Below are 125,089 nucleotides of genomic sequence, written 5' to 3'. Positions count from 1 at the left end.
ATTTTGTTGGATGGTGCATCCTATGTTTTCTAATGATAGTGATCTTGGTGGTTCCTATATTGTAATACTAGTTTATCGGATGATAACTTACTTGGAATACTTTTGTGTTCTAATCTACGCTTTATTCCCTGATAATTAAATCTCTAAAATATCATTGTCTATGACTTTGATATTGTCCATCTATTAATCTTTGAGTTTGGGCCAGTAATGGGCAGACTGGCTTCGGCACTTCGTGTGCATGGTGAAATCTCTAGTCATGGGGTAGCTACTGTCGACTGGTCACATAACCCGCCTCTTTATCGATGTTCCTTATTCCGTTGAAAGGGCGTGACCGTGTAAACAACTCTAACTGCCTGTTTACAGTAGTCTATCTAAACCTTACCGACGGGTTTGGTTTCTTTGCTTAGGAGGGTAGGGGCCTCTGGCTTCTCTCTCTATGTTCCTGCAGGCAGGGCATATCACACTTTTGTAAGCTGGGTGACTCCCAGAGCAGCAGGGGTGGCTGACTCCGTTGGTCATTTCCTTGTCGGCGACGGCCGGAAGATGTCTGAGCTGGTAGCGCATCCGCGTTAGACAAAGAGGTTACCCCCTAACTCATTTAAGTTGGTGCATTTCTCACATAGTGTGAGTACCGTGAACTTTTTATGGAGTTGTTTCCTTGGCGGTATTCTAGACTCGAGTATGCATCGACGAGGACGTCGATCTTCCCAAGGGGGGGAGAGTGTCGCGCATGTGACTTCAGGTATCGAAAGTTACCTGTCGGCTAGTCCTTACGGACACTCTTACCTTACTACCACGATGGTAGGAGGTCGGTATTGCTGGACCCGTTATTAGTCTCCGCCTAAGCTAGTTGAGAAACTGGTCATCACATGTGCACTTAGACCGGAAGGGCACTAAGGAAGGAAATCCTAAGTTGTCATTTAGTCAAGCAGACTTGACACGGTGATGAGAAACTCATGATGTTAGCTTGCACTTGCTAGTGTTAGGAACCCCCGCGATATTGAGCTTGGTCCCTCAATATCGCTAGATGATAGCTTACCGTGTCTGCCAAACACCCTCGCTATCATGCCCTTAGCGTTAGTCTCAATTCGGTCCCAAATGCTATTTATGGAAAGTGTCCAGATTTGCTCATTTGGCATATCTACGGAATGTAGAGATCATCCTGAACACAATGGTGTTCGTCCCATATCCAAATTCGCAATCTAGGGACATTCCATATTTAGTAAGTTTTGAGCTTATCCCAGAGACTAACTCCTGATACTAAGGGAGGCTTGGGGTGAAAGCCCAAAGCGTGTGTTCCTCAAGGGGGGGGGGCTATGGGGGGTTCCAAATGTATAGTAGGGATAGTGGGTAGGTCGGGCATGGCCGACCAACTTGAGGCATAGTCTAGCTCCCGCTTGCGTGCCTGTCCTTGTTCTGCGTCCGGCTCGGGTCTAAGCCCGAGTTCCATTCCATGCTAGCTGGTGGAGTACCCATATCCTCACGTTAGGCCACCGGTATGCCGAAATAGTGCCAGACTCCGTTTGGCTCCGTTTTGCGTGCTGGTCCTGGCATTGGGATGCTGGTTGCTCCAGGACTGTTCCAAGTCGCTTCGGGCTCCTGTCCCTTCGCTCTTTGGGCTATATGCTCGGGAGTTGCTCCGTGGTCCGGTTCCATCACTCCTTGACGTCACGCTTGGGAGTTTGGCACCGTTCCTTCGTTCAGTGGCCCAAGGCCCTGAACCTCGGGTTCCTATGGACACGTGGCATGGACACGTGGTATGTGACACGTGGCATCTGTCACGTGGCACAAAGAGGGTTTAGGTTCCGCTTCGTGGTGTTATCCTATGGTAAATCACCATAGGATAAAGGGTCAAAACCACGTGCGCTACAATCATCCAACGATATTGAGGGACTAATTTCAATATGCAAGGGTTCTTGTTAAGTTAGTGCAAGATAGAGCAAAAGAGAACTAAGAGCCAGGCTGAGTATGCTCAGCTAGAAACACATAGAAGTTCCTACCTTATGTCCATCTAGTTAAGTACAGGTGCTAAGCCCAGTAAACTAACATTTGAACAAGAGGGGCTAAAGGGAATCAACAATACCGACTTCCTGCCATTGTGGCAGTAAGGAAAGAGTGCATAAGGACTAGCCGACAAGTAACTTTCGATACCCGAAGTCACATTCACGACAATACCACTAACAAGAAGCCTGCTTAAGGCCATAAAGAGCCTTGCAAAGCTTGCAGATGAGTTTAGAATACCGTGATCCAAAAAGCTCAAAGCCTGGGGGTTGCTGCATAAATATCTCCTCCTTCAAGTTCCCATTAAGGAAGGCTGTTTTTATGTCCATGTGATGTGCGTGCAAACCAAACTTCGCTGAAAAAGCCAGAAGCATTTTGATACTTGTCTGCTTTATAATTGGTGAGAACGTCTCATCAAAATCAACTCCAGGAACTTGTGAATATCCTTGAGCAACAAGTCTTGCCTTGTAACACTGAACCGATCCATCAGCATTTCTGTTAAGCTTGAACACCCAGCGTGTCCGACAACTTCACGTCCTTCAGGAGCTTCCACCAAGTCGTAAGTCTGGTTCTCATCAAGAGAATTCAACTCATCTTGCATTGCTGAAATTCACTTGTCTGCATCAGGAGCTTGAATCGCCTACTCAAAGTTGACTGGTTTAGAAGCTATTTCTGTTGCTGCAAAAGACCACTGCTTGAGATGAGGTGCTCTACTTGATCGTCCAAATAATGTCCACCTATAGTTCTCCACATTGAATGGTAGATCACGTATGAGCCTGTCAACTTCTCCAGTTTGTGCACGATGAATAGCATTGCCCTATTCTTCAAGAAGAGAAGATCTAGAGACTGGTGTTGGATGGTCGTTTGCTGAAGGAGATGAGGGATAGATGATTGTCAGATCATCGTCATTTTCATCAATGTCTTCAACACCATCCCAACTCTATTCTTCTAGAGTCTAGTTCATGTTTTGATCTGAGCTTCCTTCTTCTTGAATGCGATCTTTGTAGAGTGTTCCTTCGTCAAAACGAACGTCAGTGGTTACAAAAATTTGATGATTACCAAGCTGGTACAAGTGATATCCTTTTGAATTGGAGTCGTATCCAACAAGAAAGGCTGGCTTGCTTCTGCTCTCCAACTTGCCAAGATGCTCATCAACCATTTTTGCAAATCTTAAACAACCAAAGCGCCTGAGATGCACCAACGATTGTCTTTGACCAGTCCAAAGCTCTTCTGGGATCTTTTTGGGATTGTGAAAATGAGGGAGGAGGTTTTGAATGTGCACAGCTGATCCAACTGCTTCGGTAGTCCTGATTCTTGAAGGAAGCACCAAACTGTGTTTATAATTGTCTTGTTCTTATGCTCATAGACTCCATTCTGTTGAGGGGTATGAGAACAAGAGTGCTGATGAAGAATTCCTCGTTCAGCACAGAACTTTTGAAAGGACTTGTTGACATATTCCCCTCCTAAATCAGTACGTAAACAACCAACCCTCTGACAGTTTTCACTTTGGCTTCTGCTATGAATTGCTTGAATTTGCTGAAGACTTCATCTTTTGTGACGAAGAAAGAAGACGTCCATGTGCCTAGAGAAATCATCTGTAAACGTCACAAAATACTTTGCACCATTCTGAGCAAACAGTTGCATGGGTCCACAAACATCTGAGTGAACGAGCTGCAAAGGACAAGTGCTTCTAATCACAGCAGGTTTAAAAGTATGACGGGTTTTCTTGCCAAGAATGCAAGTGTGACAGTTCGCTAAACTTTGAAGAACATGGTCATTGAAGCCATCCATAAGCTCCTGCTTCTACAGATGAGAGGGGGATTGGCATGTGCAAGTCGAGCATGCCAGAGAGAACTATCTGCAGTCATGCATATCCCAGGAGTGTTCGATTTTTCTCCAGAAGCTATCTCCTTCTCAAAGAGATTACCACGTTTGGGAAAATGCAGTAATGGACAACCATTTGCAAGAACTTGACATTGATGTTTGGAGAAATTCACATCCAAACCTTCATCCGTAGCTTACAGAAACCAGATTCTTCACTATCTTTGAAACATACCACGCATTCTTCAAAAACAGAGACTTTCTTCCTAGTGGAACTCGCACATCCCTAGTTGCACGAACAGGTAAAATGCTTCCATCTCCCACATGAATGCACTTCCCTTTTGCAGTACGCAACTGCACAAAGTTCGACCGGCTTTGCATCAGGTGTCTCTCTGAACCTGAATTGATGGTCCGTTTTTCAGAAACATTTGGAACTGCTACCTAAGTTTCTATTGCAGATCTTTGGAGGTATCCTCGCAAATCACTACTCTCCTCTAGAAGGGATGAATTTCGACTTTAAGTCCAATGATCCTTTGGCTGGTTTATAAGGCAGAGAATGACCTATATGCTCACAGGACAATCCTCTTCTATACGACTACAATCTTCAGGAGCAAATTGACTTGTTTGTCAAGCGTGCTTAAGAACAAGCAATTCTTTTAGTTCTTTTTTCATTTATCAAGGACACTTGTATATACTTTCAGTTTTTCCCCTTCTTGAGCATTTGCTGCAAGCCCTATGTTCATGCACTGCAGCCAAGGGGCGCGGACCATACTTGAGCTCACGAGTTGAAGAGTTGAGCTCACGAGTTGAGCTCAATTTTCAATTGTAATTTAGTACAAACATTATAAATTTTAAAATTTTAAGGTTATGGCGAACCTAATAATTTAATAACTCTCTATATATTATATAGATAAAAATGTTCTAAAGAACACATTTTGTTCTAATAATTTAAATATTTACTACATGCAATGATAGGGACATTTGTTAGAACATAAAATAAAATGTTTGAAAAAAGAGTATTCTTGTCACTTCTTTAAATTTGTACTCTATGCTTTTTGGCTAGTAAATGTTAGGTTTGTCAGAATTAAAAAATTATTAAATTTGAAATAAGATTCTATGTGAAGCCATATAACCGTTTGAAAGGAAAAAAAATAACCGTTGATGTAAGCTTATTGCATATAAAAGAAAGACTTGGTTCTTTGTAGAATACATTCTTGAGGGGTTTGTCGTAGCATACTGTTTAGAATTTATAGATCTTCATTCACACTCTCATTCGAAAAAAGGGAAATACACCCACAAATGTCTATGGGTTCTAGTGTTGGTAATTTTAACTCTCACAATCTTTCTTCCCAGGGCTCAAGGGCTAGGAGATGCAATAACTATCCCATTGCACAGCATAACCAAATCACACAAGAGAATGAAAGAGAGGATAGTGAGGATAGTGATCATGAGTTGGAGATAAATGCAATGACAGAGGGTGCAACAAATTGGGTGAAAAAGAATGCCCTCTTACTTGTTTTAGAAAAATGCAATTCTGCCACTTTCAAGAAGTGCCCCGTATGTTTTCTAGCGTCTGGTGGAAACAATGGCAATGATCAGTATGATGGTATATATGCTCTTGCGACACACTGCAACATCACGCACCCGAAAGACTACCATGAAATCTTTTTTGAGATGGTAAAGACAGAAATGGAGACACACGAGTACTATGGGCAGTATTGCGAGAAGAACACTCGGAAGCATATAAAATGAAAAGTGAAATGAAAAAGCACATTTGTATTAATTATATAAAGTATAATAAGTTTTATTGATAGAGAATAAACATCGATAGTGTTGGAGAAATCTAATTAGCTCCAAAAGTTTTTTGCAACTCAGCAATAGTAAGGCTTGCTTGGTGTATATGAATATCCACTTTAGGATCCTGGTGCAAGATGTTGATGAAGATGTAGTACATATGCTTGCAAGGAGCATATGCCTTCCCATGTTCCTCGCGCTTCATAAAGTCTGGACATGTGCAAGAAGGAAAGTCGTGAATGGCAATTGTGTACTCTCCACCTTCTGTTTTGACTATGTACTCCTTTGCAAGCGCAGTGATGTACTTCGTGGAGAGAATCTCACACTCAAGTGTTTGAGCCAAGTTTATTTTACCTTGCTTCTGCTTGGAGACGGTACCAATAAATTTAACTGCTTTACCTTTTCGTGCTGGCCTCCTGTGCATCTCTGTAGGAATAGTCCTGCTCCTGTCACTCATGTCTCCAACTCTCCTCTCAAGATTAAAACCAAATTTCTCAAGGTTTTCAATCTCATCCGAGGTGAGCGCGACCCCATTAGCAACCGGCCATTCTTTAGGTACTGCATCAGGTTTAGTCACTATAGTGTCTTCAAGCCGCTTCGTATGGTTGGCGTCGATGTTGCAACAATATAGCCAGCACCATCTTGAAAATCCTGCTTGCTTTCGTTCCCCATAGAAACATGGGGCTGGAACAGAAGCAGATTTTTCACCACGGATCCAAGCCCAACACTTGCCCCTTGGAAGCATCCCCACACACCTTACATTTGATTTCGCTGGCACTCGACGGATTGCCCATTGCTTCGGCTCCACACTACGATAAGCAATTTCAACCTGCTGTGATGCACTTTCTTCATCAGCCACTTGAGGTGGTTCGGTTCTGGGGCGATGTCTTGGAGCAGAATGATACTCAACATCAGGCCTGTGAGAGCTTTTTGCTCCAAGATCCGTGCCAACATCTTCACCAGCAAAAGAAAATCGACGCTTTGAGCGGACGGTCTTCATATCACCAATAGAAGCCCGAGGAGTGTACTCCATAGATGTGCCGCGGACCACTTCCTCCACTGCAGTTGCTATTGTTCGTGCTGGTGGAGTCACTTTCTTCTTCATCCGATCGTGTAACATCTCAACTGAAGGTCCTGTTCCCATGTATCTTCCTTCCTCAAATGCCAAAGCTTTTGAAGACTGCTCTACAGCGCGTATCAAATCTGATAGACATGCTTCATATAGACTCATCTTCCCTTTCCCTGCCTCAGAGGAACGCCAGCTCCAATGTTTACTCTCTGAGAGATTCACAGTTGGGGTGTATGCAAGATCCTCAAGTGGTTGATCCTTATAAAAAGATGATATTAAAAAGCAATAAAAAGAGAGGAAAAAAAGAAAAACCAACCTGAAAAGAGTGATGTCCCCATTGGAACATTCTAACTTCCCACCACCCCAACCACGACTCAAGTTGTGGTAGACAACTTACGTCAGTATGGCCATCTTCACGCCACCACATTCGAATCTCGTTTGCTTTTGCCTCATGCTCTTCTTCAGAAGGTGCAGCTTGCCATTGTTTGCACAACTCCTTAAATGCTAATTGGAAATCTGGCTTGATAAGGTGGCAGTGTTGGTTTAGGCTCTGAGCCCAATGGAACTCACATGTCCTCTCACGACCTTCTAGGGGTAGACCATTCCCAAAGACTGCCCGGACACCATTCCAATTAGCCCCAGCCCCATCTGCCATGAAACCGCGAAAGTTGGCAGGCTTACCAGTCCGCTTGAATACAATGTCGGAGAGGGACTTCCAAAATATTTCTTGAGCCATCTGGTCTTGTACTTTAAACTCTGCCGTTGCAATTGTCAAGTTACAACGTAGCCTGTGAAAAGTGCAATGTTTAAAACCATTTTAAGATAATGAGAAAAAAAACTACCTTGGATCATACACATGAGCTCCCATGGTTGTCCAACCTGCCACCCGCTCCATATGGTCAAAATGTACCCATGCATTAGCAAGGTCACTCGACCCAGATATATCCATTCGGGAAACAAGGTCCACACCAGAGGCAGGGCCCATGGTAGACATTTTGAAAACGAAGGGGCGCTCTTGCTCACTAACGACTTGATCTGGAAATAAACTCCCATGGATAAACTCATAGGGACAAGTCCATTTTAGTTCAAGGATTGAGTCGATTTTTGATTGGAGTTTCCCCTCTCGAGATTCACACATCCAAGACTTTATCCTAAATAAAACAAAATGTAAGAGAGATATTATTGAAAAGTATGTAATAATATTTTCATACCTTCTAAGGCTAGTTGCAGGTTGCACATGTCGTAGTAACTCCCGCAAGCTAGCCTCATCTAGTTGAGTATTCTTGTAGTCCGGATCAAGTAAAGTATTTGCAATAAAATCCTTGAGCACTGTCTTTTGAACATGCTTCGGAGTTGCAGATGAGTTTCTCACAGTCTCTATCTGCACTGCATCTTTGAAATGGTTGACTGAACTCCTTTGTATCCCTTCCTGCATTGGATGTGTGTGCGTGCCAATATGTACTGCAGCTCTACCAACCTCTCCATCCCGTGGAAGAAAATAGTACATCTTGGCCCCACAGATGGCACGACACAATGGAGCATTCTTGCAAAATCGACACTTGAATCCAACACCAATGGTGTCACAGAGGGGAGGATTGGTTGCAGATCCTTCAAAAAATATGGAGTTTTTACCACGCTCTTGATTGCATGCTTTATTCACACAATCCAAATACCCACCACAATGAACCATGGACATTGTGCCTTCAAAATGCTGGAAATGTGTGGTCTTGATCTTGCACCAGTTATGGACATCCTGCTTCGTCTCCATCCCCTTTCGTTTTGAGCTGACAAGAGGTGGTAGTTCAAAGAAGATATTGCCATTGTATGCAGAAGGGAGCTCGCTAACGAGCCTATGTAGAAAGGAACGCACGTCGATAGAGAGGCGGGAAAACTGGAAAGCGTTGCAAACAGCTTGGAATATCAGTGAAGTTGGAGTTTGGAAATTCTTGGCTCGCACTGGACTAACATCTCCACTAGAACTAGAAGAGGAAGAAATGATGACGACCGACTCTTGCTTCACATTCACTTTAGCAGGATCACAACCTCGCACTTTGATTGGAGATCCAAAAACTCGAATCTCTTTCGACTTGGAATGTTGCAAATCCCAATGTTGTCCACCTTCACCTACACCCGAAAGAAGAAACTCCGATCGTTCAACTACACCAATGTTGTTGCGAATCACAGCTTCCAATGAAATAGAACCGAGAGAAAGATCGAAACGTCGGCAAAGAAAACTTTCTGAAATAAGACTCTGGGAGATAGAAAGCGGTGGGTGATCTTGGTAATGCAAAAGGAAGCCCTCCATTTTGTTGCCTTTAGGTTTTGGAACTTTGAACTTTTATAACGAAATGTCACCTCACATGTGCTATGCCATTATGTGAAAAGATAGGGCGATTTTATTCTAGGATCTAACATCGAATAATGTTGTTATAATAAATTCTGTATGAAGTATATAGGACTATGTTGTACAATATTAAAAGTCTATATACATTGAATTCAAAAACATGCTCAAATTTATTATATGCACTAACTTTTGGTAGAATGGAAAGAAATATCACGTCAAGCATGTGCCATAATATGAAAGATAGGAATGATTTTATTCTAGGATCTACCATCAACCAATTGTTGCCAAATAAATTAAATATTGTACATATTTTCAGTACTTCATTAAAGCTAGAAATCATCACATTCTTCTGAACTCATTTAAATATATTCCATCTTTGTACTACCATCTATCACCTATAGTAAATTATCTATATACATTACTTTGGAAATAACACCTTACGATTTAATAATCTTATATTTTCTAACAATTTCGTACTGTGATCAATTCAACACATGCGTCTGTGACATTATTTCACATTATGACATAGTCATATTAGAGCACACCTCCATTATTAAATTACAATTCAAAAGGACTTTGTCACGTGATCAAATCTAGGGCGGAATAGAAATTGTACAGTGCTAGATTTATTATTTATTGTATAGTGAAGATTTACTACATCCATGATGAACGGCTGTGATGAAAGTTAGGTTAGGGTTAGGGCAGCTGCCGGCGTTAGGGTTTTACAGAAAGTATCGCGGGAGATTGAGAGTGACTGCGGGAACAGAATGCCGCCAAGAGTAAGTTTTTCCTCCTTCTCCACTCCCTCTCCTCCCCGCCTAGTGCTGCTGCACCCAGCGCCCCCGCACCCACGCCATGCTCAGCGCCCGCACGCTGCGCACACCACGCCATGCTCAGCACTGCCACTGCCCAGGGCTGCCGAGCGCCGCCCACTGCCATGCCACGCTTAGCGCAGTGCTGCCTGCCCAGCACCGCCACTGCCATGCCGCCGCTGCCCAGCACTGCCACTGCCATGCTGTTGCTGCCCAGCACTGCCACTGTCATGCCACCGCTGCCGTGCCACCGCTGCCCAGCATCGCCCATGCCACACCACGCCACGCCAGCGCCGCGTTGTCTAGGGCCACTGCTGCCCAGCACCACTGCTGCCAAGTGCCCAGGCCGGGCATTTGGCTGGGCACTCCGCCTAGGCCGGCCAAGTCCACGCAGGCCGGCCAAGGTGCTTGGCCGGCAAAGGCGCCAAGTGCTTGTGGCAAATGCCCACGCTAGGCATTTGGCGCGAGCCAGCTAAGTCCAAGTGCCAAGGCCAACCGCCCGCGAGCCGGCCTTGGTGCTTGGAGGAGGGCCAGTTCGCCAGTGAACCGGCTCGCCTCCAAGCGCCAAGGCAAGGTTCTCGGGCAGTTGGCCTTGGCGCGGGCCGGCCAAGGTGCTTGGGGGAGGCCTGCACTGAGCCCACGCCCTGTTCCCCTCTTCTTATGCATTTATAATTTATAATGAGTTTTTTTTATTTTCAGAAATGGAAGCAACTACAAAAGGAGAGGGATGTTGGATCAAAGAGAAGACATGAGGAAGATGAGATCCAGGACGACAATCAAGTTGACCTTCAGATAGAGATTTCCACAGCGACAACTCTACCGTCTTCCCAACCACATAGCTCCAGTCCACATGCACCCCCACCACCGCCATCGATGCCACCACCACCATTACCACCGCCACCACCGCCACCACCATTACCGGCACCGCCACCTTTACCTTCATCACCACCATTATCACCACCGTCATCACCACCATTACCACCACCACCGTCATCACCACCATTACCACCACCACCGCCACCATCATCACCACCACCAGCGCAACCATTGTCATCACCACCACCAGCGCAACCATTGTCATCACTACCATTACTGCCACAACCACAAATGCCACTACTCTTAACATATTCACAAAATATGGCAGAAACGGAGCAGTGCCCAAGTGCGCCTGATGGCGGTGTTGGGCCCGAGTCAGGGGATAGATCTGATAATGGTGCTACTGGAGGTGTAGCTGAAGCTGAAAGAGAAGTGGAGCTACCTGAACACATTGTCGACAAGCGCTTCCAAGAGACAGTTTTGAGAACTAAAGAGAAGGCCATTCACACGACTTTGGAGTCTCTCAAGTGGGAAGGCCCGGGGCACATGATCCGAGAAATCCCACTATGTCGATTCACTCAGACAAGCATCGTTCGGTCTGCTTCACCGCACTTCGTCAACATGGACATCTATAGTCTGTACAAACAGAATGGCCTTGGGACAAACATAGGTATGTTCCTTGTTTCGGTTTTCAAGCCAGGAACGACAAATACCCTCTCGGTGTCACCGGAAATCGAGAGGGATTGGGATGACATTTGGAAAATGAAGTCCCGCGAATTTGACAACAACCTTATGAGCCATCTTGAGACTCAACAATTTGTGGGGAAAATGTTCTACATTATCGACGGGAATCATCGCTGGTGCGCGTGGATGAAGTGCATCCGAGAATGCTTCCGAGATGATCCTGTCTATCACATCAATGTTCCGGTTGGACATGTACACGCGAGAGGATCTCTAGATTTGGCAAGGCTTGTGATAGCTTGCCACAAAATTAATGCGTAAGTACCTCTCCTTCTTCAATCACTTTTAACAATTTATGTTTTGCAGACTGGGACAGTTTGCAGTGCAGAAACAAAGCCTAGTACATGATATGGAGCAGATCCGGTTTCTTGCCAATCTCGACGAGGATGCAGTCCGCAGCCACTATGGTGATGATTTAGCATCACTTATTCGACATCAACGAGGTCGTCAGGATGCCAATAGATGGTACAAGAATCCAGTGGCTTTTATGACAGCTGTGTGGAGTAAGGTATGTTCTTTTAAGTATACTTCTTATCATAGAATGTTTGTGTTGTCTTCAGCCATTGGTGAAGGTTAAGCAAGATGCATATGCACAGTCGCATCGAGCTGAAAATGATCAAGAACTCTCAGAGCATTTAGCTGCAATTGACAAGAAAATCAACACCACAAAGAAGACAAAGGTAAAGAAATTACTTAGTGTGGCTGACCCTCGACGCCCAAAGGAGTGGTTCGATATTATAACAGAGATTTCTTGTCATGAAAGTAAGTATTGTTTATATTTACATGAAGGTTCTCACAAAAGTTATTTTTTAGTGGGCAAGACTCCAGATGAGATTATTTACAACATCTCAAAGTCAAAGCTTACATATGAGGAACAGATACACATTCTAAACGACCTCAATAGCAGACTCAGGGAAGGAGAAAAAGGTTTGGACAGTATGATGGAGACTGTGATGAGGAGGACCGTCTACATTTCACAAACTGTATATGAAGGGGAGATGTTTCTAGCACCTTTCATAGGGGATGATCCTGAGCAACTTCCATTTAAGGACTTCGTCACCATTGAGCTTACAAAACTTGGAGAGGACTGGCTGCCAAAGAAGGCCACAAGCACGACTCCATTTGAGAAACAACTTGGCCAACCTTACTTCATGCGTCGAGCGGCTTTCAGGTAACATACAATTTCTCAACTATACTCAATTGTTTATATTCTATTATAGGTATCTCCAATATAGAAGCGTTCCTCTCGAAACACCGGTATGCACACGCCTCCTGAGGCATGGTGTGAGAGATGGAGGCATGTACCCGACAACAATGAAGTTTCCAGCAGCAATAAAGCACGCTTGTCCTTGGGAATTGGAGATGCCAGATTATGAACCAACCCACCATGAGGCTGCAAGAGGCAACAATGATGACGAAGATGATGGCCATGAGAATGTCGACCCTGTTGGTGCCAATGGCGAGCAGAGTGAAGATGGCGGTGAGAACGAGATTCTTCGAGACGAAGTCGAGCAAGAGAACCAGAACGTCCAAGAAGTTCTACCTCGACGAAAGCGAGCAAATCCACATCTGGAGGAATTAGTCAACAGTGATGATGATCGTCCAAAACGTCCCCGTAACCGAAGAACTTCTCGAGGTATATTTCTTTTTATTCTCTCCTTTTCTTAGTTCCTCAAAATGGTTGCAGCAAAAACTGTCGGGAGTAACTTCATTCCAGCTCGTCTTGATGCTCGAGAAGAGGACTTGGAGGAACTTACATCTACCACACGCCACATGACGGTATGTAAATTTTTCTTAAATTCACATCTTATCTTTGTCTTCTCCCCCTAGATTCGCCCTGTATCTCCAGTGGCATTCCGTGGTGAAGTTGGGATCTTTATTGGCTCCTATAGTTCATTGATGGCATCTTTTGAGGAGGATGCTGAGAATATGGCTATCCGGCAAAAGTGGGAGCGCTTTTGTCAGAAGATCCATAGGCGACCGCTCAAGAGCACAAACTTCATGCTCTTTGACATGCCAGATGGTCTTCCAGACGCTAATGGTGATGTCCCAAGCTGGAACAACCTGACTAAAGACCACTTGAAGGATGCATTCCTTTTGGCAGCAATTCTCCTTCACACAACCGGTCAAGTTGCCTTCATTCTCCCGAATGACCCCCATTGGATGTCCTGCCTTATGAGGTATGCAAGTCGAGTCAACTTCAAGAGGTTCTCTTCCGGATGCATCATGGATAGTGTTGGGGTCGAGACCAAAGGTGTCCTAGGCATGCCAGAGAAGGTAAGAAATCATTTTCTGTTTTGGTTGTCTCTTAAAGTTTTATTATTCAGGTTATGATGTGGACCTACCATGTGTTTTGCAGAAAAGAAAATGACGGTTTTCGTGATAGCGAGCGTGCTGCAAGGGTTTTGCCAGGGTATGATAGCTTTACTGACATCATACCAAATCTCATAGACGACGACATCCGCAACACATTGTTTGGGTATCGGTTCCGATCTCCATCGGCGATGCATGTCCTACTTGAGCTTTATTGCCCAACTAGAGGTGTTGTCATCGATTGCACAGCAGGTAGTGGTTCGATGGTCGAAGCAGCACGTGACTCTGGTAGATCGGTGTTTGCGATTGAAGAACATGAGTTCTTCAAACGCCGTCTTCGAGGTTTTCGTCCTTCTCTATGAGTTGCTTCTAGGAGGTAATTTATGATGTTTTAAAAACTTATAAATAATATATATTTAGTTTTCTAGAAGTCTTCCTAGGTATGCATAGCACATCATATGCAATATGTAAATTGAGGAGTGGTATGAAAAATCTATTTATTAATGATACATTAAAAGACAATTGAATGCAATGAGAAAGATGTGTCACATGTCAATGTGATAATGATTGTGACACTGACAGTGTCAGTGTAGCAGATAGCGACAGTGATAGTGTCAGTGACAGAGACAGTGTCAGTGTCAAAGATGACAAAGTTACAGTGTCAGTCTGTCAAATTTCATAATTACTAGTATTATCAGTTTATTATCTATAGGTAATATAATTTTGTTAATAAAAAAAAGGCGAGAGGGGGGGGGGGGGGGTGAATAATATCATAGTGTAAGAATTATTAGTGGCTGGAATTTTCAGTAGGATGGCCTAAAAATACCATATTCAGCACTTGTGGGTGTAGGATTTACTAACAGAATATTGTTCCTCACCATGAAATGATAATGATTGTGTGTTCTTAACTCTTTCTTGATTTTCTTATACATCCATTTGTGCACACCTTCCACACCAGTTCTTGGGCAGTTGTGACAGTGTTCTAGAAAAGTTTCTAGACCCATACAGCCTTCCGTTTTATCTAAATAAAAGTAGCAGATGGGACACTGGAGATAATATGTGTTCATTCTTTCAAAAGTTTCAACCATATCGGGAGCAAGATCTTGAAGAAACATCTGGCATCGCTCTTGAAGCACATGAGGCAATCCATCTTTAGTAGCAACATCTAGAACATTATCTGGAAGAGGGATCTCTTGTTCAGTCACACTTGGGGCTACAAAAGAAAAGGCCTCACAACGATTGATGTATGGAGGGAAGGGTGGAATGTTGGTAGAAGTTGGAGACGGAGGTGGAGACTCATATGAGATGCATGGGGGCCAAGTGCGAGTAGCAATAGCATTTTCCCTAGCCATTCCTACACTCTAAACAAACTGAAATTTCAATGTTGAAAGCATCCCTTGTTGGTATTTATACTAAGAAAAGATCTAGGGGTTCTTGAAAGTTTAAATTGTCAGTCTCAAAAATGGGACTTCAGAATTATAACAGTGTCAGAACCACTTGTATATATAATAATATCTTTATACATGCTAGAATAATATCATTCTCGAAAATATAAGATTCTCCACTTTACTCATAAAGAATTAACCTTTTGAAAAAACTATGCATGACTTTCACATTACATTAAAGGGTGGCCTAAATATCCCATATTCAGCACTTACTGATGCAGTGTTCACCAATGGAATATTGTTCTCCACCATGAAATCATAATAGCTGTGTGTTTTTAATTCTTTCTTGATTTTCTTATACATCCACGCGTGCACACCTTCCAAACCCGCTCTTGGGCATTTGCGACAATGCTCAATAAAATTTACCAAACCCATGCAACCATCTGTCTTGTTTAAATAAAAGTTGCATATAGGACACTGAAGATAATATGTATCTACATTAAGCTCCCCTGCCATATCAGGAGCAAGATCTTGAAGAAAATATTGACATCGCTCTTGAAGCATTGGAGGCAATCTAACTTTTTTATCAACATCATAAGGAAGAAGTTTTTGTTCAGTTGCACTCGAGGTCGCAAATGGAAAAGCCTCACAACAGCCCTCAAAATGAAAAGGAGAATTGTTGCGTAGAGGTGAAGGTGGATTATTGGTTGAGATTGGAGATGGAGGTGGAGACTCATATGAGAGGCCTTCGGGACCAAAAGTAAACTTCTTCCTAACCATTGCAACACACAAGAAGAATTAAACTTCCTAGCAATAAAAATTCTCTCATTAATATACTATATTTCAATCTCGGGAATGATGTTTTATTATGACATGACACTATAGTGAATGATAATTGTCAGTCTTAGTAATTACAACCTACTATGAGAAACAAGTGGCTATAGGGTTTCAGAAGCTAAAAACTAGCATATAATTAATATGTAGCCTTATTTTATATAGTTGGCCTGCCATATATAATAATAGCGAATATACACAAGCACGCGAGTATGCCTTTTTACAAGATTACCTTTCAATCCCAAAATCATATATAGATTTAATTCTTTGATTTGTCTACATCATATATCTTTGCAAAGACAAAACATATCAAAAGGAATAAGATATATATAAAAAACTTACATTTTTTTATAATATTTTAGTGGATTACAAAAGCCATTGAAAGGTTTATAGAGTGGATTTATTAGTGCTTTCCGCTGTGCTATCCATTTCTTCTTTTCTCTTGCTCTGGATTGTTGTTTCGGAAGTAACAGGAGCATTTTTATCAATAGTGACAGTGGTCTCCACATTCCCAGATGGGTAATAAGGACCAGGCGTGTAATATGGAGATTGTGGTAGTGAAACAAAATTCACATTCTCACATTTCTGTATGCTAGAACTACTTACAGATTTTTTGTCTTCCTTGCTTCCCATCTCTGTAAACCCTAAAGAATGAACGAGTGAATCAGTGTTTCGAATTATTTATATATTTCTGGTCAATTGTTGAAATGTTAAAATGTTAAAATGGACAATAGAAATTTTCTGGTTCATTCGAACTTCAATATTCCCATTTTATTTGGGACCAATAAAGCCCAAAAAATTCTATGGGTTCAGACGAACTTCTAATTCTAGAAATTGTATAAACTGCATTAGAAAGATTCAAAAAATAAAAATCTCTCTGAACCATTGATACTTAAACTCATAAATTTCAAGTTCACCAAAGAATAACATTTTTCTGACTTAATATTTCCTTATAAAACTTATGGTTGACTATGTTGACTAGCATTGACTTGAGCTGAATTGAGCTCAACTCATGAGCTCAACTCAACTTTGGACCATCCCCCAACCAAGCTGCAACTGGGCAATCCTTAGAGTAGTGTCCTGGCATCCCACAGGTCCAACATTCCTGTTTGTTCTTGCCCACAAAACAATCTCAAACTGCTGCTTCTTTACTAGAATTCCCTGAATTCTGCTACTGCTGCGGATTTCCCCTAAACCCGCGACCTCTGCCTCGTCCTCCTCTTCCGTGGCCTCCTTTGCCTCGATGATTTCCAGCCCACAGAGCTGAATCAGTCCCTAACTGATTGCTTGATGCAGAAACATTTGATGTAGACTGTGAGATCAAAACATGAGAAGGCCTCTGATCAAAGTCCACAATCAAACCTCTCGCAGCCAGCTCCGAGCATAAAGTTTGCTCAGCTTGTTCAAAGTTGAGCAACATCATGCGAACGGTAGGGACGAAAGAACTAAAAGAAGAATCTTGCATGGCCTCGCAAAGCACTAGAACTTTCTTGCTTTCGTTGAACACCGCTGGACTGCCTTCAAGCTCCATCCACAGATCTTGCATCTTGGCGAGGAACTCTTCAAAGTTCTCGCCTGGATGAAAATAGGTCTCACGAATGCAAGTCTCGACCATGCTGATCTTGGAGAGGGAAAGAACAGCATACTTGTTCTGAAGATGAGCCCAGATCTCACAAGCACTCTTATGACGCAAACGCATCATAAGGGCATCTGCAAGCATAGAAAGAATCAATCCTTTTGCTCGAGATTCCTTCTTTTCCAGCACAGCTGTTCCTCAGGAACAAACTATTGTCGAGCTACTGCAACAGAGGCACAAATTGCCTCTTCATCCACAACTTCTCCTTCCACTGAAGTTGAAGCTCTCATAGAAAGAATCAATCCTTTTGCTCGAGATTCCTTCTTTTCCAGCACAGCTGTTCCCCAGGAACAAGCTGTCATCCACAACTTCTCCTTCCACTGAAGTTGAAGCTCTCATAGAAAGAATCAATCCTTTTGCTCGAGATTCCTTCTTTTCCAGCACAGCTGTTCCCCAGGAACAAGCTGTCATCCACAACTTCTCCTTCCACTGAAGTTGAAGCTCTCATAGAAAGAATCAATCCTTTTGCTCGAGATTCCTTCTTTTCCAGCACAGCTGTTCCTCAGGAACAAACTATTGTCGAGCTACTGCAACAGAGGCACAAATTGCCTCTTCATCCACAACTTCTCCTTCCACTGAAGTTGAAGCTCTCATAGAAAGAATCAATCCTTTTGCTCGAGATTCCTTCTTTTCCAGCACAGCTGTTCCCCAGGAACAAGCTGTCATCCACAACTTCTCCTTCCACTGAAGTTGAAGCTCTCATAGAAAGAATCAATCCTTTTGCTCGAGATTCCTTCTTTTCCAGCACAGCTGTTCCCCAGGAACAAGCTGTCATCCACAACTTCTCCTTCCACTGAAGTTGAAGCTCTCATAGAAAGAATCAATCCTTTTGCTCGAGATTCCTTCTTTTCCAGCACAGCTGTTCCTCAGGAACAAACTATTGTCGAGCTACTGCAACAGAGGCACAAATTGCCTCTTCATCCACAACTTCTCCTTCCACTGAAGTTGAAGCTCTCATAGAAAGAATCAATCCTTTTGCTCGAGATTCCTTCTTTTCCAGCACAGCTGTTCCCCAGGAACAAGCTGTCATCCACAACTTCTCCTTCCACTGAAGTTGAAGTTCTCATAGAAAGAATCAATCCTTTTGCTCGAGATTCCTTCTTTTCCAGCACAGCTGTTCCCCAGGAACAAGCTGTCATCCACAACTTCTCCTTCCACTGAAGTTGAAGCTCTCATAGAAAGAATCAATCCTTTTGCTCGAGATTCCTTCTTTTCCAGCACAGCTGTTCCCCAGGAACAAGCTGTCATCCACAACTTCTCCTTCCACTGAAGTTGAAGCTCTCATAGAAAGAATCAATCCTTTTGGAAATCAACTTCTCCTTGGGCTGCTGCTGGTGCTCGAGCAATCTCAATGCCCAGATAACAGCCGCAATCACGATCCAACACATCGGCATGTGACATGTGTTGCAGCGCCTTCCTACCCCATGCAGTTTGGCTGCCTCCATTGGCTATCAGAGTCTTACGCTGGAAAGAGGATTCGAACCTCTGACCTTGTGGTTAACAGCCACACGCTCTAACTTGATGAGCTAGTCCAGCTTATATTATTAATAAAGAACTTAAAGTTTAATAATAAATAGTTAAATTTATTAACGCGCGATCTCAACGCTAAACAGTTTCATCGCATGCCTAAAGCTCAGCTGCAAATTATATTTTGATCGAGCCTGATGGAAGCGTTCACGAGCAAGTCAGCATCGAGCTTCATCGTTATACTTCTCGTGCGCTCTTCCATGTCGATCCCGCCCGGGTTAGCAGGACGCCAATTAAATGCCTGGAGCAAACTGGCCACGTAAAACGCGATCGATCTCATCGCCAGTGGATAGCCGGCACACACTCTCCTGCCCGATGAGAATGGGATGAAATCAAAGTTCTGCCCGTTGATGGCGCTGCTGGAGCCGAGAAAACGCTCCGGCTGGAACGTTCCTGGGTCGGACCAGCGAGCGGGATCGCGTCCGATGGCCCATATGTTGACGAGAACCTTGCAGCCGGCGGGGATGGTGTAGCCGCCCAGGTTGACGGGCTTGAGATTCTTGTGAGGAACTCCCAGTGGGGCCGCCGGGTGGAGACGCAGTGATTCCTTGACAATGGCATCGATGTATGGAAGGTTTGGAAGATCGGACTCTTGCACCGCGCGGGCTCTCCCTACAACGCTGTCCAGTTCGTCTTGAGTCTTGGACACGACACGGGGATGGTTTATGAGCTCCGCCATTGTCCACTCGAGCGTCACTAGTGAAGTTTCCAACCCTGCAACAACCATGTCCTGTCCCAAGAAGTGAAATCACGATGCTGGTAAAACTTACCCAGAGCAGTGCCAAAATGGAAATGTCTGGCAATTTATCCTTGTCCTCGAGAGATATAAGAACGTCAGTGAAGTCTCGAGGGACGAACCCGTCCCCAGCTTGATCTTTTCTGCGTCGATGCTTGTCGATTTGATCTTCCAGCAAGAGCTTCAGGCGGGGCATGAGCTCCCTGTTGAGTTTCTTGTAGACTCCATGGAGATCCAGCCCGTCAAGTGCCGGAAGCAGGGCACCGATGTTCAGGTGCAAGCTTAGAGATGATATCTTCTGGCTGAGATCCATGACCTCCAGCCCCCGCTCGCTAAAAAGAACCAGGCATAGCGAATTCGACAAGAGACTACTGAAAACCTCTTGCAAATTGATCGTTGTCTCGGATTGCTGGAAAATGGACTTGACTGTATGCTTCATTTCCGACTCCCGGAATCCTGCGCTTGTCTTGAGCATACTGTTGCTAAACAGGTGTGTGCTGCAAATCCTCCTCATGGTCTTCCACTTATCACCTATAGGCCCGAGGATGAGATCGTTCCAGTCGTGGCTGATGATCCGAAAGAACTCGTCGTCCGGCCGGCTTGCAAACTCGAGATCGTGGGTCTTAAGAACCTGTGCAGCCATTTCGTTGTTGCTCACCACCACGAACGGGGCCATTCCGATCTTGAGGTAGACAATCGGCCCATACTTCTTGCTGATCTTTGCAAAGTGCTGGTGGAGTGGCTCCTCGAGGGAGAAGAGCGCTCCAAAAATGGGGAAAGAGAATGGACCTGGAGGGAGCCGCCGCTGTTGCGACGATCGAATTCTCCCTATGAGGAGTGATAGTGTGATCCAGCTGATGCCCAGGACGAACAAAGCCACACCTAAGTCCATTGCTTCAAAGGTCTGGATCTCCATGGCCATGGCCATATTGTAGAGAACTTAGGATCAACGAAGACCCCGGTGGGCGGGGTTCGCAAGGCACCTTGCCGTCTCCGCTGGATGGCCCCGTACATGGTTTAAATTTTTAATAATACCAGTCAAAGACATTTTGACAGGAGGTCGAAGAGATTCTCCAAGCCTCCCATATAGAAACTCCAACGCCCACGGAAACACTCTCTTCTAGCCTGGAAGAAACGCTCTTGGCAGTGGGGAACCTGTGTTTGTTTTGAAACTTAAAGTAGTGCAATCCCGGGATCAGAAGCTCCAAGAATTGGTCGCCAACAATAGCTCCACCACCTTAACAAATTGATCCTAAACAGATGTCTAAATGATATTTTGATCGAACCGGGTTTACAAGCAAGGCGGCATTGAGCTTCATCGCCATACTTGCCGTGGACTCTTCCATGTCGATCCCGCCCGGGTTAGCAGGACGCCAACCGAATGCCTGGAGCAAACTTGGCCACGTAAAACGATCTCATCGCCAGTGGATAGTCAGGACAAACTCTCCTGCCCGACGAGAATGGAATGAAATCAAAGTGGCAGGGATAGCGCTGCTGGAGCTGAGAAAACGCTCCGCTTCTGGGTGAGTGGAATTGCGTCCGCGGCCATGGCCATAGTTGACAAGATCTAGACAACTGTTGCATCGTAATTCCTCAGATGGTTTGGAATTTTAATGATACCACGCAAGACATTTTTACAAGAGGTCGAAGAAATGCTCCAAGCCTTGGCCAATCTCCCATATAGAAACTCCAACACCCGCGGAAACACTCTCTTCTAGCCTCCAAGTAACGCTCTTGGCAGTGGGGAAGTAGACCCTGTGCTTGTTTTGACACGATTATTCGCATGGTTAAAAAAATAACACCCCATCGGACAGCTGTGATTGGCTGGATCCAGCGGCCCAAAAAGTTCGGCAACTCCTCCTTATTGTAATAGATTGTTGCGTCAATGAATGATTATGTAGAAGGCATTGTAATACTGGGAATTGTATTGCTGCTTGCCTGAGGATTATAGAATAACAAATAGAATCTGAAAAAACACTTGAAATACCAATCTTTCATATAAAAGAAGATCAATATTATAACTGCATCAAGTTATCATGATTTTTGGTGATAATAGTTTTTCTATTTATATGCATTTTTAAAGAAAAAGCATCACAAAAACAATGAAAATATCTAAGGATCAACAAATTATCTAAATAAAAAACTAATAAATAAATAATAAATTGTTACGTGTTGCATGTAACAACGCTTAGTTTTCTTAATACTAGTGTTATTATTACTTATTAATCCAATTGATCAAATAAAGTTTATAATTATAAGCATTCCCTTGTCAGAGCATGATCTTCAGACATATATATACAAGATTAATTTTATTGCATATCAACCATTAGATGGTAGAATAAAAAAGAATATACTAGAAAAGGTTTAAGAAAGTTTATAAATTATAAACATGTTTATAAATTATAAATACAAGATTAATCTAAATGAATAACAACTGTTAAATGGTAGAATATACTAGAATATCCAAGCATATTTTAAGTATATCCACTACCATCCCAGTCCCCTATAGGTTTGCTTAAGCAAACCAAAAATTGTGCATGTTACATGTAGCAATGCTTGGTTTGCTTGATTTTATGTATTAATTCAATTAATCAAATGGAAGTTTATTATTTAAAACATATTTATAATTTATAAACACAGGATTAATCTTATTGAATGTCAACTATTAGATGGTAGAATATACTAGAAAGTGTTTAGAAAAATTTATAAATTATAAATACAAATTAATCAATGAATAACAACTATCAGATGGTAGAATATCCTAGAATATTCAAGCATATTCTAGGCATTGCACTCCCCTACAGATTTGCTTAAGCAAATCAATAAAAAACTTAAAGAGTCAGGTGAATGAGAGGAAAAATAGAATAAAACATTTATGGTCATTATCAATTGGCAGGTTAGCAAAACATTCATAGAGGGAAAAATTATAATCATTAACATCACATAACAAATTGTGTTTAATGAAACTTATAGGAGAAGTTTTTTCATCCTTTAGAGTGCAACTTACTTTATCAATGGTTTTTTATATTACTCAAACCTTTATCCCTAAAAAAATCTTCTTTTTTTCTTAAATAAATGTCCAAATAGTTTATATAATTAAATCAAATAAAATATAAGAACATGATTTTGGTATTAGTCATATCCCACCCACGCATTATAAAATATATTCTTATTTAAAATAATTTCAAGCGCAACAATGATTTTAGATATTAAATGCTCCACCAACTTTTCTACTTTCAATTGTTTCTATTAAGGTTAACCTGAACCACATAACCACTCTGGACTTACGGGACTCCTAAAGTTGCCATGTCTACCTCTAAGAGCCATACATCCCTTTCAACGATGTTTATGTTTTTCATGTTTCCTACCTACCCAATAAAGTGCTGGACCACTTTGTGCTAAAACTAGAGGTTCGAACTTCACAGAAATTAGTACTGAACAAATTTCTGGCCAATTGCAGTGAAGTTAGAACCTCTACTTTTAACACAAAGTGGTCCAGCCTTATAGTTTGCTCGTGCTGGACGGAGTAAATGTCCTCCAGCACTAAGACTTTGGAAGGCCCTCACCATCCAAACAACAGTCCGGCTACCTACGCTATTATAAAGAGGAGGTCTGTGAAGATGGAAAGTTCAGGAAAACCCAGTGTCCATTTGCGAGTGCATTTTGAGCTTGCTTGTTGTGTGGTTTCCAATGGCTCCCTACGATTTCGTTCCAAATGTGCAGTGTTCGTTCCCTGTGAAGTGCCACCCTCTGTATTCTTTCATTCGTCCAGGCTTGGAAGATTGGGCTGCAACTTTGGAGCCTGGGCATGGTGAAGGGAACCCGAAAGTAGGAAATGCCTTGCTGCTGAGAAAAGAGTTCTAGCCACTTGCATTTTGATCCCTGTTGCTGATGATGCCAGAATTGAGAATATGTGCAAGCTTGCCTGTTGGTGCTTCCATGTTGATGATATCCTTGACGACTTGCAGGGCCTGGGAGCTGACTTGGGAGGTGCCAAGAGGCTTGTTGATAGCTACCTTGGCATAATCCATGCCCCGGAACCCGTGGCAGATATGGAATTTCCACGGTTCTGTGATATGTGGAATGATCTACGTGCAGATATGCCACTCAAGCAGTACCAGCGATTTGCCAACAGAGTGTCCGAGCTGTTGAAGGCAAGTGTGAATCAGGTGAGGCTAAGGAATCTGAAAACGGTGATGGGCTTGGAGGAGCTGCTGGCTCACCGTCGCATGTTAGTTGGTGTATTTGTTATGGAAACTCTAATGGAGTATGGCATGGGATTCGAACTCCAGGACGACGCCATTTCAAATCAGGACCTCCAAGAGGCTGAAAGTCTGGTTGCAGACCACGTAAGTTGTGTCAACGACTTGTTTTGCTTCCTGGTGGACAGTGCAACTGGCGATACTCAGTTCAATATCGTCCATGCGGCAATTCGGATTCAAAGGGCTTTTCTTTCGAGTATGCAGCCGACAAAGTTCAAAAACTGGTGCAGAGTATCGAGCATCGATTCAAGAAGCTGTGCGAGAATATCAGAAGATCAAGCTGCTACAATGGTGCAATGGAGGCTTACCTGGAAGGCTTGTCTCATATTATATCCGGAAACCTTGAGTGGCACCGGCAGACAGGACGATACAAACTGGTATCTTGAAAATGTTGGTTTTCTTTTCAAGATACCATTTACATTACTAAGATATTTTTAAGGGTAAATTTGCATGTATACAAACGTATTAAAGATATATTTGTCAGTTCTGGAGCATCAATATTTCTGGAAGAGCTCTCTCTAGATCTTGTTGCTAGGAGCTCACAATAGACAGAACGCAGCAAGAGAAAGAACAATGCCAATGCCATCCAAGCCTAGCAAAGGGCGATCATCAGACACCTCACCTTTCTTCTCCGGTCCGTACGACGCGCATTATTCCGTATGCGCTGGTGTTTATCATGTGTAATTTAGTTTTTTTCTCCAGTTTTAAGGCGGCAAGCTAAATCCCCGGATGATGCTTGTACAATTTGCAAATTAGGAGCCAGCAGAGCGCTTATGCTGGCTTGTTGAATGTCAGGTTAGTTGTTTGGCTTGTTGTCGTGTTTTTCGACACGAGCAAACTAGCTCCTCTCATAGAATCCGAATTAACTTTCTGATTCATCCATGCTGTAAAGAGGACATTGCATGAATCTTTCCAATTCTTTCTCAGGTTTTGTAATTCTTCAATTTGATTATTGTGACTGTTCCTAGAATTTATTTGCAGCAATACTTCTTTGGACTGGGACAGCATGTGATAAGCAAACCTAGAAACGACCAGATTACCTTGCTAGCATAAAATGTTTTGGTGGTTTCCTACAGATGGATATTTCCTTATGTGCAAAGACTACTGTAAACGTTTTGAAGTGACTCTGGTTTTTCTGGTGAATTTTGAGGGAAGTGTGGATGATCTCGGCCAGCTTCTTAGCAGCAGGCACTTCAGGCCTGCCAAGCATTCCCTCATGTTTTGATCGTTTCTCCACAAATCAATTCAAATTCAACCTTATTAAGCTCATCTAGATTGACTCTGTGTCTTTCGAAAATGATCTGAAAACCCATCTTTCCCACTGGAGTTGTATCAGACTAGGATTTACTAGCTCTTGATTCTATCTCGGAGTTCCAAAGTTTTCTTGTGAATATCTCAATTGAGTGTTCCAGAAAGATGAGCAAGATTTTATGAAGTTTCCATTCAAAATGAGTTTTTCTCTTTCAGGTTTTCAGAGAGATCCAACACCTTCTCACTAAAACGCAAGGATTGAGATTTGATGAGTCCCTCAACTCTGGTGATTCGAGTGGGCATGAACATTGGAGACACAGCCAGGTAGCACTAAACTTTTCTGCCATACTCCATAGAAGTTTTGCTGAGATCTCTTTCACTTTGGATCTAAGGATGTTGCTTGGCACCAGGTGCCGAAGGCTTCCTTTTGCTCGATTAAGAATTCTTACATGAACTTCTATCTAATACCTATAAGATTGTAAATTTTTCTATATTACTTTATAATTTTTCTACATATTGTATACAATAACTTTAAAAGCATTTTTACTTTCATATACACCCAGAATTTTCGAGCACCGTTTTAATAGAATAATAATTTATTTAAAATTTTATATTATTTTGTTTGATTTCTACAAATTTGTATACTAGTTTAATGTTTTTATAATATCATTTTATAAAAGCATTTTGTATACACCTAGTGCCCGACCTTCTAGAACTGTTGAAGTTCAAGCCTGGGTGAGCTTTAGAATACATGGTTTTGAGAAATATTTTCTTGACGTTTGCACCAGACAGAACCGTGTGGAACATCCTCTTCTTCTTCTTCTTGGAGTTCTTGAAAGACCGGGGCATTTTGATCAAGGGATCGTACACTGAGCAATAATTTGCTCATGGGAAAGAAGAAGGAAATATCACACTTGCCATGCTTGGTTGTATTGACTGAGGCATCATCTGGGAAGAGCACAATTTCTCTCTGCCAAGAAACAGCAAGCAGTGACGCTGAGTTTTGCCTGGTTTTTCTCTTGTCTTGTGTTATGCACTTCTCTTGAGTTATGCAGTCTCTAGGTAGTTGCATGGAAACATGCTAGTATAGCTCTATAGTCCTCCGGGAAGAAAGCTTGAAGGCCAACTGTGAAAAATGCTTCCACTTTTCAAATTTGATTGCTTCCGGGTCGACCAAAAGATAGCCGCTGTGACATGCAAGAAAGATACTAATACTTGTGATTTCCTTGCTCCGAGGATGGAGAGCAAGCTCACCAGCTCCTCTTGATTTGATAATGAAGCACGGCCATAAGGATATCTTTCTCTCCAGGTGCTACTTCATTACTACAGCCACCTCTGTCGCCATGATCTCTCGCTTGCTAGCATGGCTTGCTCTTGCATCACAGAGCCTTTGTCCGTGGTACATTTGAAGAGGGTTTTCCACAAATTCCAGAGTGGAATTTAGGGTTGGGCGCAATGGCGCCACGGACGAGCGAGGTGTTCTACGCGACAGTGTATCATCCCATTCAGGCTGGCAGCATCGATGGCACGGACATTGTCCCTCACGACAATGGCATCTACCGGGCTATGATCGCCAGGACCACTGGCCTCTGTGAGTACTTTGACTTATTTTCTCTCCCGCCTCTCTTGATGCGCGCAAGTGTTTTTCACGCAGATGATCCTACTGGCGACGCCAAAGCTCTGGGAGATCCCTATCGTACTCTGTTTGTTGGGCGATTGTCTCGTGACACCACCGAAGAAACTCTCCGAGAGGCGAGTCTTTTCTACACCTTGAGCATTTGTGTTTCACGAGTTATTTGATCTTCCTTTGCAGGTGATGAGCAAATATGGGGCTGTGAAAAGCATGAGACTTGTCCGCCATATTGGTGAGTTCGATCCCATGAAAGAGACGAGGTGTTTTACAAGAATGCAGTTACCGGAGCTTCTCGGGGCTATGCCTTTGTAGAGTTTGAGAACGAAAAGGATTTTCTACATGCCTACGAGGTAGAACTTCTCGTTTTTGTTTGGTTTTTTGTTTCAGTGATTGATTCCATCTTGCTTCTTTTTCTCCTTTCTCCAGGCAGCCCACAATATCACCATTGATGGGAACCAGATCATCGTCGACTACAATCGGCAGCAGCTTATGCGTGGATGGATACCGCGCAGACTTGGTGAGTTTGAGGAAAAATATCAACAATTACATTTTCTTTTGTTCTGATATTGTCCATCCTTGCAGGAGGAGGCTTAGGAGGCAAAAAGGAATCCGGGCAACTACGATTTGGCGGGCGCGATCGTCCATTTCGTGCTCCGCTGTAAGGCACCGGGATTTGCTTCTTTCGTCAATAACCACTTCGTTTTCTATCTTGCAGACGCGAAAATATCCCTCGCGAGGAGCTGAAGAAACTGGGAATTCCAGAGCCATCGAACTATATGTCGCGGTATCAGGTACGCTAGAGCCATCTATTCTCAAAGCGCGAGTGATGGTGGTTTCTTTGTCAGGTGCCTCCTCTTCCACGTAGAAAATCAGAAACCCGGGACCGGCAAGACAAGAGACCGCGTCACGAAGAACAAACGGAAGAAGACCGCCATAGAAAAGACGATAAAAGGAGAAGAGAGGAACACAAGAGGCACGGGAGACACCGTGAGGGAAGGCACAGGGATGAACGCTCGCATTCTCGCGAGAGAAGCTCGAGATCTCATCACTGACCTTAGCTGAAAGATCTTTCGCGCTGCCATGATGTGAATTCACTGCTCCTTCGAGCACAGCGTAGCTAGTCTGGAATGGGAAATGCTTTTGTATGAACAGAGAAAAAAAGAGATTTTTACACAGCATTCGTACCTTCGATCCATGACTGATCTTAGACATTTTTTCTGTGAACCAAAAAGTGATCACGAGCAAAACTTACAAGGGGATCATCTTCTCTGGAGCTGCCGGAATAAGTCCGAGAGCATCACGTAGGACGCCGACTCGCTCTGGAGCTGGAAGGCGTTCCTCGCCACGTCCACGTTGCTCTGGGTCCTGCAAGCCGCAAGCAAAGCCTTGCGGGCCACGAAGCTGGCGGGGCATGGCATCTCCTCGATGACCTCCTCCGCCTCCCTCACTCTCCCCGCTCGCCCAAGCATGTCGATCAAGCAGCTGTAGTGCCCCTCGTCTCGATCGATCCCAAAGTCCTGTCCCAGCAGTGTGAAGTAGCAGCAGCCTTGCTCCAGCGATCCGGAGTGGCTGCAAGCGTAGAGCACCACCGTGGAAGTGATCCCGTCCGGTGCTACCCCCTCGCCTATCATCTCGCGATGGAGCTCGAACACCCTGCTCCAATCGCCCTCTCTCGCCACTGCCGCTATGGCCGCGTTCCACGACGCGGTGGATCTGTCGCGCATCGCGGCGAAGATCGCCAGCGCCTCGGCCGAGCTCCCGCATCGCCCATACATGCCGATGAGGCAATTGGACACGATCACTCCCCCGCCATGGCCGCTGCCAAGAACACGGCGGCTGAGAGCTCTCCCCCGCGCGAGATCCTCCGGGCCGGAGCAAGCGCCGAGGATGTTGATCATCGTCACCTCGTTGGGCTTGGACCCCTCCAAGTCCATCCGCCGGAAGATCGCGATGGCGTCGCCGCCACGGCCGTGCTGGACGTAAGCCGCCACCATCGCCGTCCACGACACCACCGTCTTGGAGTCGATGGATTCGAAGGCCGACCGCGCGTCCTCCACGCCGCCACACCGCGCCAGCGCGTCCACCGCGGAATTCCCCACCGCTGGAAACGCTGCGATCAATCCCGACGCCAGCGCCCGCTGGTAGATCGATCGCGCTCGCGGGAGCGATCCGAGGAGCGCGCAGGCTTCGAGGATGCAAATGTAGCTCACGTCCGTGAAATCCAGCCCTTCGAGATCCATAACTGCCGCGAGCTGGAGCGCTGGTGCTGGATCCCCGGCCTGGGCATACGCCGTGAGCATCGCGTTCCAGGCAACGATATTACGCTCCTCGATGCGATCGAACGCCGCGGCCGCGCGATCGACGCTGCCGCGCCTCCCATACATGCTCACCAGTGCCGATCCCACGAACACGTCGAGATTTCCACCAGCGGCATCAATCTGCTCGTGGATCGCCTCGCCCAGCGCTAGGGTTCCCGCGGCCGCCACGGCGCCCAGGACGGTGACGAGCAGTACGGCGTCGGGGCGCGATCCCCCGTCGAGCGCCATGGCCCGGAAGAGGACGATCGCGTCGCCGCTGGATCCACAGTCGTGATACGCCGCGATCATCAGCGTCCAGGAGAAGAGATTCTTCCGCGCCAGGCGATCGAAGACTGCGCGCGCCTCGCCGACGCTGCCGCAGCGCGCGTACATCTGGATGAGGAGATTCGCAAGGAAGGTGTCGCCGATGAAACCACCGGCGAGGATCCGCGCGTGGATCGCCCTGCCAGCGATCGCGTCCCCGCATTGCCGCAGGGACGAGACAATGGAGTCCCGCGACATTAGCAAGCATATCCCTATTTGAAATAAAACTTAGGGTTTTAGGGAAGCATATTCTTATTTGAATTTAAAATTTTTAAAATTAGGGCTTGAGGGGTGCCTTTGTCCCAATATCGTCCCACTGTTTGAGTACCTCTAGCAAAACCAAGGCCGCCGAGTCCTTTGCTTTCTTCATGCTGGGCATCGCCTGGCCTTCGCATTCGTCAGTCCATCCGCGCTCCCTCGTATTTACACGCACAGTGTAAGTAAATCTCTTGGCATGCGCCGGTCCACTCTCGCTCAGCAGCCTGTCAAAGCACGAACCAAAGTTCCAAAATCTCGTCAGAGAAATCGATCTAATCCAAAGAGGAAGGAAATCGAAAAGGAGGGAAGAGTGAAGAGCTTCACAGTACCTGTACTGCGGCATTGGCCACTGCCGCTGCAAGCAAATATCGTTGAGCGTCTGCCTTGTGAAAGCGTTGGCCTTTTCGTTCTCCATCTTGGCCACCTTGTTGCTCTCTTCCTCAAGCGAGTCCCTCTCCTTGAGCGCCGCCAACGCGTTCCTCGCAGCCAGCTTTTGCGCCATCTTCTTCTGTGTGTTCTGTGCGCAGCCAATCTGGACGCCATCCACGAACACCTCCACTGTCGCAATGCTTCCTTCTCTCGAGGCCCGGTATTCCAGTCCCTCGGCTTGCTGCTGGCATCTCTCTTGGAGTTCTCTCACGGGATGGACCGGCAAGGTGTCTGGAGTGACCATTGGCTCGAGCAAGCGCTCGAAGACCTGGAAGACAATGCTAGTTTTCAAGCGAGCACCAGAGAATTGTAAACGAGCTTACCTTCCAGACTTCATCAGCGGCCAGACCAGTGTCGAGAAATATTGCACCGGCTATAGATTCTAGAATGTCCCCTAGGACTTTGGGAGCTTTGAAATCACCAATCCCGAAAGAGTTGATGCCAGGCTTGTCGAGCTCGGACTGTATGTCTTTCACAAAATCTTTGATCTGCCAAAACAACAAAGAGCACATCGTCAACACTTAGTTTCCAAGCTTTTGTCAGCTCACCTGTGCCTCTAACGCTGACGATCCATGGCGCAAGTGGAGGTGAAAAGAGTGCTTCACGGATATCCTTGCGAAGTTTTCGTTGTTTACAGCTGCTGCGCGTAGATCAGTTAAACGTCCCGGTGGCAAATCCTGGTAGCGGAAGAAGAGATACCGAGTTATAAGATGATCTAGGACGGCGTCACCCACAAACTCCAGTCTCTGGTAGCACGGCACTCCAGCTGATGGCCGAGACGCGTGAGATATAGCTTCCACAAGTACGCTTTTCATCTGGAATTTGTATCCAATGGCAAGCTCCAATTTCTCGAAGTCGATGCTGTTCATCACCGAGTCGGGGACAGAGCAGCCAGCTCTTGCCGCATTAGCCTCAGCCTCGTCATAGTCGATTGGAATGCTGATCCAATTCATAAAATGAGCTGCTGCCTTAGTACCACCTTCGACGTAATAAACACCTATCAAGGCTTCCACCACATCAGCCAACGTTTTGCTTGATAAAACCCTGTAGGAGCTTGAATCCCATTCAGCCTCGCCATCTTCCAAGCTCGTTGAATCATCTAAAACTTCTTCCTCTCCACTGCTTTTGGTAGACCTCTCTTCATGCTCGCTAGCTTTGGGAACCTCTGCTGCTTCATTGTCTAAGTTGGAGTCCTTGAGATCTTCATCAAAGACAGGAGGAACTCCCGGTGCAGCCCAACGAGAAGGAGCAAATCTGTCCGACTGAATGTAGCTCTGCAAGCTCTTCGAAATAGCGAACTCGTAGAGTACCATGTTACTGACAGTTTGTTGTCGCATCCTTGTAAGTTGACCCTCGTGTTTTCTAGGATGCTTAATGAAGAGTCTCCTACTGACGACCCACTTCAAATATGCATCTCCAAGAAGCTCGGCTCGTTCGTAGGAGAATGTTTCTTGGCAAGATGCGGCCGTCAAAGCTTCCAAAACCTGAAAAACATTGTCAAGAATTGTCAAGTTTGAAACAAAAGTTGGTCACCTTCGCAGCTGGAATGGGAAAACCAATCTCGTGCTTCAGCTGTACTGCGAGTAAAATGCTCTCCACGCGTTTCATCACTGAAGGCAATCGCTGCGCTCCTCGAACCAGGCAACCTGGAAGAGGATGCACAAGGCAAATCTCAGGAGGTAACATGACGTAGTACGTTTTATCTGAGAGTTCCTCCGAGCCTACAGCAGACCAAGAGTCAGCTAAAAGCGACACTGTAAACGAAGAAAACGTACTCTCTAGTAGTTTAAACCGAGGCGAGAGAAGATTTTTGCAATGCGAAACCCCACGACAGCGAAGCATAGGCTGGTGCCGGCAATGTAGACGAACTCCATACCTGCACACGCAGTTAGTTTCTAAGCTTACAACATTTCACTGCTTACTTCTGCTCGTAATAATCTGCATACGAGCTGTACTCCACCGACCCCAGGTAGCCTTCTTTGCGTGGAAATGGAGACTCGGCAGTCATCTCCCTCATCACGGATTCTACGTAGAACCGTTTCCCGGAATGAGCCGCAGTGACAAGTTTACCATCCATTTCGTCCATATTAGCATAGCCATCGGCCAACAGCAACTGTCTTCCTTCAGGCTCCAGTTTTTCCCGTAAAGGAGCTATCCCAGAAGCCTTGATAACATCAAACTCAGCCACAGCTCCCCGAATCCCATAAGTGGGATGCTTCTGAACCCCGTTGGATCGAAGTTTGCTGAAGCCGTATTCTCTTCTATCGCCACCCAAGGCTCTCTCGTTGGTTCCCAGGAAAACATCCGGTCTTGCTCTCTGAAGTGGACTTGACCATGCATGGGAACCAAGAACTTCGTTCATTAGAGCCCAATCGATCTGTTTTGTGCAGCTTGATGTTAATGGGACGAAGAGGTATGCTTTATTTGAATCCCAAGGTGTCGATGCAGGTTCCACATCCACGTCCAGAACGATACTCATAAGTCGAACGTGAAATGCCTTCAACAATGTGAGCTGCATCGAAGGAAGAAAATTGATGAGACTGGGAAGAGCTTTTGGCTCGTTACCTCTGACGATGTGATATGGTGAACTCCAGAAAAGACTAACGATGCTTGTGTAGTTAGTGTTCGTGCTACGAAAAGATCTACCGATGCCGTCAAAACCTGTACAAACGAGTTTTATGAATAAAACGACTTAAAACGTTGTTTCGTCTTACTTCTGGATCCATTTCCCTGCCGAAGAGGACCGCAAAATCAGAAGTTTGTGTTACAAGAGGATCAGTTGAAAATCCAATGTTCGAATAGTGAATGATGTACATATATAGCGACGTAGAAAGCAAATAATTTGTGTTTAGGATCCAATCGCCCTGAAGTTACTAGCTAAAAACACAAAATATTTGAAAGCAAGAAAAGAACCTTCAAAAAATCTGCAATCCCCTCAGGAAAATACTCTCGATATCGAGCTGTTCCTGGAATGGGATCTGTAGTTTCGTTATCTTCGCCTTTGTCGGACTTGTCTGATGTACCCGTGTCTGGCAAAAGCATATCTGTAAACGCTGCCATCTCGTGTAGCTTTTTGCATGCCTCCAAGCACACAGCCTTAAACAGGAAAATCGCTCACGTCATTTTTACAGCCAGCAACTTTCAAACGGATGCTTACCTGTTGTGCTCCCTTCATAGTTGAGCATACGGGTCCATCGAAAGACTCCACGGGAGCATTAGAAGGAAGCCGAAGCTTACAAGAAAAGTAAACGACATCTCCTGTCGAATGCTTTGTCAGAACGAATTCCGGTTTTAAAATCGAGTATCTACAAAAGAACGACGTTTTAAAAACTTGAACAAGACGTGTTTTAGAATACCTGTCACTTGGAAGCTGAGAGCAATAGAAGTGGATCAGTCCAACTGCTGAATTGAGTGTGACCATTGCCCCAGTTGAAGGAACTTGATACGTTTCTCCTTTCCCATCTTCTAGAGACGCGACTATTGCCGCTTCTGTCCAAGGATCGAGTTTCGTTCTTTCCGTGGCCTCCTTTCGTAATGTTTCCTCACTGTTCCGAGCATTACGAAGGAAACTTTGATGAACCTTATTTCCTCTGAAAGAAAAAAGAGAAGTAAGCAACAATGGAACAAACAAAAGTAACATACTTTTCAAGCATCAAAATGTAGTCTGATCCGGGCTTTCGAGCACGGCCACGAGATTGTATATAAGCCAGCACCGTTTTGGCAAGATCAAATCGAACAACTACATTGCACTGGCGAATATCCAGTCCTTCTTCCGCAACGCTCGTGGCAACCAAGACGTTAAGCTGTAAGCGTACACTGTAAACAGAAAAAAAAAACTAAAGCGAAACTTACACTTCCGTCACGAAACTTAGACAAACTGTCATGCATATGTCTGGTGGACACATCTTGAGAATTATTATGACCGACCAGACTTCCACTGCGCACATACTTCAGTGATGGCAACTCCGACAAAACCTACACAAGGCATGGTTGTTATTTCGAGGAAAACCAATATCGCGCTATAAAGTGAAAACTTACGCAAGGTAGCGTCAGAGCAGCAACCACTCGATCTACAAAGATTATAGCACGGAAGTCGTCGACATGTTCGTATTTTCGAAGTATCTGGATCAAACTTTGAACCTTAGGCGTTACCTTTTTATCTGCAACAGCGGCCCCGAGAACCTCGTCAAAATGTTCTCCGCCTGAAAGAGCTGAAAAGACGAGAAATAGAATAATTTCGATGTCCAGTAGCAAATCAACTCACAGTTCGTATCAATTACTTCCCCTTCCTCGACATCTCCATGGACCGCTTCAAGCTTGCTGCTGCTCGCGGCACCTTGTTGGAGATCACATTTTAACATGTCTACAATTTTCGTCAAATACAACTCCTGGTACTTCACATCGGCCGTTCTTTCATCGTGTCGAAGATTCCCCAAGGACGAAGATGCAACCTGTAAGCAAGAGTCAGCTACCGTTGCAGGACGAAAGACCATACCTTGTACGCGCACCATTGTCCAAGTTCATCCAAACAAAAAATGATAGATCTTAGTTTCTGCAGTAAGTTGGCAGCGCCGTCACTTTCCTTGCGCTCAGCGACCCCGTAAACAAAATGGAGCTCGTCGCTTGCTCCTGCGTCTCGGGCTCCCATAAACTGCCATTTGGTACGTTTGGAGCTCGCACTGCAAGCTTCCTCCACCTGTTCCTTCATCTGCTTGATCTTCTCACGAAGCGACCACAACACCGCGGCTTTGTCATATTCTACAACGGTTTCGGATGGCATAGGAACGTGTTTTTCTAGTTCCTTCCGATCACGAATGGTGCAAACCACGGAGTCCAGTTTAGTCTCTAGATTCCTGATTTTAACTGCGCAGTCCTCTTGATTTGAAACCCCTGGGCAGTAGGATAAGGATAACTTACGACTCAAGATAGACAAAGAATTAAGCCTCACCTTTCAAGTTCACTGGAGAGGCGGTCATGCCAAAGATTTTAGGCCTCTTCTCTTTTGGAGCCAGATGATAAAACTCCGACATAACGAGAGAGTACGGGTGTTTCTTAACAGCGTGATGGCACTCGTCCAGTATCAACAAATCTATATCCTCCATTCTCACAATGGAGTGCCTTAGTATGTTGAGCAAGATCTGGGCTGTCATTACGAGAACCTGTGGAAGGTCTTGAGCATAAGCACGACAAAACAAGACACTATAAACCTCTTTGGACTGGAACTCTCGTTGCCATCTTTTAGAATCCCAGAAATCCTGAACCATTTCACCGCAATAGTGTCCCACATTGAAGTTTGTTCTCTCGCGAATAACTTCTGCTTGCTGGAGAAGTAAAAGAAAGCAAAGCACTTAGAAGCATCCTCAGGTTCCACAGAAACTTACCTGATACACAAGAGGCACTTTTGGGACGAGAAACACTGTAAGTATCTTGCGCTGCAGCAGCTCGGCCTTTCTCTTCATCAGAAGCACGGCGATGAGCGTCTTCCCAGCGCCAGTCTCAAGAAAAGCAATCGTGTTTCCCTCCTCGGCCTGACTTAGAACTTCCAGCTGATAAGCTCTAGCTTGTTCCACGCAAACTTTTTCCTTGCCAGCTTTCCCAGCAGATCCATTCTGCGTGGACGGCTCCGTGACAGGATCAGCACCTCCTCTAGCAGCCGGCACACGTATCCCAAACTTGAGAACGTTCCTTCCATCGGCGTCCTTCTCAAGGTAAGCTCGTTTTTCTCGTCCCCCTTCTTCCTCTGGATCTCGCTCTCGTTCACGCTTGCAGCCGCCATGCCTTCTCCGTGTTTTATTCTCGTAGCACACCCTCTTAGCCGGCTGCCTTCTACGATCGAGAGGCTCCATGGTCCTGCAGTAGAACTAAGACAACTTTGGTGAAGATTTTAAGGGGAAAACTCACGAAATCTGTGAACCAACGAGCCCTCCAGCTCCAGCTCGCCGATTTTTACATCAGAAGGAGCCGATCGCGTCCGGCCGCGACGCGATTGGCAGCTTCCGAGGTAAGAATCGGCACGATACCGGGCGGATCAAGAAACTCACCTACATTCGTCGCCGGCGCCCGAGCTCCCGGATCCACAGCCCTAGCAAACAAAGAGGACAGGAGCGTTTCAAACAAGGAGGGCTTTATGATAAACCCTAAATTATGTTTACCGATGCTCAACGGCAGAAGCAGCGCCAAGGAAGGTATGGCACTCCGCGGCGGCAGTACTTGCAGGTTAGAACATCGACAATGTGGAGCGATTGGTTCTTGATCTCGTGTTTTCCAGGATCTTGTGACGCGATTCCAAGGAGGGAAGGGTAAGAGTCAGATTTGAGATAATGAGACTGTGGATACACATTGCGTTTCAGGCTCCAAGGAGCAAATCGTGGCCCATCTAGCGAATTTTGCGTATGATCCATTCAACTATGACTACTTTCGAGAGGTAAAGTGTGTGTTCCCTGGATCTCTCTTATTCTGTTTCTTGGACTTTGTTTGCAGCTCAATATTGTGGAGCTTTTCTTGGATTGCTTGACGGAACCGAACGAAAGATTGGTTGAGTTTGCGATCGGTGGAATTTGCAACTGCTCCCCTGGTGAGCTGAGCTTCGTTTCTCTTTCTGCTTTGAAGGAAACCGAACAAGAAAGAGCGTGTTTGCGCAGACTCTCAAATCGCTTCGATGATCATTTCTTGCGAAGGCATTCCTTTGATCGTTGCATGCCTCTCAAGCCACGTAGAGAACACGGTGAAGTGACGAAACCGTTCTATTTCTGCGTTTTTTAATCCAATCCAGAACCAAAACAGGTCTTGTCTGCGATCGTTTCTCTATACTACCTCTGCACGCCTTCGACAGAAAAAGGTGAGCCTCAAATCTGAAACTTCCATCGGCTTAACGCAAGCTTCTTTCGTTTCTACCAGAGATCTTAACTCCTCCAGTTATCGAGACTATGAAAGCTTACGCAGCGCTGGAATGTGTCAATGTACGTTTCCGAAACGCTGCGCAGGCCTTTCTTGACAGACACATCCAAGGCAAATCTCCAGAGCAATAACCTTCGACGATGCTAGTAAAAAAACGCTCAAGGCAAGCAAGCTTGGATCTTGATATTTGGCAGGTTTTTTATTTTCTTTGATGGAAGGTGTTGCGATCACAGTCAGCGATCATGATCATGGATCCCAGTTTCCAGCTACCAAGTAAGTGCAAAACTTTCTCCAAACAATGCTTTGGGATTGATTTTTTTTTCTTTTGTACTAGAGGTTGCAGTCGCTGAGAGACAATTGACAGAGATTTGGCAAGCTCAGCAGTAAGTCGGGGTTAAGCCAAGGAACTCTGGTGGTGAGGACAAGGCACAGGCAGTCAGGGCTGAGGCTTGCCATGGATCGACAGCAGAAAGGCAAGGCTTCCCTGTAGTTGCTCGCGTTTGGAACCATCAGAGGCAAGCAAAACACAGCCACGGGAATCATCCTCTCGTTGGAACACGGTGCCCGATCGCTCGCGGCCGCCACGGTGCGCTGTGAAGTTCCTTCCAAGCACGTAAACACGAGGATTAGAAGCAGCGGCAGGACGAAGATCCAACCCGAAGATCTGAGCTCCATCCCCGAAGAAGAACTAAAGTTCCATAAGTTTTCCCTGGAAGCTGGGATCCATAAGTTTCCCCTGGAAGCTGGGAAACTTTTTAAAGTAATCAATCCCGTCGCAAGCAACGGACGCATTGGCGCGCCATACGTTTGGCGCGCGCGCGTGTTTCATTGAAGCGAAAGAGGTGGAGCATGATTTTAGAGTGACCTTGCTTAATAAGCGAGAGATTCCAACAATTTTTATATTTTTTATATTTTTTGTTTCTTGCATATTTTAAATGGCCTGTGCTGCGAGGCGGCACTTTTGCTCGTGTGTCCGATCGGGTTGCTGGCCGCTGACAAATGTAGAGGCTTTAAAAAGAATTTGGCTGAGCGTGGTACCACTGACCAGAGCAGTGCAGGCGCCGCGGACAAAACAGCGTGGGGAAGATTTAGCGTTGTCACTAGATTTAGATGATCTATGTAGCACTGGCGGGTTAACAAGCTCATGCACGAGTTTACCCCCAGGTTTTGACCTCTGCCATCGCCTCGTGCGCAAGAACTCAACTCACTGGTAAAACTGCGAGCTTTAGCCCAGTAAAATTCCACCCAGGAGGTTGGGGGTTCGAGTGTCCACAAGGGAGAGCTTTCCTGGCGAATATAACAAGAGGGATGGCAAAGGCAAGTACTACCTAAATTGATTCCAAATCATTAGCAAACTTGGTTCCTCCTTGGTACGCTCTCTTTGTCTTGCGTCATGTTGTTCGTCCGGATTCCTCGCGATTCCACGGGCATCTTCCATCCATGAAGGATTCTTCGATTCCCCAGCGTCACTTTCTTTTGCAAGTGGCAAGCCAGAAAACAAATGCCCCCCCCATGTGCAAACCCTAGATTTATATATAAAAGGTTTGTAGCATATCTAATCGACTGTTCATCGCATGTTGCTCCAACAACATGGAGATTATTCGGATACGTATTACGGGCACGTGTTTTATACGATATTTATTTGCGCCACAAAGATTTTAACGTTCCGCCACCCTAAAGACCCCTCACATGCGGACAAAGAGTACGAGTTAAACTTTTGCAGCCAGCAGCGTTGCATTGCAATGTTTGCATTTAAACTTATAAAAAACCGGATCCGTGGATCTCCTCCGCGACATCAACAACAGAATCAGCAAATTAATTGAATACCAATGGCCGGGATTACGATTCATGATTCATGAATGCCAGAGATCATTGCCTGAAAGTTCATACGAAGAAATATTCGGGCGATTCCAAAAATGCCCCGGATTCTTTTTCTTCTAGCTACTCCCACTTTAAACTCTCACTTCAAACTCTAGTGGGCTTTTGCTGGTTGATGTCACTCACATGCACTGAGCAACGGTTCGATTTGAACGTTTGAACGGTCAGATTTGCTTTTTGGTTGGGTGGCCAGCTATCCACCTTTAAAGTTGGTGGATGCAGCAGTTTGACCTAAAAAATCTGGCTAGCTAACGTAGAATAACTCTTCAGTCGCGTACAATACAATGGATTGTAAACGCAATCTTATAGCTAAGTATTGTGACAATAGGAACAGATCGAAGTGCTTCTTGACAATCATAGGATACATTTGGATACTTATCCATATTTATTAGCTCCGTTATCAATTGTTATTGTAAATTATATGCAGGTGCACATGATTGACGGATGCATGGTGTTTGTATTCTTGTGATCAGATCGCTGTGACATGCCAGTGATGGAAAACTTTAAAAAACATCAGGGTGAAATTGAAATGCACCCTCTTCCCAGGCGCAGGCGATCGCTTGTAAGAAACCACACGGAAATCGCCCTGTCCTCCACAAACAAATGGCAGCCTTTCCCTGTGGGGGTGGGGTCCCCACGCAGTGGAATATTCACCGCCGTCGGCATGGTAGATTCCCCGCCACCGCTGGCAAAAAAGGAGTGTAGTCGACGCCATACGCTAATATAGCGCCACAATCTCTTTGTTCACATGGTCCGGTCGCCATCCACGATGGAAGATATACTGACCGATAACACGTGGACGGCCGCTAAATTTATCCAGCAGTCAAAAAGAATGTCAATATAGCTTGAGAACGACCCGGGGGATTAAGCTAAGCAAAGAATGTCTACGTAGAAGTTACGCATTGGAACTCCCTCCGGTTTCTTCCATTCCTCCATTTGTGGAGATGGACATCGGTTAGATCTCACGGGTGAAAGGTAAAACGGGGTGGATGGCATGCGGACCGTCCGATGCCCGCACTTTGCGGCAGTTTAATTCGAGCTTACGCAAAGCAGCTTTATTGTGTAGTGTTTCCGTTTTTGTCTTGGCTCTTTTTCGAATTAACGGAGTTCGTCCCTCCCGGCTATGGCGATAGCGATGGGGATCGCGGCAGTGGTGGCGTAGCCTCGCGGAGCTTCTTCGCCATTCTCGACGGTCCAGGCGCTCCAGATCTCTCGCGGCGCCGCCGAATTTCGATCGCGATCCGGGATATCGGGCGCTGTGGAAAACGGAGGGATTTCGCGACGGGGGAGCGCTTTCGTTCTTCCGTGGCTGTTACGGAAGATCAGCGAACGGCGTTGCGATCTCTCGGGGTGTGGTGTTTCCCGTAGGAAATCTTTGGCAGGTGGAGGCGCTAAATCACTCCAGGGTTTTGGATCGAGCTCGTTCTTGATCCAGGGAGGGAAAGGAGAATTTTTGGCGAGGTGGGGGTGTGGAATTCGAGGCGTGTCTCGTGAGTTTCTGGGGATCGGCTGAATTCTGCGAGGCGTGGGCAGGCAAATTTTGAGAAACAGCCAAGGCGGCTTTGTCGCAGAGCCAAGAGTGAGGAGAATTGACGACGACGAGGGAGAGAGCAAAGCTGCCACGGCACGAAAAAATTTCTCGCTCGTCTCGACTCTCCTCGTTGCTCTGTTCGCTCGTTCGTGCTACTTTGATCTCACATTTCTCTCTTCCCAGGCGACAATTCGATCTTTTCCCAAGCTCTCCAAATCCACCTTTTCTCACTGTTTCTTCCGCTAGCTGTGTAGGAGAAAAGGCTACGAACAGAGAAAAGCTCTCCTCGATTTCGTTCTTTTGCTCGGCGCCATAGTTTTCGAGCGTGCTCTCTATTGCTAGCCTTCTCGAAGACCACCAATTCCCTCAGCCTGGCTCTAGATCCGGCGAGTGGCGGTCGAGCATGGGAAAATTCTTGCGCAAGCGGAGAAGGGCCGACGTTGCAGTGCTCGAGGGGTGCCTGGGAGTGAGAACTCGCGCTACGAAGAGTGCCGCTTGCAAATCCGTGAGCTCCATGAAGAAAGAGGACGACTCCGGTGGCCAGGAGGCATGGAATCCACGGCCGGATCAAGAGAATTCGCAGAAAGAAGAACTCCACGATCCTTGCGAGGAGCCAACGATGACGGTGGACAGTTCCTCTGTCCAGGAAAGTCGCAAAGCTATGGTGGTCGTCGAGGAAGAAGAAGACGAAGAAGAAGAAGAAGACGAAGAGCTCGGGCGGGCGAAGAGATCTAGCTCCAATTCCTCGCCACACTTGCGGGAGTCCCACAGCGATTCATGCCTGAGGAGCAGGATCGTTCCAATTGGCGTGGCTCATTCCCGGAGCAATTCGGCGTCTTTCTCGTACGACAAAACAGCGACTTTGATGGATCATCCTCGAGTGGAAGAAGCGGCCGAGGCAATCGATCTTCGCAGCAGCTCGTTGGTGGACAACAGCACCCCGGAAGCGAGCACCACCATCACCACCAAAGAGGTGAGCTCTCTCTCTCTCTCTCTCTCTCTCGTTCTTGGAGTTTTGTTTCGTGGTTCCTCTTCTCCGGTGATTTGCTTTGCTTTGCTTGCGTTGCTTTCTTTCCTTGGTTTGTTTGACAAGGCCGGGAGAAACGAGCCAATTGATGAGCGAAGGCTTGCCTGTCAATTCGATCGTTTGTTTTTTTCTCTCCTGATCGAGGCTGTGTATGTGTGTCTCACGGGAGCTTTAATTTCGCAGGTAGAGCCCTCCAGTTGCTGCGGTGACAACACCATTGTCTTATTTGCGAGGTATGCCACCAGCTCGTAAGTTTTTTTGTTTTGTTTTCGCTTTACTCGCGGTTGGTTCTTTCGGTTCTCAAAGTTTTCGCGGTGTTTTCTCGTCTTTTCTCTGTAGCCAAACGTCGAGCGTCTCTTGCCAAGATGGCGCTTCGGTACCGGCCAGTGTCGTGGAATTAAAGCCGCAGCCTTGTTCGTCCGGTTCCAGGCTTACGGCGAGGAGGCCACGCTCGGGTGCTGATTGCGGCCCAGCATGGCGTCACCGTGTGGCAGCCAGCGCCCCGACCCGCGACGAGATCGAGGAGTTCTTTGCGGGAGTGGAGGAGAAGGATGACAGCAGCAAGCGTTTTGTAGACAAGTAAGCTCGCCCCCCCCCCCATTTTCTGTTGCCTGGCTGCCGCTCTTACTTGGTTCTTTTCTGTTTACGTGTTCGGTTGTGCTTGACGTGCGTGCTTGCTCTCCGCAACGCAGGTACAATTTTGATGTTTTCAACGACGTTCCCCTGTCTGGTCGTTTCGAATGGGTACAGTTCCACCCTCGTTGCTCCTAAACTACTCACACCAGCCACTGCTGCAAGAGGAAAACTGGAAAAAAAAGAAGAAACCAAAAGAGCAAAAAAAAAAAAAAAACCGTCTTGTTAGACTAGAGAGAGAGAGAGAGAGAGAGAGAGAGCTCCTAGATGAGACCATGTATTGATGCAATCATGTAACATACTAATGCCGTCATGATGTATAGAAAAAAGATGAGAAGCAAGGCAAGCAAGAAAAAGAGTTGTCATACTCCTACCTTCATCCACCTTTGAGCCAGTGTACCTTAAAAAGAGTCGATTCCTTGCCATCGTTGTTTTGTTTTTCTTTTCCTCTTACAGCGGGATCAGCCTTTCCTTGAATCGGAAGCGTTGAATTCCTTACTTCACAGCGATGGTTGCGTAAAACTGTCCAGTTATAAGTCGGTCGGTCCGGGTACGTACATGACTCTGCCCCTGCCACCACTACTGCTGCCGCTGCCGCTGCTGCTGATGCTGCATGTACTGGTGTTTAAAGAGACCGCTTCCGAGGTCTTCCATTCCGAATTTTTACAAGGCGTTGAATCGCCTCCTAACAAAGACACGCAACGGGGTCAAGGACGAGAAAGAGTGAAGCAAAGTTTACTTGAGTATTACTCGAGACCGGTGGCCATGGCGGTGCTGCTCTTTCCAGATTGGATGAACGAACAAGTAAAGTAGCTGGCCGCTGTGCCGCTGCTGGCTCCTGCTTTGCTCTCTCCCCCCTTGGACCTCTTTCCTTCTTTTGTATTTGAAGACACAAATGTATGTCTCCTGTCCGATCCGATCTGATCAACTGCTCCTTGTGAGTCGCGAGAAAAATACAAAACAAAGAGCATCTCAAACATCTTGTCGTGGCTGCTGAGCCGGGAGCGAAATTAAAAATCGGGAGCGGTGGTTCCTCTCCACCTACAACAAGAGACGCATTTTCGGTTAGAAAAGCGAAAAACTGCGTCGTCAGTACCTGAGCTCTCGTGCGTGGCTCCCCTCCCCCCACCCTCCTGGCTAGATTTACGTAAAGATTTCTCCTTTATCATCCCAATCTCGTGCTGTTGCATAGATGTTTGATAGCAACACCTTTCCAGCCAAACTGTCAGGATCCAGCTCCGCGACACGTTGGGCCGTACGCAGTGCCCGATCAGCGTCACCGTGGATCCTGCACGCCCCCAGCAGTGTCATCCAGTCCACTGAGCAAGGCTCGGGCAAGTTGGCGACGAGATTTTCAGCTTCGTCCAGGTTGCCTGCCCGGCCAAGCAGATCGATGACGCAGTTGTAGTGGTCCACCGTAAGTTCCATGGAGTAGTCCGCGGTGATGGAGCCAAAGCACTTGCAGCCATCCTCAAACAACCCGGCGTGGCTGCAAACGAAGAGCATGCTGACGAACGTGACATCGTTTGGCTGGATGCCATCCAGCTTCATCTGCATAAACACCTCGAGCGAGATCTCGTCGCGGCCGTGGTGTGAGTAAGTCGTGATCATGCTGTTCCAGGTGACCAGGTCTCTGCAGCGCATGCAGTCAAAGAGGCTTTCTGCGTCTTTCAGGCTCCCGCATTTGCCATATAAATTGATGAGCGAATTTTTGAGTCCCGTATCAGAGTCCAAGCCCCTAGAGACGATGCTCGCATGAACGGCCCTTCCCTGTTCCAGAGCCGTCAGGCTTGAACAAGCCTCGAGAACGCTCAAGTACGTGACCCTGTCAGACTTCATCCCTTCTGGCTCCAGTCTGAAATACAATTCTAGCGCTTCCCGGTGACAGGCATGAAGAACATATGCGGAGATCATGGCCGTGCAGGAAACAACGTCTCGTGGCTGTATCCTGTCAAAGATATCCCTGGCAGTGGAGAGCTGTCCACATTTGCCATACATGTTGACCAGAGCGGTGGCCACAAAACCCACGGACTCGAGTCCAGCAGCAACAATCTCAGCATGAATCTCCAAGCCCGCGGATAGCTGCCCCGTACTCGCACAGGCATCCAGCAGGGTGATAAATGTGATATCATTCGGCTTCACACCCTCTTCCTTCATCCCCTGGTAAAGTTGAAGCGCCTGTAAGCCATGCCCATGCTGGGTATGTGCACCTATGAGAGCACTCCAGGCGACTACATCCTTGCTCGCTAGCTTGTAAAACACAGCCTTTGCATCATCCAGGCTCCCGCACTGGCCGTACATCTTAACTAACGAGATTCCCACCGTCTGGACATCAATGCCGCAAGCAGCACTCCGGGCATGGACCGCTTTCCCCTCGCAAAGAAACCTGGCCGATGAAAATGCACCAAAGATGCTGTTGAAAGTGACTCCATCGGGCTTCACACCTTCGCAAGCCATCCACCTGAAAACCTGTAGAGCCTCGTGACTGTCCCCCTGTTCTGCATATCCGGCTATCAGAGCGTTCCAGGACAGTAAGTCGTTCCGGTCCATCTTGTTAAAGACGCTTCTTGCCCCAGTCAGACTTCCACACTTCCTGTACATGTTGACGAGCCCACTTGCTATCGAGTTGTCTATGTCGAATCCACCGGCGTGAAGCCTCTCATGCACCCCCATGCCTTGTCTGAGATCACCCAGGCAAGAGCAAGCGTCGATAAGGCTGACAAACACGATCTTGTCCGGCTTGATCCCCTCCTGTTCCATCCTCCAGTACAGTTCCAGAGCATCCAGACTCTCACCGTGCTGGACACATGCCGCGATCATGGCTGTCCACGAGACAACATCCTCTTTCTCCATTCTGCCGAAAACGCTCCGGGCATCGCCAAGGCTGCCACACTTCGCGTACATGTTCACAAGAGCAGTGTCGACAATGTGTGAGAGACTTGAGCTAGTAATACGAGAATGGATTCTCTTACCTTGAGCTAAGTCACCCACGCATGCACAAGCGTCGAGAGCACTCACGAGCGTAACTTCGGTTGGCTCAAACTCCATCCTCCAAAACAGCTCCAGCGCCTCACTTCCACACCCCTGCTGGGCGTAAGCACTGATCATCGCGTTCCACGAGACGTCGTTCCTCTTCTCCATCCCGTCAAAGACGCGCCGGGCATCCTCCAGGCCACTGCATTTACCATACATGGTGATTAGCGAGGTGCTCAAAACAACAGTAAGTTGACGTACTTCGGCAAGAACTCGCGAGTGAATCGTTCTCCCTTCACTCAGCTCTCCAATGCCCGAGCAAGCGCCCACCGCTCCAACAAACGTCACAACATTTGGCTTCACTCCTTCCAGATCCATCCTCTTGAAAATCTGAAGAGCTTTCACCGGCTGGGAATTGAAGACGTAAGCCGTGATCATGATATTCCACGAGAAAACGTTCTTGCAAGAGATCTTCTCGAAGACCTGGACCGCTTCCTGGACGCTCTGGCACCTGCTGTACATGTTTACCAGATGATTCGCGAGAAAAATATCGCCGCCCAGCCATCGCTGAGCGATCAGGCGATGGATCCGCCTCCCGATCGACAGCAGCCTACAGGATTGCAGCAGCGAGGCGTAGAGAGACTTGTCCGCCCCGGGCTCTTGCTCCAGTCGAGCTACCTGAGATTCTAAACTCCTCTTGCGATCGTCTCCATCAAAATATCCACATCCAGAGCTAGGAATCGACGCATCCGACGCGAAATGGCGCTTACCGGTTACCACATTGCCCTCCTTCCCTCGCCAGCGGCAGCGTCTCATCACATTGTGGAAAGAACCCTAAAACGCTGGAGAAATAGAAGTTTATGCTGTGGCGCATCGTGGCCGTTCAAATCCCAGCAATACAGGGGACATCGCATTGCTGGGAATTGAGGCGAGCGCTAGGTCAAATATTTCGCGCGCGGGCCGGCGAATCCAGGCTCCCAGGAGGCGGGACGGCAGCGAGCGATTTGCTGGATTCGAGCGTTTTCGGTCAAAGTGTTGTGATTCTGGAAGAATGTGTTGGATTTCGAGGTACTGATCGGCGAGAACAGTGAGGTAAGCGCTAGTTCTGAGGTTTTCTAGCGGCGCTGTTGCTTGCTCTGGATTTTTGAAACCCTGTTCCTTTAGCGTTCTTAGAATGTGGCTTTACTTTCATTTTGTTCTGCTTTTGCTTATCCACTTTCATAGAGTTTTTTTTTCCGTGTCTCTGTGCTTTTCTCTTCCTTTGACAGTTTCAACCAGTATTTCTCTTCTGTTCGTATGATTCTGGATGTAACTTTCTCGTTTTTGGCGTGAGGGTCCACAATTCTCTGTGTTTTTATGTACTTGTCATCAAACACTTAAGGTTTCTTGTTTCTTTCACAGGGGAGAATGGTAATACCAGTTAGTGCAAGGCCCAACATCTGGAACTCGACACTTCCGGCCCAGGAAACCGAGCTAGCTGATCAAGAAATGGACAGAACCACAACACTCTTCTCTTATGACGAAGGCCAGTATTTGTCCGAGGACGAAGATGGCGCCAAGGAGCAAGCACGCAAAGACACCCTCAAGCTCCAAGAGGAAGCAATGCGGTGTGCTCAGTCACTAGAAGACACCGAGGGGCTGGAAGAGGTGGCCATGTTTAGCGACAAGATGCTCAGCTATGGCAGCGGCTTCGGCTCCTTCAGATCAGCTCCAGGGGATCACTTTCTCGTGGCGTCCAGCAATGGAACTCAGGCGGACGACGCCGAAGAAGAGCGGCTAGTTTCGGCGTCCAGTGCTACGTCTCCAGCATGGTACCGAGGGGATTTGTCGAGCCACTGTGGCCGGGGCTGCTGTGGAAGTCCGTGGCAGACGTATACACCGACGAGAAGCTTGCTCGGCGGCGTCGAGTACATCGAGGAGGAGCTCCTCTCGGCGAAGAAGCCGTGGAGGGGCAACAGCGCATCCCAAAGCTCGAGGGATCTGGTGAGTGCGAGCGCCGTCCAGAGTTTGCTGGTTGCAAAGCTCAAGCAGAGGAGCGGTATGGGCTGCGGCGGCAGCAGCGACAGTGGCACCAGCGTCTCGAGCATCGTACAAGAGATTCTAGCGAGGGAGATTAGCGAGCAGACCGCAATAGTTCTGCAAGCTCTGGAGCAAGCGCAGCATTCGAGCTTCTAGAAGGGTTGTTAAGTTTTGGAAACATAATAGTATATAAGAAATCTTTAAAGCATTAATCTGTCACTCACATCTTTGGGTTTGCTCGCAGCAGGCATTGTAAATCTGGATACACAGAAGAAGCAAGGTGCATGACGATATCCTTGGAGTGGCCCTCATCCTGGTGGTGTTGATCTTATTTCGAGAATTCCTTGGAGCCAGCAAGAAAGGTCATTGATGATCTCACCATGACTCCATGCAGTTGGATACACAGTGGAACAATGTTGGGATCGTAAAAGGATGAAAACGAAATGCAACAAGATAGGGATTTGTGATTTGAGTTCATGGCAATCTGTTTGGTATGGTATGAATAAATTTCACCCATACAAAGTAATCACACTTAATTGGGGTGAATCCACCCTTTCCTTTAATCTTTTGCATGTTTATAAAACACTCCTATATATAGCAATTGGAGTAATTTTTATTCAAAGATGTGTTAATTAATGTTTTTTAAATTGCATAAAAACTTGAATATTCACACAATCACAATTTTTGTTGTTATTATAACAAATAAAGTGCATTATAATATTTGCATGGGACATATTATATAAATATTTTAAATTTTAAATTTTAGACAACTTCTTTTTAGTATTAGGTTTTGTTAACCCAAGTAGAAAGTAAATGAAAGATGAAAGTTTTTATGTTTTAGTACAAAAATATTAAGTAAAATCATGTAAATTTTCTAAATAATTTAGCCTCTTTATAATTTTCCTTGACTTTAGTTATAAAAGTTTACACTTTCCAAAAAACATTTCATACAAGAAAACTCTAGAAAAAATAGGATTTTTTAAAATCTAGAAGATTTATTTCCCTCACTTTTTAACTAACAAGTAAAATTATATTTGTAATTTATTTAATAAGTTTATTAAAATTATTGAAAATGTAATCATATAGAGTAAAAATTAATAATATTTAATGTTTTTATGTTTTTATTTAATATAAAATAACTTATTTATTATTCTTACTTAGTATGAATATAAATATATTTAACTATATAAAAACTTTTAAACTATTCAAATGAAAACTTTAAAAACTGTAGTGAAATAAAATAATTTCCATGTTTACGGGGCAACATCAAGACTCTACTATCCTTATTAATTACTTATTCCATATCATGATTCTTTTTAAAAACTTTCATTGCACTTGTTATATTTCTTCCCTTCAAAAAATGATTATAAATTTTTTAATTTTTAATTTTTAAAAACCTTCTAGATTTTTTCTTTAAATTATTCTATAAAATTATTAATTGTGAATATAAAATAAATATTGTAATTGTTTTAAGAAGTACATTACATATTTTCTTTTCTTAATTATTTTGCTTTGCATTTTTCAACTTTGAAAAATTATCTCAAGGGTAGACAAGGGGAAATAGTAAAATATAATCTATTCAAGTATTTTTAGGAATTAATAACACTAAACACTATAGTTGTATCAGCATATGTTATTTATTATATTTTAATTTTTTGAATAACCATTTGTATTTTTGTATCCCTCAAAAAGGTGTTATTTATATAGAATTAAGCATTAATTTTCTTTTCTCATAAAAACTAGAAAAAATGCTAATTTAGTTTTAATATTTTTAAATAATTGCAAATAAATAAATAAATGTGAGTGCATGGAATATGGAAAAAGAATAGAAGAAATGTGCATATCAATTAGCCAAAAAATTCTAGCTTATATACATGAACATATGGTTTAGATTGAAATCAATCCAATGGATACCAAAATCCTATTATGCTAATATTAGTATACAGCATTGTAACTATACACTTGAACCTTATATTGCCCTCTCCTCTCAGAATGATAAAAGACTATCAGGGTTCTCTTGTGAATGGGTCGGGATCTAGAAGAACATTAAAAGGAGGTATCGATGGATTTATAGATGATGTTAATTGTTCTTAATCCCTTTGTAAAAAGTGTTTTAAGCATTGCACATGCACAATTTTTGGAGGATCAATTTGTTAAATGTCATGCTGAACCTTATAAATTTATAGTCCAACTTGCCACTACACTTGATATGGACCTTTCCACTAAGTAAGGAGCCCTTTAAATAAACAATATACTGTAAGATGGGGAAAATAAACTAATATCAAGTCATCCACTTTATACTTTATAGATGGATGATAATAAGAGTTGTAGCACTGTTGTTATCCCACTTGTACATGGCCCAGGTGTTTGGCAAATTTTGCTCAGACAAGTGGAAGAATGCTCATCAAATACTAATCCCATGACCTAGCGTCGGCAGCTTGCAACAATTATAAAGGTAAATCAAACTCCATTGGTAGTACTGGATCATAACCATATAAGAGTTTATATGGTGAAACATGAATAGAACTTTGCCTTATGACATATACATACTGAAGAGACGGCAAATAACTATCCCAATTCGAATACTGAAAGTTCATGTACTTTGCGATCATCCCTTTAAAGGTCCAAAAAAGTCATTCCACCAAATCGTTTAATTGTGTATGATAAGCACTCGTGAAAGTGTGGCGTATAATTGAAATGTCAAACGTGAAATGCCTTAACCATAAATATAAGATTATTATCCGAAAGAATCTGCTCTAAACAGGAATGTTTAAACACCACTCAATTGAGGAAGAAGTATCCAACAATAGTTGCAAACTCGTAAGCAAAAACACTAACTTCCACCTAACAAATCAAGTAGTTAAAAGCAATGATGACATACTCGTTGTCAATAGTCGGTCGTGGAAAAGGTCCCATCAAATTAAACACCACTAACTCAAATGGACAGAAAATTACAATTAACTTCAACCTTTCTTTCGCAACACAAGAGGGAGTATTATGAGTTTAGCACCAAACGCAGTTACACACATATTGAATAACATCACATTGCATTTCTAGCTAATAAAAAGACTTGTACAACTTTTCGGTCACACGATATTGTCCCATATACCCACTTAGAATAGGAGAATCATAGTAGACATGGAGAAAGCATAGAATAAAGATTTAAAGCACTATCAGCTGTAAATGATTATTAGGATTTGTCTCCACAAAATAAAGAAGACCATCCTTAAGGTGATATTGAGAATGTAAATGCCAAAAATGGCAAATCATCAGTAAGTGATGCAAAATTCTTAAACCCATCATGAAGCCTTCGAATCCACAACTAAATCTTTTAAGCCTCACAAACTTCGTCAAGAGAAGGTAAATCCTGTTTTGCACCTTGTGGACATTGAACGTCAAGTATAGCAACTACTGATGATATGGAATCTTTATCAAAAAAATCCATAAATGTTGGAACAACAGGTTTGTAAAATACATGAGGAGAGAGTGAAAAAGGAAGAGAAGTTCAAAAAAAGGCATCAACATCAGCCATAGAACTCCCAAGCGATGAACAACATCAAAATCATATATTTGAAGTTTCAAAGCCCACCAAATAGTACGTCTAACCAAGTTCTTCTATTTCAATAATGAAGTAATTATAGCATGATCAACTTATAATAATGTCCAAGAATAATGTAGATATACATGAAATTTCTTAAAACCCCAAAATGCTGCTAAACACTTTTTCTTTGTTGTGGAGTAATTCACCTCTATTGATTGTAATGTATGGTTGATATATACAATGGGATAGCGCTAACCAAACACACTCAAGCTCTCTTGCATCAAAAAATCTCCAAGATTGATATCATAAGCATCCACAAACAAAATGAAAAGTTGAGTATAGGCTAAAATTGAAGGAGTCGTCAATAGCTCTTTGAGATCTGTAAACTCCCACTCACAGTCTATAGACCAGATGAAAGATGATATTGATAACTTCAGCAATGTTTGCAACGGTGTAGTGCAATAAAAAAGATGATCAACAAAATGACTGAGATACTGCATTTTACCTAGGAAGTGTAATAAATCATTCACACACTTCAAAGTAAAGAACATTAGAACAGCTAAAAGTTTGTCAGGATCAACTTGCAAACCCTCACGAGAAATATGGTACCCAAGATAAGTCATGTTCTTAGTACTCAAACACACACTTCGACCACTTCAGTTTTAAACTAACTTCCTGTAGCCAATCTAACATTTTACAAATATCACAAATGTGTTATTCCAATATCCCATCCAAGTGGATTAAGACATCATTAATAAAGTTAGCAATCACCTATAGCATATCGTAAAGAACTTCATCCATCATCGCTGTTGGAGCATTGTTCAAACTAAATAACATCACCAAAAACTCGTACAAACCAAATGGTATATAAAAAACAATTTTAAGAATATCTTTTTTGCCTATCAATATTTACCAATACCTAGAAGAAAGATTTAACTTGGTAAATTAACGACTTCTCCCCAGACAATTCAAGAGATCAATAGTGTGAGGAAAAGGGTACACATTCGGGATCGTTACTTTATTTAACAGACAATAGTTAATGCAAAAACGAATACTCTCATTAAGCTTCGCCACAAAATAAGGTTCACATGCCCAAGGACTCCACAACATCTAAATAACTCCCTTTTGCAACATTTCATTAATGTTTGCATATAAAATCTTGATTTCTTTGGATGACTTCCGCTAAATAAGAATCTTGATTAAATGAGCATCCCTAGTTGGAATAAAATGATATATTGCAATTTTAGCCCCAGATAATAGGTCAAAATCAAAAAGATCAGCATACTCCTTTATGAGTCTGGTCAACTACTACAACACAAAGACTATCGGAGGGATTGAAAAAAGAAAAATAGGAATAAGATAGAAATTTAGGAGGAAGTAAAGAGACAAAAGTGATGGAAGCAAAAGTAAAAGTAAATGGATGAAAAAGTATAAAAGTGAAAGGAATGAAAAAAATATTAAAAAGTATAAGATAAAGGGGAGAAACTTTAAAGTCACACTTGGCATCATTGTGCCGTAACCAATCCATATTAAGGATGAGGTCAAAAATTTAATTTGGCACCACTTGCAATAACTGCAACTTAAGCTTAATATTGCCTACACACACAATAATGTCTGCCTTATCTTGTGCACATGCATGTATACAACCATTACCATAAAGAATGAAATGGCTCTGCCGCACAATGCAAATATAGACGGCAACGTATGGTAACAGGCTGAGCAATAAAAGATAAATTTAAGCCTGTATCAATCAACATAAAGTGAATAATAAGAGACCTCTCAGTATAAAAATAAGTTTGGAAAGTAAATATTAAATGAATTAATGTCGAGTGAACTTCTTGATAATACTCCTAAAAGAAAGATGGAAGGGTCACTAATTTATTCACGCAAAATCCCTTTATTACTTGCTTGATTCTTCTTCCACTGCAACAACACTAACGAGACATTGTTGATGCCAAAGTCTCTATTTAGGAAATGGAAGTCACTAATTCGGAAAACACCAACAATACCAATAAGTGTGACTAACTTCATCATATGCTTAGCAATGGACATCACGGCCATGGCGACGTCTTCATCCTAATCCTTGAACTTGGGCAACAATAGCATCAACCTCTATTGAAATGAAATTATCCCATTAATATTATTTATGACAGTAAGGGATCTTTTCTTGGTGGGGACAAGTCGCACTATGTCTAATATGCTCTGCCACAAGAAGTGGAGCTAACAAGAAGTGGAAAATGCAATGTCTCATAACATTGTGCCAAACGAAAGGCATTATCAATGGTGGTTGGAGCAAGTGCATGCACAAGCCTGCCAAATCTTAATGAAGTGTTAACTAACTTGATTTGCTTTGACATATTTGACTCTGCACAAAGCTTCGAAAGTGAATATCAAATTGCATCATTGACTTAGATAGCCCTTGATGAAGATGATGCAATTGTTAGAAGGCATTATCACAATCATTGGCATGTCCAAATGCGCATTTGAAAACGTCTAGGAGAATATTTCAATTCTCACAAATGGCTACACTCAAACTATTATACCACTATAGTGCCGTCCCTTGGAAACATGTCGAAATTCATGCAAATGTTGAGCATCATCCCTAGAATGATATATGGCAATCACTGTGAAGTGATCGAACCAATAGTACATGTCATCCCCAAAATGCCTACAAAAGAACTCCAATTGAATGCGAGGATTGGTAGCAAAAGAAAAAGAAGTTGTACCATGCACTATAAATGTTGGTATCAATTAAATCTGATTATTCAATTACAACCACATAACATTGATTAAGTGCACCAATTATTACTCTAGAGTCAAAAGAGGAGAAGGCTACTGCTTTACCATAAAGATGAATGAAAAAAAAAGAGCACAAAAGAAATTAAGAAAAATAATAAGAAAAAAAAGATCTAGATAATTCAAAAGCTAAATCAAAATCAAAATCCCAAATCTTAACACTCCTCAGGGACAATTAAAACTACCCTTCATCTCCACCAATATGAGTGCATGGAATATAGAAAGAAAATATATGAAATATGTATATCAATTAGCCCAAAAACACTAACTTATATATAGGAGCAAAAAGTTTAAATTAAAACTAATCCAATGGCTACCAAAATCCCATTACATTATTTAAAAGCATGTTTCTGAAAAAACTTTAACATGTACTACATTCACTTGACCTCTTATTTAACATAAAATGCATTAACTAAACTCGCAATTCAGTATATAAAGATCCTATTTTAGATGCTAGAATCTCTTTCGAGCCAACCAGGAAACTCTGGACAGCACAATAGACTTACTGCTTGAGATCCAAATGACTTGCTCCTAACAATACAAAGCAGACTGCAGGCTGGATCTGACAAGCACGGTTTTGTTTCCAGATTCGTCACCTCCCAGACACGAAAAAAGGCGACACGAACTTGCTCTGGCGTGTGCATGGACGAGGTGTGCGATGAGCTGAATCGTTTCCCTCCTATTTGTATCTGGTTTTGAACAGATTATGTCGCTTGTTAGGGTCGCGCGGTTTGCCTCGTCCACTATTAGCACCACCACCACCACCAATGAAATAAAACACAGGCTATTTGATTCGGCTTACCTGAATTCTGTATACAATCTACCTTTGGCACCAGACATCGCGCTCATGGACCCAGCTGTGCGACGAATTTTCAAGTTGGCAATATCATCTGCATCGTGTTCCAGTTTCTCGACACCAGCGGCATCTTCTCCCGCATTTAAAACCTGTTGCATTCAATCAGTTTCTACGTTTGTCCACCTGAAACCATACCTTTAACAATAGATCCATTTGATCTTGTAGGTTACTGTAGCTCAAATCTGTGCCACTATCAGATGGTGGCAAATTTGTAAGCACCTGCATATCCTAACCATGATGAACCAAGAGTACAATGTAAGGTGGATCTTCTAACCTTGAAACTATATCCCTGGTCGATGAGAAACTGCTGCCTCTTAGATGAATAATACATCTCCTGCAATGCCAAGAGCTCAGTTGCATGCTGTCAGGAAAAGCTAAGTCTCACCTGTGTATCTGTCGAGACCAAGGAGTAAAAGAAAGCATTGTACTCTTCCGAGCCACCTCTTACTCGGTCACATGGTTTTCCCTGACCATAACATGACGTTGAAAAGTAAAGCAAAAAAGAAATAGAAGGAAAACCTTTGCTCTTAAAATTCGCCCCAGCCGCTGTGCTTCCTGCCGTCTAGAACCAGCATGTGATGATATTTGGATGATCACATTTGCCTCTGGTATGTCGATTGAATTGTCTCCAACCTGTCAAAAAAATGTAATAAACCGGCCATGCAAATCGATCATTTAAATAAAAACCTTTGACAGAAATACGGTGTTCACATCAAGACTGTGCTTAAAGGCGTATAGAATCTTTGTCCGCTCTTGATGACTGGAAAGGAACACCACAAACTCAGGCTTGGAAAATGTTTGATATAGTACCTCGTAGGACCGTATATGAAAGGCTTCTTCAGTTTAGTAGCATACTCTCGCAGTGCAAAAAGATTATCAGAGAAAACTATAATCTTGTCACCGCGCTGCTGCTCATGAAAGCGAACAAGAAACTCGCAAGCTCGAAACTTGTTTGGGTTCATGACGTATAAGGCCTGCCAGTTACACAGCTACAATTTTAAAAACATACAAAAAACTGAAGCGTCTTACCTGCTGTTTCTTGTTTTCCTTCTTCAGATACTCTGCATAAAACTCTTTCGTCATGGGACACCAGACCTCCGCGCACTGAACGTTGGCAATGTAGCCATTTTTCACGAGGTCTAGCCAGTTTGCTTCGTAAAGTTTTGGACCAATCAGAAAGTTCAAATCAGTAATACGCTCGTCCTCTCTCACAAGAGTGGCTGAAAGAAAAACACTCAGGTGAGATTCACAGTAAGATAAGCTATGCGCAAACCAGTTAGTCCAAGCTTGCAGTGCGACTTGGTGATGCTAATCACTTTTCGAAACATATGAGCTGGCACGACATGCACCTATACGAAATATTAGCAATCCTTGCAAAAGATGGATTTCAACTCTACCTCGTCCATAAGAAGCAAGCCCCATTCACGGCTTCTTATGAGCTCAATCACTTTCTCAGACTCTTCCGATCTCTTTCCCTTGAAAGCGACCATATTGTAAGTGGTAACAATAACGCATGCGTTTCCTTTGAATTTGTCTTTGCTGTCTGATGTGAATCTGCAAATCTGATCGTCACGAATGGTCGACCAGAGCTTGAACTGAAACGCCCATTGATCCACGGACACGGCGTTAGTGGCCAAGCAGAGACAGCTTCTCCGAATGCGGCATGCTGCAGATACTCCAACGAGTGATTTACCAGCTCCACAAGGAAGAACAATTATTCCCGACCTCGCACGACCTACAAAAGACAGATCAATACCGGGCAAAAAAGAATTTCAAAACTTCTGTGCACCATTTCCAAACATCTTGCTCAGGCTCTTTTCTTGATACGGCCGAGGTTGAGCCTGAGGTTTGAGCTCGATACTCAACTCAGGATTTACCTGGAAGCGCAAAAGTTAGCATCAAATGCAAAAGGAGAATGAAGTTTTGAGTACCGTATCATTTCTAAAGTCGTATTCTTCAAGCAATGGATAACTTAAATCAGGTGACAGGCAGCGCTGTTTTACAAGCTCCACCTGCAAATGGACGGCACATCGTGAGATTTTGTCATGAGCAGAAACAACCTCACCTGATCTGGATCGATTTCAAAAGAGTGAACTTTTCGCTCCTCCGCTACTTCACCCGTCAGAGACTCCAAGTCTGTCGGTAGGCTCTCGGCAGAAACAGATATCTGCGACTTTGAATTTCCTGAGCCATTCTGATACAGGCCAAGAATCTAGCTCACCTGAGTCGTGTTGAATATCCTCGCTCGGGCGATAACAGGGTCGTTCAAGAATTTCTTAAATATCTGTAGCAGCAGCCGTTTACGAAAAAGATGAGAGTGCCTGAAGGCTGAACGTTAAGCATGTACCTCGTCATTCGGCGACTCAATAAAGTAGCGATTTTTTTGAAGAACGAGCTTGGCTTTGCCACAATTGAGAGTTGCTTTCCGGATGAAATCCAACACTGTCGATGGCAACTTGGCCTTGGACAGGCGCTCGAGCACGGTGATCACGGCGGACGTTTCCAAACCAAACGATACGGCAGCGTAGAGAGAATGTGGAGTGAGGCTGTACTCGTGCATATGCTCTGGCCTAAAGAAATCACAAAGAAAAAGTTCGTTCGCTCACTCGCGCAGGCTGACAAAGGATGAAAAGAAAAACAATTCACCTGCACACTGGCTCCGCAACCGCAATGAGAAAATCGTAAGCTTGCTTGTAGAGCGGGGAGAAAGTCTCGAGAAAAATTCGACCATCGCAGCCGACAAGGATCGGCCGCCTGTCATGGTCCGATTTCAGCTCGAGCGCGCTGAAATCCTTTTGTTTCGTGTTCTCTTCTGGCTCTTCTGCGAACAAGAGCAGGAATTAGAGACGCAACACCGATGAAAACACCGGAATTACCCTCCTCCGCCTCGATGTACTCGACATCATCATCGACTGGCGCCGCTGCGATCGGCGCCGCGATTTCTTGTGACGACGACGGCGCCCTCCTCTGTTTCTTGCTGGGGCGATCGCTCATCAGAAACCCTAACCCAAGCTTTATCGCTCCTTTTATACCCATTTAAAACAAAAAACCTTTTACCATTTACCATCCGACGGCTGTCATTGGTTAAATCCTGCGGCCCACAAAGCTACGAATTTAAAAAAGGTCTAGGAATTCCTCAAATTCTGGTTTTGCTTGCTGGGAATCGAGCCGGGATCAAGGGGTCATGAGGGACATGTGATAGCCACATAGAACAAACACTAAAACCATTATTAACTGTGTCAATGCCAAGGACTTAAAAGTAATTGAGATGACTGTAAGGATATTCGTTTCTCTAGGGTTTAGGGTTGTGCGGAAGAATGGGCAAGGCAAAGACGTCGAGGAAGGGGAAGAAGGCGTGGCGGCGTAACATCCCCACGAACGATCTAGAAGAGCTTGTTGAGCGGTCTGGGCGCGAGGAGCGTAGCGGCGGCGCTCTTCTCGGCTCTGTTTCCAACGATTCTCTCTTCTTTGTCGACAAATCGGGAGGTAATAGCTCGGGGATTATGCCGCATTTTGCTTCTCGAAGCCTTGTGTAGATGAGAGCGTGCGAAGGAAGATCGATCGGCACAGGGGCAAAGTTTTGCACTGTGACAGCGTGCTCCAGAGAAGCTCGCTGGTGCCAGCGCTTCCAGCATCGAACAAGCGCAAGCTCAAAGATAGGGATTTAGCAAAGCGTCCTCAAAAACGCAACAAGGTTCCTCGTAGCGAAGTCAGTTCTTTTTCCTACAGTAAACACTTGATAGAATGAAGTTTACTCTTAGGCAGGAAAAGATGCAGCAAAACAAAATGGTCCCTTTGATCTCTGGGAAGGTAACTTGGTTTCTCTTTGTTAGCTTGTTTTGACGTCTTGATTGATATGGCAGAGGATGAAGCTATCAAATCCAAATGGGCGAAGGTGTGTAGCTCTTTCATAACAATGTGAAGCTTTTACTTAGTCTTGTGTGTATACATCGCAGCATTTGGCTCGTTTCGGAAACACAGCTTTACCAAATACTCCAGCAGTGGAGATCGATGCGCCCGGATGTTCTTTCAATCCTACCTATGAGGATCATCAGGTTGATATCACTCTTCCTTAATTTTTTATTTTTATTTTTTAAGTTCGGTTTTGTGTATTAGGAAGCATTAGGTGCAGCTGTTGCTCAAGAAATGCAACAAGTCTATAAGAAAGAATTGGAACCCGAACCAATACCTTTGCAAGTCCCTGGCAGCGTAATCGATGAAGAGGACATGTATTTCATTGAAGCTGATCAGGACGATAACGATGGAGACACTATTCAAGAGGATGAAGATGCTGTTTCCAGGTTGAGAAAATACAGATTTTTCTTGCTCAAACATTGATATTTTTCAGGGCGATCAAAGTCAAGAAACTCACGAGGACTGATCTTAACAAGAAAGCAAGGAAGAAAGAGATGCTGAAGCAGGAAGCCATGAGAAAGGAGCAGGCCAAGTTAATGGAGGAGATAAACAGGTTTTTAAAATGCAAGTTTAGATCTGTCTTTTTAAGTTTGTTCTTGTTCTCAGACTTCCAGAAATCAAGGAAGCCATCCAAGTCGAGGATGAAGAGAAAAAAAAGATATGGACTCGACGCATGGTTTCAAAGAAGGAACGGCAAGCCAATTGTCCACCGCGACTGGGAAAGCACAAGTAAGTCCCTTGAATGAAAGCTTTCTTCTCCAGCAGTAGCACTCGCTAAAATCTCTTTGACAGGTTCAAGCCAGACTCCGTGAAAGTCCTGCTTTCCGAGGAAGTCACTGGATCATTGCGAAAACTAAAGGTAATTGTTGCAAACTGTAGTGGGACTAAATTTTCTATCGACGCCAGGGATGCTACTCTTTGCTTCGAGAGAGATACAAGAGCTTGCAGCGGCGAGGACTCGTGGAACCTCGGGTTCCTGTCAAGTAAGATCACTAGAAAATAAAATTCTTGGTACTCACATTTTGTTCTCATTTTTTTTCCAGGAAGAAAGTGGCAAAGATGTGGGTGAACTACGAGAGTGGCACGAAGGGAGCCAAAGAACGAGAAACACACGCAAGTATGGTGGCCGAGAGAGAAGCAAGAAAACACGCTTTAGCTGTTCTTCCTGTAAAATAAAAAAGTTTTGGGATTGTTGCCCTAAAATTTGGGAGATTTGCCGGTGAGTCCATCTCTTCGCGACCGCAATGGCGCTCGTTTCGTTTCCCTCTGGGATCAATGCTCGGCCTCGCAGGTAGCAAGTGATCCTCCAGGCATGGCGCAAGTCGCGATTGACGCCAATGGCGTGGAATCCGCGAAGAAGAACCGGATTCAGGTGTCCAATACCAAGAAGCCGCTCTTCTTCTATGTCAATCTCGCAAAGGTACACAGATTTCTCGCTCTTTGTCTCGCTTCCTCGCGATTTAGCGCTCCAATGCGATGGGAAATTCTTGTTCCTGGCAGAGATTTATGCAGCAATACAATGAGGTTGAGCTCTCGGCCCTGGGAATGGGTATGTTCTCTCGTACCCTCTTTTTTTTCTTGATTCTAAATCGTTTTGTTTCCTTGTGTTTGCAGCAATCGCTACAGTGGTCACCGTGGTGGAAATTCTCAAGAACAATGGTCTCGCCGTGGAGAAGAGTAAATTCCTCTTTAACCTTTTCCTTACTTCCTCCTCGGTGTGTTATTCAAACGACGCTCTTTCAGGAATATCGACCTCCACCATCGACATAGGCGATGAAACTCGGGGACGATCAGTCCAGAAAGCGAAGGTATGGAATTTTGTGCTTGTTTCTCAGGCTAAAACTTCTTCTTTTCTCTCTTCTCTCTGCGATTTTGTCACAGATGGAAATCGTTCTCACAAAGTCTGCACAGTTCGACGAGATCATGGCGGCCGCGGCTGCGGATGAAAACGGAGGTGCGCCCGAGCAGGCGGAAGCAGAGTGAGAAGAAAACGATCCAAACAACAAAAGAGGCTTTGTATTTTGAATTTTGTGTGGTAACTTTTTGCTAATAGCTGTTTTTCTTCGATCATTCCTCTTCTTAAGCTTGAAAGATAATTTTTTTGACAGGACTTAAGCTACAACGAGAAAACTTAATCTTGGAACATGAGTGAAATCCCCGCCAGTGTCAACCACACTGTGACAGCCACCCAGAAGTATGGGCTCTTCTCCCATTTCGGAGGATTCCACTCGATCCAATCCTCCGATTTTTTTTGGGACTTTTTGCCGCTGCTGCTCGCCAGGCGCTGCTTACGCTCTCGGGCCATCTGGCTCCAAGTTTTTTGCGAGCTGCCAAGGATCATTCATCAGTAACGAGGAAGAAAGAGTGGCCAAACCTTTGAGAGTACGCATCAATCAGGGGGATTGTCACTCGCTCATTGCTGGAGATTTTGAGCTTGGGTGCTTCGAGAATGTAGCGGAGATCAGCAGCTTGTCTCCGGATCGCCTTGTTGGGATGAGAGCTCTCGAGCCGCTTGTAGAGGCTAATGCAGTCGTCATGACGATTGTGAGCCTCGTATGCCATTGCCAGCCAGATTTGGATCTGTCTTAAAAGAGTTCCCGAAAGTTAGTTCCAAAGTTCACGAAAGTTCACGCAAGAACAAGCTTCCAAAGTTCGCGGAAGAAAGTTTAGCTTGAAGAAACAAAGCCAAAGGAGATTTACCTCGCCTCCAAGGTTGGATGCCTTGGGAACGTTTGTCAATGCAGCTTCCAGAAATTCCACTGCTTTGCCATAGCTTCCTTTGCCATAAGCTCGTTGTCCAAGATCAAACATCACCGCAGCTTGCTTTCGCTGCTGGGCCTGTTCTTTAGCTCTCTGGAGAAGAACCATAGAAAAATCAAACATCCTTACAAATAAAATCTGAGAATGACTTACACGAGCGAGCTCCTCTTGGAACTTTGCAGCTCTCTCTTTCGTGTCGCCCTCCAATTCCTTTTCCAGCCTCTCGGCCTCCGCCACGAGCTCTTGCATTTGCTGGATTTCATCCAGCTTCTTCTTGTTCTCCTCGCTCTCCCAGAACCCGGGAGCGTTCTCATCCGCCTTGGATTCTTGTTCCTCCTCCTCGCCATCGCCATCGCCATCGCCATTGCTCGGCGAATCTGGTGAAAAGCCGCTGCAATGCAGCACAAAACCTAGTCTTCTCGTCCTCCTCCCTCTCCGGCTGAATGCGTTCCTCAATCCAGCGCCACGGGAGATTGGCGCCCTGCCCGAGCAGCTGGGCGAAGGATTGCATTCGTCCAGCAGCGCATCGGGAACCCTGGCGTAGAAGCTGTGACACGCCGGAAGGACCAATATGCCCATCCTCCGAGTGAATTGGAGAACCCTAATTCCAGCAGTACCTGCAAGAAAGAGAAGTGGATCTCGCCAAGAGGAGGAGGCGATCGATCCATCGATTGATCCATCGCGTCGCCCATGCCGCCGCGCAAGATCATCCAGCGATGGATTTTCAAATGCCCAGTTGGGGCATTTGCCCACCGAATATGCTTGGAATGTTACTTTCGCCTAACAAGTATATTCCTCGTGTTTCGTTGAATGGAGGAAACTGTGTGGGAAAGGAGGCGCAGTACGCGGCGTGAGTGGTAGAATAGGGTGTGATTCGATTTGCGGGCCACCGACGCGGCGCTCGATCGCCTGCGTTGGATCCAGCTCCCGCGCATTGTCCTCCTTCGATCTTGCCGGGCCGCGCGATCGATCCGGGCGATTGGCGATCTCGCCTCGTGATCCCTGCCAGGGTTTCGGGTTTCGAGGTCTGTGACCCTTGGAGCTTTTCCGCGATGAGGTACAATTGGCACAGAGTCGCCGAGAGTGGGCCTCTTCCATTGCGATTCCGCCACGGCCTGGTTGGCATCACAGACAACTCCGCGAGGATCTCTATGGTGAAGTTTAGGCTCCAAATTTCGATGCGCTTGATATTTTCTTCTCTGATTTTGTCATTCTTTCTCTTTTTGCCTTTTTTAGGTGTATGCCATTGGTAGAAATGAAGAGAACAAGGATCTGGAAGTGTTTGAACTGGACAGCAATCTAGAAAGCTGGAACAAAGTTCCTTTTCTTTTTGAGAACGAGCTCGCTAGGAAAGCGTTGACAAGTAGACAACAAGAGTTTTTACTTGCAGGTTCTTCTTTCGAGAAGTGTCTCATCGTAAATTTGCTGACTTCTTTTTTGTCTTCTCTAGGAGCTGGATCTTCCATCTACATGATCGAGAGAACTTCGAGCTCTGGCAAGGTGAGCAAGAATGCTACTGCATTTTGATAGAGCTTCCGAAGCTTGCATTTCATGTGCTTCAGGCTGGAAATGTTTCAGGGTGCCACGCTACTCAAGTTCGACACGGTGGAGCGCAAGTGGTGCACGAAAAATGTATCTGGACGCTCTGCGGAGGCATCAGAAGTTGTAGCAGCTGCAACTGCCGGTGAAAAGATTGTAAGAGTTTGGAGTTGTAGCTCTGATCTTTATCGTGAGTTTGTGTCAGGTTTTGCTCGGTGACAACGAGCTTTCGACTGACGTTTATTTATTGGACACCATCAACAATCGATGGACTGCTCCAAAGATTTTAGGAACCCCGCCCTGTCCACGGGATGGGTTCTCGTGTCTGACACTGGAAAAGGACAGGCTACTTGTTTACGATGACAAGGATAACTGGCTTCTAAAGGTACGTAATGACCAGAAGTGTCCTGTTCATGATCTATCGCTTGCTTGCAGATCGGTACACCACACGGACGAGCTGGGGAGGAAGTAATTTCTTGGGGTAAAGCCAGACGCGACACACTGCCTGTCGTCATCTGTGGTCCGTCCGGCGTTGGCAAAGGAACTCTGATAGCGAAGCTAATGCAAGAGTTCCCGGACAAGTTTGGATTCTCAGTCAGTCACACAACAAGAAAGCCGCGAGAGAAAGAACTTGATGGTGTACACTACCATTTCACAAGCCGTGATAGCATGGAGCTTGCTGTCAACGAGGGGATGTTTCTGGAGCACGCCAACGTGCACGGGAACATGTATGGCACTAGCATTTCAGCGGTTGAAGCAGTCTCTGATGGAGGAAAGGTTGGACTTCTCCTACTTAAAGCTCTAGTTTTGGTGATTTGTTTTAACTCTGAGTTTCTCTGGCAGCGATGCATCCTGGACATTGATGTACAGGGAGCTAAGTCTGTGCGACAGAGCTCGATGGAAGCATTATTTATCTTCATATTGCCCCCATCTTTTGAAGAGCTGGAAAAGCGTCTTCGCGGGAGGTAAAATGGTTTTTAAGTTTTCGTGTGAGCTCATACTTTGAGAGTGTTTCCCAGGGGAACGGAGACAGAGGAACAAGTAATGAAGCGGCTTCAAAACGCAAAGCGAGAGCTTGAGCTCGGTAAAGACCCTTTTCTCTTTGATCATGTCTTAGTGAACGACGACCTTGAGTCCACCTACAAGCAGCTGAAGGTAACCGATCATCCTTCTTGCATAAAACAAACTGGCAAATTTTCATCGCAGGGTATCCTTGGTCTCGTTGACGATGGTGCCGAAATCCCAGGTAGAAGTTTCCTTTTCTTTGTCTCTCGTCTGACAATCTATTCTTCCTTCTTGCAGCCTCCCGCAAACTCGTAACTGGACTCAAACCAGAAATTGACCATATCAAAGTGTAAGCTTTCTTCAAAGCTGGAAATCTTTTCCACTCAAAAAGCTCTGCTTTCAGGCATTTGGTGGATGTTTCGCCCGGTTTTACCAAATGGCAGCCGGTAGAAGCCAGCGAAAAACAAATACCCTGCAAGTACACTAACGCGCTTCACCTCAGCGACTTAGAGATTCTCATGACGGCAAACGATGGCGAGAGCATCGTTGTGAGGCTGGGGAAGTAGCAAACTTATATTTCGCTGCTTGCTAGGAACCAATTTTGTTCACTGACCAGTCTCCTCGTGACCATTCACAACAACAGGCCGAGAATTTGCGTATCCTAGCAGCAGTCTCCTACTCGGTGGCCTCTCACGAGTAAAAGCTCTCGTAGGAGGTGGCGGCTTCTTCCTCCTCACGACATTTTTCTTCCCAGGTGATGTTCTCTGTAGCTTCCCAGGATCAGGCTGCTCGAGCACCTCCGAGTTCTCTTGGTTCTCGCGCCGCTGGCGAGAAGCTCGGATTTTTCCAGGCGAGAAGGACCAGTCGACCCGGCTGGGATCGAAGAGGTTGGCTCGGAGCTTGGTGTTGGCGACGCGGAAGCTCCGGACGAGCCACATCGTCTCTTCGGCGTCCTCCATGGTGGGACACTCGCAGTAAGCGTAGCCCACCGATTGCTGGGATGGCCCCCTCGAGACGAAGTCCCAGCGCTCCACGCCCGGGAGGCGCGCCATGAGGAAGTTAAACTCGCGGCGCTTCACAGTGAGAGGGATGTTCCAGACGCAAATGAGAATGGAGCCACACTCGCTCTCGTGGCCCTCTTTGTTTGTTCTACGCCATGGCGCTGGATCCTCTCTCTTGGCAGACCTGGAGCTGCTTGAATCGTCGGGAAATCTCTCCAGTCGCTGGCCCAGCGAGGCCGTGGCGACTGGAAATCGACGAGAATTGGCGATGATTCGTCCGCCCGGCAGAGCATTCGCGTGAAGAACTATTCCAAGCATAGCTAGGGGTAAGTGATTACTTATACTGCAAAGTAAAACAAATTGTTATACAACTAAGAGATCCAAATGCCCTAGAATTTCCCGAAAAGCCCTAAATTTTGGAGCGATGGCCAAGTCGCTGCGATCCAAGCGCAAGATGCGACTGAGGACGATCAAGCGGGAGATTGCAGAGCCGCACTTCGAGAAGAAGGAGCTAGAGAAGCAGGCGGCGCTCGAGGCGGCCATGGCGGCGCCCAAGGTGGAGGTGCGCCGCCGCGAGAGCAGCGCCATGGGTGAGTCTATACCGCATTTTGTAGCTCTTGTGCTCACAGCTGGGGATTTCTGGGGTTTTGTTTCTCTCCCGCAGAGATAGAAGAAGAGAAAGTGGAGGAACAGGAGAAGAGCGGCAGTGGCGCAATGGAGACGGACATGATGGCGTCGTCGTCTCTCAAGCCCAAGAAATCGATCAAGAAGAGGAGCAAGAGCAGAGGAAGGCTGAAAAAGGAGAAGCACAGGCAGAAGAAACTTAAGTTTTGAAGGCTTAGCTCTCGCGATTCTAGCGGTGACAAAATGAATGTCGGGTGACCAGCTAAAAGTTTCTCTGTTTTTTTTTTTTTTTTCTTCTTCGCTGTGGAAGTAAACCGCGCTGCACATTGGAATTGCAATGACAAAATCATGTACTTGAAATTGTCATCGATCGGGTAATTTGTGACGGCAATGGCACCTGCTCCAAAAATTGGCAGCGCAATGAAACTACAAAAAGTTTAATACGAATTCTGCTAGACTTCTGGTTTTGACAAGATCGGGACCAAAGAAATATCTCTAGAAGACATGTACAAAACCACGTGGCAACTCTCAACTGGAGAGTTTTCTCGTACCTTACAGAAGCGATACATGCACGGCGCCCATGTACAAAATGTACTCCTTTGGATCATCAAAACCTTGAGTTGCAATGCGTGCCAAGAGCAGATAAGGAGGCGGAAATAAGCAGCTCTCGAAACAAAAGTATACGTTTCTTACAAAAACCTATTGGATCGGAATATGACTTAGACTTCGAGACACACAGACGGGTCATCAGATGCATACTCTACAACCCAACAGGTTAACCACTGTTTATTCACCACACTATTTAAACAGATAAACTGCGGTAACGCTTGGGCAAGTGGGATAAGTGCATTGCCCTAGGTTTTGCCCTACTTAGCTTAGGTCATGTTTAAATTATAATTAACGAAAACTAAACAAAATACAAATACAAATGATAAAACCCTCGGGTTTTAGGGTTTATGGCTATGGCGTTGCGCGCGTGCTTGCGCAGGAGATTATGGGCGCGGCACGCGTTCCCAGTGCGCCCAATGTGCACTGCGCCCACAGACGCAATTGAAATGCCAGGTAAATCGGAAGAATCTTCGGCAGCCCCAGCAGAGGATGGTAGATCGCCGGAGCTCGTCTTCGCCAGCGCAATGTTCCACTCCTCCACGAACTGGACCCTCCGCGCCCTTGTGGAGGATTTTTGCAGCCTGCTGGAAGGGAAGAAGCTGATGAACAAGCTGGGCTTGCGCTACCTGCGAAAGAGGTGAAAGACGAAACACTTTGATCGCTCCAGGAAAAATCTGATGGAGATGTTTTCTAGGATCGCAGTGGGCTTCGGCAAGCTATCCTCGGTGGCAAGCGAGAGTATCCGCTGATCCTGGAGAAGGAGTCCAAGATCGGAAGGAAGCCAGTGCCTGTTCCAAAGGGAGTCACTGTGAAAATCGATGGACAGCTTGTGGAAGTCACGGGCCCGCTGGGGAGCTTGTCGTGGACGTTCCGCGACGAGGTTCGCATCACGCTGGAGAACGATACTCTCATCCTCAAGAGAGTGATGGAGACGAAGAAATCTCGAGCCATGCACGGTTTGTCACGGTAAGCTCGACATTCTCATTCTTTTCCTTTCTTCTTCTAGTTTGGTTTGTTCCAGTGTGCATTACTTTCTCTCCCTCGTAGTTTTGAGTTGTGGTTTCTCAGAGTTTAGTTTCCTTGTTTTTCATCGATCTTTGATTTTTCTCTCTTTGATTTCTCCAGGCAGCTGCTGAGCAACATGGTGGTGGGAGTTTCACAGGGATTCGAGAAGAAGCTGATCATGGTCGGAGTTGGCTACCGAGCGGTGGTGCAGGGAAACAAGCTGCTGCTCAACATCGGCTTCAAAATGCCCGAGGTGGTGGCCATCCCCGACGGGATCACGGCGGTGGTGGAGGAGAACACCAAGATCACAGTCTCGGGGCGCGACAATGTGCTCCTCGGAAACTTTGCGGCGCTCGTTCGATCCAAGCGAAAGCCCGAGCCATACAAAGGCAAAGGCATCCGATACGCTGACGAGAAAGTGAGAAGAAAGGAGACCAAGAAAGACAAAAAGAAGAAGTAGCTCTTGAACGAAGAGAGATTTGCTGCTTCCACACTTGGCATACAAATTCACCAAAGCATTCCCCACAAAGGTAGGAGCTATTCAGTGACCTTTGAGCCCGTGATCTTATTCCATTCCCTTCTCTAGGATATAGCTCTTGATGTTCCTTGTTCTTGGAATTCTCATGAGAGCCGCGAAATAGGTTCTAGCGTTTACCTAGCACCCCTCCCGCACGTACCCCATCGTCAAGGAATTCCACGACACGATGTTGTGGCACATCGGGCATGTCCGGGCATTTCTCTAAGGCATTCACAGCACGGTTGTCGAGGAAGAGTTTCGAGTAGAGGCTTGTGGAAATTTATGTGTGGAGAGCCTTAGATTATAGTTAAAGGCATAAAGCACAAAATAAAACAAATTAAAGTTACACAAAAAACAATGCCAGTATTTAGCAATGTGAAAATCTTTGTTTCTTCAGAACTTCAATATAATATAGTGATTTCTTGATGATTTTTCTCTTGTTGCAGGGTCTAGAGATGCAATCCCAAGTATTATTCCAGCAAGCAAGCTCCCCTAGGGTGGAGTTTTACATCCTTTAAGAGTGGGTCGTGAATGCTCTCCATATTATTGTCCTGATCCATATGTTGTTTGTAATTGTGTTGGAAATTGTTCTTGTGCTTGTTACTATTAACTAGAAACAAAGCATACTTATGTTATTATCAATCAAATAATAAATAATAATAATCTAAAAGCAATTTTTGCTCGTTGAAATTCGGAGCTTATTGGATTGTGTAGTGGCGGGAGTTTAAGAAAAAATAATTAAACTTACAAAACTTCCGTTGCCGGGAATTGAACCCGGGTCTCTCGGGTGAGAGCCGAGTATCCTGACCGACTAGACTACAACGGAATCCTATAGTAAGCCCCGAATTCTTTTCATCATATAGGCTTTGTGACGTGGTACGTGGCAGCGCCGCAGCCGTTTGCTGCATCTAAACGCGGCCAACGTATCCAAGGGCTCACAGTTTCCTTTCCAGACAACCAAGTGCCCTTCTTTGCGTGAATCGTGGAGATTTTTCCCGAGGCGCCGGATTGCTCGATCGATCCATGGCGGGATCGCACTCGAGCGGATCAATTGCTGGCGTTAGGTTTTAGCGCGGCGGCCAGCGAGCAATGACGGTATGCGCTCGCTCGAGGCCAAAAGAATCTTGCATTGACTGGTGGTGTGTCGTGATTCGCCAATTCCAGCGGTCACAGCCAGTTGTGTTCTTCCTTGCTTGCCTTTTTTCCTTCTTCTTGCTTGAATCTTTCTTCGTGTGGCCGCCGTGCATGGATCGCAATCCCGCAATCCTGAAATATCGACTTCTTGTGCCAGATTGCGAGCGCCGCGAGGAATGTGGGTCGGGCGCCTGGGATTTCAATGGAGAAGGAGCGATCTTTCCGTCGCCGATCGAGCCGGTGAGTGTCGCAGCTCTTTGTTGAGTGAGGGAAGCAAGAAAGGAGGGAGAGAGATAGATCGCAGTGATTTTCTCTCGAGGGGGGATAGATCGCGCTGGGAGGAGACCAAGAGATGGCTCTTTCTATTTATTTCGGAGAGGAAGAGTTAGCGTAGTCCTAGTTGGAGGGAAGAGAGTGGGTATCGCTAACGCTATGCCTTTGGAGCCTCTTCCAGAGAGCATGAAAATTTTCACGCCGCCGGTCAATGCAGCCAGCGTTGTGGAAAGCTTTGGTGGTTTAAAGCCCGCAAGTAGGTCGAGTGAAAAGGACGTGCTCGTAAAAAAGCGAGGGGGGGACGAGGATAGAACAGGACTAGTCGTGGAGTCACTGGGATCATATAACACAAAGGCCAAGGATAAACTCACGGGAACTTCTTCCTCGCCGAGCGTCTACCACCACCACCACCACCACCGAGAGGACTCGAGCTTCTTGCGGAGAAGAGCAGTGGAAAGTAGTAGCGGCGGTGCTGCTGGAACATCATCTCTGGAGGTGGAGGACGACGAGGAAGTGGAGTGCCGACGCGTCGTGAGGATCTTTCCTCCACCGCTGCCATCGCTGGCGAGGAAGGGGCCGTCGCAGTTCCCGTGCCAGATGCCGCTGGTGGCGCTTCACCCGATCAGGAGTCACGGCCGGTTCGTGCTCCAGGAGCTCAAGGTCCCCAAGCAGCTCATGTTCCGGCCCATCCGGACGAAAGGCAGGCTCATCTTGCAGCTCAAGTATGACGAGGACGAGGATGGCGAGGCGGAGCACGGGTTGATCGGGGGTGGTGGTGGTGGTGGCGAATCCAGCAGCGGAAGCTTTGGAAGTTCTGATATCTCCGATGCCGCTATCAAAAGCCTGTCGTCCACTTCGAGCGATTCGTCGTCGCTGCTGTCTACAGGCCCGGGTTCTTCGTCTCCAGCTACGAGCCCGACTTCTCCGTCGCTCGTCTCAGCCCCGGCTCCAGCTACAGCTCCAGTTCCAGCTCCGCCGCCCCAAATCATCGACGTCTTCTGTCAAGGCCCGTGTGGCGGGCGAAAGATGGTCGTTGAAAGCGCCGCGGGGCTGGAACAGGGAACAAAGGCGTGACGAGGTACTGGATTTACGTACGTAAAAAGTTTCGTACCTATCTCCACTTTCGTCATGCCGCTCGCTTATCATCTCTTTTCACTTTTTGTTCGTTTTGGATAACAAAAACTGCTTCTTCGAGCTTATTGAAATCTGCACAAGCCAAGAGCACAGCTAAATCGGAGAAGCGGACATTCCTGCTGGATTTGAGCGAGCAAATGGAAACAAGCCACATACCGGAAGAGTGGAGTAAAATGTCGTCACGAGGTAAAGTTGCATGGAGATGGGGACGTCAGCACGACGTGTGCAGTCGTCGTCCCCGTGTCTTCGCGCATAAAATCCCCGCGAATATGCGCCCGAATCATTCCCCATTCAAAATAACCCGCTCGTGTCGAGCCCGTCTCTTTCTGTTCTTCGTGGGCCTTGGCTATGGACGCGGAGGGCGATCCTGTGGATCCAGAGCCGGCTCTATAGCAAAAAAGAGAAGAGAGAAAGAGGAAAAGATTAGAGAGAAAGGAGAGAGAGAGAGAAGAAAGAAATTCACGATGTTACCCAGCTCGTCGTTTCCTCCCGTCTATCAGCAGGACGAGGGAGGAGGCTTCGATCCCACCAAGTCGGACAGGTACTGGGAATCCCCGGCCACCGTCTCTGTTGTCGACGAGGATCTTCGGAGCTGCAACCAAATGCCGTTCAAGAACGAGTTCCAGGAGCTCCTGCCGGTTCCAAACGGGGGCAGCGGCAGCGGCATCTTCACTCCCGGTTCCCACCACCAACACCAGCTCTTGCAACCACAGCTCCAGTTTGGAGGCGAGCAGGACGCTCCCTTTGGTTCGATCAACGAGGCCCAGGCGAAGCAGGAGATGCTGGCTTACCAGGCCCTGTGCCAAGCCGAGCTCATGAGGTCGGAGAAGACGCCCCACCGGACGCAATTCCAGAGGGAGAACCACATCCTGGCCGAGAGGCAGAGGCGCGAGGAGATGAACGAGAAGTTCACGGCGCTCAAAGCGTTGCTGCCAAAGTCAACCAAGGTAAAGCCGTGAGCTAATTATTCTCTAACGAACATCTACTCAGTTGCTTTACCCGCGTCTCAGAAAGACAAGGCGTCCATCGTTGGCGAGACAATCAACTACGTTCTTGAGCTGGAGAAGAAGCTCAAGGAGCTGCAGTCGACGGCCAACAGCAAGACTTCCCACCGTCACAAGAGACGAGCACTGCCAGCAGAAACAAATCCCGAGAGGAGAATAGCAACGTCGTCAAACGCAGATCAAGGAGAGAACCTGAGCGTAAGCATTTACTTCCGTCTTGATCACTAACGCCGTGCTTAAGAAGTTTGCGTTCAGGTGAAGCCTGCAGACATTGAGCTACAGTCAATAGGAGGACAAGCGATAATCAAGATGGTTTGCATGCGAAGTCCAGGACTTGCCTTACGAATTCTGGCGACCCTCGAGAGCTGCCAAGCGCAGGTGATCCAGTCGAACATTGCAACTCTAGGAAGCCATGCCATTCTCTTCTTCACTGTTGAGGTAATATTGATCACGAATATGATTTCGTACCTCTATTTTTCTTTTCGTTAATTCAGCTCAGCTCGAGCAATACCAGCACCGAGGAGTTGATCGCAACTCTAGAGCTCGCAGCTAGTCGCACGGAGTAAAATACCACAATTTTCAGACCATTTGTAGCTTCCAGTGTATTCCATCTACATAAATTCTCTGGAGGGAGACTTGATAGTACCTTGCTTGCTTTGTGTTCTTGCTCATTCAGATGATTGACACAACAATGACTTATCGTGATTGACAAAAGTTTCTCCTGGAATAGAAACTCAGTGTCAAAAACAAATTGATTGTCAATATCTACAGACAGACATACCACTCCCATCCCGCGGCAATAAGTATCACATCTTGCTGTAACTGACGACCTTCCAGAGAGTTTCAAGCCTGAACAGGTGTTTTCGGCTGGAACTCTTGCGTTGTCTTTACTGCTCTCGAAGACACAGAGCCCGTACTCAATCTGTTCACCAGCCCAGAGTTCCAGTACGCCGGGATTAAGACCGTAGGTAGCCTCCTGCTCTCCACCAAGTCTGGATAATCGGTGGTGTAATGTAGGCCCCGACTCTCACGTCTTGACAGTGCACTTCTAACAACGACGCGAGCGACACATATCAAGTTCCGCATCTCACAGACCTCCAGGTCCACCATGTTTGGCTTCCACCCGTGCCTGAATAAATGATCCTGCCATGAAGTTTCTAGCTCTTCCAGCCGTCGCTGTGCGATCTCCAGCCGTTCCGTGGACCTCACTATGCCTACGAAGTTCCACATTATCTGCTGCAGCGACTTTCTCTGAACGGCCGTGAACTTTCTGATTTCTTCCATCTGACTGTCTTCGAGGATAGCTGTCGACTCCAGCGGACGGGTCCATTCACGAGCCTCATCCACTGCCCTGTACGATCCCTGTACCCGTTGAAAGTGATCTTTTGACGGGTTGACGGCTCGTTGAGCGAACACAAGCGCTTCCAGCAGAGAGTTGCTTGCTAGCCTGTTGGCCCCGTGCAAGCCCGTGCATGTAACCTCGCCTGCTGCGTACAATCCTTCTATGGAGGTCTGACCGGACAATCCTGTTTGGATTCCACCGCACATATAGTGCGCGGCTGGTACGACTGGTATTGGTTCCTTTGTGATGTCTAGTCCACACTTCAAGCATTCCCGCGCGATGTTTGGAAAGTGGCCGAGAACCTCGCCCGCAGGCTTGTGGCTGATGTCGAGGTAGACAAATTTCTCGTTGTTCTTCTTGAGTTGATCGTCGATGCTCCGAGCCACCACATCCCTCGGGGCCAACTCCCCTCGGGCGTCATACAGAGGCATGAATCTTTCCCTGGCCATGTTAAAGAGCTTTCCTCCTGCACCTCGGACAGCTTCGGTAATGAGAAAAGCATTCTCACGTGACTTTGGCTTGATTGGTAGACCGTCGTCAGCCAAGGCGGTTGGATGGAACTGCACGAATCTGCGATTTGACTGGTTAGAGAACATTTGAGGACAAAGAAGAAAAACATACTCCATGTTAGAAATCACTGCCTGCGCACGATGCCCCATAGCGACTCCATCACCGGTTGCAACCTGCGACATAGAACGCGTAAGTTGTGAAGAGTACAGCATTTAGATTACCAGTGGATTGGTAGTACTAGGATAAATGTGACCCGCGCCTCCGGTGGCCAGCAGAGTCACAGCTGAAATAAATCGAACCACCTGAACAGAGCGTGATCAGCTTTGGATGAAAGAACTCGCTAGACTCCTCACCTCTTTGGTTCTGACATTCAAAGTATCCAAGCCGTGACACGTGATTGTGTTGCCATCCTGTAAAGTTGTCTCAGTCACAGTACAAAGAAATAGTTGACCAACAAACCTCGTGTGTGAGAAGGTCCAGAGCAAAATGATGCTCAAAGATTGAGATGGAGGCATTGTTTTTGACAGCGGTGAGCAACGCACGCTCAATCTCCCTCCCAGTCATATCAGCGGTGTGAACTATCCGGTGATGCGAGTGGCCACCTTCTCTTGCAAGATGGAGCTGGCCATCTTCGCTATGATCAAAAGAAGCTCCAAAGGCCATGAGCTCTTTTACACGCTCGGGGCCCTCCCTGCACACTACCTGTCATTCGTAGAAACGACGTGTCTACCAAAACGCTGATTGCAACTAAGATGAACTTACCTCCACTGTTTCTTCGTCACAAAGAAAGGCCCCAGCCACGATTGTATCTCTCATATGATTCTCCACTGAATCGGACGGGTCTAGAACAGCACTGACTCCCCCTTGGGCATATCTCGTATTGCTCTCCTGTGGCTCCGACTTGGTGATGATAGCCACCGATCCAAACTTCGCAACGTCCAACGCATACCGAAGGCCAGCAACACCGCTCCCAATCACCAAGAAGTCGAAATATTTCGTCGAGCTTCCATCATCCAGACGTGTTCTTGAATGGCGGCCATTCTGGTGTGAGGAAATCCTCCCATTTGCGGCAGCCTTGATTGTAAGGAAGCGATTCGAGGCTTGACACAGCGCCAAAGAGGCATCCACCGATCGAAAACTCGACAAGCCGGGAGCGAAATACGCCGAGAAGCTGGCCCCTCTCAAGCAGGGAGCTCCAAAATCCATGGGAGAGTGAGACGATCTGCCAAGATAAAGGGATCAGCAATCCCGAGACACCGAACGCTCGATCAAGGTACCTGATTCCAGCGCACAGCTGCACAGACGCCATCTCCCAGCTGCGATCGCTCGCTCAAACCCTAGGCGCTAGACCGGCGCCTTCTCTCTTCTTCCGCCCACTCTTAAGCAAAGGGATGGCGCGGCCCTATTTATATGAAATCCATCGATTAAAGAAATTTCCTTGAGCGCGAACAACACACGGCACCCATTTTAAAACTCTCCCCTTGCACACCGGTCCTCTGCGCCGTCGATCCGCGGAACGAGGTTCCATTCCGGAATGTGGCCATGGCGATTCAAAGAGGTCGAAGCTTCCGACCGTGGATGAAATTCCGTGGAAGGATCAACGGCCCTTTAAAAAAGCGTTTGACTAGCTCTAAAAAGCACGCTGATTCAATGGCGGGCGCGAGCCACTAGAGCCTAGTGGCGCCGGCGCTCGCCACGTCAGCGCTCTCTTATTGGGCAAGAATATTCTACTCCCTAGTGTCTTTACATTCTCGACTGCCACACTTGCACCTGAAAGCTTTGATGGGGTGGTTTTCGTCCGCAAAGTCGAGCTGATAGTCCTGTTTAAAAGAAGTTAAATTAGTTCTCTCTTCTTTTTTTTCTCACTCACCCATGTAAGTTCTTCCATGGCACTCACAGCGTGCTTGGTGAAGAGCGCAATCTAAAGATCAAGTCTGAGCAAAGAATCTCGAAGAGAAAACCGAAAAGAGATTGAAAAACTTGCATGGTAGAAGTGTCGATCGGGACACTCGATTTCGACAGGAATGTCGACGAGATTGGAATCTCCACACCTGGAGGAAACAACGTTGATACGAAAGATCGACCGCTGCAAAAAAACGAGAGACGACAGTACCTGTGATTGATAAACCTGGCAACGTTTCCATAGTGTGTGCAGTCGAGGCACAAGAGGTGGTCGTCTTCCAGAATCCGCTCGGTGCAAACGTCGGAATCGAGATAGATTGGATAGAAATGCCTGGATTGCTTGAGAAAACGCTCCTCGTTCCTTTCGTCGAGCTCCGTGTTCGTGAGTATCTCCCCAATATACTCGCAGACGAACGCTCCCATGGGAAGATCTTCCGTGGTCCTCACTCCCCATCCTTTTCCAGTTGGAGTCCAAAACACCTGCGAAGAACAACAAAAGTTCACTTAGAACCGAAACAAAGTTCACGTAGAACCAAAACTGAAGAGTACCTCGAGCTTGTATCTCACTCCTTGCTGAACGATTCGATTCCCACACAGCTTCTTGTGGCACGTACACTTGACCCAGCACTCCTTGATGAACCGGCGAACGATGTGTCCTCGGCATTTCTCGGTCGAGCCCCGCGCCACCTCCATGGGACACTCTTTCTCGCACGTAACTCTCCGGCACGCCTCGTCACCCTGGGTCTCCCGGACGGCCTGCCTCAAAAGCTCCTTTTTGACGCAGCCATCCTCGTTGTACGCAAACTCGCCGCCGGTCTCTCGCGCGCAGTGGCACGGCCACTTCTTCTTGAGGCAGTTCCCGAAGCAAGCCGTGCAGCAGTTGTCCTGCTCGATCTTGCACAGCCGGATTTCGATTTTGGCCTTCTCGTACGCGACGGCCACGGCGGTGTAGGTGAAGTCCTCCGGCAAACTCTCGTCGCCGCCTGGAGCTCGCACGAACGGTATCGGGACCGACTCCGCGCCCTTCGCGATGTCGTTCGGATCGTGCCTTTGCTTCTTTTTATATCGGACTGGAGCACAAGAGAAGAAGCTTCGTCTGTCAGTGCAAGTTCTCGAGTTTTGGTGTAAGAAAACCGACTCACCCGAGCTTTCTCCCGTGTTGATTACTTCCAAAGCTTGCGGGGCGCTAGGAGCTCCTGCGAAAACAACGAAAGTTTTCATGGTGAAAAGGAAAGACCATTTGGAATTTACCGAATGTCAAGTTTCTCGCGGCTGCTGAAACAAGCACGGAGCTGAGGAAACGAGAAACAGGAATGTATCCAAAGAAATTTACCTGGTGTATTCTTGCTGGAGGAGACTGGAAAACGAGTAGATCGGAATGTAGAGGAAATGAAAACGTAGACACAAACCTGCTTTTGCCAGCTTGCCGGAGCTTTTCGCCTCGGCCTTCGGGGAGGATCTCGGCAAGTTTTTCTTGTCCGCTTCGCATTGCAGGCGCAATTTTTTAACGCATGCTACAGGATATAGTCATTAGTTCTAGAGAATGAAAAAGAACAAAGAAAAGACTAATGGAAAGTTTACCTGAAACGTGCTTGTTACTCTTCTCCAACGCTTCGTTATTCCTTCCCAACGGAATGAGAAACTCGTCAAGGCCTTTCCTCTTGACGCTCGGAGACGAGCTCGGACCAGCTGCGAATCGATATAGATCCAAAACGAAATTGAAAACGAAGGAAAGATATGAGATGAAATTACCAGTTTCCACAACTGCATTGCCTCCTGGATCAAAAACTAGATAAGAAACGAAGGAAGATCGAAGAAGAAACGAGAATACCATCATCCACAAGCTCCATCACAAGAACTTCGAAGTTGTTCTCCTCAATGTGAGTCCAGCTCCCCTCGTAGACCTGGAAATCCACCGATGACCGCGAAAAGAATCCAAAAAAGAAGGATCTCACTCGCAGCAGCCTCCCAAGCACATCGAGCACCACGCTTCTCTCAAAACCCAGCTCGGCCATTTTGCTACAAGCAGCGTCTTTTTTGTCCTCCATCGCTAAACCCATTTTAGGGTTTGAGTGAGGATGAGCGGCCGGCGCAGGGGAATGCGGCAGGCGCTGGATTCGTGCAGCTGCGTCGATCCTCGCGCGAGCGGCTTGTCAATCATGCGCGTTGTGGCGCTGCGCGGATCTAATCTCGTGGAGGTACTTTGGAATTTAAGGCGCTCCCTCGATGTGCTCACTAATGCTACAGTAGGTGGAAGATGAGAAGCTCGAGAGGACGCTGTGCTTGCTTCCTGCCAAGTTCAGCAAATCTCTCTGGATTAAACGAGGTAAGCTTTGGAGGATTCATGTGCAGACCGGCATTTTGATTCTTTGCTTGTTCTTTAGGGAACTACGTTTTAGTGGAGGAAGCAGATCGCCAAAAGCTGCTCGACGCAAATGCCAAAGTGACAGGAATAATCTCGCAGGTTCTTTACAGGGATCACGTCAAAGAACTCCAAAAGACCGGGTGCTGGTAAGTGATTCGATCAAAGTTGCCAGGATGTCTCGCTCAAAAACCAATTTTTTTTCCAGGCCTAAAGGCTTTCAGCTCACTGAACCAAAGGGTTGTTCTCAGCCAGCTTCGACCAACAAGGACCTGCAAGTAGAACCAGCTTCCGGAAATTCTAGTGACGAAGAGGATGATTTGCCGGCTCTGGAGCAGAACACAAACCGATCCAGAGGCGGGACCTTGTACTTGTCATCTTCGGAAAGTGACGAAGACTTGTGACAAAGATCTTCCTCGGTACTTGAAGTTCCTCACCAAAGTTCACTTTTTTTTCTTGTAGAATTCACTCGTTTCACTTGTAGGACAGAGGAACTCTTTGGAGAGCGATCAAGGATTTTGTTCGAGACTCGGTTCCCGGTAAGTTTTTCTTACTTCGATCAATCAATCGCTTCGAGAGCTGTTTGGATCAAGGCCTAGTGATTACCAGAAAGAACGGAGATAAGATGGAGTCGACTTGTCGAAGCTCGCAGCAGCGGTAAAAACTCTGTTGTGGCTCCAAGTCGATTCCGCGCGACAAAAAACAAGAGAAGAGCGAAAAAACTCAGCTAAACGCATGACAATGAAGGTCTCCAAACAGACTCGAAGCATATCCCGCGCTAGATCCTCTGAGCTGAGCTGACTTACACTCACCCCTCTGATGTATAACAGCCGAGCAATTAAGCTAATTTAAAGGCGGACGAGGAGTCTTTCGAGCGTGCGTTAAATGCATCGTGTTTATATATTGTATTCTTCTCACTAGTTTTTTTTTGTTTTTCCTGTGACCATCCGTCGATCCAAAGGAAAAAAACAAGTTTGCGCTTCCAAAGTCTTCCAATTTCTCTGTGAAGTTCCAGAGCCGATTTTAATGGCGCTTCTCAGAAGTTGGTAGCCAGATGAAGTCCAGCCAGAGAGAGAGAGGAATCTGCCGCGAATCTCCGCGCGAAAACTCCGTATAAATACTTGGGCCATGCCTTCGTCTTGTTCTCAGATTGGAGCTTCTTTCTGGCGCCGAGCGTAAGCGCACTTCGCTTTGTTTGATCAAGAGGTGTGCTTATTGCTTTGCGCTTGTTTCCTTGTTGCTAGATCGATCGGCCCCGGCGCGATGGCTTCCAATGCAGCAGCGGGATTGCTCGTCCTCTTGGTGGCGCTCATCGCTTCGATCGCCAATGCTGATGGTAAGGAAGCACCTTCGTCCTTTTTTGTTTCATCTTTGCGAGATTTCCTTTGATCGGTGACTTCGATCAGGTGGTCGCAAGCTAATGAAGAGCCAGGTGGAGCAGTACTACGACACTCCATCCCCGGTTTATCCCTCGCCATCCCCGGTTTATCAAAGCCCCAGTCCGGTATACAAGCCTCCTCCATCCCCAGTTTATTCGTCGCCTTCTCCAGTCTACAGCCCACCACCATCTCCAGTTTATTCTTCTCCTTCTCCAGTCTACAGCCCGCCACCATCTCCAGTTTATTCCTCACCATCTCCAGTTTATCATAGTCCCCCTCCAGTTTATTCCTCGCCATCTCCAGTTTATCACAGCCCCCCACCATCTCCAGTTTATTCATCGCCATCCCCGGTTTACAAGCCCTCGCCATCTCCATCCCCGGTTTACAAGCCATCTCCATCCCCAGTTTATCACAGCCCTCCTCCGGTCTACTCCTCGCCATCCCCGGTTTATAAGCCGTCGCCTTCCCCAGTTTACCACAGTCCACCTCCAGTCTATTCCTCTCCATCACCCGTGTATCACAGCCCACCTCCGGTTTACTCGTCTCCATCGCCTGTGTATCACAGCCCACCTCCGGTTTACACTTCTCCATCTCCGGTTTATCACAGCCCACCTCCAGTTTACTCTTCTCCATCTCCTGTATATCACAGTCCCTCTCCAGTGTATCAATCACCATCGCCAGTTTACAAGTCTCCACCATCCCCAGTATACTCCTCGCCATCTCCAGTTTACAAGTCGCCACCATCGCCAGTATATTCTTCTCCATCCCCGGTTTACAGGTCGCCACCCTCGCCAGTATATTCTTCTCCATCTCCCGTTTACAGGTCGCCACCCTCGCCTGTATATTCATCTCCATCCCCAGTTTACAGGTCGCCACCCTCGCCAGTATATTCATCTCCATCTCCAGTTTACAGGTCGCCACCTTCTCCGGTGTACTCGTCTCCGGCGCCAGTTTACAGATCGCCACCATCGCCGGTATATTCGTCCCCGTCTCCGGTCTATTCGCCGCCACCATCGCCAGTTTATTCACCACCACCATCGCCGGTATACTCATCGCCATCGCCAGTCTACAAATCGTCACCGCCTCCGGTGTACTCGTCACCGTCGCCAGTGTACAAGCCCCCGACGCCGCCGCCGGTTTATTCGTCTCCACCGCCGGTTTATTCTTCGCCACCTCCCTACTGAAGGATGCTTAGAATGTAAAGTTTCCATTCTCTGAAATTTCAATGAGCATTGCTTTCGGAAATATTGAGCAGAGCATATGAACAGTATGGGTTTACGTGTGAGCTGGAGAGGTTTTTCTTCTGCGACGAGATCTTTTAGGCAGATCTTTTGCTTCAATTTAAGCTCTCGCGTACTCCGCGGATCGAGCAGAACAGCACCACCTTTTCTCCAACTAGATCTAAGTTCAATCCTACAGAAACTACTATGCTGCACCTCCGCGCAGGATGATTTCACATATGATGTCAAAACGGCCGCGGGTATTTAATCGACAATCGCAAAGACGCTGCTAGATCTGAAATTTAAAACAATGTAAGCGAAATCAGCTAGTGAATCTTTAGCATAGCGGTATATTCTCGTAAACTGGTTTTAAACGTTCCAAGGGTTAAAGCTATTGATGTGGCCAAGGAAAATGCTGGTGGTCAGGAGTCGGGAGTTTGATACGATTGCTACAGAGGGCAAGCTCAGGAAAATATGGGGAATTTCTTAACGCGGCGTGCTGACAAGAACAAGGATTTGCGGTATTTCTCCTTTCTGTTTCTCAGGGTGAGGTTGAGCTCCAAGCTTAGGATGGATCATCTGACCATATATTGGAGGATTTGAATCGCAGCTCGGGCGGAAGAGTCTCCCGACGACGCGATTGAGGAAGCGAAGAAGTCCGTCCAGGAGATGCAAGGAAGATTGCGAGTGACAAGGCCGCGCGGGATGAGGGAGGAAACAGCTACACGCCGCGATCAACGAAGCCAAGGAGGAGCTCAAGGACAACTGATCATCTCGAATGCCAGCGATGTGGAAAAATCTCGAGAAGGGATCTAAGGAAGCGAGTGGGCTTTCGTCGGTGACCAAATCTTAATACAAGTTATAATCATTTGAACCTTCGACCTTGTGGTTAGCTAAGTTATTGATAAAGGTTCCGCTCCTCTGTGTCATGGTCTTGGCATCGTTTCCTGGAGGGTCTTGTGCTCCGTTGCTCCTGGAGTTCGTTGATGATGAAGACTTCCATGATTTGTGCTCGTGCGTTTGTCGTCGGCAATCCATGTTGGTGAGGTACCGCTAGCGGTGTTGCAAGTCCAAGGGCGGCTAGTAGTTGGGTGTTCCAGTCAGTGCAGAGGTGCATACTTCATGGAACTTTGGTTGGTTGTGCCTAATTCGAGTGGCTCCCTGTTCCGTATCATGCAATTGTTCTCTTGTTGTGCCATACATCTCGTCCGGGTTGATCTCCTGTGTATAAGTGGTACTTGGTTTTGGCTTTCCTGTTGTTGATCCACTCGATCAAGGTTGTGTCTAAAGGTCAGTGCTTTCCTTGAAGCTCTTGAGCAAGTGGTCGAGATTGTGTCCAAATCTGGTCATCCATCTGACTACGTCGTGCCACCCTCCTGTCCCGTGTTGTTGATCCAGTTGTTTGGAGTCCTCAATGGCAAGTCCGCAAGCTTTCCTCCTCGTAGGAACCGGTTCTTCTGCACACCAACACACTCTGCTGCGTCTTTCAGACTCGATTCACGCTGGGTCTGCTGTGAGCGCCGGGAAACCGGCACACGCACCCGCACCCCCTCGCTGGGTGTCCAAACAGTGAAGATAGAGGATAGTTCGGCTCCATGCCGTGGTCTCTATGGGCAAAAGGCCAGCTTTGGTCCCCACCGTAAAGCACCACTGTTGTGCGGTAGTATACCTTTTTGGCTTCCCGGCAAGTGGTGACAGTCATAGTGTAGAGCTTGTTCCACTGCCCTTCGTGCTGCCTAGCTAGGGAAATTGTCCATCAAATGTAATTCCATGCTTCTTTCCTGGGTTTTGCATAAAGCAACTTACATTGGTAATAACAGTGAGATTTTGCCATTGCAAGATACATTAGAGCATCAACAATATTTTGATAGTTTTAGGATTTCTCCCCCTAACTTTAGAAAAAAATTCTTCACAGTGTTGACATAACGAAGAGATAAATTGAGAAAAATACATGTATTCTATTGATGCAGAATAAACTTTCATGATAATCTATTGTAATGTATTTGCAAGACCAAGCCAATATGATATCTCACTGAGATCAGTTCATCCATATAGATAATAATGATTGAAATTGTAGCAAACATAAACATTCTTTGTCCTTATGAATCCAAGAAATTTATTAATTGTAGGAAAGAAACCTTCATCAGATATTACACAAGAAGTGGAGTTAAAATATGTATAATTATAAGTGGGAAAGATAATATTTCAATAGCATTGTACTTATTGAACAACATTATGAAGGGTTGTTAATGCAAATGCATGCATAAGTTTTACAAAATCTTAATGAACATACTTAATTTGATCTATTTTAACATATTTAGCTCTACACTAAATAAAAAACTTTAGAAATGAATACTATATTGCATAATTGACACAAATAGACCTTAATTGCTAAAAAGCATTGTCATAATTATCAGTATATCCAAAAGTGCATTTGAAAATGTATTTATTTTGCATAAGTGGTTGTGCTCAATTATAATGTTGTACCTTGAAGACATATTGGAAACTTACATAGATATTGAGCATCATCCTAAGAATTATAGATGGCAATCACTATAAAATGATTAACTAATAATACATATCATCTCTAAAATTCTTACAAAAATAATTCCACCAAAACTTAAAGATTAGTAATAAAAGCAAAGAGTTACACCACATGTCATGAATGTATTTTAATTGTTTAGTTGTAATGGCATAACATATGTAATTGCACTAATTATTGCTCTAGAATAGAAAGAAGAGGAGGCCACTATAAAAGACTATGTTACTTTATTATAAAGATGAGCAAAAGGAAGCAAAAAGAAAAAAACGCAAAAGAGATCAAAGGCTAAATTTAAATTAAAAATAGAAATCGAAGCACACCTCAAGGACAATCATATTTTTCTTTAAATATAAGTGTATAAAATATAAAAATGTGCAATTTTGATTAACCCAAAAAAAAACCTTAATTTATAAATGGTTCAAATTAAAACCATTAAAAAACTATAAAAAATTGTAGACCACATATTTCAAGTTTGAGTGTGTTAAATGCACCAATTCTAACATCTCATCAAGTTGAAGCATACAGCATTTAGAAAGAATACTTGTGATTCCAGTGATTGGGTGAGTTTAACTTATTTTCTTCTTTTATGTGTTGCCTTTGGAATTTCCTCATCACTAGAATGTTCTCCTTAGCAGCAAGGAACCTGAATGCATGGACGACTTGGGTGGGAGCACCGCAATCTTATTAAAAAACAGCATTTCTAAAGTTTTAGTCTAATGCTTCATAGTCATGTAAACAATATATAATGAATACTTCAGTACCATTTGAATAGGCTCAACATTTGGCAGTAAGTCTACTGCAAATAAATTGAATCCATCCCCTTAGAACACTTAAAAAACTGATTACGACCGTTCTGGGTACAACCCCCAAACCATGTCACCCTTTGAATTGATCAGTCCGTTGAGCTGTACTATGGGAAACTGAAACACGCAAGTTGTTCCAGCCATCCAAACTCATCTTCGCATTTGCTCATATGGCGTGCAATTCATAAAAGGGTGAGTGTTACTGTGGTAGATTTCACTCACAATACAGTGTCCATGTGGTAGTTTTCTATTGGTTCAGCATTAAATGTCATTTGGATGCCTCATGGATGCCCCATGGATGCTGGCTGATGGGTCAATGATGTCCCCATAATATGAACAATGTGTTACACATAGATGCCACATATCATCAAGTTTGACCCCATGACATGGGGATTCATCAGGTCATAGGGTTTAGGAGACACTTCCTTGCCTTAACGCCTTGCTTTAGTGCTCTGTTATTTGGCATGTTTTTTGGTAGCAGATGTGGAAGGTAACTTGGTTTGTTAGTGAGTGGTTTGAAATGTTTTTGTGGGCAGTGTTGGAAGTGGCTTTGATTTACTACTCAATTGTTCTCTATGGACTTTCAAGTTCCTACCATGAGTATAGTTCCCTCCCTAGTTTACTTCAAATTTGTGTCACTGAAACTTTTTCTTCCAGGTTTACTGGAAGATGTGGAGGAAGATGAGGTGGATGGCCTTCCATCCAATTTTAGTGATTCGGACTATGGTTCCAGTATGGATAGTGACAACGATGCTCTCCCAGAGGTTTGCTTAGTTTCCAGCCTTCTAGATTCATGATTTGCACGTTTCTAGGCCTTCTATAATTTTTTGCAATCGAGGGGATTCGGTAGTCCAGCTGCATTTGGCACTTGGATGCACCTGAAGATCCTCGAGACTAAGACTACTGCTTACCTCGCATGCTATCTTAGAATTTCCAAGCCAACACTGTACAAATACATGCGGCTTGTCGATCCAAATTGGAGAGGTGTATATTATAGAGTACCACCCGAAGAGGTACTTCATCACATTCGAACTAACAATGCCATGAATCGAGGTGGCACAAACTGGGGGATTATCAATTCCCGATCTAGCTGTCGAACTGGAGGATACTGATTTAGCCGACGCCAAATTTGTGAGGCCTTAGCCACTCACGATCCAAATAGGCTGGAACAGAGGCACATGACAAGGATTCGACGACGGATTTATAGGAATGAGGAGGCTTATGCTTTCTACTTTTTTTTCAGCACATGTGGTAACATGTTTATTGTAGCATATTGCAAGCTTGTAAGCTATGGTTTCTATGTACCTCCAAAGAATCCCATACAATATTTAACACATATGCGCAGGCTATTCGTCGATTTGGAAGGCCCAAGCGCATCCGGAGCGACAATGCTCCAAAGCACAATGAGGTTGAGAGGGACATGATCCGCTGTTGGGGTCCTGTAGCTAGGAGCTTCATACGTGGGACATCAACACGTAACCAGGTACTCATAGCGTTAGAGTTTTTCCAAATAAGGACTCATAGGACTAAATCAAATTTGTTTTACAGCGCATAGAGCATTTGTGGAGAGAGCTCTTTGAGCGCGTGGTGTGGTTTTATAAGCACCTTTTTGAGTCCTAGGAATTCTCGATGTATCCAATCCATGCCACAACCAAAGTCTACGTTGTGTCTTTGCTCCGTACCTCAAGAAGGATATTTCACACTGGGTTGCAACCTGGAACCTCCATGAGGTCCGTCCGTATCGATGTGGTGATTACTTCAGACCATCTCATGTTCCTGCAAACTTATTTCAACCGATGGAACGAGAGCTTGGGTAACAATTTTGGTAATGTTATAGAATTCCTAATAAAATGTGCTTCTATAGGATTATGCCGGCTGTTGGTGGAAAAGATATTGAAGACCTTCCCGGACCATTTCTCTCTAATGTCGAAGGTGCAACTTTGTCAGAGGTAATATTTAGAGCAAGAATACAACAATTTCTTTAAATCTATTTTGTTGTGTTTGGCTACCTTATAGGCTCTTGGCACTGTTCGAAACCAGGCATTTTTTATGCATCGGGAGGGACTCAACTTAGACGAGCAATATTTACTTCATTTGGATCTAACAATGGAGTGTGCAATGGCTGATGTTGCGGGTGTAGATCTTTCACTGTACATCGAGAGTGCCTTGCCTACAGCAACACCAGTGAAGCGACGAGCTTTGGAAAAATTATACTTGGCCATACTCGGAGAAAATTGAGTGTTCTTTAGTGTACATTTCAAATTTAAATTCAATTTTTGATTTGTTCAATTTTAGGGTTCCCACGTTTGGGATTAGGGTTTTCACCAAGTCCCACCCATATTAATTGTGCCTTGGATACGGGGCGATTTCATTTTATGACATGATTTTGTCGATGGTTCGTTCGTTCTTCCAATCGATTCGTGTCATCTAACCGGAGGCAAGGCTTCTAGTGCACACTCCCCCGATCGCAAGACCACCGCCCAAGCGAGAGCACCACAGCTGTGATGGTGGGTAGCTTCTCCTCGATCAGGTTTGCATAACCAATCCTTTGTGGTTTCTAGGCTCGAAGCAAGAACGCCGCATGTCCACAGCAGTAGACACTATGGAAACACCTCGCGAGCACGCAGCCAAGCACTTGATGTTCCGCAATCGGTACAGCCAATAGTCCTGCGAGACACATGCCAGCCACTTGATTTTCCAAGCTCCGTAGCAGGGACATCAACTCCAACAGCATCCCATCCACAGCTCCCGACTGCATTTGAGCAAGCAGAGCGCCGCCTAACATTGCATACATTGCAACATATGCAGAACCTCCAGCATGTTTTATTCTCCTCACCTTCCTTGGAAAGTAGCAGCCCGAGCATTCGAAATGAGCAAGTCTGGACACCTCATGCCCACGGTGTTGTCCAATCTGGAACGCTGCCACCAACACCAACACCAACTAGAGGACGTGCTCACGGAATCCCATATAGTGCCACTACTACCAGCCCCGCAACTCCACCAACCGCTACTACTCTCGCAACTCCATCTACCGGTACAAGTGCCAGTACCTGGCCATCTACCTCCTGAAGCAATAAGCGGTCTAGCTCGGTAAGTTTTTCATTTGTACCCATTTTTTTTTTCCATGTGTTTTTCTGCGTAGGGTGAGTTGACAATGCCTCCACACCAACGAGCTTATAGTTCCCCATCAGCATTCCACAACTACTCCCAAGGATCGACATCATCATCTAGTGGAGCTTCGACATCCAGATATGTTCAAGCTGACCCTCAAGGCGGGCTGCCATGTGAGCCACAGGTATAACATGACCCCATGCACTCTTCTTTTTTTTCTTCTTTGGATTTGTTTAACTCATTTTTGTTTCACTGTGCTAGACTCTCTCACTGCTTGTGGCTGCAGTGCACACCTATGCCAATAACAATTGGCAGTCCTTATGTTGTTGTCGTGGACGTCGTGGCAGTCGATCTAAAGTCATTGGTGGGATGTCGTCTATAACACCCATGATCCCCCGGCCGTTCACCACAGTTCTTGTCACCAAGTGGATTGCAATCCCAAAAACTTGGCATGTACACTTATATGGGTGGAAAAGAGAGCCATCTGTGAAGGTGACGGAACTTAACAAGCTGGCAGTGGACCTCCCAGAGTGTCTCATATGGGGTGGCTTATACTCCAATATTCCTTTCCAGCCTGGCACAGCACAACATGCGATTCTACTATCACTCCAAGCCTCAGGAATCCAACCTTCATCCATGACCAACCCAGGAGCATTTGTCCGGTGTGCAAGGCAGTCCAATGGTGGTGAGGCCCATGCCGAGTCTACAAAATTTGGCCTCAGCTCTATCCGGCCTTGCTATTGACCTCCTCAAACATCATGGGGAGCTATAGCAAACAAGGCCAATGGCAATCGGGCAACAGTTATATATTTATACAATGTTATGGAGCATCTTACTGACAAACATTGGCTAAGTTATCAAAAACAGGCCCGAGCACTCGAGGAGAAGGATGTTCGTGAACGTAAGTCATTTTTTTTTTAAGTTCCCTCCTCACAAATATATGTTGTGGTCTTTGCAGTTGTAACTGCTACAAATACCTTGACTGCAAATGATGATCCAAGGCCAGCCACACAGGAACCAAACCCTTGCGAGAATAATGAAGAAGAAGACTCTGCGGATGAAGAGGACATTCTTCCATTACCAGAAGAAACTCTCCCCACACAAGACAACATGGACATTAGCGGAGTCGAAGAACAAGGTGATGGTGGGGATGAACCGCACCAAGGATCTTTGGAGACATCCTTGTCACCAGAGATAGTGGCTCCAGGCCATGCGGCTGGTAAGAAGCATTAACATAAATGAATATTTTCTTCATTTTCTAATTTCTGAGTGCAGATAGGCCAATGGTAGTGTATGACAGTGATGGCGGAGGCCTTGAAGACCATGGTGTGCCTCCACCCCCCTTTCTAGAGGGAAGTAGCTCCACTCCGTTTACGCTTATGGAGTTGCTTGACAACTTTTCTACAGTAGAGTAAGATAATTGAAAATTGTGCTATTCAAAATTGAACTAATGTTTGCATGTAGATTGTTGGAGCATCAACAAAGATGGATTGATGCCACCAATGCATTTAATGAAGCTGTTCAGTTAACCACTCAGGATAGTGCCAACTTCATCATGCTGCAGATTGAGGAGGTTTCTGCCTTACAGGATGCCACCACAACCCTTGAGGTGAGGGCACAGGGGGATGCTGAAGTTCTCTCACAGGTGCAGTGGCTGAAACACAAGCTTCTTGGTTGCTTTGCCGTGGAGAGCACAAGTGACGAGGAGATGCTAGACGCTATTGCTAGACACCCTGAATTCCATTGGGCTGGCGGTGAAATATTTCTGCGGCACGTGCTTTTCAACCAAGCCATGCCTCATTGGCAAGATTGGGAGAGTCTTCTCCTTAAGCTTGGCCTTTCAGAAGCACAGTATAAGGATGTGTTTTGTGACAACACAATCCAACAGCTCCTTGCTCAAGTAAGTATTAATGTGCCTCCTTCAATTCTTGAGTCCACAATAGCATGGTTCATTGAGAAGAGGTACGTGTATCTATTTCTTAGCACTTAGTACCATCTTATGGTTTGTGCAGGGACCTATGTAGGAATTGGGCGGCTGCACAACAATTGAAAGAACTATTTGACACTACTGAAACACTGTATTGTAAATTCTCTTGTTTTTGCATCGAGAAGGCCATGCTTCGGCCATACAGACTTGCTCGTACACGTTTGAGGCCGTCTTGCATTCTGGTAAGCAATGGATTGCCTATGAATTGGAGTTACCTCACTTGTCCTTCTAGATTGCACCAAACAATGAATTCAGTTGTTTCCAATTCGCCTTCAATACTAATCTCCGCACACCAAATTACAAAGTGGTCTATGCGTCTGAGATTGGAGGAGCTTTGGTGTGGGAGGAATCCACAATAGATGCGGGTGGGCCACATGCAAAAGCCATTAGAGAGGCTGTTCGCCAGATTCCAGGATCGGTAAGTCTAATTTTCACTTGGCTCACTAGAGTAATTTTGTGTTACAGACGCGTGGGCTGTTTGTGCTTAGAGAAAGAGCCACATATTGGCATCCTAGGATGCCAGTGCATTCTAGGACGTTGCGACAAGAAGAGCGGGATGTGGTAAGTTAAGTTTAAAGCACAAGTTTTATATGCTCCTCACTTTTATATGCACAGGCTATCTTTGTGGGATGGTTGCTATTCCAAGCGTTCGAATGTAATGCACAGGTTTCTCGCGGGTGTACAATTGCAACATTGGCAATTGCAGCTGGAGAGGTTCTAAACGAGGATGATCGACGACTTGCCCGAGGAGGACTATATGAGATGGACCTCAAGGCATGCGGGCCGCATATCTGGAATGCACTCAACCAATTGCGAGGTATATCAAGCCTAAAGGAGGAGGGCGATCGGCGCAAGTCTGTGGATTCCATCCTAGAGAACCTTGCAATTACTGACTACAATGCAGTGCTTGAGTCTAGACTCACCGAACTTGGTGAAGGTTATGAGCAAGCTGTGGAGGCATGCGTGGCTGCGGTGGTTTGGCATTACCTATTCATCGAGCCAAATGTAGTGGGAGACTTACTCCGAGATGGCTTCCAACACTCAATGCGCATGGAAGCTCGTCAAAGGCCTTACAAGAGTCCAACATTGCTAGGTGGGCTTTCACTCATTGGGACAGATGCTTTGTTACAGGTCTTCCGGGTAAGGACGATCATTCCTCCTGCGGAGTTCATCAACTGCCTGATCTTTGATCAGGACTTTGGAGAGAACTTCCGCAGCTGGATTGTGGACATCATTCGAGGTAACTATTTACTTTCACAAACAACTAAAACTCTTGTATGTTTGAACATTTTATAGATATGAGCCCAAAAGAGTTATCCAAGTTCCATCACTTTGCGGTTGATTCTCTAGAGTTCCGACCGGGAGAGCCTATTTGGATCCAAGTTGAGAGACAGAGTACATCATCTACTCGATTTCCCAGGTTCTCCACATGCACACGAGAAGTTTTCTTCCCTTTAACATACCCGTCAAAGGAGTGGACCAAACACAAGATCCACCGGGCACTCCAAAATCCAGAGAGCTTGTATGGATTAGGCTGATGTTGTCGAAGTAATGTAGACACTTTCACAATAAAAATAGATAATTGTCTTCAAATATGTTTCACACTTTGAAAGAGACTCTTTCCAGTTCATTGGCGAAGTTAAAGGTAAGAATATTCAAAATATTCCACAAATGCCCATTATAGGCACTTGCGGCCCTTGGTACCCTTTTGGCTTATGCTTGTCTCACCAAGGGTAATCACTATAGCTTCCAAAGCAGCTCCCAATTTAGGTTCTGGGTCAAAACTATCGAGCTTGGGTGCTACATGATGCCCATCCTCGCTTGAGGAACTCTCAACCTATTTGGTAGAACCAAAATCACCCTCTAGGTCTGTGAACTCGTCCTTGCTTGCATCTCGAGCAATAACATATCCCTCGCTGTCACTTTCTTCAACAGGACCTTTCCCCTCGGTGATTGGCACAAGATTAGAAGTAGTCTTGGGCTGCCTTGTCAAAGGGATTGTCGAGCCTTGAGAGGAGGAGGCATCATATAGAATCCTCGGTCCTGTCCCCTGTTGGATTCATTGTTGTGCCTCAAAGAAGTCATAAAATCCTCTCCAGTTTGCCATGCCAAGAGGAAACCCAGAAACCTTAAACATTGCAAAAGGGTTACACCATATAGGAAACTATTACAAATCTACTCTTACCAAAGTGAGCACGAGCTTCCAATCCTTGAAAACTCCAGTTCTTCGGCCGCAACGCACGGCATACATTGGATAGTTTTGCCCCATGCTTGGAAACCCTTTTTACAAATTTCAAAATTTGAAACGATTATGATTGGAAAATATTGTAAGTGTCCATTGTCATTGCTCTTCTCACTTAAATGTTACTACATGCAATTGCAACTTCCATATTCTCAAATCTCCTTCAGCATGCTCCTCTTGAGAGAACTCCAGGTCCAATTTGAAACAATTATAATTGGAAAATGTTGAAAGTGTCTATTGTTATCCTGAATGTTACTGCATGCAATTGCAACTTCCACATTCTCAAATTTCCTTTAGCATGCTCCTCTTGAGAGAACTTTACGTCTAAACATCAACACTATGCACCTTTGCATAGTACACAATTGAAGTATGAGCCCCACCAATTCATCGAATTGGTTAGACTTCAACCTACTTTTGAGTCATATGCAAATCTTCTAAGCATCATGGTACAAAACTCAAGTGTTGAAAGAGCTACACTGGAAATCAATTGCAACAAAAGATAAACTCAATGGGATCCATTAAAGACATGACTCCAGATAGTATATATCCATGGCTTTGCAATGGAGCTAGATGGAGTTCACTTACGTTTGTTATGAACACTATGTTAAAAGAGGTGTGCCCAGGTGTGACTCAATTTCCAACATTTTCCAGCTATGAGAGCCCAGGAGTTCTTCGCATCCATGGTGAATGCACCTCAAGAATCACAATGCAAGACAGAGGAAGTAAGAGGATTCAACGATTGCCTAGACGCTGCAGCGGGTAACAATGGGAGCATCGATGATTGCGAGCAGCATAGCGGCGGTCGGCAATGTGGGGAGGACACGGCGATGGCTGTTGATGACGATCAAGGCTGCCATACTCCCAAATTCTAGATGGAGTTCACTTACGCTTGCTATGACACTATGTTAAAAAAGGCGTGCAATTTGTAAATGCATTGCAACGAAAGATAAACTCTTGCCATGAGTGCCAAGAGCAAGACGTGAGAACATAGTGCTCTAGATAAGGTAGTATGGTATGCAATTTAGTCGATTGTCCATTTGGTTTGCAACATTAACAACTTGCTCGAATGCATGGGATGAATGGGTCTATGGGCCATGAATGGCTCCATTCCATACATAGCATGGGTCATTGCTATTGATGCCCCATCTGGGGCATAAGGATTGAAAAATATTCTATGCCTGTGTTTTTTATACACTCATAATACACGTGGACCAATAGCAAGCATACACGTGGTGTGAGTGAAATCCACCGTTGTAAAATCCACCCTTTTACGAATTGCACGCCATAGCTCACATATAAACATAATTCAAATGCAAGTTGTTGGAAGGTCAAGGTTGTAATGTCAACAAAAGCATATTCTATGGAGTTAGAGTACGTATCCACATGGTTGTGGTTGACAATAAAGATTTAATGCCCATAAAATTGATTTATGAAAGATGTGTTGTATGACACCTTGAGCACGGTTTTCCATCGGGCTCCTCCCAAAGTCACATATTCTGATTTTAGAAGGCCTCAAAAAATCTTGAATCGCTTGCGTGAGGGGTCAGATGGATTCCGAACATCCTGTCAATCATCTCGCCACTCTCGTCCACGGGTCTGACCGCCCTCGCCTCAGGAGCGAATGATCAGGTGAGACGCCTAGAGATAGATCTTAGGCCACGAGAAAGAATCATGGTGGATCCAGGCTTTGTCTCGGCGCTCATTGCAGAGATAGTGCACCTGGCGATAGTAGAAGCGGCAAAGGTTGTGATGTGCCGGGAATACTGTATGCAATTAGCAAAAATGGTGGATTCTTGTGTCAAGCCGGTCGTGTCTGAACTGGGGAGCCTTGGGAACAATCCGCAGCTCAAGAATGTTGCTGACACCTGGCTTGCAAGCCTTCGGGCCTGCCTAGAAGATGCGCAGGCAGTGATCATCGAGTGCAGGAGCGTGCATTCCTTCAACGTTTTCGTCAAGTAAGATGCATTCTTCTTTCTTCTGAGTAACGCATCAATTGATCAGTGCATTGTTCTGCAGGTACAGGCTCTCGCGCAGAATCATGAGTATTCTGATCAAGATAAAGGAACTTCACGAGGCTGCCAGTACTTGGAACGTGGCCCTGTCTGCCAAGGTTGTCACACAATGCAGTGAGGTACTACGGTTGCTTCAAGACAATTACAGATACGTTTCACTTTCGGCAAAGACCTGTGGATGCACACAGTCTGAGAGTTATAGCAAAGATCGTGCGATTTTTGAGATAACGAATGAAGCAACGAGTCACTCGGCTGGTTTAGACGTGGTCGACGAGCCAACTACAGAACTTCAGCCGATTCCGAAGCTGGTGTTTGGACTGGAGGAATTGAGTAGCCGACTTGAAGCAGTCCTTCGAGATGGCACAGGACGATGGGTTGGTGTTTGGGGCAAGGGAGGTTCAGGAAAGACGCTGTTGACACAAACTGTCACTAACAGTTTATCGGTGAACAATCACTTTGGAGGAAAGGTATATTGGCTCACGGTTGCACGAAATCCCAACATTGCCAGGTTGCAAAGTAGATTACGCAAACACATCGGCCGTGGGGAGCAGCTCTTTTCATCCGAGGAAGCTGGCAGGAAAACCCTCATCAACTGCTTGAAGAACAGCAAAGTGTTGTTGATCTTGGACGATGTGTGGGATGGAAATGTGCTGCAGTGGTTTGATGTGGTGGATGCTCCAGGCAGCAAAATTCTGGTGACTTCCCGGAACAACAGTGTCTTTGACAAGGTGCCATCAACGGTCATCGAAGTGAAACTGCTTTCGGATGAGCATAGTTGGAATCTCTTCTGTGGCTGTGCATTTCCGGGACAAGACCGGCAACAGCTAGAACACGACATGGAACCAATACTTGCCGAAAGAGTAAAGCAAGTGGTCTCTGAGTGCAAAGGACTGCCTTTAGCTCTCAAAGTCATTGGTGGAAGCATGGCAGGCAAGCAGCAGCTAGGCGACTGGGATTCTACATTACGCAAGTTGAAGAATGCCGAGGTTTTGAACGAGGAACAAGAGAACCAGGTGTATCACAGACTCAAGCTTAGCTATGACGAACTCGATATGATTGACAAAGCCCGAGGCAGAGCACTGCAAGAGTGCTTTCTCTACTTCGCAGCCTTTCCTGAGGATGCAGTTATAGAGGTGGAGCAGCTCATTGGGTATTGGATTGGTGATGGCTTGATAGGATACAAAGACGATGAAGATCCTCAGGTTGAGGCTTATTACATTCTGGGCCAGCTTATAGGACGCTCACTCGTGGATCTGGAAGTAGGTTGGACACATAGCCAGAACACGAAGTTCTTGAGTTGCAAAATACACGATGTGCTTCGGGATATGGCGATTTACATATTGGAAAACCAGAAGAAGGCCACTGAGTATGCGTGCCTGTTTCTGTCTGGAAGGGAGTTTCCTGCAGGACTATGCAAAGGTACTGGCCAAGAGAAGTTCAACGCTAAGAAGCTTTCTTTGATAGGAAATCAGGTGGAGAACGTCGATAAGCTTGGAACTCGGGCTCCGGATGTGGAAGTGCTACTCCTTAGCAACAACATTCAGCTGAAACATCTTACCGGGCGGTTTCTGTGGAGCTTTAAAAAGCTCCGTGTACTGGACCTGAGCAGGACGGGCTTAATATCTCTTCCCATGGAGATTGGGAAGCTCAAAGAGCTGGTCGTCCTCGACATTAGTTATAGCAGCATCCGATCTGTGCCGGACTCTTTGGCTGGCGAAGTTAGAACATCTGAACATGCAAAATTGTCAATTGGAGAGCTTTCCAGTGCACAAAGTATCGAATCTCGTCAACTTGCGTTATCTCAACGCAAGAGGGTGTGGGGATATCTGGGACCAAAACCGGCACAGTCCTTGCAGCTGCGTAACATCCGAACTTCCAGTACAAGGCCTAAAGAATCTAGCAGCCTTACAAATGTTGACCAGGTTATGGATCAGCAGCCGAACTGCAGAACGCTTCCCTGCTATCTCTTCAACCAGGCTGGTACATCTCAGCCTTTACTTCGAAAAACTTTCAGTCATTCCAGACGAGCTCCAGTCCCTGGCCGCTCTAGAGGTTCTCGATGTCAACACTTGCAGATCACTCCTGAAGCTACCGGACTATCTCGCCAAGTCGTTCTTGGGACTGCTTGCTCTCGACCTTCGTGGCTGCACGTCGTTGTCGCAACTTCCTTCAGATCTGCAGGAGTTACAATGGCTTCAAAAGCTGGATCTTGAAGGCTGCTTGTCCTTGCAATCTCTACCAGAGGCTTTCGGAAGTTCAGGTGCATTTCCTTCGTTACAAGAGCTTTTCATGACGGGATGCGGAAGACTAGAAGCATTTCCAGAATTGCAACCAGGGGCACTTCCTCGTCTTCGTATCCTCAAACTGGCGTTTTGTGAGCGCCTGCAACGCTTGGATATACATCCCAAGGCGCTGCCCAACCTTGTCCACTTGAACCTGAGAGGCTGTGCCGGATTGAAAGAGCTCCCTGACGAGGAAGCGTTGAGATATTTTTCATACTTGGAGGAGCTGGTTTTGAACAACACGCAAATATCTGGCTTACCTGCGAGTATAGGACTGCTTCCAAGGCTGAGGAAGCTGGAATTGAAGCAATGCATGCAACTGAGAGCGTTACCATGGGTTGATTTAAGTGGTGACTACTTCATCAGCTTGGAAGAGATATCTATGCGAGGAATTCCCATTCGAGAACTGCCCAAGGTTTTGGCTGCAGCACCACAGCTCCGAAAAATGGACCTCACGGACTGCGACTTCATAACCTTGACGGACGAGGTGTTCGGCCTGTTGAAAACCAGAAACGTTAATCTCATCGGAGCCAACGTTCAGACCATATCTGCTCTGAATGAAGCGGAAATGGGGCATGAGCACGAAGCAGACAAAGAACCGATAAAGGAGAAGCCAGAAACTGGGAAAGCAGCTGAGAACACTTCAGAGACGAATACCGACCAACATGAATCTGCTACTGTCTTGGATCCGAGTAATTCTAAAACGACATCGACAACCAACCAGCACAGTGCCTCCTTTCCTTCATTCAACAATTTCCTAGACTGGTTAGCAGGATTCATAGACGAAACGAGTATAGATGAAGATCTAGAATATCAGAAGCTGGCAAAGGATGCAAACGGCTACGATCCTGGTCATGTGCGGAGGGTCGATTTGCGAGACATGAAACTGCAATTATTCAAGCGAGGATTGGAGGATCATCTGGTGCTGGGCTCATGCAGCGGAGACGTCATCACTGAGGAGGTCCTCAAAAACCTGGCCTGTACGAGCTGGAACGTGCACTCGTATGTTGGTGCTCGTTTCCTGGCAAACGGTTTCTTCGAGCTGGCATTCGCAAACTCGCTGGATGTTCAGAAGTTGCTGGAGAGGCGGTTTGCGCAGTACGAAGATCGCGTGATCCTCTTCCAGCCTTTCCAGCAAGACTTCAACCCCAACGAGGCTGGGAATATCAAAGCAGCTGTTTGGGTGGGATTGCCCCTCCTGCCGACGGATTGCTTGCATCCCAAAGTTTTGAAGGCGGTTGGGAATGCACTTGGTAGCTACTTGGCATATGAGCTTGACGGTGAAAGGCTTCCCAGGGTTTGCTTCGCATGCACCATCCAACAAGAACGGGAGTTGCCTAGTGAACTGGAGCTGGTTCTCCCATCGGGCAAAGTCTGGTTGCAGCCCTTGGTATGGTCGTAGACAAAAGGTGGGATTTTGAGCGTGAAGCATGCAAGGAGCTTGTGATGAGATCACAGAGTGGCTTGTGATAAATGCGATCTCAACGAAAAAGGAGCTTGTGATGAGTTCACAAAGTTGCTTGTGATAAATGCGATCTCAACGAAAGTAAATGTGGTCTTAGTTTCACGCGTGTAAGGCTGTAGCGTTGTAACGTGTCGTTCTCTCCAACGACCACGTGGTGACACGTGTATTGGTCCACCTATTGGTGTTTAAAGGTTTTAGGGTTCTTCGGCAGGGCAGAGCAATGGCGAGAGCGCAAGAAGGTGAATCGGGGCTTGACGCAGTCGTTCGCGATGCGGCAAATCAGAATGAGGAAAATGCTGGTGGCCAGGAGTCGGAGTTTGATACGATCGCTCGCTACAGAGGGCAGGCTCAGGAAAATATGGGGAATTTCTTAGCGCAGCATGTTGCTCGTCACGGCGAGCCGGGCAAGAACAAGGGAATCGCGGTATGAAAAGGTTGTCTTTCCCTCTTCTCAAGTGGCGAAATCTCGCAGGGCAAGAGTGAGGAGCAACTCCAAGCTAAGGATGGATCGTCGATCTCTGACCAGCTTGGCAAGAGGTGAGTTTCTCTACAAGACCTCCCGATTTCTCCTGTCCCATTCTTAGATCCTGGAGGATCTGAATCGCAGCTCGGACGAAGCTCGTGAAAGAGTCTTCCAGAGCGGGGATAGAACATACGACGCGATCGAGGAGGCGAAGAAGTCCGTCCAGAAGAGGTTTGAGGACGCGAGGAAAAATGCGAGCGACAAGAAGGACGCACCGGATGAGGGAGCAGACAGCTACACCGCGATCAACGAAGCCAAGGAGGAGCTCAAGGACAAATACGATGCTGCTAGAGATCATTTCGATGAGAATGCCAGTGATGTGGATAAATCTCGAGAAGGACAAGATGGATCGAAGGAAGCCAGTGGCATTTCGTCGGTGACCCGATCGATCAAAGAGGCCATCGCTGGAAAGTAAATCTCAAACTTAAATTTGATATTATCTTAGTGCAAAGCTTAATTATTATTCAATTATTATAATTTTAGTTACATAGTTTTAATTAAAGCTTAGTACTCTTACGCTGGACAGAGGATTCGAACCTCTGACCTTGTGGTTAACAGCCACACGCTCTAACCTTCTGAGCTAGTCCTGCTTATATTAATAATAAAGAACTTAAATAATAAATAGTTATATTTTAACGCGCGATCTCAACGCTAAACAGTTTCATCACATGCCTATAGCTCAGCTGCAAATTATATTTTGATCGAGCCTGATGGACGCGTTCACGAGCAAGTCAGCATTGAGCTTCATCGTTGTACTTCTCGTGCGCTCTTCCATGTCGATCCCGCCCGGGGTAGCAGGACGCCAATTAAATGCCTGGAGCAAACTGGCCACGTAAAACGCGATCGATCTCATCGCCAGTGGATAGCCGGCACATACTCTCCTGCCCGATGAGAATGGGATGAAATCAAAGTTCTGCCCGTTGATGGCGCTGCTGGAGCCGAGAAGACGCTCCGGCTGGAACGTTCCTGGGTCGGACCAGCGAGCGGGATCGCGTCCGATGGCCCATATGTTGACGAGAACCTTGCAGCCGGCGGGGATGGTGTAGCCGCCCAGGTTGACGGGCTTGAGATTCTTGTGAGGAACTCCCAGTGGGGCCGCCGGGTGGAGACGCAGTGATTCCTTGACAATGGCATCGATGTATGGAAGGTTTGGAAGATCGGACTCTTGCACCGCGCGAGCTCTCCCTACAACGCTGTCCAGTTCGTCTTGAGCCTTGGACACGACTCGGGGATGGTTTATGAGCTCCGCCATTGTCCACTCGAGCGTCACTAGTGAAGTTTCCAACCCTGCAACAACCAGGTCCTGTCGCAAGAAGTGAAAAAAACCAATATCACGATGCTGGTAAAACTTACCACGAGCAGTGCCAAAATGGAAATGTCTGGCAATTTATCCTTGTCCTCGAGAGATATAAGAACGTCAGTGAAGTCTCGAGGGGCGAACCCGTCCCCAGCTTGATCTTTTCTGCGTCGATGCTTGTCGACTTGATCTTCCACCAAGAGCTTCAGGCGAGGCATGAGCTCCCTGTTGAGTTTCTTGTAGATTCCATGGAGATCCAGCCCGTCAAGTGCCGGAAGCAGGGCACCGATGTTCAGGTGCAAGCTTAGAGATGCTATCTTCTGGCTGAGATCCATGACCTCCAGCCCCCGCTCGCTAAAAAGAACCAGGCATAGCGAATTCGACAAGAGACTACTGAAAACCTCTTTCAAATTGATCATTGTCTCGGATTGCTGGAAAATGGACTTGACTGTATGCTTCATCTCCGACTCCCGGAATCCTGTGCTTGCCTTGAGCATACTGTTGCTAAACAGGTGTGTGCTGCAAATCCTCCTCATGGTTTTCCACTTGTCACCTAAAGGCCCGAGGATGAGACCGTTCCAGTTGTGGCTGACGATCCGAAAGAACTCGTCGTCCGGCCGGCTTGCAAACTCGAGATCGTGGGTCTTAAGAACCTGTGCGGCCATTTCGTTGTTGTTCACCACCACGAACGGGGCCATTCCGATCTTGAGGTAGACGATCGGCCCATACTTCTTGCTGATCTTTGCAAAGTGCTGGTGGAGTGGCTCCTCGAGGGAGAAGAGCGCTCCAAAAATGGGGAAAGAGAATGGACCTGGAGGGAGGCGCCGTTGTTGCGACGATCGAATTCTCCCTATGAGGAGTGATAGTGTGATCCAGCTGATGCCCAGGACGAACAAAGCCACACCTAAGTCCATCGCTTCAAAGGTCTGGATCTCCACGGCCATGGCCATATTGTAGAGAACTTGACAACGAAGACCCCGGTGGGCGGGGTTCGCAAGGCACCTTGCCGTCTCCGCCGCATGGCCCCGTGTTATGCATGCTCCCATAAAAAACTCGCAGTAGCAGCCCACATGGTTTAAATTTTTAATTTAAATTTAATTTAACTTTTTTTGTGTTGATCCTTAAAGTCAGAAGACCACCTAGAATGAAAAGTAGGGTTAACAAATTGATCGAGCGCTAGGAATCTCCGTTTCTCAATTTATTGCGCTGTCATATTTTGATCGAGCCGGGTTTACAAGCAAGGCGGCATTGAGCTTCATCGCCATACTTGCCGTGGACTCCTCCATGTCGATCCCGCCCATGCCTGGAGCAAACTGGCCACACGGAAAACGATCTCATCGCCAGTGGATAGTCAGGACAAACTCTCCTACCAGACGAGAATGGAATGAAATCGAGGTGGCAGGGATAGCGCTGCTGGAGCTGAGAAAACGCTCCGGCTGGAACGCTTCTGGGTGAGTGGAATTGCGTCCGCGGCCATGGCTATAGTTGACAAGATCTAGACAACTGTTGCATCGTGATTCCTCAGATGGTTTGGATTTTTAATGATGCCACGCAAGACATTTTTACAAGAGGTCGAAGAAATGCTCCAAGCCTTGGCCAATCTCCCATATAGAAACTCCAACACCGGCGGAAACACTTTCTTCTAGCCTCGAAGTAACGCTCTTGGCAGTGGGGAAGTAGACCCTGTGCTTGTTTTGATCCTTGGAGTAATCAAAGTAATGCTCTCGGTTCATCGAATCCCATATGAGCTTGGGAGTGTACTCTTTCAGAAGCTCCAAGAATTGGTCGCCAACAATAGCTCCACCACCTAGAATGAAACTAGCGTTAAGAAAGTGTTTCGAGCAAGAAGCTCTAGCATACCTCGCGGAAGAACGTAGTCGTTTCCATAGAAGTTTATTCCCATCAGGATCTTGGAAGAGACCTCGTTGGATTTCCCTGCGAGTAAAGAGTGGAGGCAGGAGCGTATCCAGGGAAGCGGTGCGTTCGGGCCTGGACGATAGGCGTTTGAGAAATCGTAAGTCATGAGCGAGAAGCCATCGACGGCGTGCTGCAAAGAATGGAGGTCCCCTCGCGTGAATTCTTCCGGGCCTCCTCCACGCTCGGGTGGTATAACGAGCACGAGTTGCAATGGACGGGTAGCGCTAGCAGCGTTGAGCTTGTGTAAGGACGAGCCAAGTTCTCGGATAAATGCTAGAGCCTGTAGATTTCTTGTTGTCAGACAATGTTCTTGAAATTGTTTCTTACAAACCTTTTCACGTAAACGATGGTTCTCGAGTATTCTGTAAGAAGCCCAGGAATTCCACGCTTCCAGCACGATGCCATCGTAAGCTTGCTCCCTAAGAGAAAATCACAAAAAAGAAAAAGATGAAAGACTCACGTACTTGCACTCTTCGAGGATTAGCTTGATTGCCTTTTGCTTCTCGTCTGCACTCACAAGCATGCTGTCTAAGGACCAGCCTTCAAGCACCACACGCGGAACAATCTGCGCGAAATGGTCACTGAAAGAAGTAACTATCATAAGAATCACAAGACCAAAAACTTGATAGATACACATAAAAACTATAAGATCATACCAGTGGAAATCCCTGCTTTCGCACTTCGGAAATCCATCCTTGATCCACATCATGCTTGCCAGCTAAACTCATGCCTTTGTCATCTCTACAGAATTTACAGAACAATCAACTTACACAACAGTGAGGAGCAAAGCCTACCTTCTTAGCTGATACCACACAGGAGAAACGTGAGTGAGCTTGTGCCGGAATTTTTTTGCCATATCATATCCTTTGGAATTCCTGCGACAAAAGATCATCCATGAGAAGAAAGAAAGAAGAACAATCAAACACGAACTAACCATGGCGTGACATAGGCGAGAACAGTACCATTCAGCTTTCTCTTAGCTCCAAGACGCGGAGCTCGCGATGCTGCCTGAGGAAAAAGGAGAAAAGCAAAGCGATGGATGAAGAAAACATGGAGAAATCGATCTAGCATACCTTCAAGATATCTCTGTAGGACAGATCCTCACCTCCTCCCAAAGAACTAGCGAGTGGATCTCTAGAATAATGGAAATACCACGCTAAGAAGAAGAAAACAAGCACCAAGGCCAAAATGCCGTGCTTGAGCCGCGATCCAGTGCTTTGCTGGGAATCTCCAGCCTTCTCAAGAGCATTGGAGCCGGGTCTACGAGCCTGGCGCTCACTGCTGCTGTGCCGGCGCCTCTGCTGAGCCATTTGGCAAGGATGCCCTAATTCCAATGCGGAGGTTTTTGTTAGGGTTTATCGCCCATGGCTATGGAGGACGGTGGCGCGCTGCTCGTTTCTCCTCCTTGGAAGCAAATGGAGGTAACTCGAGGCTCGGTCCTGACAAAGCGCTGTGGATTGACACGATTTGATGGATCAGGAGTATTATTCTCAGCTGACCGGTGCCGCATTGCGCGTGAAATCTACCGCGACGATGGGGAAAGGTATCGCTGTGCTTTTCTCTCGCGAATTCTAGATTTGGAGATCTTGCAGGCCTCTTTGCCGAGAGAGATTTTGACGCGGAAGAGGTGATCTTGATCGAAGAACCTCTCTTTGCTGCACAGCACAGCCATAACAAGGTATTTGATTGGAATTGTTTTGCTTTACGAGTTCTTGTTCTTGTTCTTGTTCATTCATGGACAGAACGATGCGGTTGTGTGTGGCTTTTGCTTTCGCTACGTCGGTTCCATCCAGCTCCAAATACAACGCAAACTTGAAGCTCCAGAGACTCAGTCGTGCTGCTATCACGAAGAAGAAGATGAAGAAGAAGACCATCACCGGCATGGTGTTTCTTCGGAGGAAGCGTTAGCTCTTCTAAAAGGTGATGGTTTCTCTCTTCCTCATGGAGACAAGTTTTTGCTACCGGAGGTAGTCAAGTGCTCCGGTGGATGCTCGGAGATTTACTGCAGGTTAGTTTGTGAATGCGCTGCGACTTCCTTCTCATAACTCTTGCTTGCTTCCTTTTGCGAGTAGCAAATCGTGTGCACAAAGGGCCTGGCATGATCACCACTCGTTGCTTTGCGATGGTGTTTCACAACACAGGGACGAGCTTGTTCTTTTCAAAGAATTTGCTGATGGTAAACTGCTGTTCTCTACTCGTCCTGACTTTCATCCTCTCCAGAAACCAATGACATTTTCCATTTGGCCAGCAAGGTAGCCTTCGCTTGTTTCTTTGTTTTGCGACTATGTTTTACGTTCTCTGTGCAGTTGATTGCGAAGGTTATGCTTCGCACGAAAAAGCTCTCTGAAAGCAGTGGAGTTACAGACCGAAATGCACTCCTTGAGGCGTGGAAACCATTTGCCATGGGAGAAAAGCGTCTGTAAGTACGCTTTTCGCTTCGTAAGAGTTTAATTTCGCCAAGTTCAGGTGGTGGGAAGCCGTGGCTCTTCCAGACGACGTTGATCCTTTAGAAGAAGCATCTTTCAGGAGCCAAATCAAGGAATTAGCGGAAGCAGTAAGTTCCAAAGCATAACGATTATGTACACTAACATGTTCATGTTTTTTCTAGTCCTTGAGCCAGCTCAAAGCTGCGCTGGGGGAGCCGGAGTTTGCACCTCGTATCCTAAACCTTTGCTTCTTTTGGCGTTTTCTTTGACACCACCAGTTTTTTCTTTGGAGATTTATGGGAGCATCATCGGCATGTTCGAGCTAAACAACCTGTAAGCCATCTCTGTCGTTGAGAATCTCGAGTCACACGGCTTTTTCCAGAGATGTCGTCGTCGCCTCACCCGTTGAAAACTATTTTCTCTACATTCAAGATCTTGAGCCAGCTCTCAAGGTAACTAGAAGATAACATGGATGGACAAGTGCCTAGTCTTTGAATCACAGGAACAAACAGAACAAATTACTCGACCACTGTTTGAGGCTTTGGGCGAGAAGTACGCTTCCTTCTGCCAAGGTGGGTTTAACGTCCAGAACTATTCGTGGAATTTGAATGTACTTCCAGGTTCTGGGTTTTTCGCATTGCACAGCTGCATAAACCACTCTTGCGAGCCGAATGCGAAGGCTTTTAAGCGAGATGAGGTCTGTTTTGTAGTGAGGATAGAGCACAGTTGACTCGACTGTTTTTCAGGACATAAATGGCAATGCTGTGATAATTGCGACGAGGAAGATCATGAAAGGAGAACAGGTGAATCAAATCTTTCTTTCTTGTTTTCACTCAAAATGGTTTTCAGATTTTCACCTCATACATCGAGGAGGAAGATTTATCGTACACCGAGAGACAAGCAATGCTGTCGGACTACGGCTTCGCGTGCGAATGTACCAAGTGCTTCAGGGAGAAAAACCAGTCTTGAATCGAGCAAACCTTCGATGCTATTGCAAAATCTGGACTCCTTGAACACCAACTTCTGCTTGTAAGCATTCAAACCCAGAGCTGTTTAGATCGTCGCTCACTTGTTCCAAGACCTTTGGAGACAGTCCTGCAAGAGCGAGCGAGAGTTAGGAGAACATAAAGAAGATTTGAGAAAAGCTTTCTACCTCTTGGAAGTAAAGTGATCACGCAGCCGCCACCTCCTCCTCCGGTGAGCTTGGATTTCAAGCCGTACTTGGCTGTGATCTTGCAAATCTTCTCAATGGACGCATGACTCACTCCAATCGTTCCAAGAAGACCTTGGTTCAAAACGACGAGCTCCTCCAGCTTTTCCTGCTGGGACTGATCCTGCGAAGCACGTAAACGAGTGAATTCTCCGCTGGGGAGACACGAAAGTCTTGCTTACAGTCGCGGGCTGTGACTGGAGGATCCCGAGAAAGTCTTCCGAGATGGAATCGATAACATCAAAGATGCCAGACATGACCTTGGGGTGCTTCTCCTTGAGCTGACGAACGCCGCTCACCAATTTCTTGGTGTCTCTGGGAACTTTGGTGTTCGTGATAAGCATTTGCAGCGAGGCCAGGTTTGTGAGCACTTCTCTCTTGTCATTCTTCATCTTGACAACGTTTCCTGCCAAGATCATGATCTTGTGTAAACGAAGAAAAGAAACGCAAGAACTACCGAAAGTACACACTGTATTGTCGATCCCGGATGGATTTCCATGGATGATCTTCTCTGCCTCGAAAGCCCAGCTGCTGATGAGCCGTGCATCGTCCTCGCAAACGCCGATCCAATTGCTCCCAGCAAGCTTCCCATCCCTTTGGGGACGAGCGAAAGCCAGGAGCGAGGCAGCCACTGAGACTGCTAGAGCTGCCGAGGATCCAAGCCCGCAAGACATGGGAATCTCCGAGTCGATCGTCAAGACCACCGGCTTCAACCTGGAAGAACCTGTCAAAGAGAAGAAAAAACCATCTTTCCTTCTTACCCGACGATGGAGACGTAGAGGAACAAAACAGCCACCACTCCTGCTAGTTTTCCACCAGAAAACTCGGGAGGAAGCTCACAATTCCCACCAGTCCCTCGCTTCTCCAGCAATGCCGCCAGTTTCCCTGCGAGATCCTGCCGCACAGCCATGGGATCCACTTCCTCCAGCGCCGAAATCCCCAGCTCCTGCCGGATGAAATCCAGCGACCACTCCAGCGTCACATTGAGATCAGGCAGCACGAGAAGAAAGCTGGGGGAGTCTCCTGCTCTGGGCGATGAGGGATCAGACGAGCAGCCAGCGCCAGAGCTCGCGCCTTACCTCTCTCGATCCGTGCGTGCGTGTAGATCCCAATGGCGGCGGCCACGCCAGTGGATCCGTGGACGACGGCATGCTCCCCACACAGGATCACCTTCGCGGGCGCCCGGGCCACAGCCATTGCCAGAAATCTAGGTCACAACCTATTTTAAAACTACAGTTAAACTCAATGCCAGTCAATTAATTAAGTAAAAAATGAAACAATAATTACAATCAAGCTAAACACTCCTTGATCGATCACGGTTGGTCTGTGAGAGCGAGAGTATGCCACCACCCACACGCTACGTTTACTGCCCGGTGCTCGAGCGGAACTTCATGAGGAGTATCACGGTCGCCCGTGTCGCCAAGTCCTAGCTGCCAAGTTTCCAAAATCATCAAGAGGGCTTTGCAAGCAAAAAGAGAATACAGCAACTTACCTGGCCATACTTGTTCCATCCCCAGCAAAAAACCTTCCCCTTTTCTGCTCAAAAGAACAAAAAAACCGACTTCTGGTTGGAAATGCGGATTTTTGTGAAGCTCAGTACCTGTGGTTATTGCGCTGTGTCGAGCACCGCAGGACACTGACTTTGCACACTCGTCCTCCAGCACCGCGGCCTCTACAAGCTTAGGGAGCGTCTGCAAACAACAGTGGTTAAGCTTCAAGATTTTTTGATCAAGAGTTTTCACCACCTCCGAGTGATCGCCCCCAACGCCGAGTTGTCCGAACTGATTCCCACCAAAAGCGTACACCTCCCCAGTATCTGTGATGCACAGTGTGTGCCAAAGCCCAGATGCGATCGCTGTAACGTGGAGACCACCGAGAGAAGACACGTAGTTTGGGCTGAGCTCGTCTTCTGTGCTGCCTTGCCCACACTGAAACACAGGACTTTTCTTCAGGACACGACAAGTAAAACAGCTAAAACGTTACCTGGCCGTAGAGTCCCCATCCGAAAGTCAGAACAGCTCCACCATCTACAGCAAAAAACTTTCAGACTAACTTTCAGAATTGTAGATATCGTCAAGCTTGTAACCTGTTAAGATTGCACTGTGCCGCCCACCACAAGCAATTCCAACTATATAACTACCCGGTGGCTTTACTGCACCAGCCCTGTTGCCTTTTCTCAGCCAGTAAGTTGACGGCTCCAGCGGTATTGGCTGCGGTGACGAGACCGTGCGCATGCGAGTACCCAGGCCCAGCTGACCTTCGCCTCCATATCCCCAGCTCCATACCTGGCCAGTGTCTAAAATCCGAAACAAAACACTTATGAGAGCGACAGAGTGAACGAAAGAAAGTAAAAGCCCCGGAAAAGCTTGCCTGTAAGTGACAAAGTATGTCGCCCTCCCGTTGCGACAAGAATAACTTTGGCAGGCATTGGAACACAGCACAGAGGTGCTACCACCGCTTCGTCGACACCAGCTCCAGAACTGTCAGGAGAGCCAGCTTCATCCGTGCTGACTTTGCGTTTCTTGCTGGAATCAACTTTGTCATTGACCTTTAGAGCACTGCGAGGACTCTGTACTCTGCTACTGCTTGATCCTAGTCGGTGTTTCTCTGGAGAATTGTGGTCGGGTCCAGCCCGTTTCAGCCTACGAAGCGCCTCTGGGGAGTGCCCGGGACTCGAGTCCAAGTCGGGTTCCACGTGTTTTAACTCTTCGGTTCGTCCTTGATAGTCGTAAGGATCTCCCGAAACACCCTGCTCCACACAGTTTTTGTCACTTGGAACGCATTCCTTCCATCCCCACGTATACACTTCGCCAGTCTCTGAAACGAAAAGATCGGTTTTTTCCCGATGCTCAAACCTCCACTAACCTGTCACAACAGCGCAATGGGCCCAGCCTGCAGCTGCAAAAATCGCTGGCGGTGTTTGTAATGGGAAAGGTTCCGGATGCTCCTGAACACAGAAGTTGCAGGTAAACAAAGTTAAGTTGGCAGAATATAATATACCTGGTGTTTTCCGGAAATATGGTAACACTGCCCAAGATCATCAGTCGAGCCCCAAGTATGCAATTTTCCACTCTCTGTTGTGTTAGGATCCATCAAAGGAAGAAACAACAAAAGCCACAACACAAAGTTAGAATTTTATTGTTTTTTACTGAAGAAGATAAGCTCTGGCATCTGCAAAACTGTCACCGAGAAAAACGAAGAGCATCAATACAAAAGGAAAAGGATGTCTGCTAAAGGAGGCATTTGGAAAATGCAATAAACAGGCAGGCAATGGGCTAAAACTGGATGGTTACAGTGTTTTTTTCTCTTTTTTTGTTGGTCTTCAAAGCAGCAACTTCACCGAGTCTGCAACTTAAAAACAAGGCACAGAACAAACAGAAAAACTGTGAGATCGATCGAGCGGATAAGCTCGAGAAAACAACGAGACCCACGGCAAAAAAGAAAGAGAGGCTTGTAACACGAAGGGAAAGAACTCACTCACTCAAGCGGCTGCATACCCATCTTCATTCCATCTGCATTCTTGCGACTGTTTCTTTTCTGTTCCTACCTGAGAGAGCTAGAGCAAAACCACAACCTCCACTACACACTGCCCTCCACCCATCGTCGGGGCTCGCCGGCGACACCTTGGTGGGAACGACGATCGGTGATCTCTGCGGCGACGATGCCGGCAAATACCCCCACATACGTACACCGAGCTTCCTCGTACCCTGGATCTCCATCAATCCAGCGCTCACCTTCTTCACCGGGCTCGGCATTGCTATCCGGCTGCTTCCAAAACCCCCAAATCACAGTTAAACCCTAAAGTGGCATCCATGAGAAGCTTCTAGACCGCTTATTAGTTCTACATTTTGTGGCCCAAACGCACCCAGGAAATATCCGGCAGGGACAGCTGGCAGCACGAAACGCATTCCACGTCAGTAGCGCAAGGACCAGGTGGCAGCCACGTCAAGTCACGTGCTCGGATATGCATGAACATAATAATGGTGTCCCATTAGCAGCCGTGGATTATGACGTGCCACGCTCGCCATGCAAACGCACACTTGGCAGTTGCTCAGCGCCCGCACCTCCCAGATTCCCTTGTTACCCTTGCCAAAGCAAAATCACATCTATCCTCCCCTCATCTTCATCCCTTCCCAGCTATAAGAGCTCCATATTCTTGATTCCTTGCGCCAGGTCTCTCTCTCTCTCCCATTCCTAAAACTCCTTGGTCGATCGATCTAGGGAAGGAGCGCTCTCGCCATGGTGAAGCTCGTCTCCTCGCGCACAGCGCGGCTCTACGCCCCTGGCGGCTACCGCGAGCTCCTCGAGGGGATCAATGGATTCATCTATGTTCTTGGCGCGGTGCTTATCCTTGCCGGCTTGATCTTCCAGCTCCCTAGCCACGAGAACAGCAAGCTCGGATTGATCCTCGCCCTCACGGGATCCATCCTCATCTTCCTCGTCAATTTGCATGATCTCTACGCCCACCTCGCCGGCGTGGATTTCAAACTGGAGCTGCTCAAGGTGGATCCGCAGTACATCCTGGTCGAGATCGCCGTGCCCGTCGTCACCGCGCTGGGGTCGTTCCTCGTGTTCTTGGGCCTGCTCTTCTTGCTCCTGGTAAGCACAAAAAATTCCAGTCTCTGGGTTTGAATCTCTGGATCCCCTGGATCGATCGATCGTGCAGACTGCCAAGGGGAGGTACTCGCATCACACCAGGAACACCCTCGCGGTCCACGGATTGAGAATGCTCATCGCGGGGCCGGCATTGTGGCTGCTCGCATCGATCCACAACATCTTCCAGCTCTACGAGCGCGCGAGCTTGGGCGTCCAGGCCTACGAGCGGGGGGTCACTGTGTGCTTCGTCATCGCTAGCACGCTACTGCTGTGTGGAGGAGTGATCGGATTGCCATACTGGCCCAAGACGGTGGAGAGGAGGCTCCAGGTAATGGACTCGATTCTTTTCAATTTTATAACCCTAAATTTTTCTGTCTTCTCGCAGAGCAATGCGACCTGGTTTGCGATCCTGGGCGCGGCGCTGCTTGTTCTGGGCGGAATTGTCAACCTGATGAGGATCTCAACGCTGCAGCGCCTGGAGCGCGAAGGTCCTGGCCATGGCGGCGAATTTCTGAGAGGTGGCGCGCAGGAGAGCCTTAACCGCATGCGCGGCGAATCAGGCGAGCCATTCCTGGAGGGCAGTGCCAAGCACCGCGAAGATGTGGAGGGCGGTGAAGGTCGCAGCTTGTACAAGGATGTGGTTGCTGGCTCTCCAGAGCGCCTCTACTAGAACCCTAAAACAGAGTGTCCGTAAATAATTCACCCGTTTAGGGCTTTTCTTATTTTATGTTAAAATTTTGTTTATATGCCCTAAATCTGTATACATTTTTTCTAAAGGCAATTTGATAGATTTGTCTATATGGTCCCTTTGACAGTGAAATGCTTGCGTTTTCCTCGAGATTGAGGGGAGGAGTCCAACGAGATCCTCGGTAATATAGTGCCGCGAGACCGTATGACTTGCCACCTTTCACAGCGTTGTCGCTTGATGCTCGATCCAGATGTGTGGACTTGACGATTTCCACATTGATCCACCAAATAGAGAGCTCTGTTGAGACGCAACATGTCCCTGTCCCACAAAAATAACCTTTTTTAATGGCTGCCACCTTTTATATCAAAATAGGATTGAACAGTGTGCTGGATCAATAACTACTTGACTTTCGTGGAACGCATTGATCAGTCGAGTTACCAGAGAGGCTGAGGCTGAGGCCAATACTAGAGTAGCGTATCTTTGGAAATCATCCCCTTCTCATCATGATGGGGGACTTCATATGGGGTCCAGCGCGCTCCTGGCAATCCAAGCCTTACAACTAGATTCTTCCCTTCACACTGTGTAGGGACAAATGCACTATCGGCACCCGCACCCTATTGTCTCTTTGATGAGGCTGAAGGTTTTCAGTATAGAGATGCTGGTGTTGTACTCTGTCTCATGCTTCTTGGTGGGCACTATAAAACCCTGTAAACAGTTGAATATACGTGGAGACAAGAATTCAACCTTGCCTACTGTGGCAGTAAGAAAGGAAAGCTTTCCTGCTTATGTGAATTGGCTGCTTGGTTGGGTGTGAAGTCAGCAAGTCAAAGAGAATATATGTTTTTGAGGGTCTTGCAATGCTTAATTGAACACATATGAATACAATAGATGCAAATTAAAAACCTTATCAAAATTTGAATACCCACGTTTCCTTTAATAACAATAGTAGGCTTTCAAAGTTTGGTAATGGAGTGCAATTTGAATCTCTTAACGATTATCCATTGAAGGGCAAGTTTTAGATTTAGCATCCTACAGCCATCTATACCCTATATAGTTAGCATATTTCCTATGGATCTGATCTTGCACAGCATGTAGCTTAGCGGCTCTTCAAGAAGGTTATCACATGAGCGGCGTTCACAATGGTTATTTGACCGATGTGGATCATACATGACAAGAACTATTTTCTTTGAAGGGTTTCTAGACAAACGGTGTCTTGGTGAATGGAGCTGGATGGTCGTCTGGATTCTTAGCTTCTTCGTGGTGCTGCGCCTTCTTGGCCTCAGCTCGGTCGGCGGCGGCGGCCTGGCGCGTGTCCTTGCTCAAATCCGCGGCGATGCCCGCCTCTTCGTCCCCTGCCCCTTTCATCTTCTCGGCCTGCATACATCGCGCATTGCAATCCCGGGATCAAACTCAAAGCGAGAAAAGAAAAAAACCCTAACCTGCGCTGAGATCGTTGCTCCCGCCTTCTCCAAGTTCTCCTGCATCGTCGCGCCCGCGTTCTTGAGGCCCTCCCCCACGGAAACCCCCTTGTCCTGCCCCGGTGCTTGCTTCATCGCGATCGATTCTAGTCACAAAGAAACACAATCCCTAGGTTGCTTCTTGCGATGCTCTTCTTTTTCACTCCGCGGAGAACAAGCAAACTAGATGCCACGTGTGAGGGTCCGTGGCGCGTTCTCAAGCCCGACACGTGTCTGGCTATGGATGCTTCTGGCATATTCGAACTTTCGCGCTTCCCCGGAATGTGAAGGGGCATTCCGTTATATTGTTGTAGGGCTGGGCGATTTTTCTCCCCCAAATGGGCACCAAGCGGGTAGACATCGCCGACTGGCTGGAGAGCCAGAAGAAGGACTACGCGCCCAGCAGCTTGGATCGCTACCTCTCCCAACCCGAGAGCCCCACAAGCCCCCGATGGGATTCGCTCGCCCCATCGCAGCAGCAGCAAACGCCCCCGGGATCATCATCCATGAGCTCCGCCTCCTCCTCTCCCAATCCCTCCTTCTCCGCCAACTCCACACCCCGGGGCGCGGGGGGATCGTGTCTCCCCTTGCCCTCGCCGCTCTCGATCCAGTACGCCAAGGGCGAGATGGTGGCGGTGCGCTGCAATCGCCACAAGTGGCTCCTGGGCGAAGTGAGGCGACTGTCCACGCGGGGGGTTAGGGTTTGGGTGCGCGAGGCGGGCCTCCTCGTCAACGTCCCCAAGCAGCTCCTGGCCACGCACCTCCACAAGATGGCCACCTCCATGGACCAGCAGGGATTCATCCACTACTCGCTCCCACCGGGCGACGCAAACGCGTCCATTCTCGCCGCCGAGGCCATGGAATCCTCGCCCAGCGGCGCGCCGCGCTTCCTCGTCCAGTGCGTCCGCCCCGCGCATCTCTCCCACCGCCAGCTCTTCCTGGCGCCGCAGGGATCCCCCGCCGCCACCACCGCCGCCGGCGCCAACGCCTGCGCGATCTGTGGCCACGACGTGATCGTCGAGGACGAGGCGGTGGCGCCCTGGGATTGCAATCACTCCTGCCACATCGACTGCATCCAGGACAAGCCGCGCTTCTTCTCCACCATGAATTGCCCAGTTTGCGCCGAGCAGTCGACGTCGCCCTCCACGGCGTCGTCGTCCCCGGCGACACCCCCGCCATATCCCGCCCAGTTTGGGCTCGACGGCCCTCATCATGTAGAGCCCAGGGAATCGACGGCGGAGAGTCCGCCTCCTCAGCCGCTGAAAACCATCGATGAGGACACGCCGGAGCTCCGCACGCCCAAGCCATCTCTCAAGCCCGCCATCAAGAAGCAGAGCGTGAGCTTCTCGTCCGACATGCAATCGCCTCAAGCGTCCTCGTCTTCTTCCTCCATCGCCACTTCCAAGAAGAGCGGCGTTGGCAGCAGTAGTAGTAGCGCTGCGCCAGCGCCATCCACTGCTTCTACTGCTACTTCTCTCGCGGAGCGGATGAGGAGGTTCTCAATCGGCGGCGGTGGAGCTCAAGCTAGCAATGAGCAACAGCAGCAGCAAGGGGAATGGCTAACGGTGATCAGGGACGGGCAAGACACGAGGCAGACAGCCTCGCAGCAGAGGATTGAGCATATGGCACGGGCAAAAGAGAACACTTTCTCTGCAAAAGCCAAGCAGCAGCAACAGCAACAACAACAGCAGCTCAGAATTCAGTGAAAGTTTTTGTTTCTTTTTCCACTCGGGTGCAAAGCCATGACTTTCATTGACATTACATTGACTTTGATTCTCATTTTGAGCTGGTGAGCTCGAAATGTGGTCCGGGCTCGAAATAGTTAGCTACTATGATTTTAAAAACTTTTAAGAGTCTCCAGTCAATGACAGCACGGTAGTACTTTGCTTAGAATTCGCTGGAATCTAAGGAAGTGGGCAGACAAATCATCTCATAGACTGCATGACGTAAAAACTACTCTATGTTGAACTTTGAAAGTTAGCTATTCGAAGGAAACCGTGATTCAAAGCCATTCAAAGCTAGATCGCGTTATTTTCCACAGCCTATTAACAATCTCGTCTAAACCCTCTCGGAACAAATCGGGACTTTTGGTCGCTGTGCTCTTCATGCGTTGGTGTTATTTCTTCAATAGGATCCTATTTCCTGATAGATCGAACAAATCAGGGAGAGAATGAATACCTCTTTCCACGAATATTTATAGAGACTTCTATAGTATCTATCGATTGATGGACGAACTATGTGGCGATAATCTGATTCAGTAGCCACAGATGCCAAAATCGCAGCGCAGCGGTCGGCGGCAGACGTTCCCACAAATGCCGCAGTTCCTCCTGCTGCGATCCAGATCCACGCACCGCCCCCTGCAGCAGCTGAATCCAAACCCACACCGATTGAAGCACCGCCCGCAGTGCGCCGGATCGCCCAAGATGTCGACGCATCGCCTGTTGCAGCAAATCGGCCCCGCAGGCCTGTTCCTGGGATTCAAGCACACCAACGGATTGGAGTTGCAGTTCCTTCTCGTCCTCGGCGGCGCCGCTTGCCCATCGCTGCGGCTGGGCGCGAACACCAGAATGATCAGAGCTAGGAGGAGCAAGAACCTGAGCAGCATTGTGTCGCCGTCGCTGGCGCGATTGGAGATCTGGGAAGCGTGAGCCCTTCCCTTGTTCTTGAAGCGCGTATGGGAATTTCTAGCCGTGATTTCTCAATTCCTTGTGCTTCAAGTCGGGCATAACTCGAGCGCCGGGCATGTTCCTTAATTTCAAATTTTCAAACCCAGACGATGCTCAAGAATATTCTTTTGTCCACGTGTGCGCTAGATTGAATCTAGAGCGTTGACTTGCGACACAAGAAAAAACGTGTGGAGTTTCGCAATCGTGGAAAGAGAAAGAAAGTCGCGTTTTTTTTCCAAAGATTAGCTCTCGCAAATTCATTACAAAGTTTCCTTTTGATCCGGACAAATCGATCTATTTCCCCTTCTTGGCAGCGGCGAGCTTCCTCTCGATCGTGAAGAAGATCGCGAGCGATCCCACGGAGAAGAGGGAGAAGCAAGCGGTGGCAATGTAGAGCGATTTGGGGCGGCCGGTGATTGGGATCACGGTGAAGATGTTCTCCGTCTTGGCCGCGTTCGTGCTCTGCCCGTACGCGACTTGGCTCCCGGTCGAGTTGATCGCGTAAGCTCGCACGAAGTAGAGCGCTCCCGGGGTGTCCTTGGAGATGAGCCACTCGGTGGAGTTTCCAGCGGCGCCCGCGTAGGACTGGGTCGCGATGTCGAATTGGCACGTCTTGTCCTTCTTGAGATCATCGGTGCTCTTCCTCCAGCCGCGGTTTTGCTGGCTGGGCGGCGCGTAGCAGAGCTTGAGCTTGATGTTCTTGAAGTTTGTGGGAGCTGGGACAGAGGAATTCACGGACCAGTTGATCAGGAGTCGGTCCTTTCCGGATTCCACGGCTGATCGGAGTAGAAATCCACCAAGGTAAGCGAAGAACACCACGAAGAAAAAAGAAGAGCTCTCTACTTACAGTTTAAGAAGCGCCCTTGCTCGTTCATCGCCACCGTCACGACCAAGCTCCTCGGCAAGCTCGCGAAGGAAACACCGCCATGGACGGATCGCGCCAAAGCGAGGAAAGCAATCGACACGAGCAGCACGCAATCGAAAACAGCCATCTTGGATGCTTGCTACTTTGGCGTCCACCCCAATCGAAGGCGACGATAGAACAATCAAGATGAGAATCCCCAGAGATTATATCTCCCACACGCACCAGTCAACCATTGGCCAAATCGGACCATCGAAGGACAAAAGGCGCCACACCAGAGGATCTCAAAGAGTCGCGGATTAGCCACAGCTTGCCTGTTGGAGAGCTCTGACCCTGGAAACTAGCGCGGCGAAAAACTATAGTCTATTATCGCCAAAGTCAAGAGTGTTGGGACCCGAAGGAAAACTTTTCCAAAAGCTTTGTTTGGCTCTCATCATCAGAGGGTGTCATCTCTTTCATCTTTGTTACTTTTTTTTTCTTTGTTCTTTCTGTTTTATCATAGTCGCTAATGGCTGAGCTGAGCTGATGCGTCTTTCCTGCTAAAACACCCGCTTAAAGAGATAAGTCAGCAAAACAATCAAAGGATTAGTTCCAAAGAAGAAGATATGGAAAACTAGAAAAAAAAAAGGAGATCATTACTGCCCTGGGGTATCAGCTTAGCAAACAGTCACGAACACAGCGTCGCCAACAACGGCACCATTTTTACGCGCACCAGCGATCCTCCTAGAGTCGTTTTTTCCTTTTTTTTCCGAGGCAGCAGTAGCGGCAGCAGCGGCAATAGCGGCAGTAGCAGCAGCAACTTTGGCACGACCCCACTCAGCACTACCAAAACCCCCCTAAAAGTGGACGAAGCACAGAAGCATTTCGTTAGCATGACTGCACACAGGCAAAGCACTCCACAGATGCAAGACAAACATACAACAACAGCCTTCCCATACCAATAAGCGAGAAACATACATCATAGTGATGGAAAGAAAGAAAAGAGGGAGAGAGCGAGAGAGAAGAGTGAGAAAGAGAGCAAGAGAAGAAGAAAAAAAAATGCAACGTAAAGACGAACCAGCTGAGGTGCCACCTCCACTCAGCTAGATGTCCCTCGGACAGCTTCCATGAGTACTACTAAGACTGTCCACCCCCGGATAGCTCTAACAAGGTACTCCAAAGGCGCATGCCACCGCTCGCTTATTAGGATTCCTGCGATGGAACCGAAATTGTTGGTGATCGGTGCAAGCTTTTGATCAGAAGATGCAAACCTCAGGCTCTGAATTAGGAGAAGAATGGCGGCCATTCACGGGACTTTTCGCATCCGGCGATGGACTTGCTCTCGGAGAGACGCTGCGACGGCCCAAGTTTCGCACCGGCGATGGGCTCCTGGGAGCTGGAGAAGCGCTACGACGAGGCTGAGGCGACGGGCTCCTGCAAAACAAAAGCAAGAATTAGCAAGGGAAAAAAAGCGCTTAGTGTTCAAAGCCACCACCTTTCAATGACTGGAGACGCTTGCCTCTCGGGTGATTTACTCCGGGATCGTCTTCGCCCCTCGCGGCCATCACGACCATCACGAGCATCGCGGCCATCGCGGCCGCCGTCACGATTGTCTCGGGGATAGTCGTGGCCACGGCCTCTACTTCTACTGCGGCTTCGGCTGCGGCTAAAGCTCCGCCTCCGGTAATCTCTACTGTCACGCCCGCGGTATCTCTCGCGTTCGTATCTTTCGCGACTACGGCTACGCCTTCGGTCTCTATCTCTCTCTCGGTAGTCGTCATAATCCCTTCTACAATCAACGAGATAAGAATTGAGTCTCCATCTATCCAACGAAAAATTTTCAATGTCCGAAAGTTTCTTACCTTCCTCTCCGAGGACTCCGGCTCCTGGACCGGCTGCGCCAGATTGGACTGGACGAAGTTATTTTTCCACGGTGGCTGCAGAAAAGAAAAGAAAGAGAGAATAAAAAAACCACCAAGAGCATCCGAGCTCTTCACTCACATTGACTCATCGTTCCTGCCGTATTTCGCAAATTGGACAACAATATTTCTTCCATCTACATTCTTACCTGCGAAGTAACCAAGCACGAGAATTTAACAAAGAACTACAAGACAAAGTATGGAAGCATACCATCAAGCCTCTCAATTGCCTTTTGAGCTTCGTCAGCGTGCTTGTAACGAACGAAAGCAAATCCCCTCGAGTCCCCGGTTCTGGAAAGCACGAAGGAAGAAAAGAAAAGAAAAAATCAAGGGCACTGTCTGGAAGAAGGCCAACATTTGCGAGCTTTACCTCCGGTCTCTTGGGATAAAAATATCAACCACTTTTCCATATCTATCAAACAAAGGAAACAAATCGTCGGCGCTGGTCCCTGCAACACGGGCCGTGAAACCCTAGAAATCCAATGCAGATTCTAGCGCGCGAGAGAGCGCGCGCTGGGAGGAGCGAAGAGGAAGAAATCACTCACGGAAGGTGATGTTGAGGACGAGGAGCGAGTACGTATCGCGGATGTCCGGCGGCCCCGATCGCCCAAAATGCGACATCGTCGCGCCCAGCGCCAAGCCCTAGCAGCCAAAGGATGAGGCTAAGCTTATCAAGGGGGGCCTTTTATATGTGACCGGGCTTTGCTAAGGACACCCTGGGTCCGGGGTTTATTCTCTCGCTCTCTCGATCGCTAGGGCTAGCTAGAATGTGCGCGCTTCTTCTCCGCCCCGGCGCTCGCCCGATCGCGCCGCTCACCAATGCGGAATCCAGGAAGCGCAGGTGTGCGAGATCCAGGTGCTCGGCGCGGCTCTCCGTGGAGATGCCTGGCAGGAATCTAGAGAGTCCTGTCCTTGCCGCGGCGCCGGTGATGGTGAGTGGCATCTCTCTTTGTGTGGGATTCCGGGGTGAAATATCCATTTCCAGGTGAACGATTGCACAGGCAAGGTCGGGCAGGCTGTGGCGGAGGCCGCGGTGGCGGCTGGGCTGAGATTGGTGCCGCTGAGCTTGACAGGGCCGGGGAGAGGAGGCAAGAGAGTCGTGATTGGGAATGTGGAGGTGGACGTCCGGGAAGTGTCCGAGAGAGAGGATGTTGTCAAGGAGGTGATCACGGAGTATCCCAATGTCATCGTTGTCGATTACACTCTTCCTGCCGCTGTAAATGGTAAGGAAGGAATCCCTCCTCTCGTGTTTTTCTCTCGTTCTTACTGGGTTGTCTTCTAGACAATGCGGAGTTTTACTGCAAGCAGGGGCTCCCTTTTGTGATGGGAACAACGGGGGGCGATCGCGAGAAGCTCTTGGATGTAGCAAGAAAATCGGGAACTTACTCTATCATTGCGCCACAGATGGGGAAACAGGTGGACTTGTTCTTGTTCTTTTGATCGTTTGGAGGTTTAGTTTCTCTTTTCTCAGGTCGTCGCTTTCGTAGCAGCAATGGAGATTATGGCTAAGCAATTCCCTGGAGCTTTCTCGGGATATACTCTCCAGGTACGCAAAAGTTGGGGAATGTGGTACTGACTGACTTGAACAATCAATCAGGTGACTGAGTCCCATCAATCTACCAAAGCTGATGTTTCGGGCACTGCTTTAGCAGTCATTTCCAGTCTTCGCAAGCTGGGGTTAGACTTTAAGGACGAGCAGGTTGGAAGAATTATTCGTACGAGTTTATATTGTACATTGCGTTCCTTGATGATTTTCCAGGTGGAGCTCGTGAGGGATCCGAAGGAGCAAATGACGAGAATGGGAGTACCGGAGCAGCATCTTAATGGCCATGCATTTCACACCTACAAAATTATATCACCAGATGGCACGTAAGTTATCTCTCATTACGTTCAAGAGCAGAGAAAAAAAAAATTCTTTTGATTGATCTCTTTTGCAGTGTTTTCTTTGAATTCAAGCACAATGTTTGTGGCCGAAGTATCTACGCTCAGGGAACAGTTGATGCCGTCTTGTTCCTATCTAAGAAGGTGCAAAGTTCTCTGTCATTTTCCTTGCCTTCCTGTTAAAAGTGAGATTTTCCCCCGCTTTCAGATCCAAGAGAAGTCAGAGAAGCGGCTGTACAACATGATCGACGTCCTAGAGGGCGGAAGCATGAGATGATTGATCTTCACTCGGAGTCTTCCGCGAGCACATCCCCCGGGAGCTGCATTTTCAAGATGTCTGTCCGGTTCAAGACTTGCGCGGCCGCCTTTTCATCCTCCAGCACCTCGCTCTCGAGGTCCTTCGTCTCGGCCGGGTCTGGGAAGCACGCTGTGTCCGAGAGGGGCCGCAAGCTGAGATAAGCGATGAAGAGGAGATATAGCAGCGTCAGGGAGAAGACGATCATGCCGAGAATAACACGCCCCGCCAGGAGAGTGTGGCTCGATATCAGCCACTTCACGAAAGCCGAGACGAGGAAGTAGACATTGACAGTCATCACGCAGCCACCGATGAAACCAGTGACGATCATGATCTGCCCAAGACGATGATCTTAGCAACACAAGCAAAGATATCAAACAAGAACCAGTTATACCCCGAGAGAGTTTACGTGTGCTCCCATTTTGAGCTTGCTGCCTGTGAAACGCAGGAGTGGAATTAGCACGAATGGCAGCACGAACGATAGGATCATCTGGAAGTTGATACGAGTTAGAATGGATGGTTTCTTCTTTTCTTTGGATTTCTTACCGAGCAAACTATGATCAGTTGTCCAGCGCTCCGGGAGCCTCCGATAAGAGCGACCACCAAGCTGGGAACAATGGCAACGCTGCGAGTGAGCAAGTTTCTCATCCATGGTTTGAGCCGGAGGTTGAGGAAGCCTTGCATCACGTACTGCCCCGCGTAAGTCCCCGTGATGGTGGAGCTCTCTCCAGATGCCAGGAGCGCCACTGCGAATATGACTTTGCTCCATTGCCCGAGAACGTTCTATAGGGAAGGAAGAACCCGAGCTTACAAAAGAGAAAAATGGAAGCTTTCGTGACTTACGCGAAGCAAAAAGGAGGCCTGGTTGAGGTCCAAGTCGGAGCACTTGTCTCTGTCTTCTGGAGAGAGATCCGGCCTGAAGCACACCGTCGCGCTTACAGAGATGACACAGACGTTGATAAGGAAGGAGAGGAAGATGGCGAATCCACACTCCAAAAGGTAGTATCTACATCCTTCCTGTGAATCCATAGATAAAAGCTTAGCAAGAGCAAAAGAAAAAATTCTCCATCTTGCCTTGATAGCTTCCTCCGATCGATGGATTTTTCGAGTTAGTACCAGCGCCGAATGGAGGTAAAGGTTATGCCTGTCACACAAAGAAAAGAAGTTAGAGCGTTGGAAGAAGCACGATCATTGATCGAGCTTACGGCATGATCATCGCGCCGAGCAAAGAGATTGCGATTCCAGTTGCGCCGTGGCCGCTCAATCTCGGTATAAACCCCTTGAGCACTTCACTAGCTTCCGGCTTGGCATAGCCCAGCTCCGCAAAGAAGCAGCCGACCATGACAAAAACAAAGAGAGCCACCACGAACTCCAGCTTCCTGACCTGGAGTGCTCTCACAAAGTTTAGAAAACCAGAAAAAAACGGAAGAAAAACATCACGTACTCCATATTGTTGCAACGCAAGCAAAAGCAGCGTGCTCACTCCGGTGAGAAGAACTCCGATCCAAAGCGGTATGCTGAAAAGCATGTTCAATGCGAATGCGGTGCCGATCACTGCCAAGAGTCCAAGAACAAGAGTTTTTACGTGTTGCGATGAAAAACAATGCGCCAGACCTTCGGGAATGTCCGATGCGATGATCGTCACCTCGGCTAGAATCCATAGCACGTATTTCACTAGCCGCGGGTACTCAGTCCTGCAGTGCTCCGCTAGATGCCTCCCTGATATAAAAAAAGAAATGATCTCGCAATCGCAAAGTTTGCTCCTTACCAGTTACGACTCCCAAGTTGGCAGCGAGCGATTGAATGATCAATCCAGCCACGGACGCAAAGAGCACAACCCACAAGAGCTGAGAGAAGATGGTGTGAACGAATCAAACAAAGAAAAAAACCTCATATCTGTACTGTGCTCCAGATTGGAGATCGCTTTCAACTGGAAGGAAATGGTAAATAAGAAACCGGGGTTTGAGGAAAAGCAAGAGCACACGTACAATTAGCGGGATCAATGTAAGCAATGCACACCAAGAAACCGGGGCCCAAAAACGCCAGGAGCTTCCGGAAAGCTCCCTTTTGCTGCGCACGCGAGGAACGAGGAACGATGAAGACCACGATACAAAGAGAGGGAAAAAAACCTACCCGTGGGATTAGAACTTGATTCTTGATTCCCTCTTCGTCGGAGGCGGAGGCGGAGGAGGGGGGAGCGAGAATGTTCCGTAGTGAATCCATGGATGGGTGGAGCTAACCCCGGCATAAATTAAATAGGAAAAGTGGCGCACGCTTCACCACCGTGCACTTGCGCCAAGAGTGTGTTTTGTGACATATCAGTGCCACATCAGTGCCACATAATTGTGCCACATCAATTAAAAAGCTAACAATTTTATAAATTTTAAAAATAGATTGATTATATTATTGGAAATAGATTCTCCAGAATATTATTTAATAGAAATTTGTTGCAGAATATTTATTTGAGACTATATATATACATATATACATATATACATATACATATATACATATATATATATATATATACATATATTATATATATACATATATATATATATATATATATATGTATATATATAAAATTTATTTAGTTAATATGTGCATATCAATTAAATTTTACTCCTACCAACAACTATGTTTTGGGGTGTTTTGGATGACAACATTGAGACTAACAGCCTTGTTACCTTCATGAAGTCCCTCGATGAATGTAACATTTTATAGTTGTGTTATCATGTTCTTTTATTTGCTAGTTCAAAATATTTTAAATATCTTCTAGTCAAAGAATTAACTTACTTATTTATCTTTTTAATTTTGAATTATTTATGTCTAATTATATTAAATAGTTTCTCTTATGTTTTTAATATAAAAGTTTCTGATGAAAATCAAGTCAAGTAACAGATAAAAAAATATAAAAATAAACTTAAATATAAAAGAAAATTAAATTATTTTATAATATGGTTTATATAGAATACAATAAACATGCTATATGAATCTACAAATTTGTTAGCTAAAACCATATAACTTACTAAAATTATTTATACTTCCTTTAGTTTTATAAATAATTATTATAGAAAATATAAATACAACTATAAAACTCCCATTATAATTTTTTAGGGTTTAGTTTATATATTTTATTTATATTATTTATGATATATATATATACATATTCATCTTTATAAATTAATTTAGATTATAAATATATGGTTATTTAGTTAAACTCATACTAGTTTGGTGAGAAGTTTATAAAGGTTTATAAAAGGAAGTATCCACTGTACGATATAAAATGTTTTCTTACAGATCTACCAAGAATATAAAAGTTTATATGAAAATTAAATATTATAAAGAATATTTTAGATTAAATTAAATTAATTTGATTAATTATAAAAGTTTTTCTAAAAAATTAAAAAATTTGCTATGCATTGCATGTAGTACTGCTTAGTTTGTTTAATACTAGTGTTATTCCTACTTATTATCTAATTTATCAAATAAATATTTATAATTATATGCATGTTAATAATTTATAAATACAAGACTGATCTTATTACATATCAACCATTAAATGATAAAATAAAATACAATATACTAGAAAGTGTTGTGAGTGCATGGAATATGGAAAGGGAATACAGAAATGTGTGTATCCATTAGCCCAAAAACCCTAGCTTATATACAGGAGCGAGTGGTCCGGATTGAAACCAATCTGACGGCTACTAAAATCCCACTACACTAATATTAATATACGGCATCGTAGCCATACACTTGGCCCTCACATCATCCCCTCCTCTCGGAATAATGGAAGACACTCAAGGTTCTCTTGTAGATGGGCCGGGATCTGGAGGAACATCAGGAGGAGGCATCGGCGGATTTGTAGATGGTATTAACCGCTCCTGATCCCTTTGTATGAAGCGTTTCAACTGCTGCACATGCACAATCTCTGGAGGATCAGCCTGCTAGACGTCATGCTAAACCTCATAAACTTGTGGTCCAACTTGCCGTAACACTCGATACGGTCCTTTCCACTATGCAAGGAGCCCTTTAGATAAACCACGTACCATAAGATGGGGAAAACGAACTAACACCAAATCATCCACTTTGTACTTTGCAGGTGGACGATGATGGGAGTTGTAACGCCATTGTTGTCCCACTTATACGCGGCCTAAGTGTTCGGCAGACTCCGCTCGGACAAGTGGAAGAATATTGATCCCATGACCTAGCATCCGCAGCTCGTGGCAATTGCGAAGGTAAATCCAGCTCCGTTAGTAATATTGGATCATGACCATATAGGAGTTTATATGGTGAAACACCAACAAAACTCTGCACCCTAGTGACATATACATACCGAAGAGATGGCAAATAACTATCCCAATCCGAATGCTGAAAGTTCACATACTTCGCGATCATCCCTTTGAACGTCTGAAAGAGCCGTTCCACCAGACCGTCTGATTGTGGATGATAAGCACTCGTGAAAGTGTGGCAAATCCCCAACCGAGACGTCAAAACATGAAATGCCTCAGCCATAAATGCGGGACCATTATCCGAAAGAATCCGCTCTAGACAAGAATGCTGGAACACCACTCGATTGAGGAGGAAGTATCCAATAGCAATTGTAGATGCGCTAGCAAGAGCACCAACTTCCACCCAACGAGTTAAGTAGTCAGAAGCAATAATAACATACTCATTGCCAACAGTCGACTGTGGAAAAGGTCCCATAAGATCAAACGCCACCAACTCAAACAGACGGGAAACTGCAATTGACTCCAACCGTCCTTCTGGAGCCCGAGGGGGAGTATTACGAGCTTGGCACCAAACGCAACTACGCACATACCGGATAATATCACATCGCATATCCGGCCAATAGAAAAACTTGCGTAGCTTCTCGATTACACGACGATGTCCCATATGCCCACCTAGAACAGGAGAATCATGGTAGGCATGGAGAAACCGCGGAATAAAGATAGAAGGCACCACCAGTTGTAAATGATCATCAGGATCTGTCCCCACAAAATAAAGAAGGCCATCTTTAAGATGATATTGAGAATGTAAATGCTGGAAAGGCAAGTCATCAGCAAGTGATGCAGGATTCTCAAACCCATCTCGAAGCCTTCGAATCCATGGCTCAATCTTTTGAGTCTCACAAATTTCATCAAGCGAAGGTAGATCTTGCTCTGCACCTTGTGGACACTAAACGTCAAGTATAGTAACCGCCGATGGCACAAAATCCTCATCTAGAAAATCCACAAATGCTGGAACAACAGGCTCATAAAAAACATGAGAAGAGAGTGAAGAAGGAAGAGGAGCTCGAGAAAGGGCATTAGCATCAGCCATAAAACTCCCTGGGCGGTGAACAACATCAAAATCATATATCTAAAGCTTCAAAACCCACCGAGCAGTATGACCAACTAGGTTCTTCCGCTTTAATAACGAAGTAACAACAGCATGGTCACCTTCAAATAATGTCCGAGAACCATATAGATATGCATGAAGTTTCTCGAAACCCCAAACTGCTGCTAAACACTCCTCTGTCGTGGAGTAGTTCATCTCCGCTGGTTGTAATGTACGGCTTATATATACAGTGGGATGGCGCTGACCAGGCACACTCAAGCTCTTTTGCATTAATACACCTCCAAGACCTATGTCAAAAGCATCCATGCGCAAAATAAAAGGTCAAGTGTAGTCAAGATATGCCAAAACCGGAGGAGTTGTCAATAACTCTTTGAGATCCCTGAACGCTCGCTCACAATCCGGAGACCAAATGAAAGATGACGTTGATGACTTCAGCAACGCTCGCAATGGTGTAGTGCGATTAGAAAGATGATCCACAAAACACCCGAGATACTGCACCTTGCCCAAGAAGCGCTGCACATCATTCACACACTTTGGAGTATAGAACTTCAGAACAGCCATAAGTTTGTCAGGATCAACTTGCAAACCCTCACGAGAAATATAGTACCCAAGATAAATTGTGTTCTTGGATCCAAACACGCACTTCGACCACTTCAGCTTTAAACCAACATTGCATAGCCAATCCAACACTTTACAAACATCACGAACGTGCTCCTCCCACATCCCCTCCGAGTGAATCAAGACATCATCAATAAAGTCAGCAGTCACCTTCGGCATATCGCAAAGAACCTTGTCCATCATCCGTTGAAAAGTTGCTAAAGCATTGTTCAAACCAAATGGCATCACCAAGAACTCATACAAGCCAAATGGTCTACGAAAAACAGTTTTAGGAATATCTTCTTTGGCCATTGGTACTTGCCAGTACCCAGAAGCAAGATCTAGCTTAGTGAACCAACGACTTTGCCCCAGACGATCCAAGAGATCAGCAGTGTGAGGAAGAGAGTACACATCCGGGATCGTTACGTCATTTAATGGACGATAGTCGATGCAGAAACAAATACTCCCATTAGGCTTCGTCACAAGATGAGGTTCACATGCCCAAGGACTCCGCGATTTCTGAATAACACTCTTCTCCAACATCTCCTTGACATTTGCAAGTAAAATCTTGATCTCCTTTGGTGACCGACGACGAACAGGAACCTTGATTGGACGAGCATTTCTAGTTGGAATCGGATGACGTGTGGCAATCCTGGCTCTAGACAATAGGTCAAAGTCAAAGAGATCAGTGAGCCGGTCAATTGCTGCAACACAAAGATCGTCGAAAGGATTGGAAAAGGGAAGAGCAGAACAAGATGGAAACATAGGAGGAAATAGTGGGGAAACAAAAGTAATGGAAGCAGAGGTAGAAGTAGAGGGACGAAGAGGTACGGAAGTGAGAGGAATGGATGAAACGTAAGGAAGTATGAGACAAGGGGGAGAAGCCTCAAAGTCACACTTGGCATGATTGCGTTGCAACCAATCCATACCAAGAATGAGGTCAAAAGCTTGACTCGGCACCACCCGCAACGACTACAACTCAAGCTCGAGATCGCCCACACGCACAACCAGGTCTGCCTCATCCTGTGCTCATGCATATGTATGGCCGTTGCCATAAAGAATGAAAACTGGTTCCGCCGCATGACGCAAGTGTAGACGACAACATGTGGCAACAGGTCGAGCAATAGAAGATAAACTCGAACCTGTATCAACCAACACGAAGAGAATAATAGGAGACCTCTTGTTATAAAGACGAGCTTGGAAAGTAAACATTGGATGAACTGGTGCTGAGTGAACCCCTTGATGATACTCCCGAAAGAAAGATGGAGGGGTCACTGACTTATTCGCGCAAAGTCCCTTCGTTACTCGCGCGACTCCTCG

General features: G+C 46.4%; 33 protein-coding genes and 3 non-coding genes across 49 annotated transcripts; 18 read left to right on the top strand and 18 right to left on the bottom strand.

Moving 5' to 3' along the window:
- Positions 1 to 19,028: 19,028 nt before the first annotated feature.
- On the bottom strand, positions 19,029 to 19,102 carry TRNAN-GUU. Its single transcript has one exon. It is a non-coding gene; the product is annotated as a tRNA-Asn (tRNA).
- Positions 19,103 to 19,128: 26 nt separating this feature from the next.
- On the bottom strand, positions 19,129 to 20,813 carry LOC112345138 (flavonoid 3'-monooxygenase-like). Its single transcript, XM_024671291.1, has 2 exons — positions 19,864 to 20,813; positions 19,129 to 19,823 (listed from the first exon to the last, which is right to left on the bottom strand). The coding sequence occupies exons 1-2, from the start codon at positions 20,755 to 20,757 to the stop codon at positions 19,200 to 19,202; spliced, it is 1,518 nt and encodes a 505-aa protein (XP_024527059.1). The 5' UTR covers positions 20,758 to 20,813; the 3' UTR covers positions 19,129 to 19,199.
- A 5,957-nt stretch (positions 20,814 to 26,770) lies between these two features.
- Positions 26,771 to 28,148, top strand: LOC9652477 (U11/U12 small nuclear ribonucleoprotein 35 kDa protein). Its single transcript, XM_024671587.1, has 8 exons — positions 26,771 to 26,933; positions 26,997 to 27,094; positions 27,156 to 27,207; positions 27,255 to 27,325; positions 27,402 to 27,492; positions 27,558 to 27,633; positions 27,691 to 27,766; positions 27,821 to 28,148. The coding sequence occupies exons 1-8, from the start codon at positions 26,798 to 26,800 to the stop codon at positions 28,025 to 28,027; spliced, it is 807 nt and encodes a 268-aa protein (XP_024527355.1). The 5' UTR covers positions 26,771 to 26,797; the 3' UTR covers positions 28,028 to 28,148.
- An 86-nt stretch (positions 28,149 to 28,234) lies between these two features.
- Positions 28,235 to 29,794, bottom strand: LOC9652476 (pentatricopeptide repeat-containing protein At1g11290, chloroplastic). The gene has a single exon (XM_002966247.2). The coding sequence runs from the start codon at positions 29,792 to 29,794 to the stop codon at positions 28,235 to 28,237; it is 1,560 nt and encodes a 519-aa protein (XP_002966293.2).
- Positions 29,795 to 29,851: 57 nt separating this feature from the next.
- On the bottom strand, positions 29,852 to 36,492 carry LOC9633734 (endoribonuclease Dicer homolog 1). Of its 2 annotated transcripts, XM_002966246.2 has the most exons (22): positions 36,436 to 36,492; positions 36,325 to 36,365; positions 35,665 to 36,144; positions 35,491 to 35,604; positions 35,232 to 35,442; positions 34,779 to 35,173; positions 34,548 to 34,734; positions 34,322 to 34,494; positions 34,136 to 34,258; positions 33,926 to 34,086; positions 33,640 to 33,873; positions 33,441 to 33,588; positions 33,197 to 33,379; positions 32,998 to 33,147; positions 32,849 to 32,944; positions 32,206 to 32,795; positions 32,059 to 32,159; positions 31,817 to 32,004; positions 30,832 to 31,767; positions 30,607 to 30,771; positions 30,184 to 30,551; positions 29,852 to 30,078 (listed from the first exon to the last, which is right to left on the bottom strand). In XM_002966246.2, the coding sequence occupies exons 3-22, from the start codon at positions 36,127 to 36,129 to the stop codon at positions 29,874 to 29,876; spliced, it is 5,193 nt and encodes a 1,730-aa protein (XP_002966292.1). In that variant the 5' UTR covers positions 36,130 to 36,144; positions 36,325 to 36,365; positions 36,436 to 36,492; the 3' UTR covers positions 29,852 to 29,873. The 2 variants fall into 2 exon arrangements, with proteins under 2 accessions (XP_002966292.1, XP_024526991.1); XM_024671223.1 differs by having other exon boundaries at positions 31,817 to 32,159.
- LOC9633733 (armadillo repeat-containing protein 7) lies at positions 36,420 to 37,963 on the top strand. 2 transcript variants are annotated; one of them, XM_024671225.1, is made up of 9 exons: positions 36,420 to 36,499; positions 36,552 to 36,582; positions 36,634 to 36,707; positions 36,764 to 36,857; positions 36,925 to 37,007; positions 37,067 to 37,121; positions 37,181 to 37,343; positions 37,399 to 37,453; positions 37,515 to 37,963. In XM_024671225.1, the coding sequence occupies exons 1-7, from the start codon at positions 36,428 to 36,430 to the stop codon at positions 37,309 to 37,311; spliced, it is 540 nt and encodes a 179-aa protein (XP_024526993.1). In that variant the 5' UTR covers positions 36,420 to 36,427; the 3' UTR covers positions 37,312 to 37,343; positions 37,399 to 37,453; positions 37,515 to 37,963. The 2 variants fall into 2 exon arrangements, with proteins under 2 accessions (XP_024526993.1, XP_024526992.1); XM_024671224.1 differs by having other exon boundaries at positions 37,181 to 37,453.
- A 2,164-nt stretch (positions 37,964 to 40,127) lies between these two features.
- Positions 40,128 to 42,590, top strand: LOC9652475 (cyclin-dependent kinase inhibitor 6). 2 transcript variants are annotated; one of them, XM_024671319.1, is made up of 4 exons: positions 40,128 to 41,562; positions 41,800 to 41,849; positions 41,956 to 42,195; positions 42,309 to 42,590. In XM_024671319.1, the coding sequence occupies exons 1-4, from the start codon at positions 40,993 to 40,995 to the stop codon at positions 42,385 to 42,387; spliced, it is 939 nt and encodes a 312-aa protein (XP_024527087.1). In that variant the 5' UTR covers positions 40,128 to 40,992; the 3' UTR covers positions 42,388 to 42,590. The 2 variants fall into 2 exon arrangements, with proteins under 2 accessions (XP_024527087.1, XP_002966655.1); XM_002966609.2 differs by having other exon boundaries at positions 41,800 to 41,864.
- A 56-nt stretch (positions 42,591 to 42,646) lies between these two features.
- On the bottom strand, positions 42,647 to 46,046 carry LOC9633732 (putative pentatricopeptide repeat-containing protein At1g69350, mitochondrial). Its single transcript, XM_024671322.1, has 2 exons — positions 42,989 to 46,046; positions 42,647 to 42,934 (listed from the first exon to the last, which is right to left on the bottom strand). The coding sequence occupies exon 1, from the start codon at positions 46,036 to 46,038 to the stop codon at positions 43,393 to 43,395; it is 2,646 nt and encodes an 881-aa protein (XP_024527090.1). The 5' UTR covers positions 46,039 to 46,046; the 3' UTR covers positions 42,647 to 42,934; positions 42,989 to 43,392.
- A 79-nt stretch (positions 46,047 to 46,125) lies between these two features.
- Positions 46,126 to 47,449, top strand: LOC9652474. The gene is made up of 2 exons (XM_024671589.1): positions 46,126 to 46,314; positions 46,624 to 47,449. The coding sequence occupies exon 2, from the start codon at positions 46,630 to 46,632 to the stop codon at positions 47,395 to 47,397; it is 768 nt and encodes a 255-aa protein (XP_024527357.1). The 5' UTR covers positions 46,126 to 46,314; positions 46,624 to 46,629; the 3' UTR covers positions 47,398 to 47,449.
- A 6,501-nt stretch (positions 47,450 to 53,950) lies between these two features.
- Positions 53,951 to 57,470, bottom strand: LOC9633731 (general transcription and DNA repair factor IIH helicase subunit XPB1). Its single transcript, XM_024671527.1, has 18 exons — positions 57,311 to 57,470; positions 57,081 to 57,255; positions 56,782 to 57,004; positions 56,656 to 56,718; positions 56,500 to 56,601; positions 56,366 to 56,446; positions 56,224 to 56,311; positions 55,832 to 56,169; positions 55,708 to 55,783; positions 55,464 to 55,654; positions 55,245 to 55,408; positions 55,122 to 55,194; positions 54,954 to 55,067; positions 54,820 to 54,900; positions 54,709 to 54,768; positions 54,570 to 54,653; positions 54,381 to 54,523; positions 53,951 to 54,321 (listed from the first exon to the last, which is right to left on the bottom strand). Exons 1-18 carry the CDS (start codon positions 57,468 to 57,470, stop codon positions 54,258 to 54,260), a joined length of 2,280 nt encoding a protein of 759 aa, XP_024527295.1. The 3' UTR covers positions 53,951 to 54,257.
- A 262-nt stretch (positions 57,471 to 57,732) lies between these two features.
- On the top strand, positions 57,733 to 59,564 carry LOC112345090 (ribosome biogenesis protein NOP53-like). Its single transcript, XM_024671115.1, has 11 exons — positions 57,733 to 57,920; positions 57,971 to 58,143; positions 58,196 to 58,244; positions 58,298 to 58,329; positions 58,391 to 58,489; positions 58,551 to 58,735; positions 58,783 to 58,902; positions 58,956 to 59,078; positions 59,142 to 59,208; positions 59,256 to 59,332; positions 59,393 to 59,564. Exons 1-11 carry the CDS (start codon positions 57,752 to 57,754, stop codon positions 59,523 to 59,525), a joined length of 1,227 nt encoding a protein of 408 aa, XP_024526883.1. The 5' UTR covers positions 57,733 to 57,751; the 3' UTR covers positions 59,526 to 59,564.
- Positions 59,462 to 60,419, top strand: LOC9652473 (uncharacterized protein At2g34160). The gene is made up of 6 exons (XM_002966607.2): positions 59,462 to 59,568; positions 59,641 to 59,769; positions 59,850 to 59,898; positions 59,964 to 60,026; positions 60,093 to 60,157; positions 60,231 to 60,419. The coding sequence occupies exons 2-6, from the start codon at positions 59,662 to 59,664 to the stop codon at positions 60,330 to 60,332; spliced, it is 387 nt and encodes a 128-aa protein (XP_002966653.1). The 5' UTR covers positions 59,462 to 59,568; positions 59,641 to 59,661; the 3' UTR covers positions 60,333 to 60,419.
- LOC9633730 lies at positions 60,406 to 61,869 on the bottom strand. Its single transcript, XM_002966243.2, has 4 exons — positions 61,263 to 61,869; positions 61,050 to 61,202; positions 60,724 to 60,929; positions 60,406 to 60,676 (listed from the first exon to the last, which is right to left on the bottom strand). The coding sequence occupies exons 1-4, from the start codon at positions 61,686 to 61,688 to the stop codon at positions 60,481 to 60,483; spliced, it is 981 nt and encodes a 326-aa protein (XP_002966289.1). The 5' UTR covers positions 61,689 to 61,869; the 3' UTR covers positions 60,406 to 60,480.
- A 63-nt stretch (positions 61,870 to 61,932) lies between these two features.
- Positions 61,933 to 64,312, top strand: LOC9633729 (guanylate kinase 1). Its single transcript, XM_024671340.1, has 11 exons — positions 61,933 to 62,263; positions 62,346 to 62,499; positions 62,560 to 62,609; positions 62,688 to 62,804; positions 62,854 to 63,033; positions 63,084 to 63,425; positions 63,492 to 63,613; positions 63,668 to 63,803; positions 63,855 to 63,894; positions 63,951 to 64,002; positions 64,057 to 64,312. Exons 1-11 carry the CDS (start codon positions 62,162 to 62,164, stop codon positions 64,217 to 64,219), a joined length of 1,458 nt encoding a protein of 485 aa, XP_024527108.1. The 5' UTR covers positions 61,933 to 62,161; the 3' UTR covers positions 64,220 to 64,312.
- Positions 64,313 to 64,983: 671 nt separating this feature from the next.
- LOC112345154 lies at positions 64,984 to 65,644 on the top strand. Its single transcript, XM_024671341.1, has 2 exons — positions 64,984 to 65,244; positions 65,319 to 65,644. Exons 1-2 carry the CDS (start codon positions 65,079 to 65,081, stop codon positions 65,486 to 65,488), a joined length of 336 nt encoding a protein of 111 aa, XP_024527109.1. The 5' UTR covers positions 64,984 to 65,078; the 3' UTR covers positions 65,489 to 65,644.
- A 596-nt stretch (positions 65,645 to 66,240) lies between these two features.
- Positions 66,241 to 67,607, top strand: LOC9633728 (50S ribosomal protein L6). Its single transcript, XM_002966605.2, has 3 exons — positions 66,241 to 66,524; positions 66,590 to 66,853; positions 67,013 to 67,607. The coding sequence occupies exons 1-3, from the start codon at positions 66,241 to 66,243 to the stop codon at positions 67,350 to 67,352; spliced, it is 888 nt and encodes a 295-aa protein (XP_002966651.2). The 3' UTR covers positions 67,353 to 67,607.
- A 555-nt stretch (positions 67,608 to 68,162) lies between these two features.
- On the bottom strand, positions 68,163 to 68,235 carry TRNAE-CUC. Its single transcript has one exon. It is a non-coding gene; the product is annotated as a tRNA-Glu (tRNA).
- Positions 68,236 to 68,398: 163 nt separating this feature from the next.
- On the top strand, positions 68,399 to 70,013 carry LOC9633727. The gene is made up of 2 exons (XM_002966604.2): positions 68,399 to 68,504; positions 68,701 to 70,013. The coding sequence occupies exon 2, from the start codon at positions 68,976 to 68,978 to the stop codon at positions 69,888 to 69,890; it is 915 nt and encodes a 304-aa protein (XP_002966650.1). The 5' UTR covers positions 68,399 to 68,504; positions 68,701 to 68,975; the 3' UTR covers positions 69,891 to 70,013.
- Positions 70,014 to 70,414: 401 nt separating this feature from the next.
- LOC9652472 (transcription factor FAMA) lies at positions 70,415 to 71,443 on the top strand. Its single transcript, XM_024671526.1, has 3 exons — positions 70,415 to 70,897; positions 70,961 to 71,152; positions 71,210 to 71,443. Exons 1-3 carry the CDS (start codon positions 70,415 to 70,417, stop codon positions 71,441 to 71,443), a joined length of 909 nt encoding a protein of 302 aa, XP_024527294.1.
- Positions 71,444 to 71,590: 147 nt separating this feature from the next.
- On the bottom strand, positions 71,591 to 74,176 carry LOC9652410 (L-aspartate oxidase, chloroplastic). 2 transcript variants are annotated; one of them, XR_002991979.1, is made up of 8 exons: positions 74,084 to 74,176; positions 73,569 to 74,028; positions 73,266 to 73,508; positions 73,160 to 73,216; positions 73,028 to 73,108; positions 72,918 to 72,979; positions 71,736 to 72,866; positions 71,591 to 71,675 (listed from the first exon to the last, which is right to left on the bottom strand). XR_002991979.1 is itself a non-coding variant. In XM_024671456.1 (7 exons), the coding sequence occupies exons 1-7, from the start codon at positions 74,113 to 74,115 to the stop codon at positions 71,798 to 71,800; spliced, it is 2,004 nt and encodes a 667-aa protein (XP_024527224.1). In that variant the 5' UTR covers positions 74,116 to 74,176; the 3' UTR covers positions 71,595 to 71,797. The 2 variants fall into 2 exon arrangements, 1 of the variants encoding a protein (XP_024527224.1); XM_024671456.1 differs by having other exon boundaries at positions 71,595 to 72,866.
- A 357-nt stretch (positions 74,177 to 74,533) lies between these two features.
- Positions 74,534 to 76,768, bottom strand: LOC9633726 (histone-lysine N-methyltransferase SUVR4). Of its 3 annotated transcripts, XM_024671492.1 has the most exons (12): positions 76,664 to 76,767; positions 76,540 to 76,612; positions 76,461 to 76,484; positions 76,290 to 76,397; positions 76,118 to 76,222; positions 76,042 to 76,065; positions 75,960 to 75,983; positions 75,851 to 75,904; positions 75,258 to 75,778; positions 74,920 to 75,188; positions 74,677 to 74,857; positions 74,534 to 74,626 (listed from the first exon to the last, which is right to left on the bottom strand). In XM_024671492.1, exons 1-11 carry the CDS (start codon positions 76,754 to 76,756, stop codon positions 74,728 to 74,730), a joined length of 1,425 nt encoding a protein of 474 aa, XP_024527260.1. In that variant the 5' UTR covers positions 76,757 to 76,767; the 3' UTR covers positions 74,534 to 74,626; positions 74,677 to 74,727. The 3 variants fall into 3 exon arrangements, with proteins under 3 accessions (XP_024527260.1, XP_024527261.1, XP_024527259.1); XM_024671493.1 differs by having other exon boundaries at positions 76,540 to 76,768; XM_024671491.1 differs by having other exon boundaries at positions 75,960 to 75,980; positions 76,540 to 76,767.
- On the top strand, positions 76,751 to 77,960 carry LOC9633725 (probable RNA-binding protein EIF1AD). Of its 3 annotated transcripts, XR_002991982.1 has the most exons (6): positions 76,752 to 76,906; positions 76,959 to 77,034; positions 77,093 to 77,219; positions 77,279 to 77,489; positions 77,555 to 77,609; positions 77,901 to 77,960. XR_002991982.1 is itself a non-coding variant. In XM_024671495.1 (5 exons), exons 1-4 carry the CDS (start codon positions 76,787 to 76,789, stop codon positions 77,472 to 77,474), a joined length of 519 nt encoding a protein of 172 aa, XP_024527263.1. In that variant the 5' UTR covers positions 76,751 to 76,786; the 3' UTR covers positions 77,475 to 77,489; positions 77,560 to 77,956. The 3 variants fall into 3 exon arrangements, 2 of the variants coding, with proteins under 2 accessions (XP_024527263.1, XP_024527262.1); XM_024671495.1 differs by having other exon boundaries at positions 76,751 to 76,906; positions 77,560 to 77,956; XM_024671494.1 differs by having other exon boundaries at positions 77,555 to 77,956.
- A 373-nt stretch (positions 77,961 to 78,333) lies between these two features.
- On the top strand, positions 78,334 to 79,690 carry LOC9633724 (extensin-2). Its single transcript, XM_024671525.1, has 2 exons — positions 78,334 to 78,406; positions 78,477 to 79,690. Exons 1-2 carry the CDS (start codon positions 78,334 to 78,336, stop codon positions 79,631 to 79,633), a joined length of 1,230 nt encoding a protein of 409 aa, XP_024527293.1. The 3' UTR covers positions 79,634 to 79,690.
- Positions 79,691 to 91,812: 12,122 nt separating this feature from the next.
- LOC112345174 (probable disease resistance protein At4g27220) lies at positions 91,813 to 96,213 on the top strand. Its single transcript, XM_024671421.1, is given in 3 exon segments — positions 91,813 to 92,309; positions 92,371 to 94,074; positions 94,076 to 96,213. Coding segments are annotated over 3 exon segments (3,963 nt in total). The 5' UTR covers positions 91,813 to 92,025; the 3' UTR covers positions 96,051 to 96,213.
- An 88-nt stretch (positions 96,214 to 96,301) lies between these two features.
- Positions 96,302 to 97,118, top strand: LOC112345192. Its single transcript, XM_024671498.1, has 3 exons — positions 96,302 to 96,537; positions 96,586 to 96,650; positions 96,721 to 97,118. The coding sequence occupies exons 1-3, from the start codon at positions 96,334 to 96,336 to the stop codon at positions 97,049 to 97,051; spliced, it is 600 nt and encodes a 199-aa protein (XP_024527266.1). The 5' UTR covers positions 96,302 to 96,333; the 3' UTR covers positions 97,052 to 97,118.
- Positions 97,119 to 97,152: 34 nt separating this feature from the next.
- Positions 97,153 to 97,226, bottom strand: TRNAN-GUU. Its single transcript has one exon. It is a non-coding gene; the product is annotated as a tRNA-Asn (tRNA).
- A 20-nt stretch (positions 97,227 to 97,246) lies between these two features.
- Positions 97,247 to 98,952, bottom strand: LOC112345191 (flavonoid 3'-monooxygenase-like). Its single transcript, XM_024671496.1, has 2 exons — positions 97,990 to 98,952; positions 97,247 to 97,939 (listed from the first exon to the last, which is right to left on the bottom strand). The coding sequence occupies exons 1-2, from the start codon at positions 98,881 to 98,883 to the stop codon at positions 97,316 to 97,318; spliced, it is 1,518 nt and encodes a 505-aa protein (XP_024527264.1). The 5' UTR covers positions 98,884 to 98,952; the 3' UTR covers positions 97,247 to 97,315.
- Positions 98,953 to 99,429: 477 nt separating this feature from the next.
- On the bottom strand, positions 99,430 to 101,168 carry LOC9633721 (chitinase domain-containing protein 1). Its single transcript, XM_024671030.1, has 8 exons — positions 100,924 to 101,168; positions 100,785 to 100,858; positions 100,645 to 100,725; positions 100,507 to 100,591; positions 100,315 to 100,415; positions 100,182 to 100,269; positions 99,794 to 100,130; positions 99,430 to 99,740 (listed from the first exon to the last, which is right to left on the bottom strand). The coding sequence occupies exons 1-8, from the start codon at positions 101,158 to 101,160 to the stop codon at positions 99,496 to 99,498; spliced, it is 1,248 nt and encodes a 415-aa protein (XP_024526798.1). The 5' UTR covers positions 101,161 to 101,168; the 3' UTR covers positions 99,430 to 99,495.
- Position 101,169: 1 nt separating this feature from the next.
- Positions 101,170 to 103,430, top strand: LOC9652408 (histone-lysine N-methyltransferase ATXR2). Of its 3 annotated transcripts, none has more exons than XR_002991938.1 (16): positions 101,170 to 101,271; positions 101,330 to 101,393; positions 101,443 to 101,528; positions 101,593 to 101,858; positions 101,923 to 102,026; positions 102,071 to 102,102; positions 102,157 to 102,269; positions 102,317 to 102,404; positions 102,459 to 102,507; positions 102,555 to 102,609; positions 102,659 to 102,728; positions 102,779 to 102,848; positions 102,897 to 102,973; positions 103,023 to 103,079; positions 103,126 to 103,305; positions 103,356 to 103,430. XR_002991938.1 is itself a non-coding variant. In XM_024671028.1 (15 exons), exons 1-15 carry the CDS (start codon positions 101,215 to 101,217, stop codon positions 103,243 to 103,245), a joined length of 1,308 nt encoding a protein of 435 aa, XP_024526796.1. In that variant the 5' UTR covers positions 101,170 to 101,214; the 3' UTR covers positions 103,246 to 103,339. The 3 variants fall into 3 exon arrangements, 1 of the variants encoding a protein (XP_024526796.1); XR_002991939.1 differs by having other exon boundaries at positions 103,370 to 103,420; XM_024671028.1 differs by lacking the exon at positions 103,356 to 103,430 and having other exon boundaries at positions 103,126 to 103,339.
- Positions 103,073 to 104,692, bottom strand: LOC9652407 (mevalonate kinase; the record flags this gene model as incomplete). Its single annotated transcript, XM_024671524.1, has 6 exons — positions 103,073 to 103,371; positions 103,430 to 103,610; positions 103,669 to 103,892; positions 103,944 to 104,200; positions 104,248 to 104,509; positions 104,566 to 104,692. Coding segments are annotated over 6 exons (1,158 nt in total), but the record flags the coding sequence as incomplete, so codon positions are not given.
- A 30-nt stretch (positions 104,693 to 104,722) lies between these two features.
- LOC9633720 (ultraviolet-B receptor UVR8) lies at positions 104,723 to 107,307 on the bottom strand. Of its 3 annotated transcripts, none has more exons than XM_024671025.1 (10): positions 107,034 to 107,307; positions 106,487 to 106,560; positions 106,352 to 106,433; positions 105,857 to 106,303; positions 105,573 to 105,782; positions 105,470 to 105,513; positions 105,232 to 105,414; positions 105,087 to 105,177; positions 104,979 to 105,022; positions 104,723 to 104,916 (listed from the first exon to the last, which is right to left on the bottom strand). In XM_024671025.1, exons 1-10 carry the CDS (start codon positions 107,239 to 107,241, stop codon positions 104,800 to 104,802), a joined length of 1,500 nt encoding a protein of 499 aa, XP_024526793.1. In that variant the 5' UTR covers positions 107,242 to 107,307; the 3' UTR covers positions 104,723 to 104,799. The 3 variants fall into 3 exon arrangements, with proteins under 3 accessions (XP_024526793.1, XP_024526794.1, XP_024526795.1); XM_024671026.1 differs by having other exon boundaries at positions 106,487 to 106,665; positions 106,964 to 107,144; XM_024671027.1 differs by having other exon boundaries at positions 106,487 to 106,665; positions 107,034 to 107,053.
- A 250-nt stretch (positions 107,308 to 107,557) lies between these two features.
- Positions 107,558 to 108,880, top strand: LOC9633719. Its single transcript, XM_002966596.2, has 3 exons — positions 107,558 to 108,085; positions 108,153 to 108,410; positions 108,468 to 108,880. The coding sequence occupies exons 1-3, from the start codon at positions 107,726 to 107,728 to the stop codon at positions 108,750 to 108,752; spliced, it is 903 nt and encodes a 300-aa protein (XP_002966642.1). The 5' UTR covers positions 107,558 to 107,725; the 3' UTR covers positions 108,753 to 108,880.
- Positions 108,881 to 113,100: 4,220 nt separating this feature from the next.
- On the bottom strand, positions 113,101 to 114,012 carry LOC9652405 (high-affinity nitrate transporter 3.1). The gene is made up of 2 exons (XM_024671087.1): positions 113,741 to 114,012; positions 113,101 to 113,669 (listed from the first exon to the last, which is right to left on the bottom strand). Exons 1-2 carry the CDS (start codon positions 113,883 to 113,885, stop codon positions 113,188 to 113,190), a joined length of 627 nt encoding a protein of 208 aa, XP_024526855.1. The 5' UTR covers positions 113,886 to 114,012; the 3' UTR covers positions 113,101 to 113,187.
- A 361-nt stretch (positions 114,013 to 114,373) lies between these two features.
- On the bottom strand, positions 114,374 to 116,357 carry LOC9633718 (serine/arginine-rich splicing factor SC35). 2 transcript variants are annotated; one of them, XM_002966236.2, is made up of 8 exons: positions 116,199 to 116,357; positions 116,024 to 116,102; positions 115,865 to 115,944; positions 115,736 to 115,802; positions 115,597 to 115,671; positions 115,230 to 115,523; positions 115,006 to 115,168; positions 114,374 to 114,946 (listed from the first exon to the last, which is right to left on the bottom strand). In XM_002966236.2, exons 1-8 carry the CDS (start codon positions 116,272 to 116,274, stop codon positions 114,938 to 114,940), a joined length of 843 nt encoding a protein of 280 aa, XP_002966282.2. In that variant the 5' UTR covers positions 116,275 to 116,357; the 3' UTR covers positions 114,374 to 114,937. The 2 variants fall into 2 exon arrangements, with proteins under 2 accessions (XP_002966282.2, XP_024526854.1); XM_024671086.1 differs by having other exon boundaries at positions 115,230 to 115,520.
- Positions 116,358 to 116,374: 17 nt separating this feature from the next.
- On the top strand, positions 116,375 to 117,891 carry LOC9652404 (probable 4-hydroxy-tetrahydrodipicolinate reductase 1, chloroplastic). Its single transcript, XM_002966594.2, has 8 exons — positions 116,375 to 116,585; positions 116,639 to 116,876; positions 116,936 to 117,069; positions 117,125 to 117,199; positions 117,251 to 117,352; positions 117,413 to 117,522; positions 117,591 to 117,678; positions 117,743 to 117,891. Exons 1-8 carry the CDS (start codon positions 116,421 to 116,423, stop codon positions 117,809 to 117,811), a joined length of 981 nt encoding a protein of 326 aa, XP_002966640.2. The 5' UTR covers positions 116,375 to 116,420; the 3' UTR covers positions 117,812 to 117,891.
- LOC9652403 (metal transporter Nramp6) lies at positions 117,675 to 120,084 on the bottom strand. The gene is made up of 12 exons (XM_024671084.1): positions 119,963 to 120,084; positions 119,818 to 119,899; positions 119,719 to 119,759; positions 119,598 to 119,676; positions 119,444 to 119,548; positions 119,274 to 119,383; positions 119,035 to 119,213; positions 118,904 to 118,973; positions 118,673 to 118,846; positions 118,376 to 118,612; positions 118,224 to 118,319; positions 117,675 to 118,163 (listed from the first exon to the last, which is right to left on the bottom strand). Exons 1-12 carry the CDS (start codon positions 120,050 to 120,052, stop codon positions 117,819 to 117,821), a joined length of 1,608 nt encoding a protein of 535 aa, XP_024526852.1. The 5' UTR covers positions 120,053 to 120,084; the 3' UTR covers positions 117,675 to 117,818.
- Positions 120,085 to 125,089: the final 5,005 nt, after the last annotated feature.

Source organism: Selaginella moellendorffii, unplaced genomic scaffold (genome assembly GCF_000143415.4).
Source record: "Selaginella moellendorffii unplaced genomic scaffold, v1.0 SELMOscaffold_7, whole genome shotgun sequence".
Taxonomy (NCBI): Eukaryota; Viridiplantae; Streptophyta; class Lycopodiopsida; order Selaginellales; family Selaginellaceae; genus Selaginella; species Selaginella moellendorffii.
This window is presented reverse-complemented; position numbering and strand designations above follow the sequence as displayed.

Coding starts and splice junctions, on each gene's coding strand:
- LOC9633726 (XM_024671493.1), bottom strand. CDS start 76,768: ATGGGTTTAGCGATGGAGGACAAAAAAGACGCTGCTTGTAGCAAAATG. Junction 75,984..76,041: donor CTCCAGCAAGAATACACCAG/GTAAATTTCTTT, acceptor TGCTTGTTTCAG/CAGCCGCGAGAAACTTGACA. Junction 75,189..75,257: donor GAGTGAGATACAAGCTCGAG/GTACTCTTCAGT, acceptor TGTTCTTCGCAG/GTGTTTTGGACTCCAACTGG.
- LOC9633731 (XM_024671527.1), bottom strand. CDS start 57,470: ATGGGTATAAAAGGAGCGATAAAGCTTGGGTTAGGGTTTCTGATGAGC. Junction 56,447..56,499: donor TTGAAATCGATCCAGATCAG/GTGAGGTTGTTT, acceptor GTCCATTTGCAG/GTGGAGCTTGTAAAACAGCG. Junction 54,769..54,819: donor TGGTCTCGACAGATACACAG/GTGAGACTTAGC, acceptor TTGGCATTGCAG/GAGATGTATTATTCATCTAA.
- LOC9633720 (XM_024671025.1), bottom strand. CDS start 107,241: ATGCCGAGCCCGGTGAAGAAGGTGAGCGCTGGATTGATGGAGATCCAG. Junction 105,415..105,469: donor GATGGGGACTCTACGGCCAG/GTAACGTTTTAG, acceptor CCTGTGTTTCAG/TGTGGGCAAGGCAGCACAGA. Junction 105,023..105,086: donor ACACAGCGCAATAACCACAG/GTACTGAGCTTC, acceptor TCTTTTGAGCAG/AAAAGGGGAAGGTTTTTTGC.
- LOC9652405 (XM_024671087.1), bottom strand. CDS start 113,885: ATGGCTGTTTTCGATTGCGTGCTGCTCGTGTCGATTGCTTTCCTCGCT. Junction 113,670..113,740: donor GCAAGGGCGCTTCTTAAACT/GTAAGTAGAGAG, acceptor TACTCCGATCAG/CCGTGGAATCCGGAAAGGAC.
- LOC9652410 (XM_024671456.1), bottom strand. CDS start 74,115: ATGGCGTCTGTGCAGCTGTGCGCTGGAATCAG. Junction 73,109..73,159: donor TGAATGTCAGAACCAAAGAG/GTGAGGAGTCTA, acceptor CGCTCTGTTCAG/GTGGTTCGATTTATTTCAGC. Junction 72,867..72,917: donor GCAGTGATTTCTAACATGGA/GTATGTTTTTCT, acceptor GTCAAATCGCAG/ATTCGTGCAGTTCCATCCAA.
- LOC112345191 (XM_024671496.1), bottom strand. CDS start 98,883: ATGGCCATGGCCGTGGAGATCCAGACCTTTGAAGCGATGGACTTAGGT. Junction 97,940..97,989: donor CCATTTTGGCACTGCTCGTG/GTAAGTTTTACC, acceptor TTCTTGCGACAG/GACCTGGTTGTTGCAGGGTT.
- LOC9652477 (XM_024671587.1), top strand. CDS start 26,798: ATGGCGCCACGGACGAGCGAGGTGTTCTACGCGACAGTGTATCATCCC. Junction 27,208..27,254: donor GAGACTTGTCCGCCATATTG/GTGAGTTCGATC, acceptor ACAAGAATGCAG/TTACCGGAGCTTCTCGGGGC. Junction 27,493..27,557: donor ATGGATACCGCGCAGACTTG/GTGAGTTTGAGG, acceptor CCATCCTTGCAG/GAGGAGGCTTAGGAGGCAAA.
- LOC9652476 (XM_002966247.2), bottom strand. CDS start 29,794: ATGTCGCGGGACTCCATTGTCTCGTCCCTGCGGCAATGCGGGGACGCG.
- LOC9652472 (XM_024671526.1), top strand. CDS start 70,415: ATGTTACCCAGCTCGTCGTTTCCTCCCGTCTATCAGCAGGACGAGGGA. Junction 70,898..70,960: donor TGCTGCCAAAGTCAACCAAG/GTAAAGCCGTGA, acceptor CCCGCGTCTCAG/AAAGACAAGGCGTCCATCGT. Junction 71,153..71,209: donor ATCAAGGAGAGAACCTGAGC/GTAAGCATTTAC, acceptor GTTTGCGTTCAG/GTGAAGCCTGCAGACATTGA.
- LOC9652404 (XM_002966594.2), top strand. CDS start 116,421: ATGTGCGCGCTTCTTCTCCGCCCCGGCGCTCGCCCGATCGCGCCGCTC. Junction 117,200..117,250: donor TCTCGGGATATACTCTCCAG/GTACGCAAAAGT, acceptor ACAATCAATCAG/GTGACTGAGTCCCATCAATC. Junction 117,523..117,590: donor ATTATATCACCAGATGGCAC/GTAAGTTATCTC, acceptor TCTCTTTTGCAG/TGTTTTCTTTGAATTCAAGC.
- LOC9633729 (XM_024671340.1), top strand. CDS start 62,162: ATGAGGTACAATTGGCACAGAGTCGCCGAGAGTGGGCCTCTTCCATTG. Junction 63,426..63,491: donor CAGTCTCTGATGGAGGAAAG/GTTGGACTTCTC, acceptor TTTCTCTGGCAG/CGATGCATCCTGGACATTGA. Junction 64,003..64,056: donor GAAATTGACCATATCAAAGT/GTAAGCTTTCTT, acceptor CTCTGCTTTCAG/GCATTTGGTGGATGTTTCGC.
- LOC9633728 (XM_002966605.2), top strand. CDS start 66,241: ATGGCGTTGCGCGCGTGCTTGCGCAGGAGATTATGGGCGCGGCACGCG. Junction 66,525..66,589: donor TTGCGCTACCTGCGAAAGAG/GTGAAAGACGAA, acceptor CTAGGATCGCAG/TGGGCTTCGGCAAGCTATCC. Junction 66,854..67,012: donor GCCATGCACGGTTTGTCACG/GTAAGCTCGACA, acceptor TGATTTCTCCAG/GCAGCTGCTGAGCAACATGG.
- LOC112345138 (XM_024671291.1), bottom strand. CDS start 20,757: ATGGCCATGGCCATGGAGATCCAGACCTTTGAAGCAATGGACTTAGGT. Junction 19,824..19,863: donor CCATTTTGGCACTGCTCTGG/GTAAGTTTTACC, acceptor TTCTTGGGACAG/GACATGGTTGTTGCAGGGTT.
- LOC9633730 (XM_002966243.2), bottom strand. CDS start 61,688: ATGGGCATATTGGTCCTTCCGGCGTGTCACAGCTTCTACGCCAGGGTT. Junction 61,203..61,262: donor TCCAAGAGGAGCTCGCTCGT/GTAAGTCATTCT, acceptor GTTCTTCTCCAG/AGAGCTAAAGAACAGGCCCA. Junction 60,930..61,049: donor CATCCAACCTTGGAGGCGAG/GTAAATCTCCTT, acceptor CTTTTAAGACAG/ATCCAAATCTGGCTGGCAAT.
- LOC9633724 (XM_024671525.1), top strand. CDS start 78,334: ATGGCTTCCAATGCAGCAGCGGGATTGCTCGTCCTCTTGGTGGCGCTC. Junction 78,407..78,476: donor TTCGATCGCCAATGCTGATG/GTAAGGAAGCAC, acceptor GACTTCGATCAG/GTGGTCGCAAGCTAATGAAG.
- LOC9652474 (XM_024671589.1), top strand. CDS start 46,630: ATGGTAATACCAGTTAGTGCAAGGCCCAACATCTGGAACTCGACACTT.
- LOC9633721 (XM_024671030.1), bottom strand. CDS start 101,160: ATGGCTCAGCAGAGGCGCCGGCACAGCAGCAGTGAGCGCCAGGCTCGT. Junction 100,859..100,923: donor CCTACAGAGATATCTTGAAG/GTATGCTAGATC, acceptor CTTTTTCCTCAG/GCAGCATCGCGAGCTCCGCG. Junction 100,131..100,181: donor ACCATCGTTTACGTGAAAAG/GTTTGTAAGAAA, acceptor AGAAATCTACAG/GCTCTAGCATTTATCCGAGA.
- LOC9633727 (XM_002966604.2), top strand. CDS start 68,976: ATGCCTTTGGAGCCTCTTCCAGAGAGCATGAAAATTTTCACGCCGCCG.
- LOC112345090 (XM_024671115.1), top strand. CDS start 57,752: ATGGGCAAGGCAAAGACGTCGAGGAAGGGGAAGAAGGCGTGGCGGCGT. Junction 58,490..58,550: donor CTACCTATGAGGATCATCAG/GTTGATATCACT, acceptor TTTGTGTATTAG/GAAGCATTAGGTGCAGCTGT. Junction 59,079..59,141: donor CCGCGACTGGGAAAGCACAA/GTAAGTCCCTTG, acceptor TCTCTTTGACAG/GTTCAAGCCAGACTCCGTGA.
- LOC9633718 (XM_002966236.2), bottom strand. CDS start 116,274: ATGTCGCATTTTGGGCGATCGGGGCCGCCGGACATCCGCGATACGTAC. Junction 115,672..115,735: donor GGCAGGAACGATGAGTCAAT/GTGAGTGAAGAG, acceptor TCTTTTCTGCAG/CCACCGTGGAAAAATAACTT. Junction 115,169..115,229: donor GCGTCTCCAGTCATTGAAAG/GTGGTGGCTTTG, acceptor TTTGTTTTGCAG/GAGCCCGTCGCCTCAGCCTC.
- LOC9633734 (XM_024671223.1), bottom strand. CDS start 36,129: ATGGAGCCTCTCGATCGTAGAAGGCAGCCGGCTAAGAGGGTGTGCTAC. Junction 34,735..34,778: donor GACAATGGTGCGCGTACAAG/GTATGGTCTTTC, acceptor TCTTGCTTACAG/GTTGCATCTTCGTCCTTGGG. Junction 34,087..34,135: donor CTAAGTTTCGTGACGGAAGT/GTAAGTTTCGCT, acceptor GTACGCTTACAG/CTTAACGTCTTGGTTGCCAC.
- LOC9633732 (XM_024671322.1), bottom strand. CDS start 46,038: ATGAGACGCTGCCGCTGGCGAGGGAAGGAGGGCAATGTGGTAACCGGT.
- LOC9652473 (XM_002966607.2), top strand. CDS start 59,662: ATGGCGCAAGTCGCGATTGACGCCAATGGCGTGGAATCCGCGAAGAAG. Junction 59,770..59,849: donor TCTATGTCAATCTCGCAAAG/GTACACAGATTT, acceptor TGTTCCTGGCAG/AGATTTATGCAGCAATACAA. Junction 60,027..60,092: donor TGGTCTCGCCGTGGAGAAGA/GTAAATTCCTCT, acceptor ACGCTCTTTCAG/GAATATCGACCTCCACCATC.
- LOC9633733 (XM_024671225.1), top strand. CDS start 36,428: ATGTTTACCGATGCTCAACGGCAGAAGCAGCGCCAAGGAAGGTATGGC. Junction 36,500..36,551: donor CGCGGCGGCAGTACTTGCAG/GTTAGAACATCG, acceptor CGTGTTTTCCAG/GATCTTGTGACGCGATTCCA. Junction 36,583..36,633: donor GCGATTCCAAGGAGGGAAGG/GTAAGAGTCAGA, acceptor ATTGCGTTTCAG/GCTCCAAGGAGCAAATCGTG.
- LOC9652408 (XM_024671028.1), top strand. CDS start 101,215: ATGGCTATGGAGGACGGTGGCGCGCTGCTCGTTTCTCCTCCTTGGAAG. Junction 101,859..101,922: donor TGCTCGGAGATTTACTGCAG/GTTAGTTTGTGA, acceptor TTTTGCGAGTAG/CAAATCGTGTGCACAAAGGG. Junction 102,270..102,316: donor GCCATGGGAGAAAAGCGTCT/GTAAGTACGCTT, acceptor CGCCAAGTTCAG/GTGGTGGGAAGCCGTGGCTC.
- LOC112345192 (XM_024671498.1), top strand. CDS start 96,334: ATGGCGAGAGCGCAAGAAGGTGAATCGGGGCTTGACGCAGTCGTTCGC. Junction 96,538..96,585: donor GCAAGAACAAGGGAATCGCG/GTATGAAAAGGT, acceptor GAAATCTCGCAG/GGCAAGAGTGAGGAGCAACT. Junction 96,651..96,720: donor TCTGACCAGCTTGGCAAGAG/GTGAGTTTCTCT, acceptor TCTGAATCGCAG/CTCGGACGAAGCTCGTGAAA.
- LOC9633719 (XM_002966596.2), top strand. CDS start 107,726: ATGGTGAAGCTCGTCTCCTCGCGCACAGCGCGGCTCTACGCCCCTGGC. Junction 108,086..108,152: donor GCCTGCTCTTCTTGCTCCTG/GTAAGCACAAAA, acceptor TCGATCGTGCAG/ACTGCCAAGGGGAGGTACTC. Junction 108,411..108,467: donor CGGTGGAGAGGAGGCTCCAG/GTAATGGACTCG, acceptor GTCTTCTCGCAG/AGCAATGCGACCTGGTTTGC.
- LOC9652475 (XM_002966609.2), top strand. CDS start 40,993: ATGGGAAAATTCTTGCGCAAGCGGAGAAGGGCCGACGTTGCAGTGCTC. Junction 41,865..41,955: donor GCGAGGTATGCCACCAGCTC/GTAAGTTTTTTT, acceptor TTTTCTCTGTAG/CCAAACGTCGAGCGTCTCTT. Junction 42,196..42,308: donor AGCAAGCGTTTTGTAGACAA/GTAAGCTCGCCC, acceptor TCCGCAACGCAG/GTACAATTTTGATGTTTTCA.
- LOC112345154 (XM_024671341.1), top strand. CDS start 65,079: ATGGCCAAGTCGCTGCGATCCAAGCGCAAGATGCGACTGAGGACGATC. Junction 65,245..65,318: donor CCGCGAGAGCAGCGCCATGG/GTGAGTCTATAC, acceptor TCTCTCCCGCAG/AGATAGAAGAAGAGAAAGTG.
- LOC9633725 (XM_024671495.1), top strand. CDS start 76,787: ATGAGCGGCCGGCGCAGGGGAATGCGGCAGGCGCTGGATTCGTGCAGC. Junction 76,907..76,958: donor GCGGATCTAATCTCGTGGAG/GTACTTTGGAAT, acceptor ATGCTACAGTAG/GTGGAAGATGAGAAGCTCGA. Junction 77,035..77,092: donor ATCTCTCTGGATTAAACGAG/GTAAGCTTTGGA, acceptor CTTGTTCTTTAG/GGAACTACGTTTTAGTGGAG.
- LOC9652403 (XM_024671084.1), bottom strand. CDS start 120,052: ATGGATTCACTACGGAACATTCTCGCTCCCCCCTCCTCCGCCTCCGCC. Junction 119,677..119,718: donor GAGCACAGTACAGATATGAG/GTTTTTTTCTTT, acceptor ATCTTCTCTCAG/CTCTTGTGGGTTGTGCTCTT. Junction 118,164..118,223: donor CACACGTAAACTCTCTCGGG/GTATAACTGGTT, acceptor CGTCTTGGGCAG/ATCATGATCGTCACTGGTTT.